The sequence below is a fragment of the Odontesthes bonariensis genome, chromosome 23 (genome assembly GCF_027942865.1).
Source record: "Odontesthes bonariensis isolate fOdoBon6 chromosome 23, fOdoBon6.hap1, whole genome shotgun sequence".
NCBI lineage: Eukaryota > Metazoa > Chordata > Actinopteri > Atheriniformes > Atherinopsidae > Odontesthes > Odontesthes bonariensis.
The window spans coordinates 17100547-17209316 of NC_134528.1; the positions used below are offsets into that span (position 1 = coordinate 17100547).

At 40.8% G+C, this 108770-nt stretch overlaps 10 protein-coding genes across 15 annotated transcripts; 6 read left to right on the top strand and 4 right to left on the bottom strand.

Moving 5' to 3' along the window:
• Positions 1-18549: 18549 nt before the first annotated feature.
• On the top strand, positions 18550-28294 carry cmn (calymmin). The gene is made up of 24 exons (XM_075458243.1): positions 18550-18614; positions 18748-18828; positions 18918-18968; positions 19070-19111; positions 19189-19236; positions 19343-19399; positions 19898-20347; positions 23541-23597; positions 23943-23999; positions 24089-24127; positions 24254-24310; positions 24472-24531; positions 24649-24696; positions 24809-24859; positions 24941-24997; positions 25912-25977; positions 26057-26128; positions 26951-26998; positions 27095-27157; positions 27246-27284; positions 27386-27424; positions 27536-27778; positions 28138-28194; positions 28290-28294. The coding sequence occupies exons 1-24, from the start codon at positions 18560-18562 to the stop codon at positions 28292-28294; spliced, it is 1842 nt and encodes a 613-aa protein (XP_075314358.1). The 5' UTR covers positions 18550-18559.
• A 1021-nt stretch (positions 28295-29315) lies between these two features.
• Positions 29316-31821, top strand: LOC142374356 (progestin and adipoQ receptor family member 4-like). Its single transcript, XM_075457999.1, has 3 exons — positions 29316-29481; positions 30436-30654; positions 31388-31821. Exons 1-3 carry the CDS (start codon positions 29316-29318, stop codon positions 31819-31821), a joined length of 819 nt encoding a protein of 272 aa, XP_075314114.1.
• Positions 31822-32215: 394 nt separating this feature from the next.
• On the bottom strand, positions 32216-40317 carry pelo (pelota mRNA surveillance and ribosome rescue factor). The gene is made up of 13 exons (XM_075457794.1): positions 40106-40317; positions 39582-39674; positions 39047-39197; positions 38426-38516; positions 37909-38072; positions 35735-35795; positions 34720-34881; positions 34589-34635; positions 34194-34267; positions 34034-34105; positions 33719-33793; positions 33560-33591; positions 32216-32716 (listed from the first exon to the last, which is right to left on the bottom strand). Exons 1-13 carry the CDS (start codon positions 40183-40185, stop codon positions 32622-32624), a joined length of 1197 nt encoding a protein of 398 aa, XP_075313909.1. The 5' UTR covers positions 40186-40317; the 3' UTR covers positions 32216-32621.
• A 351-nt stretch (positions 40318-40668) lies between these two features.
• On the top strand, positions 40669-46695 carry ppp1cab (protein phosphatase 1, catalytic subunit, alpha isozyme b). Its single transcript, XM_075456985.1, has 7 exons — positions 40669-41088; positions 42191-42322; positions 42926-43156; positions 43639-43743; positions 44629-44852; positions 45627-45761; positions 45840-46695. The coding sequence occupies exons 1-7, from the start codon at positions 41034-41036 to the stop codon at positions 45933-45935; spliced, it is 978 nt and encodes a 325-aa protein (XP_075313100.1). The 5' UTR covers positions 40669-41033; the 3' UTR covers positions 45936-46695.
• An 8446-nt stretch (positions 46696-55141) lies between these two features.
• On the top strand, positions 55142-67028 carry atp2a1l (ATPase sarcoplasmic/endoplasmic reticulum Ca2+ transporting 1, like). Of its 2 annotated transcripts, XM_075457720.1 has the most exons (24): positions 55142-55425; positions 56262-56279; positions 56613-56695; positions 57783-57887; positions 58674-58812; positions 59516-59596; positions 59703-59788; positions 59884-60181; positions 60269-60435; positions 60534-60622; positions 60713-60815; positions 60908-61039; positions 61175-61291; positions 61374-61592; positions 61687-61798; positions 62056-62279; positions 62420-62640; positions 62749-62951; positions 63041-63126; positions 63209-63342; positions 63433-63550; positions 63655-63772; positions 64053-64098; positions 66366-67028. In XM_075457720.1, the coding sequence occupies exons 1-23, from the start codon at positions 55308-55310 to the stop codon at positions 64055-64057; spliced, it is 2976 nt and encodes a 991-aa protein (XP_075313835.1). In that variant the 5' UTR covers positions 55142-55307; the 3' UTR covers positions 64058-64098; positions 66366-67028. The 2 variants fall into 2 exon arrangements, with proteins under 2 accessions (XP_075313835.1, XP_075313834.1); XM_075457719.1 differs by lacking the exon at positions 64053-64098.
• sult1st6 (sulfotransferase family 1, cytosolic sulfotransferase 6) lies at positions 66419-73559 on the bottom strand. The gene is made up of 7 exons (XM_075457721.1): positions 72807-73559; positions 71869-71997; positions 70362-70459; positions 70018-70144; positions 69239-69333; positions 68024-68204; positions 66419-67401 (listed from the first exon to the last, which is right to left on the bottom strand). Exons 1-7 carry the CDS (start codon positions 72991-72993, stop codon positions 67289-67291), a joined length of 930 nt encoding a protein of 309 aa, XP_075313836.1. The 5' UTR covers positions 72994-73559; the 3' UTR covers positions 66419-67288.
• Positions 73560-77911: 4352 nt separating this feature from the next.
• Positions 77912-83656, top strand: LOC142374166 (tectonic-3-like). Of its 2 annotated transcripts, none has more exons than XM_075457706.1 (14): positions 77912-78453; positions 79219-79333; positions 79426-79523; positions 79632-79747; positions 79873-79981; positions 81012-81124; positions 81221-81259; positions 81810-81884; positions 81987-82106; positions 82195-82290; positions 82381-82484; positions 82615-82762; positions 83005-83139; positions 83250-83656. In XM_075457706.1, exons 1-14 carry the CDS (start codon positions 78135-78137, stop codon positions 83493-83495), a joined length of 1833 nt encoding a protein of 610 aa, XP_075313821.1. In that variant the 5' UTR covers positions 77912-78134; the 3' UTR covers positions 83496-83656. The 2 variants fall into 2 exon arrangements, with proteins under 2 accessions (XP_075313821.1, XP_075313822.1); XM_075457707.1 differs by having other exon boundaries at positions 79635-79747.
• mto1 (mitochondrial tRNA translation optimization 1) lies at positions 83642-89328 on the bottom strand. 2 transcript variants are annotated; one of them, XM_075457705.1, is made up of 13 exons: positions 89152-89328; positions 88277-88478; positions 87961-88160; positions 87754-87871; positions 86582-86877; positions 86363-86475; positions 86091-86281; positions 85840-85970; positions 85001-85205; positions 84586-84754; positions 84360-84469; positions 83972-84129; positions 83642-83871 (listed from the first exon to the last, which is right to left on the bottom strand). In XM_075457705.1, the coding sequence occupies exons 2-13, from the start codon at positions 88464-88466 to the stop codon at positions 83701-83703; spliced, it is 2052 nt and encodes a 683-aa protein (XP_075313820.1). In that variant the 5' UTR covers positions 88467-88478; positions 89152-89328; the 3' UTR covers positions 83642-83700. The 2 variants fall into 2 exon arrangements, with proteins under 2 accessions (XP_075313820.1, XP_075313819.1); XM_075457704.1 differs by having other exon boundaries at positions 86582-86880; positions 89152-89327.
• A 359-nt stretch (positions 89329-89687) lies between these two features.
• On the top strand, positions 89688-101341 carry LOC142374601 (ataxin-2-like protein). Of its 3 annotated transcripts, none has more exons than XM_075458362.1 (24): positions 89688-89770; positions 90307-90416; positions 91251-91290; positions 91756-91812; positions 92550-92621; positions 92783-92942; positions 93419-93540; positions 93716-93807; positions 94300-94548; positions 95026-95468; positions 95580-95666; positions 95774-95887; positions 96217-96297; positions 96482-96534; positions 97099-97451; positions 97547-97616; positions 98345-98479; positions 98718-98781; positions 98932-99113; positions 99235-99376; positions 99505-99614; positions 100070-100249; positions 100402-100567; positions 100667-101341. In XM_075458362.1, the coding sequence occupies exons 2-24, from the start codon at positions 90364-90366 to the stop codon at positions 100714-100716; spliced, it is 3075 nt and encodes a 1024-aa protein (XP_075314477.1). In that variant the 5' UTR covers positions 89688-89770; positions 90307-90363; the 3' UTR covers positions 100717-101341. The 3 variants fall into 3 exon arrangements, with proteins under 3 accessions (XP_075314477.1, XP_075314476.1, XP_075314475.1); XM_075458361.1 differs by having other exon boundaries at positions 89704-89913; XM_075458360.1 differs by having other exon boundaries at positions 89704-90416.
• Positions 101342-101361: 20 nt separating this feature from the next.
• On the bottom strand, positions 101362-108025 carry adprh (ADP-ribosylarginine hydrolase). The gene is made up of 8 exons (XM_075458363.1): positions 107708-108025; positions 107200-107314; positions 106023-106131; positions 105591-105689; positions 105400-105505; positions 104521-104787; positions 103914-104128; positions 101362-102038 (listed from the first exon to the last, which is right to left on the bottom strand). The coding sequence occupies exons 1-8, from the start codon at positions 107713-107715 to the stop codon at positions 101890-101892; spliced, it is 1068 nt and encodes a 355-aa protein (XP_075314478.1). The 5' UTR covers positions 107716-108025; the 3' UTR covers positions 101362-101889.
• Positions 108026-108770: the final 745 nt, after the last annotated feature.

Genomic DNA, 108770 nt, shown 5'->3' on the forward strand with positions numbered 1-108770 from the left:
TGTTATACTTAATTTAATAGAATAAGTCTAATTGTAATGTAGGGTTTGCAGTTGAGCTAAAATGAGATTCCTTTAGAAATAGATAAATAGATTAAAAGCTCCTCCACAGTTTTTTTCATTTTCTTTTAGATTGTTATAACATCGTTAAAAAGAGACAGAGCAGAAAAAGTAAGACAGCATGCCACGTAAATTACATTCAATTACTTAACTGTGACAACTAAAGCACATACAATATACAGTAGGTGGATCTGCAGTCTGCCAAATTTATAACAAAGAATAATGCGTTTATTATGACTCAATTCATTGTTCAAAAGGCATCCAAATAAGCGTTTTAATGTAAAAAGGTAGACACAGGTTGCAGCTCTGTTGCAGCAGATGAACATTTTAACAGAGCACCCAGGTAACAAACAAAAGATTTAAATGATTGCATTACAACACAAGAATCTATATCCAATTCTTATCTCCAGCAGTAACAAACTGTACATATGTGGCGCTTTCCCAAACTCAGCGTGGAGGCCCTCAAAATGGGATCAGATTGTATAAATGGCTTGCAGTGGCCTGCTCAGATGACGCATTTATGTGGCTAAGAGAAAGGTTTTTAAGCATTATTTATACCTTACTTCAAACTCACCGTTGTCTGGGTTTTATGGCTGTGTAGCTCTATGGAGTTGAACTTGCATCAATTTTTGGATAAAAGGGGTATTTAACAAACACAATTAACTGACTTCATTTCAGCTCAGAACAGACAGAATAACCAAAGAGACGACCTATTGTTCTTTTTCTCACAGCATGCTAATCATGTGTAGGTACTTTTATAAAAGGTTATGAAAAATGATTGACTCTTTATTGATTGCAAAAGCTCCTTTGTTGTCCCATTTGTATCAGTTATTTATAATGCTCATCGGTGTGAATTTGTGGAGAGATGATGCTGTTAAGCCACATTTTTCTTTTTGATTTTTCTACTTTGTTGTGTTTAAGGTTATAATGCTGCACCTGCAATACCCAATGGACAAGGACCACAACCTAATGGTGAATGCATCACATTCTGTGCCTCGTCTTTTGATGAGTAAAATAATTGACGCTTTTGTTGATTTATTCAAAACACGCTAAAAGGTTTTGGTCTGTTGTCATGACTTCTAATTTCCAGGAAATAAACCTCGGAGTGGTGGAGGTGTGGGAACATTGCTGATGCCTTCAAAAGGTAAAGTAAAAACTACATTTTAAAACCAATAGCTTTTACCAAAATTTGAAATGAGCGTTCTGTTTTTTAAAATCTATTTATCTTTCTAAGGTTTGGGTCGGATTATGGGGCCACAAAATGGATATGCTGGGTATCCCACTAAAGGAATAGGTCGGTGTGAAAGTAATCTGCTCAGTCAGTTGAAATGAATTCTGAAAGTAATTTTAGTGTTAGACTCAGGTTATGGGTACATAAGTACAAATCAAGTGAAGCCTTATAATATATCGGCTCCTTTACCAACATTATGTGAATTTAACATCACAATGTGTCACTACATTTAAAATCTTTTTAAAGGTTATGGAGCAGCTGGTGGGATGAACAAAGGAGTAGGAACCAACGGTAAGTTCACCATTTACCATACAGTAAAATTACTTTGAGAACACAAAGTATTCTTAATGCCTGATGTTTGAATATTATCTACGTATCTTCTATATTGAAGGCTATGGAGCAGCAGCTGGAGCAACAAACGGACAAGGTGGCAAACAACAGGGTGAGTATTCCAAAACGGACGAGCATTTACTGTAGCAAGTTTGATTGTGCTGGAGGTCAATAAATCAAGCTCATCAAATTAAGCTGCCATGTAGGTTTAAAGCATGAACTCAACAAATGTAATGTAATACTGGTAACCAAACCCAGAAGTGATATTGTTAAGAACTATAACTGTGTGGTTTTTGCAGAATTTATGCCTCTGTTGATCGCTGTCATATCAGTGCAGTGCAAAAACTGTCTTCATCCTTTTTTTGTGTGTGTGTGTCACTTTGAACCAAACTGACTTGAACAATTAGGCAGCAGTAAATTGGAGGATGTTACAAGCTGGCTTTAAGAGTTTGTTTTATTTTAATAGTTGTTAAATGATGGGTTATAAACCAGCACACAGAGAGTGCTGTCCTTCAAACTGCAAACCAGCACTGAGCTGCGCTGATGAACAACTACAGTTCTCACACCAGATTTTCTCTGATTATTCTTAGAAAAAAAATTGCTCTTTAATTAAAATCTATTAAAAATTATCTAATTTTTTCACATACTTGGCCTCATTTTTTTTTACTCATTTTAAAATGTCTTTGCCTTGTCTAATATAGGTGGAAATCCAGCAGTTTTACCCGACAGAAAAGGAGGTAAATCTATTCTTAGATACAGTAAACTGAATACTTCTCTCCAGGTTTAAAGTCTGTTTGCTCTGAAGAAATAAATAAACTTCATGAACAAGTCCTAAAATATGATCTTGAAGTGATTTTTTTATTGCTGGATATAGAGTTAAAATCAGCCCAACAAATGGGCCTGATATCTGTCTGCATTGTGTCTCTGATATAGGAGGAAATCCAGCAGTTTTACCTAACAGAAATGGAGGTAAATCTATTGTTAGATACAGTACACTGTATTCTTCTCTCCAGCTTTACTCTCTGCCTCCACTGTAGAAACAATCCTACTCAGTTACTGATTCCTGGAATATTAACTATCAGAACTTTTTATTGCAGGATACGGAGTTAAAGCCGGCCCAACAAATGGACACCAACTGAAAGGTGGTACAATAACATGTCCGATCAAACATGGACACACACTGAGCAAGAATGTGTTTTTTATTCATATTCTGTTCTTGTTGCAGGTTACGGTGCTCAAGCTGGTGGAAATGGAGGACAAGGAACAAAAGGCAATGGTAATATATATGTATTTTTTTTTGATTGGATGCTAATTTAAAAGAAAATTAGTTTTTTACATTTTAAATTAAATCTTACTTCCCATCTTTGTAGAAGCAGTGTTCTATAAATATTTGTTTCATTAAAAAAAAACACTGCTTTCGCCAAACTTTGCTCTCTGTCTGCATTGTGTCTCTGATATAGGAGGAAATCCAGCAGTTTTACCCAACAGAAATGGAGGTAAATCTATTGTTAGATACAGTAAACTGTATTCTTCTCTCCAGCTTTACTCTCTGCATCCACTGTAGAAATAATTCTACTCAGTTGCTGATTCTTGGAATATTAACTATCAGAACTTTTTATTGCAGGATACGGAGTTAAAGCCGGTCCAACAAATGGACACCAACTGAAAGGTGGTACAATAACATATCCGATCAAACATGGATGCACACTGAGCAAGAATGTGTTTTTTATTCATATTCTGTTCTTGTTGCAGGTTACGGTGCTCCAGCTGGTGGAAATGGAGGACAAGGAACTAAAGGCTATGGTACAATATACATATGTGTGTAATAATAAAATGGGAGTGATGTAATAAACAAAATAACAATATAAAAATGACAGAATCACGACATGAACAAGATTGGTAAAAAGAAATGGGGGGAAAAGCAACAAAAGTTGAATACAAGGTTGCTCACACTAATTTTGAATGTCTTAATGTTGGTTTACATGAATCTCAGTTAGTATGACTATAAAAACATGCTTTGATAGTTACAGCCACAAGGAACTGTAGGATGGAAATATCTCCTTTCCTTTCATAAAGGATGTTCCAGTGATTTCTTCTCTGATGGAGATCATGAAGGAAGCTCTGAAACTTCTTTCCAGGCATTTAGAGCATTTGACCTGTTTTTATTATGGCTGCCACTTAAAACCTTACCAAGCAGAAATGGCCGAGCTGCTTCTACTTTGTTGGAAAATAATTAAAAAAAAATTGGATTAATGTATAATTCATCAAAAAGAATTATGAAATTTCAATTTTTATAGTACAGAATATTTCAGGTAAAGGGTTGTATTTCAGTTTGCATGTCAGAATCTCTACCAAACACTAACTTTGCTGTCTGTCTGCCTTGTGTTTCTAATATAGGAGGAAATCCAGAAGTTGTACCCAACGGAAATGGAGGTAAATCTTTTGTTAGACACAACATACTGAATACTTCTCTCCATGTTTAAAGTCTGTTTGCTCTGAAGAAATAAATCAACTTAATGAAAAAGTCCTAGAGTATGACCTTCAAGGGATTTTTATTGCAGGATACGGAGTTAAAGCCGGCCCAACAAATGGACACCAACTGAAAGGTGGTACAATAACATGTCCGATCAAACATGGACACACACTGAGCAAAACTGTGTTTTTTATTCATATTCTGTTCTTTTTGCAGGTTACGGTGCTCAAGCTGGTGGAAATGGAGGACAAGGAACTAAAGGCTATGGTACTATATATATATATATATTTGTTGATTACATGCTTATTAAAAAGAAAATTTTGTTCTTGAATTTTACGGTAAATCTTACTTCCCATCTTTGTGGAAGCAGTGTTGTATGAATGTTTGATTCATGAAAAACTCACTGCTTTCCCCTAACTTTGCTCTCTGTCTGCATTGTGTCTCTGATATAGGAGGAAATCCAGCAGTTTTACCCAACGGAAATGGAGGTAAATCTATTGTTAGATACAGTAAACTGTATTCTTCTCTCCAGCTTTACTCTCTGTATCCACTGTAGAAACAATCCTACTCAGTTACTGATTCCTGGAATACTAACTATAAGAACTTTGTTTTGCAGGATACGGAGTTAAAGCCGGCCCATCAAATGGACACCAACTGAAAGGTGGTACAATAACATGTCCGATCAAACATGGACGCACACTGAGCAAGAATGTGTTTTTTATTCATATTCTGTTCTTGTTGCAGGTTACGGTGCTCAAGCTGGTGGAAATGGAGGACAAGGAACTAAAAGCAACGGTAATATATACATATGTGTGTAATATAAAAATGTGAATGATGTAATAAACAAAATAACAATATAAAAATGACAGAATCACGACATGAACAAGATTGGTCAAAAGAAATGAGGGAAAAGCCACAAAAGTTGAATACAAGGTTGCTCACACTAATTTTGAATGTCTTAATGTTGGTTTACATGAATCTCAGTTAGTATGACTATAAAAACATGTTTTGATAGTTACATCCACAAGGAACTGTAGGATGGAAATATCTCCTTTCCTTTCATAAAGGATGTTCCAGTGATTTCTTCTCTGATTGAGATCATGAAGGAAGCTCTGAAGCTTCTTTCCTGGCATTTAGAGCATTTGACCTGTTTTTATTATGGCTGCCACTTAAAACCTTACCAAGCAGAAATGGCCGAGCTGCTTCTACTTTGTTGGAAAGTAGTAAAATAAATTAGAACGTTTCACAAAGAACTATTGAATTTCAAATTTAATAGTACAGAACATTTCAGGTAAAGGGTTGTATTTCAGTTTGCATGTCAGAATCTCCACCAAACACTAACTTTGCTGTCTGTCTGCCTTGTGTTTCTAATATAGGAGGAAATCCAGAAGTTGTAGCCAACGGAAATGGAGGTAAATCTTTTGTTAGATACAGCAGACTGAATACTTCTCTCCATGTTTAAAGTCTGTTTGCTCTAAAGAAATAAATCAACTTAATGAACATGTCCTAGAATATAATCTTGAAGTGATTTCTATTGCAGGATACGGAGTTAAAGCCAGCCCAACAAATGGACACCAACTGAAAGGTGGTACAATAACATGTCCGATCAAACATGGACGCACACTGAGCAAGAATGTGTTTTTTATTCATATTCTGTTCTTGTTGCAGGTTACGGTGCTCAAGCTGGTGGAAATGGAGGACAAGGAAATAAAGGCAACGGTAATATATACATATGTGTGTAATATAAAAATGTGTGTAATGTAATAAACAACAAAACAATATAAAAATGACAGTCACTACATAAACAAGATTGGTAAAAAGAAATGGGGGAAAAGCTACAAAAGTTGAATAAAAGGTTGCTCACACTAATTTTGAATGTCTTAATGTTGGTTTACATGAATCTCAGTTAGTATGACTATAAAAACATGCTTTGATAGTTACAGCCACAAGGAACTGTAGGATGGAAATATCTCCTTTCCTTTCATAAAGGATGTTCCAGTGATTTCTTCTCTGATGGAGATCATGAAGGAAGCTCTGAAGCTTCTTTCCTGGCATTTAGAGCATTTGACCTGTTTTTATTATGGCTGCCACTTAAAACCTTACCAAGCAGAAATGGCCGAGCTGCTTCTACTTTGTTGGAAAATAATTTAAAAAAAATTGGATTAATGTAAAATTCATCAAAAAGAATTATGAAATTTCAATTTTTATAGTACAGAATATTTCAGGTAAAGGGTTGTATTTCAGTTTGCATGTCAGAATCTCTTCCAAACACTAACTTTGCTGTCTGTCTGCCTTGTGTTTCTAATATAGGAGGAAATCCAGAAGTTGTACCCAACGGAAATGGAGGTAAATCTTTTGTTAGATACAGCAGACTGAATACTTCTCTCCATGTTTAAAGTCTGTTTCCTCTGAAGAAATAAATCAACTTAATGAAAAAGTCCTAGAGTATGACCTTCAAGGGATTTTTATTGCAGGATACGGAGTTAAAGCCGGCCCAACAAATGGACACCAACTGAAAGGTGGTACAATAACATGTCCGATCAAACATGGACACACACTGAGCAAGAATGTGTTTTTTATTCATATTCTTTTCTTTTTGCAGGTTACGGTGCTCAAGCTGGTGGAAATGGAGGACAAGGAACTAAAGGCTATGGTACTATATATATATATATTTGTTGATTACATGCTTATTAAAAAGAAAATTAGTTTTTTACATTTTAAATTAAATCTTACTTCCCATCTTTGTGAAAGCAGTGTTGTATAAATGTTTGATTCATGAAAAAATCACTGCTTTCCCCTAACTTTGCTCTCTGTCTGCATTGTGTCTCTGATATAGGAGGAAATCCAGCAGTTTTATCCAACGGAAATGGAGGTAAATCTATTGTTAGATACAGTAAACTGTATTCTTCTCTCCAACTTTACTCTCTGCATCCACTGTAGAAATAATCCTACTCAGTTGCTGATTCTTGGAATATTAACTATCAGAACTTTTTATTGCAGGATACGGAGTTAAAGCCGGTCCAACAAATGGACACCAACTGAAAGGTGGTACAATAACATGTCCGATCAAACATGGACGCACACTGAGCAAGAATGTGTTTTTTATTCATATTCTATTCTTGTTGCAGGTTACGGTGCTCAAGCTGGTGGAAATGGAGGACAAGGAACTAAAAGCAACGGTAATATATACATATGTGTGTAATATAAAAATGTGAGTGATGTAATAAACAAAATAACAATATAAAAATGACAGAATCACGACATGAACAAGATTGGTCAAAAGAAATGGGGGGAAAAGCAACAAAAGTTGAATACAAGGTTGCTCACACTAATTTTGAATGTCTTAATGTTGGTTTACATGAATCTCAGTTAGTATGACTATAAAAACATGTTTTGATAGTTACAGCCACAAGGAACTGTGGGATGGAAATATCTCCTTTCCTTTCATAAAGGATGTTCCAGTGATTTCTTCTCTGATTGAGATCATGAAGGAAGCTCTGAAGCTTCTTTCCTGGCATTTAGAGCATTTGACCTGTTTTTATTATGGCTGCCACTTAAAACCTTACCAAGCAGAAATGGCCGAGCTGCTTCTACTTTGTTGGAAAGTAGTAAAATAAATTAGAACGTTTCACAAAGAACTATTGAATTTCAAATTTAATAGTACAGAACATTTCAGGTAAAGGGTTGTATTTCAGTTTGCATGTCAGAATCTCCACCAAACACTAACTTTGCTGTCTGTCTGCCTTGTGTTTCTAATATAGGAGGAAATCCAGAAGTTGTAGCCAACGGAAATGGAGGTAAATCTTTTGTTAGATACAGCAGACTGAATACTTCTCTCCATGTTTAAAGTCTGTTTGCTCTAAAGAAATAAATCAACTTAATGAACATGTCCTAGAATATAATCTTGAAGTGATTTCTATTGCAGGATACGGAGTTAAAGCCGGCCCAACAAATGGACACCAACTGAAAGGTGGTACAATAACATGTCCGATCAAACATGGATGCACACTGAGCAAGAATGTGTTTTTTATTCATATTCTGTTCTTGTTGCAGGTTACGGTGCTCAAGCTGGTGGAAATGGAGGACAAGGAACTAAAGGCAACGGTAATATATACATATGTGTGTAATATAAAAATGTGTGTAATGTAATAAACAACAAAACAATATAAAAATGACAGAATCACTACATAAACAAGATTGGTAAAAAGAAATGGGGGGAAAAGCCACAAAAGTTGAATACAAGGTTGCTCACACTAATTTTGAATGTCTTAATGTTGGTTTACATGAATCTCAGTTAGTATGACTATAAAAACATGCTTTGATAGTTACAGCCACAAGGAACTGTAGGATGGAAATATCTCCTTTCATAAAGGATGTTCCAGTGATTTCTTCTCTGATGGAGATCATGAAGGAAGCTCTGAAGCTTCTTTCCTGGCATTTAGAGCATTTGACCTGTTTTTATTATGGCTGCCACTTAAAACCTTACCAAGCAGAAATGGCCGAGCTGCTTCTACTTTGTTGGAAAGTAGTAAAATAAATTAGAACGTTTCACAAAGAGCTGTTGAATTTCAATTTTTATAGTACAGAACATTTCAGGTAAAGGGTTGTATTTCAGTTTGCATGTCAGAATCACTAGCTAACACTAACTTTGCTGTCTGTCTGCCTTGTGTTTCTAATATAGGAGGAAATCCAGAAGTTGTACCCAACGGAAATGGAGGTAAATCTTTTGTTAGATACAGCAGACTGAAGACTTCTCTCCATGTTTAAAGTCTGTTTGCTCTAAAGAAATAAATCAACTTAATGAACATGTCCTAGAATATAATCTTGAAGTGATTTCTATTGCAGGATACGGAGTTAAAGCCGGCCCAACAAATGGACACCAACTGAAAGGTGGTACAATAACATGTCCGATCAAACATGGATGCACACTGAGCAAGAATGTGTTTTTTATTCATATTCTGTTCTTGTTGCAGGCTACGGTGCTCAAGCTGGTGGAAATGGAGGACAAGGAAATAAAGGCAACGGTAATATATACATATGTGTATAACATAAAAATATGAGTGATGTAATAAACAAAATAACAATATAAAAATGACAGAATCACGACATGAACAAGATTGGTCAAAAGAAATGGGGGAAGAGCCACAAAAGTTGAATAAAAGGTTGCTCACACTAATTTTGAATGTCTTAATGTTGGTTTACATGAATCTCAGTTAGTATGACTATAAAAACATGCTTTGATAGTTACAGCCACAAGGAACTGTGGGATGGAAATATCTCCTTTCCTTTCATAAAGGATGTTCCAGTGATTTCTTCTCTGATGGAGATCATGAAGGAAGCTCTGAAACCTCTTTCCTGGCATTTAGAGCATTTGACCTGTTTTTATTATGGCTGCCACTTAAAACCTTACCAAGCAGAAATGGCCGAGCTGCTTCTACTTTGTTGGAAAGTAGTAAAATAAATTAGAACGTTTCACAAAGAACTATTGAATTTCAAATTTAATAGTACAGAACATTTCAGGTAAAGGGTTGTATTTCAGTTTGCATGTCAGAATCTCTACCAAACACTAACTTTGCTGTCTGTCTGCCTTGTGTTTCTAATATAGGAGGAAATCCAGAAGTTGTAGCCAACGGAAATGGAGGTAAATCTTTTGTTAGACACAACATACTGAATACTTTTCTCCATGTTTAAAGTCTGTTTGCTCTGAAGAAATAAATCAACTTAATGAACATGTCCTAGAGTATGACCTTCAAGGGATTTCTATTGCAGGATACGGAGTTAAAGCCGGCCCAACAAATGGACACCAACTGAAAGGTGGTACAATAACATGTCCGATCAAACATGGATGCACACTGAGCAAGAATGTGTTTTTTATTCATATTCTGTTCTTGTTGCAGGTTACGGTGCTCAAGCTGGTGGAAATGGAGGACAAGGAACTAAAGGCTATGGTACTATATACATATATATTTGTTGATTACATGCTTATTAAAAAGAAAATTTTGTTCTTGAATTTTAAGGTAAATCTTACTTCCCATCTTTGTGGAAGCAGTGTTGTATGAATGTTTGATTCATGAAAAACTCACTGCTTTCCCCTAACTTTGCTGTCTGTCTGCATTGTGTCTCTGATATAGGAGGAAATCCAGCAGTTTTACCCAACGGAAATGGAGGTAAATCTAATGTTAGATACAGTAAACTGTATTCTTCTCTCCAGCTTTACTCTCTGCATCCACTGTAGAAACAATCCTACTCAGTTACTGATTCCTGGAATACTAACTTTCAGAACTTTGTTTTGCAGGATACGGAGTTAAAGCCGGTCCATCAAATGGACACCAACTGAAAGGTGGTACAATAACATGTCCGATCAAACATGGACACACACTGAGCAAGAATGTGTTTTTTATTCATATTCTGTTCTTGTTGCAGGTTACGGTGCTCAAGCTGGTGGAAATGGAGGACAAGGAACTAAAGGCTATGGTACTGTATACATATGTGTGTAATATAAAAATGTGTGTAATGTAATAAACAACAAAACAATATAAAAATGACAGAATCACTACATAAAATTGATTGGTAAAAAGAAATGGGGGAAAAGCCACAAAGGTTGAATACAAGGTTGCTCACACTAATTTTAAATGTCTTAATGTTGGTTTACATGAATCACAGTTAGTATGACTATAAAAACATGCTTTGGTAGTTACAGCCACTAGGAACTGTAGGATGGAACACTACCTTTGTCATAGACATAGTCATAGTGAACTTTATTTTCAATCTTCTATGCAACAGTACATTACACAGTGACTAAAATTGCGTTTCCCCAGACTCCAAATGTGCAGAAAGCTAAAATTGACACGTAACTAAGACATGAACTAAAATTTACACTAAAGATAAAAATTTACACATAAACTAGTATATGACATAAAGTGGAGATAAATATCAGTAACAACACAACAAAACAACAGTCAACACCGCAAGTAGACAACAGTGAGCATCATTTTCAGACTATCCAGTGTACAGAAAAAGGTCAGTTGAGTATGTTACTAGAGTGCAAATAATATTGAGATCAACAGACAGCAAAACATGTGCAATTGGTATGGCAAAGTGCAGAGTAGCAGCATGAACATGGATAGAATGTAAACTGTTATTGTGCAAGTAATTTCAAGTAGTATGGTCTTGGTTTGCAAGTAGTTTGGTTTTTAGTGCAAGTATGTGTGTGGGAAGGGGGGGAGGGTTATGTCCTTGTCTTCAGGAGTGAGTTTAGCAGTCTGATGGTCTGTGGAAAGAAGCTGTTGCTGAGTCTTGTGGTCCTGCAGCGCATACTGGTGTAGAGCTTACCAGATAGTAGGAGAGTAAACAGTTTGTGTGAGGGGTTTGTGGTGTCTTTGATGATGTTGGTGGCTCTTCTTTGGCAGCGGGATGGATACAGGTCCTGTATGGATGTTTGCGGTTATCCTATGATCTTCTCTGCTGTTCTCACCACTCTCTGTAGTGCCTTCTGGTCAGCAACATGACAGCTGCCATACGAGACTGACAGACTGCTGGTGAGGATGCTCTCAATGGCACCCTTGTAGAAGATGGTTAGTCTAGGAGGGGGGAGACTAGCTCTCCTCATCCTACGTAGGAAGTGGAAGCGTTGCTGTACCTTCTTGACCAGGGAGGTGGTGTTGGTTGTCCATGTCAAGTCATCACTGATGTGTACCCCAAGAAACTTGGTACTCTTCACTGATTCCACAGTTCTGCCATTTATGGTGAGAGGTGCGAGTGGCTCGTGATTTTTCCTAAAGTCCACAGTTATTTCTTTTTTCTTATTGACATTGAAGTGTAAGTTGTTGCTGTCACACCAATTGATGAGATGTTGCACCTTTTCCTTGTAGGCTGAGTCGTCATTGTTGCTGATGAGGCCCACTACTTTTGTATCATCTGCAAACTTTATGATGTGGTTTGACTTGTGCCTGGCACAACAGTCATGGGTCATCAGGGTGAACAGCAGCGGGCTCAACACACATCCCTGGGGGGCCCCAGTGTTCATTATGGTGGTCTGTAAGGAGTTGTTGCCAACTCTTATTGTCTTTGGTCTATTGGTGAGAAAGTCCAGCAGCCAGATGCAGATGTGCGGGCCCAATGCCTATATCTTTGAGTTTGTTCACCAGGTGTTGTGGGATGACTGTGTTGAAGGCAGAGCTGAAGTCAATGAACAGCATCCGCACACAGCTGTTTCTGTTCTCCAGATGAGCCAGGCTGAGGTGGAGTGCTGCTGCTATGGCATCATCAGTGGAGCGCTTGGGACGGTAGGCAAACTGGAATGGGTCAAAGGTGGCTGGTAGGCTGGATGTTATGTGGGCCTTGACCAGCCTTTCGAAGCACTTCATCATGATGGGGGTGAGTGCTATGGGCCTGTAGTCATTCAGGCCCCATCCACACGTAGCCGGGTATCTGCTAAAACGAATATATTTTTCTACGTTTGGACCTGTCATCCACATGAAAACGCATAAAAACGCACCGTAAACGAATGTTTTTAAAAACTCCGGGCAAAGTGAAGATTTTGAAAACTCCGTTTATGCAGCTGCGTGTAGACAGAGATAACCGGAGATTTGCGTTTTCGAACGTCACAATATGCACCAAAACAACAACAAATCTGCTTAAAAGTCTAAAGTGCGACCTTTGTTTACTGAAGAAGCATGGATGTCTTGAGAACTGTGGTGGTTATTATTGTGCAAGCGCTGTTTACAGCCTTGATTTTACACGCCCAAGTCGTACTCCTCACTCCTGTCGCTGTCGGAATTATTACGTCCTCATATCGAGGGGCAGTCCACTGTCATACGATCACCTGTCCGTGTGCTCAAAAAAGTGGCGTGCACACTTTATTATTTAGCTGACGAGGGCAGATTGCGCAAAACAGCAAATGCATTTGGGTTGTCAAGACAGGTGAAAACGCAGATGTTCGGTTATGTGTGGAAGGTGTTTTTTTCGAAAACGAGGTAATGTGGATACAGATTATTTTATAAACGGAGGGGGGGGAAACATTCGGTTTTAAAAATACCCGGCTACGTGTGGTAGCCGAGTTGTTGCTGGAGATTTCTTTGGAAGCGGTATGATGGTGGTGGCTTTGAAGCATTGTGGTATGATGGCTTGGTTCAAAGAGATGTTGAAGATGTCTGTGAGGACTTCCGTAAGGGAGTTAGCACAGTCCCTAAGCAAACGCCCAGGTATATTGTCAGGGCCAGCAGCCTTCCTGGGGTTCACCTTTGCAAGGGTCCTCCGCACAGCGGCCGGGTCCAGTTGGAGTGTTGCATTTTCCAGGCAGTGAGGGGCTTTTGTTGGAGTGGTGGTGTTGTTTTCTTCAAACCGGCTGAAGAAGACATTGAGTGAGTTGAGGAAGTCTGTGCTATCTTCGCAGGGTGGGGGAGTGGGCCTGTAGTTTGTTACTGACTGAATGCCTTGCCATGGCATCTGAGGTCTTTTGTGTGAGTGAAATGAGATTGGATTTTCTGACCATAGGCACGTTTGGCAACTCTCAAGCCCCGGTTCAAGTTGGCTCTCGTGGATCTGAGGGCTTCTTTGTCACCTGACTTGAAAGCAGAGTTCCGTGCTCTCAGGAGCTCACGTACCTCCCTGGTGAGCCAGGGTTTGTCGTTTGCCCTGGTGGTGATATTTATTTATGACAGTCACATCCTCCATGCATTTGGATATGTAGCCAGTCACAGACTCTGTATATTCTGTTATGTTGACATGCTGGTTGGAAGTGGTGGCCTCTCTGAAGACATTCCATTCTGTGCGTTCAAAACAGTCCTGCAGCGATGAGGTGGCCCCCTCTGGCCAAGTTCTGATCTGTTTCACAGTAGGTTTGCACCTCGTTAGCTGTGGCCTGTAGGCAGGAATGAGGCTGACAGAGAGATGATCAGAGTTCCCCAGGTGGGGGTGGGGAACAGCTCTGTATGCCTGTTTCACATTGGTATATACCTGGTCAAGAATATTGTTTCCACTGGTTGCAAAGTCCACATATTTGTGATAGTGAGGGAGTATTGACTTCAAATTGGCATGATTGAAATCGCCCGCGATTACGTTGGCATCCTCCGGATTAGAGTCTTGTATGGAGCACACAGCCTGATACAGTGTAGCGAGTGCGTCCTTTGTGTTCGCGCTAGGCGGCAGATACACAGCTGTTAAGGTCACGGCTGAGAATTCTCTCGGCAGGTATGTTGGACAGCACTTAACTGTTAGGAATTCGATGTCCTCAGAACAGTGGCTTGCGATGACTTTGGCGTTCGTAGTCCAGTTATTGTTGAGAAAGATGCACACACCACCACCTCGTGATTTCCCGCTGAGAAGTAGGCTTCTGTCCGCTCTGTACATTGTTTGACCCTCCAGCTGAATGGCGTTGTCTGGAACGGCGTGGTTTAGCCATGTCTCAGTGAGGATGATGGCGTTGAAGTCTCTCACCTTTCTTTGAGTAGTTAGATCCAATCTGAGGTAGTCCATTTTGTTTTCCATCGATCGGACATTGGATAGAAGAATCGAAGGAAGTGCGGGTTTATGTGGCGCTTTCCTTAGCCGAGCACTGATGCCAGCACGGCAGCCTCGCTTGCTAGCTCTGGCACACCTCTTGCGACGCATGCTAGTTCTCTCCCACCGCTTGCGTCGCTTCCAACGTCGGCCGGTGACAGGAGCAGAGTCCGCTGCTTTGCAGGCCCCTGGATCTTGTCTGCGTACAATACCTAGCTCGTCGAGTTCAACAGGTTCCAAAGTCCATGTAATTCCGGAGAGATCGCATGAGAAGTTGGTGTTTCGTAGTCCAAGTAGAGGGCTTCTGTCGTAGACTCTTTTCGAACATGACTGAGACGGATCAGACGACACATTTAACAAAAAATGCACATTGCTATCGGGAGCCGAAGTGGTCGCTGCCGTACGGGGCGCCGCCATCTTAGACTCTAGTGAAAACCACTATGATCAACAATTGCTCTCTGTCTACCTTGTGTTTCTAATATAGGAGGAAATCCAGAAGTTGTACCCAACGGAAATGGAGGTAAATCTTTTGTTAGATACAGCATACTGAATACTTCTCTCCATGTTTAAAGTCTGTTTGCTCTGAAGAAATAATTCAACTTCATGAAAAAGTCATAGAATATAATCTTGAAGTGATTTCTATTGCAGGATACGGAGTTAAAGCCGGCCCAACAAATGGACACCAACTGAAAGGTGGTACAATAACATGTCTGATCAAACATGGACACACACTGAGCAAGAATGTGTTTTTTATTCATATTCTGTTCTTGTTGCAGGTTACGGTGCTCAAGCTGGTGGAAATGGAGGACAAGGAACTAAAGGCTATGGTACTATATAAATATATATAGATATGTGTTGATTACATGCTTATCAAAAAGAAAATTTCATTCTTCAATTTTACAGTAAATCTTACTTCCCATCTTTGGCGGAGTAGTGTTCTATGAATGTTTGATTAAAAAAAAAATCACTGCTTTCCCCTAACTTTGCTCTCTGTCTGCATTGTGTCTCTGATATAGGAGGAAATCCAGCAGTTGTACCGAACGGAAATGGAGGTAAATCTATTGTTAGATACAGTAAACTGTATTCTTCTCTCCAGCTTTACTCTCTGCATCCACTGTAGAAATAATTCTACTCAGTTGCTGATTCTTGGAATATTAACTATCAGCACTTTTTATTGCAGGATACGGAGTTAAAGCCGGTCCAACAAATGGACACCAACTAAAAGGTGGTACAATAACATGTTTGATCAAACATGGACACACTGAGCAAGAATGTGTTTTTTATTCATATTCTGTTCTTGTTGCAGGTTACGGTGCTCAAGCTGGTGGAAATGGAGGACAAGGAACTAAAGGCAACGGTAATATATACATATGTGTGTAATATAAAAATGTGTGCAATGTAATAAACAACAAAACAATATAAAAATGACAGAATCACTACATAAACAAGATTGGTAAAAAGAAATGGGGTGAAAAGCCACAAAAGTTGAATACAAGGTTGCTCACACTAATTTTGAATGTCTTAATGTTGGTTTACATGAATCTCAGTTAGTATGACTATAAAAACATGCTTTGATAGTTACAGCCACAAGGAACTGTAGGATGGAAATATCTCCTTTCCTTTCATAAAGGATGTTCCAGTGATTTCTTCTCTGATGGAGATCATGAAGGAAGCTCTGAAGCTTCTTTCCAGGCATTTAGAGCATTTGACCTGTTTTTATTATGGCTGCCACTTAAAACCTTACCAAGCAGAAATGGCCGAGCTGCTTCTACTTTGTTGGAAAATAATAAAACAAAATTAGAACGTTTCACAAAGAGCTGTTGAATTTCAATTTTTATAGTACAGAACATTTCAGGTAAAGGGTTGTATTTCAGTTTGCATGTCAGAATCACTACCTAACACTAACTTTGCTGTCTGTCTGCCTTGTGTTTCTAATATAGGAGGAAATCCAGAAGTTGTAGCCAACGGAAATGGAGGTAAATCTTTTGTTAGATACAGCAGACTGAATACTTCTCTCCATGTTTAAAGTCTGTTTGCTCTAAAGAAATAAATCAACTTAATGAACATGTCCTAGAATATAATCTTGAAGTGATTTCTATTGCAGGATACGGAGTTAAAGCCAGCCCAACAAATGGACACCAACTGAAAGGTGGTACAATAACATGTCCGATCAAACATGGATGCACACTGAGCAAGAATGTGTTTTTTATTCATATTCTGTTCTTGTTGCAGGTTACGGTGCTCAAGCTGGTGGAAATGGAGGACAAGGAACTAAAGGCTATGGTACTATATACATATATATTTGTTGATTACATGCTTATTAAAAAGAAAATTTTGTTCTTGAATTTTACAGTAAATCTTACTTCCCATCTTTGTAGAAGCAGTGTTGTATGAATGTTTGATTAATAAAAAAATCACTGCTTTCCCCTAACTTTGCCCTCTGTCTGCATTTTGTCTCTGATATAGGAGGAAATCCAGCAGTTTTATCCAACGGAAATGGAGGTAAATCTAATGTTAGATACAGTAAACTGAATAGTTCTCTCCAGCTTTACTCTCTGCATCCACTGTAGAAATAATCTTACTCAGTTACTTATTCCTGGAACACTAACTAACTGAACTTTGTTTTTCAGGGTACGGAGTTAAAACCGGCCCATCAAATGGACACCAACTGAAAGGTGGTACAATAACATGTTTGATCAAACATGGACACACACTGAGCAAGAATGTGTTTTTTATTCATATTCTGTTCTTGTTGCAGGTTACGGTGCTCAAGCTGGTGGAAATGGAGGACAAGGAACTAAAGGCAACGGTAATATATACATATATTTGTTCATTGGATGCTTATTTAAAATTTGGTTCTTACATTTTACAGTAAATCTTACTTCTCATATTTGTAGAAGCAGTGTCGAATAAATTTTTGTTACATCGAAGAATTTAGTATTGATGCTATGAGTGGGTGACACGACACTGGCCAACAATATATTGAGTGCTTCAAAATGTTTCCACCACCCTAATATCTAAACCACTTAATCTAAAAATAGATGTAAATTGTTTCGCATTGTTAAATGTAATAATTGTTTTGGTCAAGGAGTGGTAGCTGATCCGTCAAGTGGCAGTGGGGCAACTTCAAATGGTAAGAAACACGAAAGGGGCAGAGGGGTACTTTGATTTCTTAAAACTTTCTTCCTCTTTTTTTACTTTTTTTTTTACTTTATGTGTGTTTTTAATGTATACATTAAGGATGGATGTATATTTAACAGGACAGGGAGGAGCTGGAGGTAAACCCATGAAGGGATATGGCCGACCACTCTATGGACCAGGTAACTCGAGCTACCTTGTTGTCCAGTTGCTTTACAGAGCAAAAGCTAAACTTAAACGTAGATGAGACAAAAAGGGGAAAATAAAAAATGTAAAAACTACTCATGAAAACAATGTCAAAACTAAAACAAAAGAATACAAAAGACAAACAAAAAAAGGTTTAACAAAACGAATTGCTAACAGGTAGGAGTTGAATATGAGTTTTTTCAGAGCGCTCATTTTTAAATTTTGCCATCGGAGAGGAACCTGAAAACTAGACTCTGGCCCTGATTCGAGAGTTTCTGGGAACAACAAGTAGGCCTGCATTCAAGAGCAAGGTGTTTTTGTGGGGTGATAAGAAACTTCTCTAGAGAGCTTGACCATAAAGGGCTTTTTAAGTAATGGGAGGGAATTTAAACTATCCTAAACATAACAGGGAGCCAGTGTAGAGATGGTAAAACTGGAGAAATGTGATCTTCCTTGGGAGGAACCGGTCAGTACTCTGGCTGGAGCCTTTTGGATCAACTGAGAGCTCTTCAGGGAGTTATTTTGACACCCAGTAAACATTTCACTGCAGTAGTCAAGCCTACATGTGACAAATGCATGGAACTTTGACTCACTTTATTTACATATATGTCTGTATCTCCGTGACTTAAGGCCCAGGTGTAGGGATGGGACCTTTCAGAGGTCTGGGAGTACCTCAGCTTGCCAGGAACCAAGGGAAGGGTGAGTGAACACAATGTTATGGTGCTAAGACCACCACCTAATATTCCAGTTCGAAGCAGACTTGATTATTTAGATCTCATAAAAGGTCAAACAGAAATATTTTAGGTTAATCTAGATGAAAATGTGATTGTAGGCCACAATGGCGTTTATGGCAGCGCTGGTTTGGCTCTGGGACCACGTTATGGAAATGGAGGAACGAAGGGACTAATGCAAGGTATAATGGTCCTTACTGCTGAGTGAAAATTACATTTCTATCAACCTTTATTATTTTCACGTCATCACTTGATAATATTACGATTTTAGGGTATGGTAATGCAGCAGGTGTATCCAATGGATATGGTGCCAAACCCAATGGTAAGCATGCCACTTCTTTCCTGAGATGGATTTATGGTATAAAAGAGTTTTTCTACTTTCACCTCAGTGAAACGTAACTCACTTTTATCAATGTTTTACAGGATATGGAGGTCCCAGAGGAGGTGCAATGAGACCCCAACCAGGTAATAACTGTGAAAAACATGCCAAAAACACCTTAAAACACTACTGAACTCTCTGTAATCATATATTTGATCTTAAGGTTATGGCAATGGAGCTGTTCCTAATGGACATGGATCCAAACCCAATGGTATACATTATTTACTATATATAGTTTTATAAATGTTCCTAGTTTAGTGTAATGATATAAACAAACACAAATATGCAAATATGATATTTCTTGTATTTAACCCTAGGTTACGGCGCAGCAGCCGGCACTGGAGTTTTCAAAGGATATGGTGCACAATCCAACGGTGACATTCTGTTTTTTTTATATAAACTGCAATAACAAAAACTTAGAGGGGCTTTAAAGGAAGATCTAATACTTATATGTATGAAATATACATAATACATTGATAATTCTTACACAACAGCTAAATAAATAAATATAAAAGGAAATAGTTAATAGACAGGAGCAGTCTGAGACTGCACACCTCTATCAAAGCTGACAGCTGGAAATGGAGGTAAACCCAATGAAGCTTTTACTTTCAAAGAAACAAATTTATCTCTGAAATTCAAGGACATAAAGATGACGTGTGAAAATCAATCTTCAGGGCTACTCTGGTGCTGAATTTATCTCTAACCCGTAATGACATCTTGACAATCATTGTTTGCAGTATATGGACCGAGCAGTGGCTCAAAACCTCAAAGTACAAAAGGAGTACTTTACACAACAAATCCATGTTGTGATGTTAAACTGAATTACTCTGTGTTGTAGTAAGTCATCATACTGGCTAATGTTTGTTTCCCAGGTTACGGCACAATGCAAAATGGAAAGGGTCAAACCTTTCAAGGTGCGGATGTATCCAATGGAAAGAGCTATAAAGGCAGAGTTCCCTCTCCTCAGCAGCAGGCTGAAGCAGCGGTGGAGAATGTTTCATCTCAACACGTGATAACTGAAGGTGAAGTGCCTGATGTCCCTGAGCCCACGAGTGGCCTCCTTGTTATGGTGACACAAGAGAAATACCAAAAGCTGCCACCATATGTGCCCCAAGGAATTAACTACAAACAGACACCACTAATCCATGAGGCCACACCAGAACCAGTGTCAGTACATCCTGAAGCCAGAGACTCAGACCATGCACCTGAACCTGAACCTGCACCTATGGGACCAAGGGACAAAGGTCAGAAAGGAGCCACTTCTGGACCTGCACCAGTGGTTCCTCAAAGCAACCCTGTCCCAGAAGCAGAAGCAGAAACAGGCAAGTACCCTTAACTTGAAGCACCTTGTGTCATCGTGGTTCCACTGTGTTGTTGGAGTATTCCTCAACGGCATGCTGCAGAGTGGATGGGTACAGTGCCTCAGAGACAGCATGACGTTTTGATGATAGCTTGGCATAAATCGAAAAAGAAAGAGAAGGCTCGATAAATGAATTATGACAACTTCAATTATTATTTAGTTGTTATTTCTCAGTCATAATAACTGATTTATTTGATTCCAGTGGAAGAATTAAAGTAGCTTCTTAATGTATTTGTTTACATTTCAGTTTAATAATTTCTGAGATGTCACTTTTGAATTTTGACTTGTTTGACTGTATGCGCACTTGCTTGACATTGCGTTTGTTGACTCTTGGAGGCTTTTAAAGTAACTTGTTATTTAATTTAACATGCGCATGAGGGTGCAATTTGGAAAAGGGGTTTAAATGTTAATGAAGTGTATGTCCTGCAAGTTATGTGGCTGGAGGTGCTGTTTGTGGGCAAAAAAAGCTGCAGTGGCAGATGTTGCTTTTTAGGAGTAGACAGCTCTGCCAAGGAGCATGTTGTCCCTGAAACCATGAAATCACTGAAAGTCAAAGCTGCTCCTGAAACAGAGGCAGCAAGAAGTACAGAGAAAATCACTTAAAAGGAAATGTTGCCTGTGGGTGAGCCTGAGGCTACATAACAGGAAGCAAACATCAAGAGTCAACCAGAGATGGAACCTGACAGATTCAGGGTCAAAAGTCTCCCTGCTGAGGAAATGCAGAATTACCAAGTTCTGATTAAAGTGTGGTCATGATTATAATTGTTGTGAAGACGGAGTGTTTTTGTAATCCCAGCTGTATATTAGCTACACGCTCTCTTGAGCTCTCTTTTTTAACATTGTTAATGTAAATCGTTAAAAATTTCCATTTACTGTTAGCCTGGGAATTCCCATGCTACTTTGCGCTCGATTTCATTCTCACTGCAAAGTCAGCCTGGAAACCACCGCCCTTATTTTTGCCTGAGTTTGGGAACCAATCACAGAACGGGGGCGGCAGCAAGACGATGACGACGTCTATGCGCTACACCGAAGCTTGTAGTGTGTTAATCCAACACAACGTTACCGTTCGATGCAGCCTTAGAAAGTGTTTCGGAGTAGATTCACCCTAGGGTCATTTTGAACCGTGACATCCAGCCAAGTAGCCCACCCGAAGTTTTTCCGATATTGGCTGAACATTAGCCGAGTTACTGAGTTATCCCGAATAGCTTAGTACAAGCGCTAATGGACCCTGGCAGTATCTCCAAAATTACCACACTAAAATCACATGCCATGACACCAAACTTCTACTGTAGTACAAATATGGTCTGTACTCACAAAACGATGCATTTGGAAGTTTGTACATAGTCCAGGAGTTTATTATTATCAACACAAGCCTAATAGCTTCTCTGCTGCTAAAGCTGCGTCGACGTCACTTCCTTGATCTCGGAGCTTCAATGTAAGATGAAGGTTGATCTACTACTGTAGACAACAAAGCAAGGCTGCTCAATTTCTCCATTGATAAAATAAATTCACAACTCTACAACATAAAAATTCATGTAGAATATAGCTTATACTTTGTTGTCTACAGTAGTAGATGACCCTAGGGTGAATCTACTCTGAACCATCACTTTAAGTAGCTTAGAGCGCAAGTTCACTTTCATTTTACTTTTTTTTCTTCTTCTTCCTCGTCGAATTTCTGTCATCATCTGGTATAAGTGATACAATTGGCTATGAATCACGTGCAAAGCAGCATGGGAAGAACCAGACGCCATTTGATAGATATTCGTAGCGCCCAATAAACGGCTCTAGGCATTCGTAAACCAGGCCTCAAATACGAGAAAATGCACACCTAGTTCCCAGACCACCATCTCATCGAGATTGTGGACGCGTCAGCCAGGCTAATTTACTGTGTGAATTGAATTTCTTTGGATCACTTAAGATAATCCTGATTAATAGATGCAAGTGTAGGAACACCCATAGGAGAAACGGTCAATGGATCCTTTCCCTCCTTTTGACTAATGAATTTTTATACTTCTTATGGACGAAAAACATTTCATTCATACTTTGGTTGATTCACACCAAACCAGCGTCAGTCCCAAACTGTGTTTAGTGCTATAAGCGTATGTTAGTAGGAACAAACGTGTTGGTAGGTAGACATCAAGAGACTCCAAATCAACCCCAAAGAGCTGCTTTTCATGGAGCTCCGAACACAGAGATTGTTAAATACAATATGACAATGTTTGGGCTTTTTTTGGCTGATTTCTGAAGTATGTGCATGTCTTTGCGTCTGCTGCACTTTGTATTCTTAATTTGTGGTTTTGATGGCCATTTATACACTGGTGTTGCAGACTGTGGACCAGATGGACAATGGATGAAGATACCAAGACCTGGTAAATTTAAGATGTTATACTGTAGTGGTGATATTTGATAAAATGATAACAACACTGCATTCTCAGTGGTCTAAATGTGATGCACACTAAGACTGACCCTTTTCTGAGCATTGTAGCAGTAAATAATTCAGTCACCCCTAAGGAGAAAATGTTAAAGCAGCTGCTTGATGAGTATACATCTAAAAGAGAAGTGGAGCTTTATTATAATGTATATATTTATATATTTTTTCAGGTTATGATGCAGGTACTGGTGCCTCAGATGGAACAAAAACAAAAGGTATTTGTATACCTGTCAATCTGTGTAAACTGCAGGCAGTTTAGTCATCATACAAATGCAGGAACTGCAGGAAGATCTGTTACTGATGATACTGGGCCATTGTTTAGGATATGGTGGCAGTGCAGGCGGGTACTCAAATGGAGGAGGAGCTAAAGCAAATAAACCAGGTAGAATGCTGAATAAATAACACATTTTATTTTATTAAAAGCATACACATTTGTTGTTTATTTACCAAGTAATCACATTACTATTTCCTACAGTTTATACTTCTTTACATGTATAGTTTCTCAGTTATTTTTACTTCACTTAGGCTTGTTTGCTTTTCCACTGATTTTATGTCTATATATCGTTGGTTTTATGTATGCAGAGCTTGGGTATCCTCATGCTGGGGAAACTATGCCAGCTAGTAAGTTTTCTTTACTCTTTCAACTCAATAGCATTCACCCTGATAAGGCATAGGAAAAAATTCTGATTAAAAAATGTGGAAAATGCGCTCTGTTTGTGTTCAGGTTACGGACACGGAGCCTACCCTGCAGCTGGATATGAAATTGGAAAATCATATGGAGGTTCAGTTTCCAATAAAAAGCTTCAAAATGTTTTTTATTCAGCTTGTAAGCTGGTTATTGGTTAAACCTAAAGTAGCTTCAGAAAATAAGGCTTAATTTATAACCCCAAAAAAATCTATTTTCAGGGTTTTAATAAAATTCTACCATTTCTCCCAGGAAACATGGGTCTGGGAGAATCAAACTAAGTCAAAATCAGATAATGCTGACTGGTCACTGTATTCATAAATATTTCTATACAAATAAAACACATTCCTTAAATTAAGATATTATATTCCAACTGTTGTTGCAACCCATTAGCCTGCTCATCTAAGATCCAAGAGCTTACGTACTTTGCTTTTTTTTAAGGGTATGGACAGGGCTATGGACAGGGCTATGGTGCAGGTCCACAGCCTGACTTTGCAAGTAAATACAACATTATAAAAATTTAGCACAGATAATAGGTTTCATTTTGTGACAATAATGGCAAAAGTCAATATTTGTCTTTTTTCCAGGTCTTAGCCAAGGTGTGCCTACTGCTGATGGCAAATCAGGTATGACACGGGTGATGAGTGAACATACAGTTAGGGCTAAATACAACATAAGAATGAAGTTTTGATTGTAACCAAGACACCAAAGGTGAAGCAATGAAAATGAACCCATTCATGCTGATTCCACAGGTGGCAACCAAGAGCTTCTGTTCAATGGAGCACCAGTGGTTCCTGCTGGACTAGATGGTAAAGCCACACCATTGGTTGAAAATATGAGCATGTGTGACATAAAGGATTTTATTACATTTCAGAGAAATAAACAAAAAAGCTAATTACTTACGTAGAGTAAACCTTTTGAGTGTTACTGGTGCAGCAGATGTACTCATATTGTCCTTCCCCTCATGTAGGAATAAATCAGTTTAAGCCTCAGTCTGCTGGCTTTGGAAAATTAGGCGGCATGTATGGTGGTATGTATGAATTGACATAATCAAATCATTTGCAGAAAAACAAAACTTTTGGAAAGTCCTGTCAAGAAACATAAAAAAATGAAGCACACTAGCATCTTGTTTTTTGTGACATTTCAGGACTAGGTGGCTCCCCTTTTGGTGGTCAGCCATCAAACACCAAGTATGGTGAGTCACATGGAGCGGCATAAAATTGTAGCTTGCATAACTCTCATATGGAGTTTAAAATCCAAGTTAATCTCTCTGCTTTTCTTCTGTCCAACCTTGTGCTCTTCTTCAGGTATTGGTGGGTTGCAGTTTGGTGGAGAACCCATCAGTGCAGGAAATTATGGTCTGTCTGTTACCACGGCATGGTTTAATTTTCTTTGTTAAACCACATAGACCCCTAACTGCTTATTTCATTTCTCTCCAGACTATGGAGTTAACCCATATGTGCCTGCAGGCGATGGTAAATCACCTGGAAAATATGGTGAGAACATATTTGTCTTAAAGGATAACTGCAATATTTTCAACATTAAGCTTCTTTTCTGAGTCGTCTGCAATGTTTTAGAACCCCCCTCACCGCTTTTTTGATGTTTACTGCTGTCTCCGGTATTTGCCTAATTTTGATTCATCTCAACCTGCTTCAGAATGGCAAGTCATGTGCATGTCCAAAAAGGTCCGTAAAAGCACCATAAATATTTGACATTTTGTAAATCCCATTGAGTTCTATTGAAGACTGGATATTCGTTGATACTACTCCGTCACCGAAACCATCAAGTGGTGTGGAGTATAGCAAGTCAGATTCAACTGCTGAGCGGAGGTTTATCCACGGCTGTGAGGTGGCTAAGAAAATAGTTCGAGCATGAACGAGCTGCCAAATAAAACATGACAGAAGCAACTTTTCGCAACGAAATTTGACATGGATTACCAGTGCACACCAGTAACCACTCCGGTGAGTTGATGATTTTGAAAACGGACGTTTATGGTGCTTTTACGGACCTTTTTGGACATGCACATGACTTGCCATTCTGAAGCAGGTTGAGATGAATCAAAATTAGGCAAATACCGGAGACAGCAGTAAACATCAAAAAAGCGGTGAGGGGGGTTCTAAAACATTGCAGACGACTCAGAAAAGAGGCTTATTTTTTAAAATACCGCAGTTATCCTTTAAGCAATCAAAAACATAAAATCATCAGCCTTGCTAGAACTGCAACAATGCAATTCAGACCTTGTCTTAGGCTACATTAATTCAACATGCTTTCAGGTGGTCTTCGTGCCGGCATGATAGAGGATCCTGTCCCTGGAAAATACGTTTAATGAGACTTTAATGCAAAAAGGAGCACAGGATTTCTTAGGTGAAATCTTGGTCATTTAAAATGCTTTCTCTCAATCTCTTCTCAGGATATGGCGGGTTCCCCAATGGTGGGCAGCTTCTTAGCGGCAATGGAAATATGCCTGGCAAATACGGTGAGCTTTTTGCTCCGTTAAGACTCGCTTACATTATACTCCTGTTCCCCCTCCCACTACTCCTTTTCTTCTCGTTTAGGTTATGGAAGAATTCCCTATGAAGTCCAACAAGCCGGACTGAGCCCAGAGGCTAAATCTGCAGGCCAATATGGTAAAAAACATCAGAGAAAAAAAGTTAATGTCGTGGGAAATATACTGCTTAGCCTTCCTCTATGAAAAATATGTATTAAAAAAAAAAAAGTCATAAATAGCCAACTATAAAAATGAACTTTTGTGTGGAAAATTTCTTCGTCCTTTAAAGCCTGCAAAGTTTTATTTTTCCAAAAAGGCATCCTAAAACCTGAGTGCTTTCTTTAAAACTTGACAGTTGCCATCGTCCACTAGAACCTGTATTTGTTAGCATTTCAAATAAGTAGATGCTGAACATTTGAGTGCTTAAACACTTAGATTTTATTGCAAGTGAATGCCTTAATCATGATGTTAATGATCAAAAAAGTAGGAAATAATAAGTCTTGTGTCTTGAAACTGGGACATAACAGAGAACACGGCTTGAAAGGCAGAAGCAAGTCTGTACATCAAGTATGTGTGGATTATATTATATTACATCCATTTGCTTTACGTGTCTACTGTCATCCAGGTCTTACTGGGTCACCATATCAGCCTGAACCTGCTGGCCTCGGACCTAATGGGAAATCAACAGGATTTTATGGCAAGACTAAACAAAACATACCAACTACCTTTTCATTGTTATTTGTTCATTTATTTTATTCAACGTGTCATCTTTATTGTTGCCCACATTAGGTGGTGGAGAGGTTCCCTATGCGCCACAGACCCATGGTTTTGGAGGTGGAGCAAGATCTGGGAAATATGGTCGCGAATATACTTTCATGTTTATTTTTGTTTTGCCCCATCATACTATCCTCTTGCGCTTTTGTAAAGTTTAGTCACTGATTTCTTGTCGATCCTTCAACAGACAAACAGGGACCGTACCAGTCACAGCCTCTTGAGTCTGCAACTGAAGGTAAACCTGGTGGAGAGTATATTTTGTCATGGCCTAACTATTCTAGATAGAAACGTACAAATGAATTGAACATTATTATGTGCCTACCTTTAACAGGTACAACAGGTTTAACGCATGAGGCCCTGCCTCATGAACCAGACTCAGCTGGAAAACCTTACGGTGGGTCAGGTTTCTTTATGAGAAAATCCCAATATAAACATGACTCAACTTCTGCTGCTTATGTTAAGTTTTTCCTCTTATCTCGTAGTGAAGGGAGAAGTGCCGACTCCAGCGCTTGCAGTTGAAGGTGAGGGGCTGCCCATTGATAGATACGGTTAGTATAATGTGTATTTCTGCTTGCCTAAATATTGTTAAATTGGATATTGATCTGTTACTTGTCAATTTCAGAAAACGCTGGCTATATAAATGGACAAGTGCAGCCAGAAGGTAGAACCCAGCCTTAATAGATAGAACATAGATGTGAAGAAATACATTGAAATCTAAGTTTATATTTTCAATGTTTGCCCCTATCCTTCTTGGTTGCTGTATTTCCTGCAGCACCCACTCTCAGCACCACCTTGGCCCACCAATTTGTACCCGTAGAGTCCTTCACTCCCGACATGGTCCCTGTAGATGTTCAGGACTTACACGACCCAGAGGGCACAGCCAGCCTCCTTGGATCTGCGCCTGTTACAGACACACAGGGCGAGGCTCAAGAACAGAAGCAACCCGACGACCTGCACGAGCTGCCACGTCAGATACACATTCAGCAGCATCTCAAACTGCATTTCCACCCACAAGGCAAGTCCTCGAGGCGTTGATATGAAAACCTTTTTTTACAGTAGTTAATTTAATCATATTTCAAGTATAGCTAACTATAGCACGTTTTTTTTATTATTATAAAAAAATTATTGAATTAATCATATTATTAGTTTATATCACTGGCAAGTTAAGCTTTTCCAGAGCTGAGCTAGCTTTTTCTTTTTCCATCTTAAGCTTACCACCTCTTAGTTCCAAGTTCCTATCACACAGACGAACATGAGAGTAAAAATCCTCTGATACTCATGTAAAAAAGAGCTATTGAATCTATAGAATGTTGGATTGTTTCTGAATGCGCTTTGTTATAATGTGTAATCGTGATAACGTTTGTGTGTCTTCAGGAGCAAAGAATGGCAAATACGATTTGAATGGCTTCTTTGGAAATAGTGGCTATCAAGGTGAGAACAGGCTAACTCCATATAAAAGGTTTAAAGTGTTTTGTTTCTCTCATTCTCCATGGTCACCTTTCTATTGTGTTTATTTCTCCCTACAGGTTAACTCTGCTGGTAGAACAATATGATCCCATTTTTTTTACTGTTACTATTACTGTTATTTGAAGTTTGTCTCCTAGTTGTACATTTCCATTTCCCTCCCTCAAATTGTGCAGGTAGTTTCATGATTGTAAGTATGTAGATGAAGTGTTTCAACATTTTTAGTTCAGGCTTTCTGTTGTACTGTGCACGTTAATGCATCCTCTTTTTGTCCTGCACTTACTGTGAACTGTATACAGACAAATTGTTGTTGGAGAAATATAGGCTGTCTGCTGCATATGGTCATTATTTTTACTGAAGATTTCACTTTTGCTGGGATATCTTTTTTTTTTCTTTACAAAATACTGTAATAATAATTCAGTCTAATTTATTTTCCATGTGGAAATGCTTTTTTGTTTTTTTTACCACTTGATGCAACAATCTGTTCATTATTGTAGAGTATTTGATTGAATAAAACATCAAACAATCACAAACAACATGTGTGTTTTATAAATTTAGTAAGCGCAGAATAGACAAACACCACGTTACATTATTTAGATGTAGATGATAACATATTATTAGAGCCAGTTAAGTCAGTGAAACCCACACTTTAGCAGTTTTAATTCCCAGATCTTCCTGACTGTGACAAAGGATTAGATGAGCATGGATGACGGGCTTCTAGTCAACAAAAAGGGAAATACTTGCGTTGTATTATTCCGTATTGAATGTACACTGAAGTTGAGGTGGGAGTTGGTTATTGACAATGACAAGGAGAAGCTGCAGCAGTGCGCATGGCATTTTGTGAGGATTACCCCAGATTAGGAATAAAAGCCTTCTCCTGATTGGTCCCACTGAAACCATGCCACTTAGGTCAGCTCAACAGGTTGCTTGCTTGGGAATTACACCTATCAGACGATGGGTCTCACGGACCGGCCGGTCATGGTCACAGCCATGTCTGAGAGTCCTGAGTGTGGAGTCTACTAGGATGTAAATGTAGAGAAACTTATAGTGTCATATAAATGTAAGGGCATTGACTGCAGCAACTCGTGATGGTGCTTTACCATGGACCACGACTATTGGACTTTGCAAAGACACCTTCACACCTGCGTTTCAACAAATATGTCCTGACAGGTTACCGGCCTGTGTCCACAGCTCAAGAGTGCCTCAGGAGCCTCTTCTACATGCACAATGAGCTGGGAAACATTTACACTCATGGTAAGTTCATGCATTGCTTTTGCTTTCAATTGGTACACTTTCTTTTGGAATCCACTTCAATAGATGCCATTCTGGGAAAGAATTACAATATAAAATATATCTATTCAACACACCTAACTACACATAGATGTTGGTTCTATTAAGCAATAAGAGGACTGTCCAAAGAGAACATGTTACCACCTGCCAACTACTCTCACTTATGCTCAGCTCCAGGCATCCCTGATGAGACTGTAATGAGGATATGGGGTATTAGCTGTAATCAGCCTGGGGAATCCCTGAGTTGGAAATATCTGACAGTTAACTAGGTCTTTAAAGGTGAACTGTTGCTTTACAGTCATAGATTCCTGTATTTATCTGAGTCCTGAGTAGACTCGTGCATGCACACGGATTAGGAGCAATTTAGGATTATTTTGAATTTGTTGGAATACATAAATTTTTTTTAAATGCTCTTAACGTGACAATTGAAAAACGCAAGCCAATTCAAAGAGCTCAAAAATAATTCAACTTAAAATCTAAATGCACGACCTAAGAACTGTAAAGCCTTGAACTTCCGAAGGCATTTTCATCCTGTCCCGTTTCGTCCTTTGGCTATCCCATAAGTTCATTAAGCCTAACACTCTTACTAAGAAGAACTGAAGGGTATTACAGCTTCCTCTCTGCATCTCACTGAGCTACCATTCATATTGCTCTGGGTTGTAAAAATATATGAATTTGTATCAAGAGGAACCACTTGCTATTTCCCGTTCTCTATCGGGGAATATTTCAGTGCAGTCAAATATTAGTAGGAAAAAAAGATGTGAATCAGTGACCTTCCATTGACCTGAAATTGATTTTCAAATAAATATGTTTATGAAGCCAAGAAACTCACTTTGCACAGTTGTGTCCTAAAATGTAAATGTTTAAGTATTCTAATTTCCTCCGTCATCTAATTTATCTTCTCTTCTATCACCTCAGGCATTCCTTTCTTCCTTTTTTTGGTGATGCTGCCTTTTAGCATCCCCTGGATGGAGGTGGACTGCACCTGGATTTGTGTCGTCCACTACCTGGCCTGCCTCTGCCCCACCGTTGGCTCGGTTGTCTATCATTTGTTCATGAACCACATAGGAGGAGAACATGTGTACGACACCCTGCTCTCCCTGGACATGTTTGGGGTCTGCCTGGTTAACACACTGGGTAATGTTACTAAAACAAAGTCAATGCGACATTAGATGGTGTATTCGGCGTTACTGATCATAGCTACAGCTGATTTAAGTTATGCTCGGCAACTGCTCCATGAACAGTTATTTTTACCCACAAAGTCATATAAAGGTCTTCTCATTGAGTACTGCAACGTGAGTGGGATTACAGTTTTAATGTACACCAGCAAACTGCTGACAGACATGTTTAACAACTGCATTTCACCCTGTTATTCTTGGTATTTCCCAACGCCAAATGTGTTCCACTTTAATTTGCCTTTTAACATCTTGATATTCAAAAAATTGCTCGCAATTGAAGACTTAATCTGCTGTAATGTCAGACATTACGCAGACTGAGGAAGTATTTTCCTTCCTTTGGAGCTTCCACATCAGGCAGAGGATTGGGCAGTGGCTACAAGCGCTGGGTACTGACCCTCGGCAGGGTTCTGGAAAGCGGGCCAATCAGAACAAAGCAGGCGTTAGGCTGGAAGAAACAGGAGATAAGATGGCTTTGTGGGGCCAGTATATTTCATACATTCTTTTTAAATGTGAATCACGCAAAGCTATTGAGACCCCTATGTGTATATTTGGACCTTTTACTGTTTCAGATCTTGTGCAAATCAAGTTTAAAGTACATCCTAGGCGAGACAAATGTGTCTGATGAATTTTTACTGTAAAAATAACCATCACAACAACAGTTCCATTAACAAGTACACCTTCCCTTCTTCCAGGGGCAATTCCCATCATTTACATCACCCTCCTTTGCTACCCCAGTGTGCAACAGACTGCCTTGCTGGTCTACGTCCTCCTTTCAGCCTACGGGATCTACAGCGCCACTACGGCCCGCACAAATGTTCTGCGTCTGCGGGCTTTTGTCTGGCAGGGTTTGTTCCGCTTCTCCCTCTTCCTGTTCCGTGTGTATGGCAACGGGGTGGGCAGCCCAGATTCCCTGCGCCTGTTTGTCATTATGGACACCCTTGCACTATTGGGAGGACTAGTCAACATCATCCAGATCCCCGAGCGCTTCAGCCCAGGCCTGTTTGACAACTGGGGCAACAGCCACCAGATAATGCATGTCATGGTTATCTGTTCGATTATCTACCTCCACTGGGGCACAATGGAGGACTTGGCATGGATTAAGACCTACCAGTGCCCTACTGAGTGATGCCAAGTCCATCTAGTCCACACTCAAGGCTGCACAAAAGGAGGGAAGGGGGATTGAAAATGCACTTTAGTCCTAGCTGCTGAAAGTCTTAAAAAAGGAAGTTTATAATTTGACATTTTGCCAGAGAAGAGTAAGAGGAATCCACAGTGTTGTGACTGTGGAACCTCAGATATTGCTATATCTAATCAAGTCTTGCGCATACTTGATATATAGTTTGACATGCAGTAGTTTTTTTGGGGGGGGCAGGGGGGTGTTAGAAATATTTTATGAAAAGGGTCTTTGAATATGAAATAACTATGTAATAAATTATATATTTTTATATCCTTGTCCTACTTTAATTCATTTCGTGCATGATGACAACTGTTCACGTGACAAAGTGAAACAACAGCAATAGTTGTATGCCTCTGTTGTTTAATTGCAAGAAAAACAAGTTGAATATATACACTTTAATGATTTTTTGCAGCCTACAACGTTTATCCGTGAGGAAAGAACATTGCATTCTGTTCACGGGCAGTCTTGTGAATTGCTTATTTTTCTGACTTTAGCCTAACCCGCACCTTTGAAAGAAACTGTCAACCTTCAAACCGAAAGCATCAAATCAATTCAAACCGCAACGAATTGTGTGAAAGTACAGCCATAATCAGAAAAGCTTGTTATTTAGATTTGAAAGCGGTGTGGATGGTGCAGAGGTAGAAATGCCTCCACCAGCGCAGAGCAGCTTTATTGTTTAACAGCTACAGTGGAGGACCCTCCTCTTCTTTTCTCCCAGTAAATTAAGAGTCTGGTCTGCTGGTGGGGGATCAGTCGTCATCTGAGCTGTCGTCATCTTCGCCATCAGACACATCAGCAATGGGAAACCGCAGGATGGCGGCCACTCCACTCAGCTGAGTAAGTTCTGAGGATTCAGAATGACAGTCATAACAATAAATCCTTGACTTCTTAAACTTAATGAACAACGTCAGATCATCACTTGCTGTGTGGAGGTAAGTGTCCAAAATTAACTGTGCTGACATGACATCAGTAAATTATTACCACACGGTTATTCTACTGTTATGCTGGTACCACTTTGCACAAACTTGTCATTAAGTAGATAGAAGACTGACCTACAGAGAAATAAACTCTCTCAAGTCAAGTTCTTAACTTCTAATGGTAACATTTCAATCTTTTACAGGACAAATATTTGTTGCTTCTCTTCACAACATTATCTGGAGAAGCGTTAAAGCATCAAGGGGAGAACGACAAACTAGTTAACATCAATGTATAAAATGAGGTCAAATTAAATTAAAAAAACTGACGAAACAAATGTGTTTACATTCAGTGAGATACAGAAATCTACTGTGTGTAAACATGTTTGCAAGAAAGTTGGAGTTACTGCAACGTTTTGGCCACCCAGGAGGAATAATGAACAAAAAGGAGGGGAATGACGCCAACATACTCGAGCTGATATGGTGTATCAAACATAATTCCGACCATTACAAGTCCAATGTACACTTTCTAGCTCCGTTTTGGTCTATACCGACTGTGCCTGCCTGCTGAGTAATGCAGTGCAGGTAGTATGCAGTGAATCACAGAGCTGTGTCGCTGTTAACTGAGGCTGAAAATATTGCACAACAAAAAAAAAAAAAAAAAAAAAAAAGTTATCAGAGTCTAACAAAACAAGAAAAAATTATTACACGATTACTTTCACCTAATTAAGTAACGACGTTGCACATTTAAGTCAAAGTGGTTTGTAACTTACGTTCTCCGGACACATGAAGGCTTGAGAACATTCTGCGTGAAAAATAAAGAGAAAAAATTGACAGGGTGTTGCACATATTCGTGGATTCACTGGCTCCTATAGTGTTTGCATGTCTAACTATTGCTGGTGCATTCAAACACTGCGTTTCCTGTATGTTACCTAACGTTGCCGCCGTTGTCTCTCACGCTGTCTACCAACCGAACATAACGACTCCTCGTGGGGACATCCTGATGCCTTGGCACACAAAAACAAAAGATAAAGTAAAGTGCTGAATATTTTCAGTTGTTGGTCATTTCTAGCACGACGAATTGCTTGTGTGTTAACCCATAAAAAGGGAATATGTGAGCACTAAAACCGATGTATGATATTCACATAAACTGTATGTTTCTGATCGTGTAAGCTGTGAGTTGCACTGGGCATTTGAAATAGATCAGCTGGAAGATGCACAACGGAGACAAATCTCTCCGAATGTACCTGAACAACTTATCGCTTATGAGCAGGGTGTCGATGGCAAGGGCTTCAGCAGCTTTCTCCACATGAGCAACTCTGTGAGGATATAAAGACACAAAGATTGTTGAATAACAGTGTGAAAGAGTGAAACCTCTTTTGGTACCAAGTGGTTGTCATCTCTTACCCATAGAATGCTCTGTCAGGCTCATGCTGAAGCATCTTATAGAAGTCTTCCAGGGCTTTTACCTCTCCAGCTGCCTGTGAAGTGAAGGTGTCCATAAGTGCAGTGCATGGTTTCTAGTTCCTAAACACTGCCCACTGACACCAAGTGCCAACTGGGAGTTGTGTACAATCGGTCAGCAGCTAATATAGTACATGTAGATATATCAACATTTCATATTACGAACGTTTCATTTGTTACGTGCCATAGATTAGTGATATTTTGTGAAGGGCTTCATATGAAAAATGCCTTTTTGTTAAACCAAGCTCTTAGTTTATAACGGATACTAGTCCATCTAATTTAGGAGCATTTGTTGTTGCAATGAACAAATCTGGAAAAACGATTGGATATGTTGTCACCTTGGTATCAGAAAGCCTACTTGTCACAGTGGGGTCACAAAGGATTTCTGCAAAACAACAAGCATTTCAGTAAGTCCTCGGCTTGTGATGAGATTTGAACGTTTCATTCTTAAGAGCGCAGCAGCACCTACCTTTGAGTGAATACTTATGACCCGATGAGGAGTGGACCGTCATGAATTTGGGTCGATTCTCGAGTAAGACTTTGATGTCCTGTCGCACCGCCTCTTTAAAGAGGTAAGTGATAAACTGGTCCTTCACAAACCCTGGGCTGGCGACTAGGATGCACTTCACCACTTACAGAAGGCGAGTAAGAGAAAACAAATTCTAAACTTTCACACCAAGGATAAAAATGCAGGAGCAGAAATGTATTAAAGGGATAGTTCGCCTCTTTTGACATGAAGCTGCATGACATCCCATATTAGCAATATCACTTATGAACACTGACTTACCCCCCGCTGTGGCCTGTGAGCTGAGTTCCAGCCTTGTTTTGGTGTTGATGAAGGTAGTCCGGCTAGTTTGCAAGGGTCTCGAAAATAAAGCATCTTGCTTCTCAAAACAATATGCGTTCAAAAGAGTAATAGATTTGCATCACAAAATCGTCCATCCAGAAAAAGTCAGACCTCACAATCGCTTGGCGCTATTTTTGCCTCCCTTCATATCAATGCGTTCAGCCACCTGCCGACAGCCGCACCTGTTACGGTGTTTACTGCTCGGAAGCAGGGACTGCTCGGTCTGCACTTCGGTCTGCACGGTTTACATAGCCCGTAGTGATATGAAGGTAGAGAGAAATAGCGGCAAGCGATTGTGAGGTCTGACTTTTTCTGGATGGACGATTTTGTGACGCAAATGTATTACTCTTTTGAACGCATATTGTTTTCAGAAGCAAGACGCTTTATTTTCAGGACCCTAGCAAACTAGCCGGACTACCTTCGTCAACGCCAAAACTCGGCTGGAACTCAGCTCACAGGACGCAGCGGGGGGGTAAGTCAATGTTCATAAATGATATTGCTAATATGGGATGTCATACAGCTTCATGTCAAAAGAGGCGCACTATCCCTTTAAAAAAAGGAAGTAGGTGACAAAACCGGGAACATATTCTACGCGTACACGTGGGTAACTTTAACTGTGTCCACACAGCTACCTTACCATCAAAATTAATATGGCGAATAATTGCCTGCATCACAGCCTCATAGAACCTCTCCAAGGCCTGCAAACAGAGACGGTTTGACATCAAACATAATACTCAGCAAATACACCATCCCCTGAACCAAGAGGAAGAGGTTTGAGTTCAGCTAAATCTACACTTAGTTGCAGTTTATTCATCATTCCCCTGCTTCGTGTCATGTTGACAAAAAAAAAATGAAAGCATGGTCACAGTCTCTTGTGGCTTTATGAATGCATAAAAGTGTTATCAAGTAAGATATGTGTTCTTTTAATAAATATATATATTTAAATGATGGATATTAACAAATAATGACAGAGAGTGTAGCGCCACCTCTGTTACGAAACATTGTTTCGTTCAAAGTGGGACGGCCTTCACACAAAAATGTGTCGCAAAACAAGAAGTGTCCCCGAGTCGGCACACTAACTCTACTAAATGTTGTTCCTTCATTAGTGTACCCACTTCCTCTCAGTTGACCATCATCGTATTTCACTCTTTCAAAGCAATATGCACTTTTGTTCCGTTTCATTTTCTGTGCTTTAAAGGGGAACTCCGGGGCATTTGAAGCGCATTTCCATTGCTAGAGGTTGTCAAATACTGACGGTAGGACACAGACCGGTGTAAATCGGCGCTCCCTGTGCAGCGATTGCGCTGTTTGCGCAGCCTGTCATGCTAGCCAAATACGTGGTGGCTAGGGGCAAGCGCTAACCCTTCCACGTAAAACAACAACTTGCACACTGCAGAAACGTCACACCACTTTATAAACCATCCGACAATAAAGTCACAAGCCTTACCATCAAAACCATATGCATGGTTCTCACATTACTGGCATGGGGACGTTACAAAACAACTTTATAAACAGCATGTCACTTACCGGCTGGTTGTAGGCTCGCGCATGTGAAAGCCCAAAAGAGTCGATGGAGAATAATCCCATATACAAAACAATTATATTCTCTAGAAAAACTGCGTTCAAGTATTTAAAACATTACAACAATATTACTGGGCATGTATTGTTGTAATGTTTTAAATACTTGAACGCAGTTTTTCTAAAGAAGATAATTGTTTTGTATATGGGAGTATAGTCCATTGACTCTTTTGGGCTTTCACATGCGCGCGCCTACCGACAAGAGGTAAGTGACATGCTGTTTATAAAGTTGTTTTGTAACGTCCCCATGCCAGTAATGTAAGAACCATGCATATGGTTTTGATGGTAAGGCTTGTGACTTTATTGTCGGATGGTTTATAAAGTGGTGTGACGTTTCTGCAGTGTGCAAGTTGTTGTTTTACGTGGAAGGTTTAGCTCTTGCCCCTTAGCCACCACGTATTTGGTTAGCATGACAGGCTAAGCAAAAAGCACAATCGCCGCACAGGGAGCGCCGATTTGCACCGGTCTGTGTCCTACCGTCAGTATTTGACAACCTCTAGCAATGGAAATGCGCTTCAAATGCCCCGGAGTTCCCCTTTAAAAGCTACGAGTTCATTACCTGCTGTGCAGTTACAGGCATTTACGACAGCATATCAGAGAGTAAGTGGAAATAAAAAAATTAAAAAAAGATCTTCAGGGGATGTAATATTCTGAGGAAATTAGAAAACCTGAACTAAACCTAAACTCTGCCAGTATACAGGGAATGGCGTATGTTACTGGAGTGTTGCAATGGTATAATTGATCAAATTGTATCTTACTGTAGCATAAAACCTGTGTGACTTACTGGTAAATGAAGCTAACAATATCCTTGCATCTGTCCACTGTGTTGTACGTTCTGATGCACATAAACTTTAACATTATCAGTATGGTTCTTTTCCTCTCAGTAGGCACAATTCATGCATATAAATGCATCTTCGAAGTCGAGAAGCTTTTTCTAATGATGACTCTGTGCAGTATTTACTTGTGAATAAATCCATTTCCAAGTATAATTTCATGAGGTCATCCACTATGGAACTATTCCCTGACTAGCAGCGACATATGTAGCATCATGAGGTTGTGAGGCAATGTGATTCCCTGACAGTGAATAAACAAAAACATAAATAAATGTCTTAAATCTCATAAATATGGAGATTTTTCCCCCACACATTACTCTGCCTAGACTCTGTACTTTCTTTGTTTTCTTTTTCAAACATACAATGACTCTAATATACAGCAGCATTGCAGATAACTTACCTTCTCGTGCTGAGTGCAGCTTCCTCTTCTTTTGCGAGGAATGGTTAGTTCCACTTTGGCACGAAGCAGAGTCATGGCGGGGGTCACCAGCACCAGGTTGGCCAGACCCTCCTGCATTACCACAGCTGCCACATCTGCCCTATGGGTTGGATCACATGCCTGCTCTAAAGGCCAAAAAGTGACACAATAAGGGGATCATCTGTGTTAGTGGACCATTTTTGGAATGATACACAATTTTTCATTGCACGCAATTCAATTCTTTATGTCCGTGATTGAACTGTATTAATAATAAGTTAAAAGAACATCAGTGAACCATGAGAAATTAAGTGAAGCGGACAAATATGCAGAAATAATGCTACACAACCAGGATATAGATACTGAGCTTCTGACAGCTGAGGTTGCTAAAACTCATGAAATTCGGTCTGAAAAACAAGACTACTGCAGTAGTGAGTATCAGTTAACATACAGAAGAAAATGTTGGGGTGTCATTCAGAGTTTAATAGTAGCTCCTACTTACCGATTCTATCCAGTACGACACTGTCCCAGTTCTTTTTAGCAAGAGTGAACTTCCTGTTGAGTTCAAGCTCAATAGTGTGGTAAGCCCCCATCTGTAGAGAGAAACACAACATAACATAAAAAAACTTTTAATTCTGAACAGGCCTTTGATATTAATATAACACAAACAAACTAGACATCACTTAGGCTTGGACGATACATGAAATTGATTCTATTACTTTGAGGTTTTTGTCTTTGGCTGTCTCCTAAACAACACCAAGAGACTTCTTTGCCTGCACAAAGTGAGCTGTGCCAGTCAAACCCAGCGTGATAGTAGAAGCAGCAGTTCACTAAGACAAAGCAAGAATTAAGAAAGACTGCCAAACAGTGTTTCAATGAACAAATGGTATTAGGTCATGTTTATAATAACACTGTTGGAGTTAAAGCCAGCTAAACTGCAACTGACATTTGCCATATTATTCATCAGTGTGTCTCCAAAAGCAAGACTTTGCTCTGCTGGAAAGAAATTACAGAGGCCTCTGCATTTCAGAAACCAGTAACTAAAGAAAAGTGAATTGTCAGAAAATTTTTGTCAGAAATTATGCAGGATCACAAACTTGCTGGTGGCTGTGAAATGTCAGACCTTAACATACTGGTTCTCCTCAAGGTTAGTGCCTTTTACTCTCAGTTGGCATGCCTGGGTGTCAAAGTCGATAGACTCCACACATAATGTCAGTGTAGTCCGAACTCTCGAGCTTCCCACACTTCCTGTAGCAGACTCTGTCTGTACCTTTCTGTGAAAACAAGGAACAAAGGGTTTAGTTGACCAATATCCCTTTATACATCAATCAGCACAAAACAGTTAAAGAAATTCACAACCAGAAAGAGAGAGAGAGAAAAAAAAAAACTTACTGACTAAATAACTTTCAAAGATTTCATTCTCTGATAACTTTACTATAACCTCAGAACGTCACTGCTTTCTGGATACATTACATGCTACACATCCAAAATGTGTCATGCCACTGACTATGAATGCTTACAAGGGGCAAATACTACTCTTTACCATGTGTCAAGAACCATTGATATGAAAGGGATCATTGAGGTGCTCACAAGCCCTACATCTTTTGTCAGATAGGAGGTTGGCTTCAGCTCTTATATCTATATGATAGAGTAATTACCTGATTGTTGAGGCTCTCAAGCTGTCCCCCACTTGGAGCAGGTTATAGGTATGCCACATATCCTCTGCCTCGTCTGGCATCAGAGTCACCTGACTGAGAAAATGTTTGAAGACATTTAGCTAGCTCGAGCATTGGTGTCATACTTGCTAAACAAAATCAAAATAAAGTACTTAAAAGGTCATTCTATGGGGTGATGACACAGATTTTGGAACGATGCATAAGAATTCGTGCTGCTACAAAAACTATAGTGTATATACATTAAAACACGCACTGGGTTTTAATGTTTACCCAGTTTGGTGTTGTGGGTATTCTCAGTCATGAAAGCTAAATCAGTGACACAGTCCTGACCAGTTTAGGTAAGTAATGTCTCATGTTCTACAAATTAACTACCAAACGGTCTTAACAACTTTGCTGTAGCCAGTAAATGCAGCTTATATGTGCACATTTACAACAATACGTGACGTATGTACAGTGAGCTACAAACTAGCATGCTGGTTAGCTTGCTAGCATTAGCTATCACTCACCCGGCATTATCTTTCTCAATATCTTTCTGGAGCAACTTCATGGTCGGACGTTTATTCAATATAAACAGGAATATTAGCATGAAATAAGAAGGCTGACGTTGCACCAGGTTAGAGACATATTTAATGTAGGTAAGAACACCATTTAAGCTAAGCTAAGCCATGTCTCAACTTTAGAATGAATCACTCGGTTCATGTTGCCAGGCGCTAGGACATTGCGTCATGCCAAAATACGTCGTCAATTCTCCACATATTGTTGTGCTCACTTCCGTGGGTGTCGTTTTACTGCGCAACAAATACAAAACGACCCAAACTCGAATATTTGAGTGGATATGAACACATGTAGTTTTTACTGAACTGTTTAGGAAAGAAAATCAAATTTCATAAGAGAGAATTGAGACATATCCGAGAATAATTGCCCTTTTTTACGTTGTGGTTTTGAGAAGAGTAAATGCTGATGGACGTTAAAGACAGCCAATCCAAGAGTAGATTGAATACATCAGGCACCGCCTATCAAACAAACTTACCAATGACAGTGCGGAAACAGTCGCACCATTTCCGTTCAACCTCACTTTGAGCTAACGCTCCTCTAGCCTTTTTTGTCGATGGCATGGTGCTAGCAGATACGATAGAAACGTCGTTGTTCCGAGAAAATACTAATATTCAAAAGTGAATTCGATCATCTCATGTAAAATTGTTAACTAAATCGTGTTTCTGCAGCACATGTCAGCCACCACATCTTTAATAATTCAGCTCTCAGCCTCAAATTTTGAGGTTGCCAATTATTCCCCAAGGTTAGCTAGCTAGCGGGCTAACGATAGCCGATTAACGCTAAACTAGTTGAGCTAGCGGTAACTCGGTAGCCACTTAACGGTCACTGCGTTTTGAATTAATCGAAGTGATATAAAGCCGACCAGAATAGGGGAATAGCATGGCGGAGGCCGACAAGTTGAACATCGACTCCATTATACAGCGTCTCCTCGAAGGTAAGACTCCGTATTTTACTAGATTTTATTCACCGAGGTCCCATTTTAGCTAGCAGGAAGAAGACAACGACGGCCGCCAATGCTCGGCTAGCAAGTTATTCATCTTTTGCTTCTTGCAAATGCCGCTTAAGAATCAAGTTGTCCAGGATTACAAGCATCGTTCTTGTTTGTTCAGTCGTCTCCTTGGCGTAGCACATTTGAAATTGATATTCGCACATACCGTTTTAAAGTATAGTAGAAACATTGATAACAATGGTTATATAATTTCACTCTGCCAGAGGAAGTATAGGTATGTTTGACATTGTAAGGGTTTGTGTCCTTAGTTTACACGGACCCATTAATGAAACATAGCAATCTATATGTTTCAGTGTTGCTATCCCCAACAAACTTGTTTGAAAAGGAGAGAGAGAGGGGAGGGGAGGGGGGGGGGCACTCGTCTACCCCCACACATAAATAAAGGGCTTACATTTTTCTGAACTGTTTTTTAAGCTGGAAAGAAAAACAGAAGTTGAACATGACTATAGTAGGCTGTGTATTCAGGTGGCGTCTCATTGTGTTTTTTGTTCCTGATGCTACCAAAGAATGTAAACCACCCGTTTTATCAGACTGTTGTACGTTTTCCAGATCGTCGCTATTTATTTGTCAGCATTCGTTGCAAAATTATTAATTTTCTCATGGCTTTCGAAAGAACTGAGGGTCACACGAGTATGTCTTAAAGATGTGACAGAAAATTATCTTTATTTACTTTTGGCATATATGACTTGCAGACTGGTTCTTCAGCCTACCATAATAATGTAATAACATTTTTATCTGTTTAACCTGTAAGGCACACCTATTTTTTTTTTTTTTTTTTTTAATCTAATCATGATAGTTAAGCTCATTCGATTGCAAACTAAGAGCCTATGCATATAACCTATTTTGTACAGAACTTATTTTTTCTTTTAATCAACAAAATGCTAAGTTATTCCAGTCCTGTTGCCACTACCACTCAATCGGTTGGTTCCATTTTTCTACAAAAATTAAATTGAGTTTAAAGTCTGCTGTCAATGGGCTGTTGTTTTCCTTCACTGTTTGACGCTTTTCTTTTTTTCTTTCCTCCAAGTGAAAGGTTCCAGACCTGGCAAAAATGTTCAGCTGACAGAGAACGAAATCCGTGGTCTCTGCCTCAAATCCCGGGAGATTTTCCTCAGCCAGCCAATCCTGCTCGAACTTGAGGCGCCCCTCAAGATTTGTGGTGAGGCTTAGTTGTGTTCCTTGGAGTCAAGGACATTGCTGTTGGTTCACATTTTGAGATTGTTATTTATTTATTTTTTGGACCTTTTTAAAAGAAATTGACAGTGTTTTGCTGCGTTCTTATCCCATGAAGAAACAGTGTGTAGAATTCAGGACCTCTCAAAGTTTATGGTGTAGCAAAGATCACAATTGTACTCGCACTAAATGCAAGCTCGCAGAAGTAATCGTCTTAAGGCTACACTGAAGCATCAGATTTCTTTATAAATGAAACAGGGTCATTAATGGTGCAAAGTAGTGTTTATTTGCTGCATCTAACGTGTGTTTTATGTTGTGCTTAAATACAAAGTACGATAACCACATCTTTAAGCAACTTTGCTGTTTTCACTCACAGGTTTAATTGATGATTGAGTATCCTCACATATTCACAGAACCAGAGTTGCGTCCCATAATTATTGTTTTCAGTCACCATTGTTTGTAGCACAAACACTATGGGGCAGGTGTAAATGCTCACAAAGGTGTAGGTTACTGTGTGGTCTCTGCCATTGACTCTTAATCAATCTAACAACGAACTTTAAATCGAGCTAAATACTGCTTGTCTCTCCAGGTGATGTTCATGGGCAGTACTATGATCTTCTGAGGCTGTTCGAATATGGGGGCTTTCCACCAGAGAGCAACTACTTGTTCCTGGGCGACTATGTAGACAGAGGCAAACAGTCCCTGGAGACCATCTGCTTGTTGCTGGCGTACAAGATCAAATACCCAGAAAATTTTTTCCTGCTGAGAGGAAATCATGAGTGCGCCTCAATTAACAGAATATATGGCTTCTATGATGAGTGTAAGTAATGTGGCATGCTCACTGACATAAACAGTAATGTTACACTCTCGCCACTGCCATCTGTGGTTACTTACAGTTTGAATAAAATGTAAGCCAGACACGGTTCTTTTTTGTTGTTGTTGTTGTTTTTTTATGTGTTGTGGTGGTACTGCACTACAACCGTAACAATTGTTCCGTCAACGTAGAAATAGTCTACCAGTCAATAATTATACATTCTGAGCTTGAGTTGTTGTAAAGCAGACAGAGAAACTGACATTATCAGTCATAACAAAAGCTCAATTAGTTTCCGAAGCCTCCCAGTACATCGGGCCTCTGGCTAAGGAGCATGATCAGGCATTTTGGGCAGTGATTAATCACATGCTCTCCTGTGCACAGAGCCAGGATTATGTAAAAGGTGTTTCTAATCTGGTACAATAGATCCAGCTGGTTTTATGGGTCTCAAGATTAGATTGTGACCAAGTATTTGTGCTTTCCTTCCGCAGGTAAGAGGCGATACAACATAAAGCTGTGGAAGACTTTCACCGACTGCTTCAACTGTTTGCCTGTTGCAGCCATTGTGGATGAGAAGATTTTCTGTTGCCATGGAGGTATTCTCATTTAACAGTTAATTTGGCTTCTGTCCAGAGCGCACACAAAAATCCGCCTCTGCTTTGTTGTTTCTGTCAATATCACAGTCAAAGGACTGTATGATTGACTCTATTTATATATCCTTTCCCCTGTATCAGCAGATATGGCTTTAAATATGGGTACAACTTTAACAGACTGTGGCTATGACTTTGACGCTACTTGACGACTTGGGTGGATTTTTATTCGATGCACTTTGTGACTTCAGTTTATATGGGTCATAAAACGGTTTTAAACCCTTGAAAATGTAAGAATGTTGTAGGTCAATTGCTTACAAAATGCTCACAGAAGAAGCCACAGAATAACAATCACATTTGATGGAGGAAAAACAGTTTTTATTTCTGTTTTCTGGTGTATGGGCTTATTTTGCTGCAATACAGAAAATGGAAAGAGTTTGAAAAAAAAGTGTAAGGGCTCAGACGGAATGAGACATGCAGTGAGTCACAGCTATCTCATGTCTTTGAGAGCAGCTAGCCAAAATATGTAAACAAGCACTGATAATCATGAGGGTAAATTCCACCTCCTGTTTCAGACATTAAAAGTTGCATAAGACAGAGTACACAAAGGTGATAGGTTTAAGTTATTATTATTATTTTTAAAAAGCTAAATGTAGTTATAGTTTTAAAGATATTTGTTTTATACTTGTAAAATTGGCTTTTATTTCTTGCCTCTGTGGATCTGATTTAGTCTGGTTTCAAATTCCAAATATCGCTTATTGACTGCTTTTTCTATTTCTGGTCAGTCATTTGGTTCAACTACTGAAATGGTTGAATATCATGTTGTTGTTTTTTTTTGTTTTTTTTAATATTCAGCCGTCAGATGTTTAATTCTGCATTTGTCTTCTTCAGGCCTGTCCCCTGACCTCCAGTCCATGGAGCAGGTGCGAAGGGTCATGCGTCCCACGGATGTGCCTGATCAGGGCCTCCTCTGCGACCTGCTATGGGCGGACCCCGATAAGGACGTGCTGGGCTGGGGCGAGAACGACCGTGGCGTCTCCTTCACTTTTGGTGCAGACGTGGTCACAAAGTTCCTCCACAAACATGACATGGACCTCATTTGTCGAGCCCACCAGGTCAGTTTGGGAACTTTATTTGCACCGTAAAGCTCAGTAAAACAAGTGGAGAAATTAAAATGAAAGCACACTAGCAAGAGTTACACGAGCAGTTTCACCGTACGTTGCTTTTATACAAATCCATTGAAAAAAATACATTCTGATTTGTATAGTCTCGCATTAAGATGAGAGATACATTAAGTAATGGATGGTTAGCCATTTATAGCAGCAGCTGGCACGAGTCCTCCTCTGCAGCCTCACGGCAGTAGCCCAGAACAAACAAGCCAAACAATCTTTAGTGTGGGCCTTCAGCATATTTTAGTGACCGCTGTGGTTTCTCGTACTAGTTTGGATGAGAAGAGTGAGGTGAAGGTTATTTGTTTGATTGCAATTTGCTTTTTTTTCCTTCCTTTTTGAATTAACAGCAAAGGAGACAATTGTTTCCACCTTTGTATTATTCCAAGTGTTGCAGGAGGAAGTATTTGGATAGCATCCATAGAAAAGTGGAACCAGCTGAAAACGTGTTGAATTTGACATTGTTAAAAGTCATTGTGTGATTTTTTTTTTTTTTTTTTTTTTTTTTTTTGACTTTATTTTGTTTCAGTGCTTTGATAAAGAGTGACTGTTGTAATCAATTTTGTTATCTTTAATTACACTTTCTGTTTGTCTGCTCAAGAAAATTCAGAGGAGAAAAGTGAACTGCAGAAACACGGCGTCCGGTCGACTACATGAGCAACAGCTGTCATTCGTGTTCCTCCGAGACGAGATGCTAACCTTTGACGTGTGTCCTTTCAGGTGGTTGAGGATGGTTACGAGTTCTTTGCAAAGAGGCAGCTGGTAACACTGTTTTCCGCCCCAAACTACTGTGGGGAGTTTGACAACGCCGGGGCAATGATGAGCGTAGATGAGACCCTCATGTGCTCGTTCCAGGTCAGCAGCTGACAAACCAGTGTTGCTGGATAACATCCTTCCAGGTGTTGTTCTTTGATCACTTTTTTTTTTTTTCAGATTCTGAAACCTGCGGACAAGAAGCTGTTCTATGGTGGTGGAGGGGGCATGGGCTCTGGTCGCCCGGTCACTCCTCCCAGGAAAGCTAAGAAATGACACCAGTAGTTTTCCCTCGACCTTCGGCCCATCCTTCCTGCCCTCTCTACCTCTCTTCTCCTTTATTTCACCAAACAGCCAGAAATCAAACCTATACCCAGGGCTTTTTTCCTTTTTTATCTGTACTTCTTAAAACATTTAATGTTATGAATTGTCTGAGTGGATGCGTGCGTGAGCAGACTACAAACATGTCTTGTCTGCAGGTGAGCATTAAATCATGTGTGCACGTGTACATTTTGTGCGAGAGTATTAGAGATTTATACTTTCCCCTTTCTCTGACCACTCTTCCCGTGGGCAGGTTGAAACCACAGTGTCGGTCTGTACAGTAATTTGACTGAAAAATTAGTGTTTGGGAGACAGTGGGGACTGCTCACGTAATCGATTTGGCAACAAACTCCTGCCTGCAGGCGTGTGTACTTATGGAAGGGGGGAGTATTTTGTTTTCCCTGTCCTCTGTACTGTAAAATCTCAAAAGAAAGGTGGGTGTGTGTGCCTGCGTTGTGTCTTGCCTGTTTGAGCGTAATGTCTCAACATCTTCGAACAGGGAGGAGTTACATCTTTTTAGAGCAAGCACACACTTATACACACACATACAAATGACTCTTTAGATTCATGAGCCAGAGCTGTAAAAAACCCCCTCTAACAGTTTAGGTTTGTACAGATTTGATTACTTGAAGCAATTTATTCTTTCTTTTTTTTTTGTGAATTCGTTTTGTAGTCTTTCATCAAGTTGACCAATAAAGCGATAATCTGAACTGAATTGTCTACCAGTGAATTTCTTTTGTCACAGTTCTCTGTATAAGAACACGCTCTGTTTCATCCCCATCAAAAAGCAGTTTGCATGTCATTCCTCAAGTTGATCACAAGGAGGCCTTCGTGCATCTGCTGAGATCGAGTGTATGGAGACCTAACGGTGGGTAACAGTTACAACAAGCACAATATTCAAAGCTCATTTTCATACGCTGGCACTAACTGGGATACACGTAAATTAAGTGCGAGCAGCCAGCGAAATCTTTACTTATGTTTTTTTTAATCTGCCTTAATAACTATATAAAACGTACAAACAATTTGTATATTAGTAGAATGCATTAGGTAAAGTATTTTTTGTGTTTTCTATAAATATACATGTTGTCTCTGGCAGAGTGTTGGCGGCCTGTTGCCAACAAAACATTTTAAACCATTGTATAACCTTCCAGTCTTCTATCACTGTTTATAACTTTTTTTGTAGGTTTTGATGACCTCAAATCTATATTAAAAAAAAAAAGTAAGTAAGTATTTATCGAAATAAGAGAAACTGCTCTATGGTTACCTTTGCTCTGCTGTGACTTTAATTGTCCACACCTTAACAAATGTTTTGGAAACAGATTTTTCTGCAGGTAACTCTTCACGTTTGGTGTGTGTTAGCTGTGTTCCACAAGGGGGCAGTGTTAAGCTCCCTTTAACCCTTGACTAAGAAAATAAGGGCTAAGAAAATACTCTGCATTTTTTACTGACTTCGGCTTGACTTTATAGTCTACCTTTATTTATTGCTCTACGCAGAACTCTGATGATTTACTGCGACAGACCATCGCAATATTTAGTTTACAAATCTAATTTCTTTCACAAAGTCATAATATCCAATGTCTGTTTCTGTGTACGGACAGATAAACAGATGTAAACTATCCGTTTTCAGTCATTCTATATTTACCAAAATATAATCTTGTTTCCTCCTTCGGCATTTCTTGAGCTCTTTTTGCATCCATTCGTCTTCCTGTCAGCAACAGCCCTTGTCAGGACGCTCTGTCCATCACTTTTCCTTCCTTTTACAGGAACAGTGAGGTGAGGAGTGAAGTGTTTACAGCTGATGAGGAGTTGAACTCCAAACTTCTGTCTAATCAAGGGAATTTAGTTACTTTTTTCTCCCCATCTAGCATTGTGATTTGAGTAATTGTTTCCTCTGTACTTTAATAGCGGGATGATGGAGACTTGAGGTCGCCCTGTCAGTGACTGCATTCTCGGATTCTAACCCACTGCTTCTGCAGGATTAAGTTTCTGAATTCTGAGGACTGTAATGTGATCTTGAGCCTAATGTGGTGTGTTTACTTGATTCAGTTGTATCAAAAAAAATAAATCGGACTTGGTGAATCATAGCGTGGAGTCTGTTTTTGTAGCCACCACATTCACATCAGTTACAGCTGAACAACCCCAGAAATAGTGTCTTGGTTGAACAAGAGAAGCCTTCTCAAAATAGATAAGACACTGAAGATGCTGTATATTTTCAAGAGTTCATCTTTCAAATGATACCAAATACTGTACATACTCGTACATACAGCTATGCTGGCCTGACATACGAAGCCTTTTAATTTATGACCGCTATTATGAAACTCCAGAAGGATTTGGTTTGTGACACATCAGTGACGGTGTGTGATTTATGAAATATCAGTCTCCTAATACATGGAGGTGTGCCAGTAAATTTATTGTGTGGATGACACTGGGGTCCAGAGTGCTTTTCAATTGAGGGCTTGATGATTTGAGTGTGTGCGGCACATATTCATACTTATATACATACAATAAAAAGATCCTCTAAGATTCAGGAGAAAAAGGGGAGGCAATTTGAGGTCACATTTAACTTTCTACCTTCATGACCAGAGTATCAAATGTACATCAGAACAAATGTACAGGCAGGAAAATTATACAAAGACGTGGTGGGAAAATTGAAGTCTTTTATGCAAATGTGTATTTAACAGTTGGAAAAACTGTTGCAAGAAAACTTCAGTCAAAATGTACTCAGTCATGTTAGTGTAAGCATGACTCATCTCCCTCTGTTGTTCAGCTGTAGCAGATCAGACATCTACACAGACTACAGACAGTAAAGGAAATATTTCTCAATTAGTGGGGCTTCCTACAGTTATTCTCCAGGCAACACATTAATGAACGTGGACTCCCGCTTAAACTTGGTGTACTTCATCTTCTTTGACGCATCCAAACGAAATCAGAATTAATCTGAACCCTGTGCTGCATTCGGCACACCTCAAGTATCCCAGTCAAACACCTTTGACTGCAAGTTAACAACGTTAGCTTCTAAAACTGCAGAGCCAGCCAAGTAAGATACACTCCTGTAAAACGAAAGCCTCTTTTGATCAACGGGCTCACTTTCCTCTCTACTCCCCTGTGGCTTATAGTGTGCAGCCCTAAGTGTGTGGAATGGTGTTAACAACCAAGACCTCTTCAGTCCAGCGTGGATACTGATGACCCTGGAGTCAAACTTGTCCTCCAACATCTCTTTTCTCCAAATAATTGAAAGTTAGACTCAGGATCCCGGACCGTATGTTTAACATTTTGACATAAAAAAGCAGCAAAGCTGCTGCGGTGCTATGGCCAGCAGCACACTGTCACCTGCTCTATTTTTATCTTGTGAGGAATTCTGGATTCAGAGACTCAGCTGTCACTTCTATTATTACTATTAGCTAATGCTGTAGCAAGTACCCTGCTAACACCAACTCTGTCGAGCCTTTATCCATAGCCCTAATATGTCCTCACTGTCAGGACCAAACCTATTAAATCTATTGTTGCTCAAAGGGCCTTTTAGTGTAACACACACTTTGCATTTGGATAAAATATGAGGATGGCAGGAAATCTCCTGTTCATGGATGCAGGCAGTTTTCCAGTTGGGAAACTGCAATCGGACCCTGTTAAGCTGCGGTGGTCTTACAAACGAATAACATGAATAATCTGTTTTATTCCATTGCTTTTAAAAAAAGAACACACTGCATTTCAGGTTGTTTTTCAATCAAATTAATTTTTTAGGACTGCTGTAAATGAGTTTTCTGTCTTCATGAAGTTCCTCTGAAGGAATGATATGCATCAGCTGGGCCGCTGTGCACAGAACAGTAAAGAATTGAAGCTCTACGTCTTTTAGTGACAAACATCGCCGTGTCTCTCTCAGTTTGCTTGTGGCGTGCGAGTCAGCAGAGATGGACTTAGTTGCGTAAGATGTGTACAGCTGCAGCTTCGCAGTACTTAACACTTGTACAGAGCGGGGAACACGCATAAAGTTCACAAGTGGAGGAAGGGGGGGCTCCATGGGCGAGGGGAGCACATGGTGATCCCTCAGCCTGGGACAAGGGCGTGGCGTGTTAGCACCCCAGCGGGAGCTGGAGGTGATGGGTGTCCCAGTTTGCAAGGGCTTACGCCGTTGGAGTCCCTGCACCCACAGGCTGCTGATCCTTCATGGTAGACAGAGGCGGAAGATGGAGGGGAGTGAGGGAGAAACCTTATCCTTCTGGGATATTGAGTTAAATGTCACTGCTGTGGCCTGAGGGAGACACTGACAGGCCGACCCCTATCACAGCCCCCAAATCTCAGAGGTCAGAACGGCTGTACGACAGCTGAGGCCCGGAGAACGACTGGGTGAAACAGAGATGGGACACTGGCAGGGCAGAACAAATATAAAACATTTTAGCATGTCTGGGAGCACAAAAGTTCATTTAACATAGATTCAAATGTTCAAATGTTAGTCCCTTTGGCTTGTATAATCTGATAAGATTCACCTTCAGTTCACTGTCTGAATACTTTTGGTTCGAGGCAAGATGTCTTTATGCATTTAAATAATTTCATAATCTAAACAAATCAATATTTACCTGTATGAGTAATACAGTATGCTTGCAATAAGTTTTTTTTTAGCCTATAAAAAGAAAAGTACTCCAAAACCCCTGATATTGCTTTTAAAACGCACACCGAAGTGTTTCTCTCTTTATTTTTCATTCCACTATAATGCAAGATGCTTTGCTGTACTGTACCTTTTCAAAATGGACTTCATCAGCAGGCCACATGGCAGCTGGCCAACAGCAGCTGAGCCGAAGCTTGAAGGCTGCCACAAAAACAACTTCCTATTTTAGAAATCCTCTGTGGAGGAGCAGCAGAAGCTCATGTTTGTCTTATGAATAGGTTAATACTGTATATAGTGTAAATATGACCTCATGGTTATGTTATACGTTAACAGTCAGATATTGGGTGCAGTCAGTGTCAATATTTCAGGCTTAAAAGGTGATACGTGCTTACAATTTTTATTCAGTTTCCTATTAACATAGAAATCATGTAGAAATCAACTTTTCACACTTCAATTCTACTGTTATTTTTGTCACGTCTTCTTGCACCCACTGTACAATATCAGTACCGTAGATTAGGGTATACAGTGAAAAACACACCACCAGCAGCCACATTCCTTCACATGTTTAAAGACAGAAGCTTTTTTTTTTACCATCTTTGTCATCATAGTACAAAAACAGACAGATCTAAAGAATTTTAGATCCGACAAAAAAAAAAAAAAATCGCATATCATGTGGAAAAATGACCTATTCATTTGATTTGAGTTTGAATTAACGGATATTTTTTCACATCCTCTAGGTCCTCCCTCTAATAGCACCATTGTGTGAAATTATACAGAACATTAGGGTCATATTACAGGCAGTAAAAAATTAACTTGAACTACAGAACAAATCACTACAATTGTAAAGGTCGTAGCGATTATAAGGTTGAACGAAAAGCAGGTATTTGAGAGATAGAAGAGAGCAGGGCTGTTTCTAGCTTTGTGGGGGCCCTAAGCAAGATGCTGTTTGGGGGCCCCTAGTTTGTCAAACTACAATGAAGAGATTCCTAACCATTTAGATGGTACACTAAGATCTATTACACTTCATGAGCAAAACAGGATAAAGTTCAAATTAAACATCTTAAGTTGAACCACTCAAGCAAGTTAAACTAATAAAAAGAAAACTATAATACAAAGAAAACAAAAATCAATAAATAAAACAGATTTTGAGTGTTTTCAAAAATATTAAACATTGTAATGTACAACATCCCTTTAAAGCTTGTATCCAATTACAAAGTTGTCACTTTTAATAAGTTTATGCATTCATTTACACATTGTACTAGTTAAAGTAATAAAACTAAGAACAATGATCCACTGCCACAATATTCTAAAATAATCAACTAATATTTATAAATCACTTTTAAATTGTTAACAGTAGCACACTTCTAATTAGAGGCCTATAATATACACACCAAACTTAGTAAATTAATCCTAAGTAATGCTGAAATAATGTTCAGTGTCAAATATCTGAGAGACAACTTCCACTGAACAGTGACAGAGCAGAACAACAACATGCCCTCCCTGCAAGAATCTCAATAAACGGGTCTGGAGTCAGTCAGTCATTCCCATGGCAGGACAGACTGTTCATTCACATGTGACATATTCATTTTATAAAAGCAAACTTTCATAAAGCAAACACTAAAGCTGAGTTTATAATGAACAAATCTTAGAGATCCCACATCATCCAACACATGCCTTACCTTTATCCGTAGACCGTTTTTCTTCCTCCGTTTCCTTTTTCTTCCGTTTTTCCGCGCCACTAATATAACTTCTTTTTGATGCCATTACAGCGTTTGTCTTCCCGTCATATCTGTCGGCGGCCCGCTACGCCACTCAATGTGTGACAGTGCTATCCAACAAATATGACCTAATAATGCCACAAAAACACCAGCCACAGTTGATCTTTGCAGTTTATTTTATTTATATCCCACGTTTATTTTCGTAAGAATATAAGGGATGAATACATGAGATAGCTACAGATAAATACAGGACATTTTAATTCTCCTCAGATGAGCCTGAACATGCAGCTTTGGGGGGCCCTGGTGGCTAGGGGGCCCTAAGCATTCGCCTAGTTCGCCTGTAGCAAGAAACGGCTCTGGAAGAGAGATAGAAGTCCGGTAGGGAACAATGATACAAATATAGCGACAAACAGCAATGAGGAGGCCAAGCAGGTTAATACACAGTTGTCATGGCAACTTGGTCTGGTGATGGTGAAGCGCCCCCTGCGGTCAAATGGTGTTATTTTTCAGGTAACCTCAGGAAGGATTATTTAGTTTTTAGATTAGTTGTTTGATGAAAAGTTGAAAATGATGGCCACAGAGGGAAATATAGTTGTGAAACCTTGCTTTACTATCCTGAGTACGCAAGAACAAGGCTTCTGAGTGGAGTTTTCTCCATGCACGCGTTGGTTCTCTCTGGGCACACCGTCTTCTTCCCATCGTCCAAAAACATGTATGTTAGGTTAAATGGTGATTCAAAGTAGGAGTGAGTGTGAGCATGTATGTTCATCCCCCCCCCCCTTCATTTGTCTCTGTGTTGGCCATGAGATGGACTCGCAAGCCACAACATTGTGACATAATGTGGAGCCTATTCCAGCCCCCCGCCACCCAGATTAAGCAAGTACAGAAAATGTATGGTTGGATGTGCAAAATTAGCTGTAAATGATCATGAATAGCATTTCTAATCACCTCTCTCCATGCAGTTAGATTTGACATAGGGACCACTGACAGGTAAAGTATTACAGCACGTCTTGTTGCAAAACCTGGCATTCTTGTGGGTGTTGTTCACAGAGCGTACACTTGCCACTTGCCAGGCCTGGAACACAGACTTGTGGCTGTTTAGTGAGAATACTGTCAAACTTTAAGAGAACCTCCAGAAATTCCCATATCATGTTTTCAGTGGGGGCATAACCATGCATTATTGATGAGAGCCAAGCCTCCAAAGATGCAGCCATCCATCTCAGTGCTGATGGCATTGAGGTGAAAGGTCTGCTGAGGTCTGCTCTTCGCTTCTGAGTGTTTACTGTTATCTTATAAAATCCTTGAAAAACAATTTATTTTTCTCTCTGTGGCCACCGAAGGGCTGTGCAGAAAATACCAGAACTCTTATTTTATGTGAAGACACATTTTCAGTTTTTCCTCAAGTCTAGTTTGTTTTACCTTGTTTGTTGATTGTCCTGTCTGTGATAGATGGTTAGAATGGTATTACCAGCGCCATTCACAGGAAAGAGTGGGAGAGGTTTGACTGAAAAAATACTCTGAAGAGTACTAGTGTCAGAATTCAACATGGCAAAGTTAATTTCTCAAGTATTTTCAGTATTTAACAGTGAAAACAAGTTAATATAGTTTTGACAGTGCAGCAGAAATGCATCCAGCTGTCAGATGACGTGAGCTGTGACCACTGCTGCTTATACAATAACAGCTGTCAGTTAATTGATTATAAACAGCAACTTGAATTCCTGTGTATGGAGCTCTCTGTACTGCCCAGCGGGCTTTTTACTGCTCTTAAAACAACTAGTAAATCAACAGATCAGCATGCAGCAATATACTTCTCACTTTCAACCGAGTTTTCTTCAGTACGAAGACTGACTGGTGTGTTTGTTTTCAGAAAAAAATAAAAAAGTCAGTGCTCTGTATCCACCACCAGAGGCCATTGTGCCACACTGGTTAACAGGCTATTGGTGGATCGTCTGATGTACGTCTGCTTTAGCTGCATCATATCTGTCTGATACCTTTCCTTCCTCATAAAAATAAAAAATAAAACCTGATCCTCTTGTATATGTGGCTGGGGCTTCTCATTTGTGGTGTGATATAGTGACCCTCTGGCTGTCTCCTTGGCATTCTCGTCCCCTGGCAATCATTCCTAGTAAACTCACTTTCTTCTTCCCTCTATCATCCCTATGTTTCACTTGACTGGATTTTTTTTTGTTAGGTCTGGTGTCTCTGATATATCAAGTATCTCTGTTAAACCTTTAAACGCTTGCACACATGTTGGTGACTCTACAAGATACAGCTCTGGTGCACGAAGTTGAGTCATGTTTCCAATGATGAAGAACTTCACTTGTTTCACCCATAGTCTTCATTTGAAAAAATGCCCTTTGCTTATTATCATGCTAAACTGTCTTCATCTCCCTTCTTCTACGTTACACGCAGCGTTCTCTTCTTTATCTGTCTATCTGTCTTGGCCACCTTCCTCAGCAGAAACCAGTTGAGCCGTCACTCAATGCTCTCCCCTTCGATGATCTCCTGTCTTACTCTCTCACCTTCTCCCTTCGTCTTATTCCACTGACCATGCATGTTCCAAAAACAGATCTCATTTTCATCTACGGTACAACCCCCCCGCCCCCCAACCCCAACCCCCCTCTGTCTCCAATGGCTCTGCATTACCTCCTTTCCATATCCAAGTCTTGTGCCCCCCAGTTCCTGTCCAAGTCCACCATCTCACCTCCTCATTGCTCCACCTCGAACCCCACCCTCACACCCCCCCAGCATGTCCGCCTATGCTGGAATTTGGAGGCATGTGTCAGTGGGGTGTCCCTCCCATCCTCAGCCCTTTGGAAGTATAAAACCCTGAGCTTGTATGAGATTATTTGCTCTTTCTGTCAATCCAGCACTCCTGAATTGGAGAGTGCCACACTTCAAGGTGAAGGTGGTGGACCAAGGGTAAAAACTGCACAGAACAACAAAGAAGAAAAAGAGCACGGATAGGCACGGTTCGTCTGCCAATCCCTTGTCTATCTAGGAAGGATGGAGAACGCACACGCACAGAAATCCGAAGAATGCCTGGCTTTCTTCGGAGTGAATGAGACCACCGGCCTCACTCCTGACCAGTTCAAGAAGAACCTGGCGAAGTTTGGCCACAATGGTGAGAGTCCGGGCATCTGGGATGGGGAAAGACTCACACAGAAATTGTTTGGCGAGTAAGCCACACTAAGAAACCTTTCGCTTGACTGTCAAAGAAACTTACAATCAGAATATTCCACAAGATCATCTCTGGAAGAGTTTTCCTGAGTTAACACCAGTGGAGCTTCCAGAGATGCTTGTGGAGCTGGGCTGATGCTGTTTTAGAGAGGAGTTGCAACAGCTGCTAGAAAGCAGAGACATTGAGAAGCAGAGACTTTGAGGGCTTTGAGGAGCTATTTAAAGATAGTCAAAGAAGATGGCTGGAGAGCGAGTGAGACAGGTGATGGCTCAAGAAGCTTCCTGCAGTGATATATGGGGCGGGCATTGATAGGAGTGGTGGATAATTTTAGGCTGAGTAAAATGGGAGGTCCTTCGATGGGTTAACGATTTGTAGTATAATTGATGATCAATAACCTCTGGAATGGCGAATTAGACTTTGATATATTGTTAATTTAAGCAGCAAGGGTCTGGCTTACTCAGTGATGTTGCAGTGGCACAATTCAGTGAGCGGCAGTTACATTGCGGTTTTCAGGCCTATGTTTGAAATCAATCGGAGCTGAGACGATTTTGAATTATAGCAATACGGCAAAGTGGCCTTTTGATTTAAGCTATTCAGCTACAGAGTTTGAAAGTATCAGGGAGTTTGATAAAACAATGAAGTCGTGGTCACATTTACCATCTCATGCAAAGAATTCCTTCAAAAGTTTTAAAAATGTCTGAGGAACATCAACTAACCATGTCTTTTCCCATCTCTCTGTGTCTCTAAACTCCTCCACATGCTTTACCTTTGAACACCAGAGCTGCCCGCTGAGGAAGGTAAGTGTTCAACAGAGCTCATTTACAAAATGATTAAATGTGAACAAGAACTTCCAGACATCTGATTAGATGCTGCCAAACTGGCCCTTCTCTACAAATTAGCTTTAATAATAATCATGCAGACTGCATTTTCATTGTGTAATCCCCTCAAGCAAATACCTCATCCTCACCACTGGACCCTGTCAGTCAATCACTGGGACCATGTTTTTATATACACTATAAACTTTGGAAAACAAATTCCTTTCTACACAAACACCCTTGGATGCTTATTTGAGTCAATTATCATTCACTTTTATGAACGTTCAACATTTTCAATATCTTTGTGTCTGTCAGGCAAGAGCATCTGGGAGCTGATCAGTGAGCAGTTTGAGGACTTGCTCGTCAGGATCTTGCTGCTGGCTGCCTGCATTTCTTTTGTAAGTAAACAAGTGCTAGTATTACCTTTTAATCTTGTCAGATTATTCCTGTAATGTTCATGTGGTAAGACTAGTAGGGGATATAGTAAAGGCAACCAGTTCCACTGCAGCTTTAAAGGCACTGTCTCGAGCAGAAATTGGTTCAGCATATTTTCTCCATCTTTCTCACTGATAGTCTCTGTTACTTTACATTTTACACATTCTGACACAACTTCCTTGATCTTGAACCAGGGGAATGATTGTACTTGATTTGAAACACATCACACAAACCATTCCAGTAAACAGGCTTGGTGAAGTTGATCGTGTCTTTATGGCCACTTTGTCAAGACGACATCTCATACCCCTCAGGGCCCTCCACCCCCTTATTTATTTTTGAAGACGACAACTTGAGAAGAGGGAAGACGGATTGCGAAGGCTTGTAGGAGGTGTATTAATTGCTATGCCCAGTTTTCACTCCTTCGGCCAGCTGTCACGATAGCCTTAGAAGGCGAATATTGAGGAGCCAGTGAGAGATGGGGGTCAGGAAAGTGTAGGGGGGCTGAAGGGGTGAGGGTTTATTTTAAGAAAGCCTCATGCTGAGGAGAGAAACCAAATCCTTCAGGAAAGGTCAGGTCTGAAGGATGGAACGGAGGGCCTCCCAGAGAGAGTTAAAGTCAGAAGGAGAGAAGAGCTATGGGACCTTATTAATAACAATTTGTGTAATGACATTATGATGACATGCAAAAGATATGATGAAAAAAAACATCTGTGAACAGAGTAAAAGAAAGAGCCTGATTAGATTAGAGATGATAAAGGCAGTATCAAAAATTGCTTTTAAAGCTGTTTTTATCATATATATCACCATATATAATACTTTGCCGAATGCATTTAAAACAAAAATTCCCTCATTAATTATTTATTTGAAATATGATATAATACATATATATACACAGCTTGTTGTCATTTGACACATTTATACAAGCTTCTTTCCTTGTTAAGAGTTCTTTCATTCCAGTTTAGCTAAGCTATTGAAACAATCTGAATAATCCAGGAGCAGCATGGTCTGCCATCACTGTTACTGGCTAACTGTTTGCAATTCTGACCTCAGGTGCTGGCCTGGTTTGAGGAAGGCGAGGAGACCGTCACCGCCTTTGTGGAGCCTTTGGTCATCCTTCTTATCCTCATTGCTAACGCTGTTGTTGGAGTGTGGCAGGTCAGTGATACGGCCCAGTGCATTGAGCAATAGCACATATTCATTGCAGTGATGACAGCATGTATGCAGGTTCCAGGTACTACCATGTTTTCTACCCAGACTTGGCAACTCAGCGAGATCCTTTTGAAGCTCAAAATAGTTTGTGTTGAGCAAATCTTATCTCATCTTTAAAAATTTAAATATTTACATAGATCAAATTAGCTGCTTCCTTCTTGTTTTTCTCACTTAAACAACAGGCTTAACCAAGCTGCTGTCAGAAAATCTATGTCGTGCACAGCAGATAGACCCTTTTAATAACACCAAATGCCACCTTTGAACACTCTGCCCTAAATAAAATGATTTACATGTTTCACTCTCCACTCAAAGAATCGTGTTTATGTACAACAGAAATAAGATCTACAATAAGGATTTATGCTGGCCGAAGATGGAATAGTGCACATCAGATAACAGATGTGACCTACTCATGTATCACTAACTTGTGTATCACTGTGTAATTGCGGTTTGTAATGACTCAAAGCCTCTTAGAGGACATTGCCAGCACCAAACCAAGGGCAAAATGAGGATAGTTTACATCCATGCAAGGATAAACAAGCGTATTGACACGTCACCAGTGTTCACGTGCACCCTTAATCCCAATTAAATACGGCACAAAGATTTCATTTAGTTTCTTAGGGCTGCTTCTATTCAATTTGAGATGACCCCCATTGTTTGTTTGGACTACTTACTTTCTTCTTTTTTTTTTGTTTTTTAATATATCTTTTTTTGTGTTGTGTGTGTGTATCGCAGGAGCGTAACGCTGAAGATGCCATTGAGGCTCTCAAGGAGTACGAGCCTGAGATGGGCAAGGTTTACCGTTCTGACAGAAAGAGTGTGCAGATGATCAAGGCCAGAGAAATTGTCCCTGGAGACATTGTGGAGGTGTCCGGTAAGAACTGTTAAGAACTTCCCTGGGAGTGTGTGGATTATTTTTAAAAGGGAGACCCAATCTGTCAAGCCGCTCTGTAAGGATTCCTATTACAACCTGTGTACAATACATCTATTGCAAGATAAAGCCGTGAGATACAGCTCTGTTTAGGGATTTAAAGACAAATCAGGAGGTACAACATGTGCCTGGTAAAGGCTGATGTCAAAGCTTGGTGTCTTTTAAAGGGAACGTGAGCAAGGCAGGATGGAGCAGCGCTGCTGTGAAAATCATGCTGACCATAAGAAATCCCGAGTATAAATACCCTCACCTGCGCCTGCTACACCTCTTCCCCCCAGCCTGCCATGGCCCACTTCTGTTCATTTGTCACTGCACACCTGTTTCCTCTTTAGCACGCTGCCTACACCCCCCCGCCACATGTGCCCCACTCTCATTGGTAAAGGCATGTGCCAGTTAAAGTCTCGCATCCTTAACAAATCCATAAGTTGTCCGAGCATTTGGTGCTTTTTTGTTGGAGTTATTTATAGAGTTACTGGTAGAAGTGTTATTTTACAGAGAAGTTCCCCCTCACCCTCAATGCATGAGTGGTGTTCTCTGAGTGTAAAAATAATTTGGGATAAGTTTAGGTTGGCACAGTGAAGCAAAATACAGCAAGATCTCGTGTCTTCTGTGACAGCGTAGTGAATTTTCCCTGTGATTCCCACAGTTGGTGACAAAGTCCCCGCTGACATCAGGATTGTTTCCATCAAGTCCACCACCCTGCGTGTGGACCAGTCCATCCTGACTGGTAAGCTCTACAAAAAAATAAATAACTAAATAGATAACCGGCCAATAGTTTTCTGTCCCATCTGTACAGGAAGTTTTAATTATATTTTTTGTTTCCTCTGTCTCAGGTGAGTCTGTCAGTGTGATCAAGCACACAGATGCGGTTCCCGACCTCAGGGCCGTCAACCAGGACAAGAAGAACATGCTTTTCTCTGTTAGCATCCTACACCTATCTAATTTATCATCAGTGTTGTTGTTGTTGTTGTTGTTGGTCCTGACTTAATTTCCTTCCCTTTATCACTCCTGCAGGGCACCAACATCGCTGCTGGCAAGGCCATCGGTGTGGCTATAGCTACCGGCGTCTCCACTGAGATCGGCAAGATCCGTGACCAGATGGCTGCCACAGAGCAGGAGAAGACCCCTCTGCAGGCCAAGTTGGACGAGTTCGGCGAGCAGCTTTCCAAGGTTATCTCTCTGATCTGTGTTGCTGTCTGGGCAATCAACATCGGCCACTTCAACGACCCCGTCCACGGAGGCTCATGGATCCGTGGTGCTGTCTACTACTTCAAGATCGCTGTTGCTCTGGCTGTGGCTGCCATCCCTGAGGGTGAGGAAGTAAAAAATAATTAAAAAAAAAATTCTCCTTTGCTGCTTGCTTATGACTTAACTTAAAATGTTTCCCAACATCTTTCAGGTCTGCCCGCTGTCATCACTACCTGCTTGGCTCTGGGTACCCGCCGTATGGCCAAGAAGAACGCCATCGTCAGAAGCCTGCCCTCTGTGGAGACCCTGGGCTGCACCTCTGTCATCTGCTCTGATAAGACTGGCACCCTCACCACCAACCAGATGTGTGTGACCAAGGTGGGTGTTTCACCAAAAAAGAAACATTTGTTGCAGGCAGTTTTTGACAATGACTGCATAAAACACAGAGAAGCTGATATTAATTTCTTCATTCATAGATGTTCATTGTCAAGAACGTTGATGACGAACATGTTGACCTTGATGCCTTTGATATATCTGGCTCCAAATACACCCCAGAGGGCGAGGTGTAAGTTGGTTTCCATGTAATATCATTCATGAGCCTTTTGTGTACATGAACCACCTCTAATGTCTTTGCGATTTGCTCCTTGTCCATCAGTTCGCAGGGAGGTGCCAAAGTCAGCTGCAGCCAATACGACGGCCTTGTTGAGCTGTCAACCATCTGCGCCCTGTGCAACGACTCCTCTCTGGACTACAATGAGGTAAAAATGATAGCTCTCTGTGTGCCACAATGAAACCTCATGTCCATCCACAGTGTAACCAACTTCCTCCACCACCTTCCATTCTTTTCCAGTCCAAGAATATCTATGAGAAGGTCGGTGAGGCTACTGAGACCGCTTTGTGCTGCCTGGTTGAGAAGATGAATGTGTTTAACTCCAACGTGAAGAACCTGTCCAAGATTGAGAGAGCCAACGCTTGCTGCACAGTAAGTTTACTCTCAACATCTGCAACATCCCAAGGATCAAGTTTAGTTTTTATTTCAGCTAACTGTGAACTAAAACAAAAAGCAGCATCGAGACTTAGTGTCAAATAAATGTACCCTCTTTGTATCTTCCAACAGGTGGTCAAGCAGCTCATGAAGAAGAACTTCACTCTTGAGTTCTCCCGTGACAGGAAGTCGATGTCCGTGTTCTGCACTCCAGCTAAGGGTGATGGTGGCGCCAAGATGTTTGTTAAGGTCAGTTCTCCCTTTCTTCCTCGTTGCTGAGAGCAAACTGGATTAATTGAAACACAAAATAATCATGCTGCTGTTCCCACAGGGTGCCCCCGAGGGTGTGATTGAGAGGTGCGCATATGTGCGCGTTGGCACCACCCGTGTACCCCTGACCAATGCCATCAAGGAGAAGATCATGGCTGTCATCAGGGACTGGGGTACCGGCCGTGACACCCTGCGCTGTCTGGCTCTTGCCACCCGTGACAACCCTCTGAAGAGAGAGGAGATGGTCCTTGAGGACTCAACCAAGTTTGCCGATTATGAGGTGAGAACATGACAGCCTGATGGGCTCGATATTGAAACATTTGTCTGTGAGTATATGTCGGACTTAACGGCTCTATTCACACATCTCTCTTCAGACTGACCTGACCTTTGTTGGCTGCGTGGGTATGCTGGATCCCCCTCGTAAGGAGGTCACTGGCTCCATTGAGCTGTGCAGAGAAGCTGGAATCCGTGTCATTATGATCACTGGTTAGTACTGTTAGTATAGAAAAATGTTTTTGCCAATGTACTGCGCATAATATTTTGTTGCATTTTAGGCAGTAATTGCTGATGTCAGTTCGTTGTTAAAGGAAAAATCCCAGAACTGCCCTTCTTATGACACTATTCCCATAATTTGTTATTTGATATTACTTTATATTTTCTCTCTCACCTGGTGTTGAATATTTGTTTTACAACTAAGAGACTGTACCAGCTTTCCACCAAACATATCCTTCTCTGCATGCCAGGTGACAACAAGGGAACTGCTATCGCTATCTGCCGTCGCATTGGCATCTTCAAAGAGGATGAGGATGTTACTGGCAGGGCCTACACTGGACGTGAGTTTGACGATCTGCCCTCTCATGAGCAGCCCGCCGCTGTGTGCAGGGCAAGCTGCTTTGCCCGTGTGGAGCCATCCCACAAGTCCAAGATTGTTGAATTCCTGCAGGGTCATGATGAAATTACTGCTATGGTAAGAACTGCAGAGCCTATGAAATTTGATACAGACTCAGCACTAGCGTTTTTGTAGTGCTTTTCCCGAGTAATTTGTCAAAAAAAGATTGCAGTCTGACAGCACTTTAACAAGGGATGAATAATTTCCTCCTACCCCAGACTGGTGATGGCGTGAACGATGCCCCTGCCCTGAAGAAGGCCGAGATCGGCATCGCCATGGGCTCTGGCACTGCCGTTGCCAAGTCTGCCTCTGAGATGGTCCTGGCTGACGACAACTTCTCTTCCATTGTGGCTGCTGTTGAGGAGGGCAGAGCTATCTACAACAACATGAAGCAGTTCATCCGCTACCTCATCTCCTCCAACGTTGGTGAGGTCGTCTGGTGAGTGGCCTGTTTGTCTGTCCACATCTTGTCTGGCTATCTTTCTCTCTATCTGCAGCTAACCTCAGCTGTCCTTTTGTCCTGTTATTTCCTTCTGCACCCCATCAGTATCTTCCTGACTGCTGCTCTGGGTCTGCCCGAGGCTCTGATCCCCGTCCAGCTGCTCTGGGTCAACCTGGTGACTGACGGTCTGCCCGCCACAGCTCTGGGCTTCAACCCCCCTGATCTGGACATTATGGGCAAGCCCCCACGTTCTCCCAAGGAGCCCCTGATCTCTGGCTGGCTGTTCTTCAGATACATGGCCATTGGTGGTAAGTACGACTGTGGAGATTTGCTGGCATTTTGTTTAAATATAGGAAAAACACTTGCCTAAACTATAAATGTTGTCCTTCACTGACAGGATACGTCGGTGCTGCCACTGTTGGTGGTGCTACCTGGTGGTTCCTCTATGATGACACTGGCCCCGGAGTCACTTACTACCAGCTGGTAAGTAGTATTGTTGGTTTCATTCTGCCTTCCACAAACAGTGTGTTCGCTCTCTGATTAACCTCCGCTCTGCTCGGTGCAGTCCCACTTCATGCAGTGCCACGATGAGAACGAGGACTTCGCCAACGTCGAATGTGAGATCTTTGAGGCGTCCCCTCCCATGACCATGGCTCTGTCTGTGCTGGTCACCATTGAGATGTGCAACGCTCTTAACAGGTACCAGCTTGGAAGCTCAAGGCGAGAAAAAAAAAGAAGACAAGTTCTGCTTTTTTTTTTCACAAAACACTTGTCCTTTTCTTTTCCCAGCTTGTCTGAGAACCAGTCTCTGTTGCGCATGCCCCCATGGAGCAACTTCTGGCTGATCTCTGCCATGACCCTGTCCATGTCTCTGCACTTCATGATCATCTATGTTGACCCTCTGCCCGTAAGTCAGACATTCATTCCCTCCACAGCTCGGTTTAGGCTTGTAAAATCGCAGTGCTCTGCGGAGTTTCCAACAGCTCTGACATCCACTCTCTCCCGCCCCAGATGATCTTCAAGTTGACCCATCTGGACACAGAACAGTGGCTGATGGTCCTGAAGCTTTCCTTCCCTGTCATTCTCATTGATGAGGTGCTGAAGTTCGTGGCCCGCAACTACGTTGAGAGTAAGTAGCCTTACATTTTTGCACATCCACACTAACATTTTAAAATGAAGATGATCTTGTAACAGTAAATAACAGATCATAATTATACCTCTATTTAATGATTAATTCATTAATGCTGTCATCTTTTGAAAGGTATTAATATTTTAACAAGGTGTTTCTTTATCTTTATCCATCACTTCATTTTCATTCCTTAATTTCTATTTTACCAATCCATCATCTCTGTTTTTCCTGTAAATTTTCTCTATCCATCATTAACTCACTTACCCTTTGTGATTTCCAGAGTAAATTCAATCAACTCACCACCATTACCCTGTAACTAAAGCAAGGTATTCCACAGCATGCACTATTAGTGGCTATCACTGTGTACTATTATAGTTTGTCTGTATGTTTTTGTATTTTTTTCTTCTTTTGTCTCATGTACTGCTCTCAGGCAGGTTATCAGACTTGTGTTGCGGTCAACCTCTGGGGTCTCCCTACTACTTAACAAAACCCCTTTAGGATGAATTTATGATTTTGAATTGACAAGGAGACGGGGAGATCCCCGGGTGCTGCTGTCTGTACGTGACGTCCTCTTGTTAGCTCTCTGTTGATTGTTATTTTGTTTTCTCTGACATCACGCAGGTGAGTCGATCACCCCTGCTGTCAGCATTATCGTCACTGTGTCTGCCTTTGGTGTTTTATGTCTGTGGCAGGAGACGCCTGTCCCATAATTTCGGACACTGAATAGACTTGATGCCCTTTACCAACCCTTCTATTTAGCATTCATTACTAGCCTGGGAATTCCCATGCTGCTTTGCGCTCAATTTCATTCTCACTGCAAAGTCAGCCTGGAAACCACCGCCCTTATTTTTGCCAGAGTTTGGGAACCAATCACAGAACGTGGGGGGGGCAGCAAGACGATGACGACGTATTTGCGCTACACCGAAGCTTGTAGAGTGTTAATCCAACATGACAGCGGACACAACGTTACCGTTTGATGCAGCCTTAGAAAGTGTTTCGGAGTAGATTCACCCTAGGGTCATTTGAACCGTGACATCCAGCCAAGTAGCCCACCCGAAGTTTTTCCGATATTGGCTGAACATCAGATGAGTTACTGAGTTATCCCGAATAGCTTCGTACAAGGGTTAACGGACCCTGGCAGTATCTCCAAAATTACCACACTAAAATCACATGCCATGACACCAAACTTCTACAGTAGTACAAATATGGTCTGTACTCACAAAACGATGCATTTTGAAGTTTGTACATAGTCCAGGAGTTTATTATTATCATCAACACAAGCCTGATAGCTTCTCTGCTGCTAAAGCTGCGTCGACGTCACTTCCTTGATCTGGGAGCTTCAAAGTAAGATGAGGGTTGATCTGCTACTGTAGACAACAAAGCAAGGCTGCTCAATTTCTCCATTATTAAAATAAATTCACAACTCTACAACATAAAAATTCATGTAGAATATAGCATATAGTCCTACTTTGTTGTCAATTTAAGTAGTTTAGAGCGCCAGTTTACTTTTATTTTACTTTTTTTTCTTCTTCCTCGTCGAATCTGGTATAAGTGATACAATTGGCTATGAATCGCGCGCAAAGCAGCATGGGAAGAACCTGACGTCATTTGATAGACATTCGTAGCGCCCAATAAACGGCTCTAGGCATTCGTAAAGCACGCCTCAAATACGAGAAAATGCACACCTAGTTCCCAGACCACCATCTCATCGAGATTGTGGACGCGTCAGCCAGGCTAATTCATTACCAGCTTATAAAACATTTAGCAAACAGTATGTAATGTAGAAAATGAATAAAAGATAAAACTTTCACCTGTGAAACATACATAAGCAGACAATGGCAATAGAGAAGTTAGAAAGCTTGACACGTTCTCTACATTTTAAATCTACATCTAGTTATCTATGATGATATACTAGTATGTTAACATAAAGCGTAAAAATGATAGAAGGACATATCTGAAACTAGAAATATATATTTTTCTTCTTGGGGATTTATATTCTCTGTACGTCTAATTCATGCCTGATCAAGCTACAAAAACCTACAAGAATGCAACTTGTTTAGTTGTACAGAAATCATTTCACCATTAACTTTAGGGGTCAGATGAGCAGTTTGCCTTCTTTAGAGGGCTGTAACCACATTTGCATTCTGCAAATGTCGACAAAACAATGAGAACAAATGAAAATTAAATCACCACGATATTAAAGGAAAGGATCTAAAAAGTTTTACATTGATCTTTGCTCGTCTCATGCCCCCCTCATTAAATTATAATTATCATTCCTCAATTTTGGGCTCAACTTAAAAACAAAATGGGAAAAAAATTACTTTCTTCCAATGACAGAATTGATGTGCATACTGTTTTATTTGGATTTAATTGTGAGTTTATCTTGTACAGTCCAATCTGCTTTCTAACTGATGTTATCTTAGATCTGGAAGAAAATTTCTAAAGCTTTAACCTGGCAGTAGTTGTATGTTTGTCCATCAGAGTTTCAAGTGTCATTCCTTTTCATTTGTCTTTGTGTCAGTTTCCATTGTTTATGAAAATACATGGATGAAGATCGTTCCCTTCTCTGTCTAATTTATGATCTCTTTAACAGGTACAGAAGCTCATAAATAGAGATGTAGAAGAAGAGGATCTTAAGGATTGAAGAGAAAGAGGTGAAGAAGAGAAAGAGAGAGAGATATCAAAATCAAAGAGGGGAGTCATAGTGAGCATACCAATAGAAGAGAGAGGAGAAAACACAGGAAAACATATAAAAAAAAAAAACTTGTCAAAAGTCTACAAAAAAAGCCTCTATATAGAGAAGGAGATTGAATCAAATGAGGAGGGGTATCCCTGCTGATAAAGTAATAAAATATTTAAGATTTTATTCCAAGAGATAAAGTATGTATTAAAGGTGATTTTTTTGTTAACCTTGGATATCCTCAGCTGTTGTGTTTTTGTGTCCTCTGTCCATTTTCATATGATTGACTTTCCAGCTCATTACTTTTATTCTAGTCTTTGTTGCTCGCGTCTTGTGCAGCCTCCCTGCTTTAGCTAAGCTCTGTACAGTGTGGTGTAGGGTTGCAAAATGACTTCATATGGGCAGAAAAACACCACAAGCCTCCAGTTGCCAGCACTCTCTATAGGCACCATGCAGTCAGCGGACTCTGTTGGAGGTCTCATGACATAAAATGGGCATGTCCACTCAGTCACAACACTTCTGGTCTTATTTATTGTTTACTTGATAAGCTCTAATAAAGTGATGATCAAAAACTCATCTATTTGCATTGTGGAGAGCATTTTTATCCATCCTTTACACGTGTATTTGGCTGATTTCCTTTATGAAGCCACTTCACGAAGGGCAGTGATTGCAGTGTTTAACATCCAGGCATGAAAAGTGACGGTTGTTTTCTTTTTTTTTCATCATTCATTTTGGTTTTTAGCTTGTGCCAAATATTCTCACAGCTGTTGCACAGTGCTGCAGTCAGTCCATCGGTCTTTGGTTTGCAGAGCGAATGTGGAAAACGCAAAAATCCTTTAAATGAGGCTCCTGAATGGTATGTTGGCATCCTTCATTTGCTTTTCGTAATCTTCATCAAACATCTGTGACTGCTCAGGTGTGAAATGGTTTTTCCAATCGCCTACTTCACCTATATGTGTAGAAAATGTATAAGAGAAAACAACAGAGTTAGGTAGTCATATTAACAAATAACCGAGAAGTGTACTTGCACTTCTTACATATATACCGGTATTGTATACATATATTCTACTTTTTCTTTCCTGGAAGTCTCTCTTGTTGAACATTTCAGTGCAACCTGAACTTATTTTCCTTATCAATTTCATATTAATATTTTCTTGGTCAAAGTACAAATTGTTTGGTTTATGAAATGTTAAAGATTCCACATCTAAAATAGTCCACATCTTAGGAAAGTTCAAATTAAAATCCTGACACACAACCCTAACCCTCACCCGAGAACCAATAGGGGGCAGCATTGAGCCGTAATGAATGCGGGAGGAGACAAAATGTCAGAATACAGTAACAGAGAGGTGAGTTCTCTCAGAGTGAGAAGTTGATTTAACTGAATAAACCATTAAATTGAAATATTTGTGAGCCCCTCTGCTTGTGTTCGTGTGTCCATCACAATGTTTTATCAACACACCGGGACACGAATCCTTATTCCAAAACCTCGACTTTGGGATTAGAGCTGCGTGTCTTCAACCAAATATCCCTGCATCTTAATTATGGCAAAGCCTGGGAGCTGATTGTTGCACCTTTTCTCATGAAGGGAGAGACGGACTGGTCGAAAACAGGTGATGGGATGCAGGAATAGTTGGCCATCGGGTTTTCCTTCATGTTCTTGAAGGACGTGAGCTCCACAATTTGGTTGATGATCTCATCAGAGACCGATAAATCCAGATACTTCATGATGCGTTCCACTTCACGCCGAGGATTCTGGGGGGATAAATATGATGCCAGGATTATGTGTGAGTATTTGTTTTATTTGAGACGATGCACATTCGAGCATGGAAAACATTACAGCTGTGAACACAACTGTAATTACATGGTGATGTATAAATGATCCAGAACGGGTATGATCAGGTAAAAACAAAAGAAGGCCGCAAACATCATAATCTGTCTAATAAAAGTTTGAGCATTTTCAGAATTAAACACAACACAGTGGAGTTCAGTAGTTTTTCAAACATTATTTTACTATTAAAACGTCTTTGAGATGTAAATTCTTATCTTTTATTTACTAACTGCTCTTAAAACTTTTATATGAATAGCACATTTAGCTTGTGAGGTTTTTAAGCTAAAAGTATGTAACAATAACAAAATTTTATTAAAAACTGTGTTTCAATGATCGTTGATTGTGTTTGGTTTTTTTCCACCTTGAAATGAAGCAGTTATATCTGCTGGCACAGTAAATAGAGAACAGGGATATTTCAGTCTTAAGAGCTACGCAGAAGAATGCCATTGAGAGGGGGACTGTGAAGATGAAAGCAATCGCCTCGTGTGGAGACTGTTTTAAGTTAGATGGTGGTATACGTCTGAGAAATAGCTGAGGAAATTGCAGAATGCAAGAACAGGAAAAAAAGTGTCAAAGAAGCGAAGACATGAAAAAGCAAAAAGAGCTCAGGATAGGCTTAAGAAAAGAACAGGAATAAACACTGGTGTGGTTTTTACGCACAGAATGAATCGATGAAGAACAAAAGTCTTCAGGGTGACGCACAAGTTGACAACACAACCTAACCACTAGATGTCAGTGATTGTTCCACACTGTTCCTTTGAGGAATGTCCAGGCAACAAAATGTTTCAAAAGCCTTTAACCTTTAGGGAACCCCAAGAAGATATTCTCTGGTTTCAATACATTTAGAATTACTTTTATCATTCTGCCAATTGTTTAGCTTCAGGGGAAATGGGACTTTATCAGGTTTATCCTTTGCTCTTTATTCAACAGGCAGGATTTGGTAATGTTTTATATTTACCTCTTTCATGTCCTCATAGAAGAGATAAAGAATATTCTTCCTCTCTTTCTCCAACCAGTAACCTTTCACGTGATCATACCAGGAGCCCCATGACACTGTGGAGACACAGAGCACACTTGAATGGAAAAATGTTATTTGGTTTGTGCCATCCGTGACCACTGAGACCACATTTACTGTAATGTAAATGTGTTGGCGTACATGCGTGGGTATGTTGCTTTCTAATCTTAAAAGTATATTTATAGATAAGTTTATGGATAAGTCGTTAACTTTTGGCTTACTAGGCTTTGAAACGAATGCTTTTGGCTGATGTTTATCTTACTTCTTCATGGTGCTTGCTTCATTGATGAGAACTTGAGTCACTTACATTTTAATACAGGGCTGTAGGTAAACTGTCAAATCTGTTTATACGCAACTTGTAGATGTCACCTGCTGACTAAATGGATTACTACAATAGCAATGGGGGGGGGGGTCTTCTAACTGGTATTTATGGTAGTCCACAGGAGTGCAGAGTTCTGTTAATCTTCTCAAAGCCACTGAAACATGGTACATTTTCTCAGTAGGGTAAACACTTCAATATGTGTGGAATAAGGTGTTGAGTACTCTAAGAAGTTACCAAAGCTGTTCCATGTAAGTTCAATATAAGTGCAAAAAAACCCAAAAAACATCCAGACAGACACGCTCACGTTAGAAAAAACAAACAGTATGCTAGTGATTCAGTCAGGAAAAACTGTTTGACTTATTGTAATAGGACACACAGGAATGTAACTTGATCTACTTACACTCTGCTCGCATAAACTTGTGGATGTAGCCGTCAAAGGGCCCTGGTTCAGGCTGGGTCTTATTCATAAGATCGAAGTAGTAGTAGCTCACCAGATTGTCTTTGGCATTACGAGCCACATAGATAGCCTTCACACATAACCAGGAAGGGCATAAAAAGAGATTTACAATAATGTTACTTAGAGCAGGTCATATGATGCGGCAGTGCTTGGCATTGAATTGTTAACCTCTCATCCTAATTGCACGCATTGTAAAATTAACCTTTCACCCTACAGGTGTGCTTTTACTACCAAGTGGGAAGCAACAAACAAGGGTGCAGGAGTTTCAATGTTAAATCATGTCTTACCTTGCATTTGTTTTCCCAAAATCCTGTAGGCACCAACTGAAAAGGAAGATGTGTCTTGATAACTCTTGGAGGATCCATTTTCTTCAAAAGATCAAGACCTAAAACACATGTTTAGGGACACAGGAAAGGCTTAAAACACACTTCCAAGCTGAGTTTTCTCAGATCAAAGAAATTAGATCCTGCATTACGCAATGAAATTAATAAATATCCCATGTTTTCTCTTGTTTAAGAATATTAAACCAAAAGAGTCTCCCGTAGGTTTTAAACTTTGGAACAAATTGAGAAAAGCAAGCGTTGTTGGGAGACATTTAAATTTCCAACTAGGTGCAAAGTCCTTTGTTATCATCATAATCAAGGAGGAAAAACACAACATCAAGTGCTGCAGATCTACAGCAAGAAGCTGCTGTTTTAGCCTGTTTTTTAGTTTATGATCACCCGCTTATGTTCACGTTCAAGTAAAATACTGATATTTAGGGAAATATGCTTCTCATCTCTTAAACATAAATGATGACACAAACATCAGCCATTTAGCTTGGCTTTGCTTAAAAAAATTACATTTTTGTTTCCAAAATCAGCACTGCACCTACAGCTCAGCAGTTGACATCTTATATGCACATGGCAACATAGAGTTGTTTTATGCTTCACTTTGTTTAAATTAACCTCTTTATTGACTGTAATTCAATGAGCATGATCTTAGTTATTCCTGTTCCGAGGAACAGCAACTGCAGAAAAAGAAGGCAAACAACTAGCTAACTAGCAAGAAAGACTCAGAGGTTCTAGTTGAAAAATCATTTTGCCAGAGGTAACTAAGTGGCAGCCACGATGAGAGCTGGTTGAAGTTCACATCATCATAAAAGATTTACTTTCATGAGAAATGAAATCATAAAAGGTTCAGTGTCATCATCAACTTTTATCATTAAATAGCCTTCCAGGTCAATAAATCTTTCCATCAAGTTATCATGGTGTCATTAGCTAGATTCCCTCATTATGATCAATGTGCAGGAGTCTTTTTGAAAATAATGCCTTTATTTAAGAGATATTCATCCAATCATCCTTTAAGTATCTCTCTCCAGCTCCACCTTCTTGTGCAAGTTTAGTCACTTTCAGCTGCAGAAGTGACCAAGATGGCAAAAAAACAAATGCAGAACTTCAGACTGCGAAGAAGTAGATGGAGATGTAGGCCAACCCTAACAAGTCACTTTTCTTATTTAATTTTTTGTTCTATTTCATAAACATTTTCTGGATATACAGAAAATCTGGGAGCACCATTTTTTGAGTCTATCGCTCTGGCAGTTTGACCATTTTGGTGCCACAGGGAAATGCTTATGGGTTAATAGCTCATTGACCCTGATTACTGAGGAACAAACAAGCAGTTATGAAAACATTTCTCCAGGAATTTGCGGGTTTTGCAGAAGTATTTGAAGAATGCAGAACAGAGAACATCTCAGAATGTAAAATAAATCTGTTCAACATTCCAGGAAATATAACCAGAGGCAGAATTACACACCTGAGGGGATTGGGGGTGGGGAGCAGATCTCTAGGAAGGGACTGCGGATGGGTGTGGGGGCTCGTTTGCAGGCCTCAGCGTCTCCATTGTGCAAAAGCAGATCGACTATCTCCTGGGTCCATGTGGTCCCTAAAGACGCAAAGAGAGAAGCCACGATGAAAATATAGGAAACTTTCAGTATAATGAATCTCACCTAATCTTTTCCACTCTGTAGCAGTTAATCAGATCTGTCCTTAGTCATCACTCTGGGGAACTTGTCAGAGGATATTACAACAGCCAGGAAACATTCTTGCAAAACTGGGAAAACACTTGGCTTACTGTCCAAATGTTCTAATGATTTCTTCACACTTCCTCAAACAACTTGAAGAATATTAGTCTACACTGACTAGTGTTTGTTCTGCCTATGTTCTCCTACTTTAAACCACTGAACCACTTAGTGGAAGATAAAAAAAGCAACAATATCACACTGTGAAAATACTTAATTAGAAGTCAAAGTAAATATGAGAAAACGTGGTTAAAATGTTTAAATCCAGCCAAAATGCTCATGGTGAGTGCAATGCTATTGAACTGTAAATGTGTAAGCATCCCGTGACCTAAAGGTACACATAAAAAGCAGTGATCACACCTTAGGGGCAGGTTGAGAGACTAAGTGGATGCAACTGACACATAAGATTTTATAAAATCCTAACTAATTTGCAAGGTAACTGAATCTATTAAGAAAAAAGCAATGGAGTCAAATAGCATGTTTTCCTCGAGTGTATAGATCAATATTATCAGACTTGAATTGAGCAAATACACTTTTCACCGCAAGTGCAAAATTCTGACACTTTCATTAAAAAAACGCATGACACACACAACAGAACCTCTTGTCTACAAATGGTTACCCACGAAGAAATGCACTCTTTATGAGCTGAGCTGAAGGCAGCTGTTTTGAGTACCTGCTTTGGGGTATGTGGCAATGAGGAGGTCTGATGGGTCGGGACGAAAAGCTGAGATGGAGTCCCAGTTGTTGGCGATGTGGCACATGAGAGGAACTCCTTTGATGTGGATGAGAGGGAAGCGAGATATGGAGGAGCTGGCCTTCTCAATGGCCTCCTTGTAGTTCAGCTCTTTCCCTTCTGACATGACTGGCAGCGTTAAAAGTTCACCGGAGAAAATCCAAATCCAGACGTCTAAATTTGACTGTAGAGCAGCTCCAACAAGGCCAGTGTGGTGGTTTTCCCTGACGTTCTGACTTCAGTAGCTCGTCTCACTGTTGGCTTTGTCAACATTCACGGCTGATTTGCTTCTGCACCCCTTAAATTCCAGCTGTCTGAAAATTCCTCCCAGCTCGACTGGCAAGCAGAGAGTCACTGTGTATACTTCCTGTTCACGCCGTCATCATCTCTCCCTTGTGTTGTCACCTGCTGTCTAGGAATCTTTCCTCTGGATTTCTTGTGGTTTTGAGCACAAGTTCTCCCCAAAATCTGAATCCAAAAGCAAGAATCTGTCAGAAGGCGCTCCCAAAAACAGTCCTTTCTGTAATCCCTGCAAAAGTCTAAGTGCCTCAGTCTCTCTAAATGTGCTTGCTTTCACCCTCTTTCTATCTATGTAACCTGGCTGTCTGAGTGCTTGTACCAGGTTCTTATCTCTGCGATCACTGGAACTTGCACAGGCAGACCTACACTAAAGTGCCCTTATGTAACATTCCTAGTTATGTATGAATTCCGCTTTTGCTCATAATTTTCTCAACAGCCTCCTCTGTAATTTGAGGAAGGGACAAAGGAGGGTCTTGAGAGAGCCACTGAGAGGTGCGCTATAGTCACAAAGCATGCACAAAAGATGGATTAACATTTAATCTGACTGCTCAAAAACTTTTCTAACTTAACAGCGTCTTGTTTCACCCTGGAGGCTTGTTTTTCTTGGTCTTTTACCAAAGGAAACAACGTCAGTCTGTATTCTAATCAAAAAAGGAAACAAATCACCCTTTTTTAGGAGAGACAGGAAATTCCCCAGCTAAAAACACACCTTTGAACCCTTTTAAAGTCAACATTAACCCGACCTAATTGTGGTGAAGGAATGCTTGACAGAGGCTTGCTACTGTCAGTTCATTCTCCATACATTTGTAAAAATAAGGCATTTTGCTTGTACACATGTGGCTAGACAATTAGCTGAATGTCTTTAGAGATCTGAATGCTCAGAGGCTACTGTTTAAACTTTACATTCCAGGATTTCCAGTCTTAATATCCTGTTGACACTAAAAACAATATTTCAATTGAAAATGAGCCGAGGTGGACCATTGTAGAAATACTGAACAAAGGACGGAGTCCTTAGATAACAGTTTGTTTGCTGTTTGCCACTTTTTCCTATGAAGTTAGTTCAGTTAAAACCGATATACAATGTAGCTGCGCCGCTCTGTCCTGTCTGTACTTGTGCTGTCAGTCTTTCATTTTCCTGTCACGATGCCATGGGTACGCATTTGTTTTTTTCACAGCGTGATAAGTTGAATGCGTGAGACCATGAGAAAGGTATTGTGAGTCTCAAGATCATTGCATGAGAGATGGCAGCGGTGATAAGCCGTGTAAAACAATATTTGTGATCTTGCATGCTAAACATTTCCTTTAGATCAGATTAAAGACTAAAGGCTCCACTGTGTCTCCTAAAGTGGTACACAACAACCTTTCATTCTGTAGATCTTTTTTAATATACTATGCTGAGATTCGTCTGAAATGTAGCATTTTTCATTTTGCTAAAATGTTTTTTGTGTTTTTTTTATTTTTTAGGTGCGTTTTTTCATTCTGGTTTTTGTGTTTTCGGTTCTGTTGTTCTGCTCTCTTTAAGCGGTGTTGTTTTTTCTCTCCCTTCCTTTTTTGTGTTTTCAGGTTGTTGTATTGTGTCACATTTTGATTAAATGTTGTTTTGTAAATTGTAATTTTAATCTCTCTTTTTTTTTCTCATGTTTTAGTCGTTTTAGTGTGAAAATGTTTCCTGTGTTTCCTGATATGTCGTTATTATATGTCCAACAGAAGTGTACAGTTTTTGTAACCTTTAAAGAACATGCGAGGAAATCTCTCTGTGCGTTACATTTGTCGACCCTCTAGTGAACGCTCGGGGAACTTCCCTAAAGGTTCATTCAGAGGACCTTCAAGTTAAAGGTTTTCTTTTCTTTTGTGTGTCAGGAATGTTGAAAACATTTTCTCTCAAAACCTTTTATAAAGCTCGAGTGAACTTTCAGGAAATTTTCCTATAAATGAGGCAACATTTGTTGAGCCTTAAGAAAGGTAGAGGACATTAAATTCATCAAAAGAGGCAGCCAAAACCATATTTATAATCAAGATAATTATGTCAGGTTAGTTTAGATGATTTCCTCCCATTTCCAGTCATTAGCTCCAAAAACAGTCTTGTCAATAAGGAATTTCACATGGCTTATGAATAATAAAACCTCATAATGTCTCAAAAGCACTGTCAGGTGAACTAGTTCATACATTATACATAAAGTTCCACTGGTTTCATAGATAGAACAGTCTATGAGCAAAAATTCAAAAATGTACACATAGAATGTGGAGTCTTTTTCTGTTTATTCAGTATATATTTTGATATATTCATTATTCCATTTATTGATTTTGTTCAAAAATCTCATTTTTGAAGTGACAATCTGAATGAAAGGAATTCAAATTTTGAACAAGAGACGCATATCTTTGTGAAGTGATTTCTAAAGATATCGATGATGACTGTCTCAATTCTGCTTTTTTTAAATCTAATTAATTCTGATGGTTTAAATGGATTTTTTTTTTAAAGCATGACCACTTAACTGACCTACTTCATAGCATCAGTTTTATTTATTCATTATCAAACTGTGTCATATCCATCAGAAAAAAAAGGAGCTCGAGCACATGCAAGTTTTATGCAAAAGCATTAGTAAACAGTAAAAGCTGACCTGGCGCTGGATGTGCTGCTGTGACTAAAGAACATGCTTTCAGCACCTTTTGTGAAACCTAAACCATGTCACAATGCACTCCTCTTTTCAAGCAATGGTCACAGACCTAAGAGACACAAAAGATACAGTATACACACATAAATTCTGTGCTGGGACTGAAATGATCAAATGAAAAAATATGAACATGAACTCCTTTCATGTTTTAATAAAAAAAATTGTATTCTATTGTGGTGTGTTTATAAAAAATATGAGACGTGCTGATTGTGTTAACATTCTCAAATAGGTTTTCCCAAATTTTTTCTATATATAGTGATAAGATTAATGGAACACACAATCATTCACTATCAGTCAATTAAAGATTATTACAAACAGTCCTATAGCTGAAGGGGAAAAAAAAAGTTTACCTTTTTTATCAAGATGTAGGTTGATTAATTGAGGTGTACCACTTCCTGGGTGGACTGATTTAAAGCTGTGCAGTTGCCCCTCCAGATCGTGGATATCTCCAATATGAGGTCACGGTCGTTTCTCTGTGTTTCTAGCTGTGCATCTCCACCAGTGCAGGACTGTATTTCTGAAAGGAAACAGCAGTCAAATGAGACCTATTAATAAATCATCTGAAGGGAACCATTAAAGATTAACAAGAGAGAGTAATAGTGAATAAACTTGAGATCAGGGCCATGCTTTTCATTTCTCCAGTCATAGGTTTAAAGCTTAAAGCACAGAAGCAGAAAGCTCGAGTACTGGTGCAGGCGAGTGGCTCACTGTCCTTCACCTTTAACACAATGTTCACGCTGCATGCAGTGAGCCTTACTCAAGAGCCAGGTCTGCTTTTGTTTTACAGATTTCAGACAATCAGAATGCAAACCCAAACAGATTATTCATTTTTTTTTACTGGCTTTCAGTTGTCTATCTGCTTATTCGGAAGAGTGGTGATTTTAACTAAAAGTATGATAAATACACATGGATCAATCCCATCTTTGCAGATGTGGTACTCCTACTGGACGCTTACAGGTCTTACTCAGCATGTGGAAATAATTGTGCAACGATTTCTGTAGCTCTGAGGGAGCTCTGAGGTAATTTAATCAGTGGTTCCCAAACTGGGGTGCGGGACACTCCGGAGAGACAAGGGGAAAAACAATCCTGTTAACTCACCAAGACCAGTTAATGTTTTAAAGCTGACATCAGGAATAAGGTTTAACTAAAATTAGCTTTAGCAACACATTATTGGCTGCTTGCTAACAGTCAAGTGTTAGGACAATATGTGGGCACATTTTTTCATTAAAGCTCAGTGTGAGAGTCTCTATAACTGTTTTGCTCCTCTGGCCTGTTTCTTGTTTATTTTTGTGAGTGTTTTTGTGCTCATAAACTGTCTGCTAAGCTCGCTCTGTGTCTCATCTGGACAACCTTGCCTCGGAGTGTTACTCTCTGCACAATATTGACAATATAAGTTACACAGCTGAGGGTGTTGCAGGGGAAAGAGAAACAGAATGTTACACCACTGAGGGTATGGCTTTCGAGATGTAGGAGCAGCAGTGGGGACATTCAGGACAAATATAAAGTTTACAGTGCCCAGAACATTAAATTTAGCTGATGCATAGAGTTGATTTGAAGGCATGTGTTGACTATCTTGAGTGAGAAAAATCAAGCCCCTAATGAACAGAGATTAGATTTTAGGGAAGTAAATGATGAGGTTCATGTTAACTTTTACAGTTCAAATCTTACAAGAAATTCCAAGAGGTCAGTGGTGTTGGTAAAATCATCACGTGGTAGTTGTTGGAGCTGAAGACAGACATTTACACAAACAATACAGAGCAGGTATTGTTTTTATTTTGTTTTCATATTTATGACTCTTTCTATTTCTTTCATGGCTCTAAATCGAAAGCTCTTTGGATCAACTTCCGTTTTAAATATGCTATGCAGAAAAAAAGGTGACATGACTTGACTATTGTGATGCTAGGCAACTTATTCTGAGAGGTATTTTTGTCATTTAGTCCACACTCTTTGATGTAGGCTGGAAACGCTGCTCTATCCACAGTAAGCAGTTGGACTGCATTAGTTTCTTCTCTTTTACGTGCTTTACGGTAGCGGTCAGAGCCCTATAGCGGTGTCTTAGAAACGGAAGTATCGATGACAGCTTCCTTGGTAACAAGAAGCTTAAACGCGGATGCTAAGTTTTAGTAGAGTTAAATGCTTTAATTGAAAACGTTCTCCAAGATGCTTGAGTAATTCAGGCATATTTTTATATTAATGTACGCAAAAATGTGTTTAGGAGCACAACAAGCAAGGTAGCAGATAAAGTTATGCTGAACTGTACTGTTAGCATTTATCTAGCTATGTTTTGGTTGGCAAAATGATTCTCTGGAGTTGGTGGTCACTTCACGTACTCGTTGTCTTGTGTGGACGTTTGGCTCACGCTACCACTGAATTAGGAGCAACTTCCACGCTAAATTCCATCCCAACACATGGGGGACTTTTCACTTCAGCCACCCCAGCTCCTGGAGGCGTGGGTACCGTGGACTCTACTACCGTGGAACCCTCCGAGGAGGTCACTCTTCTTCCCACTCTGGACTCCATCGTAACCGTTACGCCGTACTTGTCTGAGGGGACCACCGAACCTGTCACTGAGGTTCCGCCTGCAACCACAGCCCAGACTGAAATATCTGCACAAGGTAACTTAAGCCTAAACTGAACATGACAAAAAAAATAAAAATACACTAAACACCTTAGCCTCTGTTGATTCTTTATGGCAAGAATTGTAAGCCGTTTACTATTGTTAGGATGTGTTTATAAAGGTGTCAAAGTCAGCCAGCGAAACATTAAACTGTCTGATCCCACTTTTTAGGAACACCCCCCACCATTTTGTTCGTCTCATACTTTTGTTGGTCTATTTGCGCCTCTCAGTGGTCTTTTTGCATGTCTTTACATTTGTTTTGCATCTCATAGTTGTGTACATTTATTTTGTTGCATGATCTCGTGTCCCTCCTTGGTTAGTTTGTCTCTTTATGCTTGTGAGGTGTCACATTTTAACTATTTTTGAGAGCAATCTCCCTGTTAAAAGCTTGAATATTCATTTGAGGAGTTCAAATATAACCTAAGAAATGATAACCATCACTATTAAACGAATGTATCAGATGGTGTGAAAACTGTTTTAATATGTGGTTTTGCTATTCTTTGTTGTTGTTCTGTGACTCTTTGTGGCCCATTTAGTACATACAAATGGTTTTTATTTCAATATACAGTTAGTACATTTACTTAAGACACGTTATAATAAGATCAGTGGTTGCACATTTTATTTATTTCTTTTCTATGAATATATTATATCAAAAAACGAAGTGTAGGACATAAAAACGATGTATCTGCTCTCTTCCTTTTGATACTTATTAAAACCTTAAATTTTATCTTGACTAACAGAAGTCATTTCTGTTGTTTTTCAGATTGTCTCTGCAATCTAACCCCAGATTTTTGTGACATCAGCTGCTGTTGTGACACAGCTGATTGCGATGTTGCCAACTTGAGCACAGTCTTCACCGGATGCCCACAAGAAGTCGTGTATGTCTTTTTTTCTTTTTCTTTTTTCACACGTAGCATGTAAACTGTGCATCTTCAGAATTCAAAAGAGCTTGAGCCTTTTTACTTTACAGATCGGGAGTTTGCATTGAGAAGTGGCTCATGTTCCGAGCCAATGTGGACTCAGCTCTTGTCACTGTGACTGACTCTTTGTTTTGTATCCGGTCTGAAGGTAGGTAGACACAGTCACTTAGTTCTGATTTATTTCTGAGGGCATCAATAGAAAATACAGTTCACCCTCCACAAAAACTCTTAAAATTGTGCATTTCCAACCTTGCAGCAGATGATGAACGTGAGTCTCTCCCAGCACTTCTTTGGTTTCCAGCTTTAGGAGACTCCTATCACTTCTCACCACCAGGACAGACGTATATCAGACACAGCAGAGACTTTTACAGGGTAATCAAATGTATTGTGCTTAAAGACACCTGCTTAGAAAGTATCCCTCCATTTTGGAAATTAATCGATTTTTGAGATTTGAAGTCAGGGAATGTTTTTTTGACAAATGAAACACACTTTCGTAGGTTGATGATGTCATCCAGACGTATTTCTCCAACTCCTCTGTACGGGGTCTGCTCCGTCAGCCTTCCCCAGGGGCTGCTTCTGCATTCTGTGTGAACCGCAACCCTGCGAGTAAGTTCAGTCCACATGAAAAGTTGAATGTTAAGCTGCTGGGTAACACAGTGCACCGAAGTTTCATGTATAAATTTGGATACACTCCCCAGTTAAAATATCTACTAATATGAGATCATTTAAAAAAAGCATCAAGTCAAAGCTGATGTATTTCTTTAATGTTTTAAGCATGATTACTTTATAAATCTGTCTTTTGCAATTTCAAAATAACCCAAAAGTAAAAGGGCTTATAGAAAAAACTGAGGATCACGGTAAAAAACCTTTAGCAGTGCGTCTCGAGGTAGTTCGTTGTAGATTTTTAGCTGTTTAGGAGTATAACCTGTTGTAGAAGCTGCCATTAGCTTCCAGTATTGACTATTATTTTACCAAATCATTTTTTCCTTTTGTCAATAAAATGCTCCCTGTGCCATCGGCTTTAACACAAGCTGAAAATATAATCAATCTACCCCTTTGTGTTTGAGTCACAAAGTTCTGCTCCGTTTCTCTCCAAATATGCCTTTGCTCATTGTGTGTAAAAAGTAGTTTTTTTTTCACTTATTTGGCCCATGGAGTTCTTTCCAAAGGTTATCGTGGTCTTCCAGACCTCGGCTTCCCTTCTACTGCTGCTGTCACCTGCCATTTCTTAATTACCTCACACACTGCGGGAACAGCCACCTGAAACGCTTTGCTTTCTTTTGATGTCTTTCTCCTACTTAGTGGGCATCGATTACTTTAACTTCTTCTCATCAGCTCCTAGGCAGCTCGTTAGAAGAGCCTGTGGCTGTTGATTGTTGAGGTCGCGTTTGAGTTTTTGTAAACCTTTGAAATTTGCATCACTTGGCCTCAACTGACTGTGAACAAGCCCAAGAAGCTGAGTGAGTACTCAGGCCTTGGTAAAAGTTTTCAGAGGGCACAAATATCTTCGAGTTAAGTCAAACACAGCAATATGTTTCCATGCGTAAGCACATTATTACACTGTGCCTAAATGCCACAACCATATTAACAGCAACAACTCATCTTCTTACTGCTTTGTGTTTTCCTCTGTTTGCAGAATTTTTGAGGTCTACGTCTCTGTCTTGTACCCGCACGGTGACTCCTCAGTCATGCACCACAGATCCAAATCTAAACGCTCGTTCCTACTTTTCTGACTTGAGTCTACTCACGGTCAGCACTATTACTGCAGCTACTAAATGCTTCTCAGTCCATAAAATCTGGTAGAAATCACAGCAGTCAGGCCAACATGAAATATTTTTGTTACAGATTCCAGCAGCTGAGATGGCGACACCATCAGATTTACTGGTGAGTCTGAAACGGACTGTAAACACGTCACTTTTATGCTAATTTTCAGAGTGTATGGTTTCAAAAGACTTGAAGATAGAACATGTATGTTTAAAAATGTTGATTATTCGAGGATGATATCAACATGTCATTGGAATTTGCCAGTAAAGGCTGTAAAATTCAATAATGGCATGGGCCAAAAATGAACACTGACATGGGGAAATTGTCAGATTTGGCTTTGTTTTGGATCGTTGCCAGGTGACTACAATCTTAACTAACAGTTTCACTTTGAAATGTTATGAAGATGAATATTGCATGCATTAAAAGTAAAATTTTTGTTGTTATTTTCAATTCGACTATAAATGTTGTCCATCACAAAAAGAGTAGAAATCATTTTATGTCAATTCCTCTGTAGAAGAAGCTCAATGATCATAGATTTGTATCGGCATGGGCAATCAGTCAGAAGTTAGTTGGAAAAGTTGGGCATGTTGAGGGGAGATAAAAAGGTAAAGATTTAACATCCTGCATTCTGTCCTCTTAAAGTGTGATGATCTACTAATTCTGCTTTTAGATCCCGGTAACTCTAATGGCTGACTGGCCTGCGCCAACAAAACGTAACAACTCCTGTATGAACGTAGTGAGAAAGGTCAGTAACCACACAAATATGTGTGCGTTTTCACACATATTTAAGTGCATCCTGACACTTCAAACTCAACTCTTCTTTTTTTTTTTTTTTACTTTTGTGCAGGTGGAGCTTGTCATAGGTTACACGGGCAGGGGATACCTCGCGTACGCAACGGCCAACGTACACTTGGCCGATGTGGATTTTGATCAGCTGATGCTGCAGACGCACTCTGTAGATTTCCAGGTAGGCTGTTAAAACCAAAGAATTGATCTACAGCACTAAATAAACTTTGAATCCAAATGGTGACAGTGATGTCATGGATTTCTAACAGCTGGACACGCCCAGGCCCACTCCAGGACTAACACCTGCTGTCGGACTTAGAGTTGGATCTCCTGTTATTGGTCGCTTTGATGAAGAAGTGAAGCCTGTATCCTTGCTTAAAGTAATTTGTGTATTTTGATTTATATGGCAAGCTTTGTTGTCAACGATGCAACGTGATTCCTTGACAGTGAGTCAGCTGACATCACTTGGGCTGTCACAAGGTGGGGAGTGTTCCTCTGATCCCAGCCGAAGAGCACCTATCCTCTTCGTACACAACACTATTATTGGTTGCACATTTAGGTGAGCTCACACTGGTTTTGCCTCTGTCATCCTGCTGAAGTTGTTGAAGTTCAACCCCACTCTTTCTGATTAAGATAAGTTATATCACATAATTTTTTTTTCTTTTCATTTTTCCCCATGTGCTGTCTAGTTCCTCAGCTCGCAACTGTTCCGAGCTGCGTTCGCAGATCTACAGGATCTTGCATGGACGCGCTGCTCCTGATGAAATCGCCATGAACTCCGGTGCCCAACCAGACTGGACCAGAGTCATCTTGCAGGAGTGTCCACTCAGCCAGCAGGTACAGCTGAAATGGGAGTATGAAGTATTTAAGTTTAGCTTTTAAGTGAAGCATTATAGCGTAGCGTGTGTGTGAGTGCAGGAAGAAATAAGGGCCATTAAACCTGAGTAAAATGCCCCTTTGAGTTGTTCTCTGCAGAACAATTCCGACTTCTTCAGATGTTATGAGTCTAATTGTATTAAATTGATCAGATTATGTGTACATACGATAGCCTCTGTTCACATTTTTTGTTCATCTCTCAGGAAACCTGTGAATCAGGCTGCATCCTCCCACACTCTCTGTCTATCCAAGTGCTGTGGGCTCGCCAGGGTTTCATTGACCTTCCGCAGAGCTACATCCTGGGAGCTAAATACCTGTTCCAGTGTAAAAATGTCAAGGTGCATAAACACAAACACTCATTCTGAAGACTCTTTTAAACATTCCCGCTTGACTTTCTTTTACCCATGGTAAATGATCTCCCTCTGTGTTTATTTATTTATTTTTTTAGTGTCCTCTGTCGTCCCCTCTCGTGCTGACAACAGAGGTTGCGTTCGCTGACACCACAGTTTACCCAGAACCCCCCAGGGGCCTGCCTCAGCCTCACTGGAAGTTTCCATTCGACTTCTTCACTCGAGGCTCCAACGAGCTAGACAACCACTTCGTCACTAGCGGAGGTAGCACTGAGAGGGTCACATGGAGTTTAATGCTGTTCACAGTCATGCTGCTAACAGGATTAGAATTCTTCACTTGTTAGGTAACAGCACCGCAGCTTTGGGGTTTATTTTAACATCTGAGGGTTTGGTTATGATGAGGGAAAGTTAAATTAATGTGTTTTTTTTTGTTGAACTTTTTTATGAAATAAACTTCACTTTTACAGCGAGTAAAGGAATAAAAATGGTATGTTTCAATTTAAAATGGCATAATTTATTTTTTTTGCTCAATTTACAAGAATACACGAGTCACTGGGGTAAAGATGCTTTTCTTTCACACAGCTCCTCTCCTCTTTCCTCTTGCTGGTCTTGTTGGTTTCTGTGTGTTACTCTCTTCTTTCTACCTGTGACCTGAACATAATTGAAGAGAGTGACGACTGCAGCAGGAGTTATGCCTTCCAGACGAGTCGCAGAACCCAGCTAGATAGAGCAGAAGGAACATTTTACTTCGAGAAGACCAAATGATTACCATTTTAATTCCATGTTTTCATACCGGAAACGTTTGTGTGTGCTGACTCACAGTGCTTGGTCGGACTCTGTCCAGGATCTCTCTGACTTCCCGAGACAGAGACACTGGCAGAGACAAATAGTCGATGTCCTGAGGCAGAGACATGTTCTCCTCCTTTTGAATTCTCTCAATCTCCTTCTTGTTTAGGTCGCAGTGAGGCTTGTACACAGCTACATGACGGACAGGAGAAATAGTATACTGAAAAAAACTGAACTTCCACGGGGGCTTAAAAGGCCCAAATAACAAAGAAACATGAAAGAGAGTAACTGAGCAGTTTATTACAATTATAAGAGAAAAGTGTGACTGTGAGTTTATCATGTGTCAATATCCTAAGCTCCTGAGCACAAGGCTCCATTTTTTTTTTCTTGAGAGCTGTAAAACACCAAAGGTAAGTTTTTACCCTCTATCTTGAGTCGTTGTGAGAATTCCATGTAAGATGAGAGATATTCTGGGAAAAGAGATGCCAACATTTCAAAGGACATGTCCTTATACTGCAGCAGTTCCATCCCACTGAAAAAGGAAGAATCAGAGATGGTCTTAACTCTGCTCTGACATGCAAGTGAAGGCATTTTCCTCAGGGCCGATGGGCTTCTCTACAGCTGTGAATACAAATGCATCACACTCACGTCAGAATGCTGTTCTTGTTTTCGCTGACACAGATGTCAGGCAGCTTCTTCCTGCAGGTGGCTGTGGACAGAGTGAGAGCCTTTATGGCTGCCATCGCATCTTGGAGACTGTTCTTCACTCTCATAGCCTCCTGGTAGCGCACGGAGGACACACATCCAACCTCAAACCCTAATGGAGGAAAAACGTTACGAGTGGAGAAAACGTGAAAGAAACCACACGCACCCTGTGCCCCTGACTCCAGAGGTTGTCTTAGGATATCCTGTTATGTGCTGGAGAAAGCCACAGAAATAATTCTACCCTCACTGAGTACCTCAATACTTGAGATCATAATGTATTTCATTCAGCTGGAACAATAACCTTAAGAGCTAGTGCCATTTCATTACAAATGAAACAATGAGTCACACATGTAACTACCTTTTATGGTAAGGCGAAGGTCTGCGTTGTCCGGCCTTAGAGAGGTTCGAAACTCAGCCCGGCTGGTGAACATGCGATACGGCTCTGTAACGCCTCGACTCACCAGATCATCAATGAGAACTCCAATATAGCTCTCTGTTCGAGACAGCGCCACCGGAGGCATGGAGAGTGCCCAGCGGGCCGCGTTTATCCCCGCCCACAAGCCCTGCGCAAACACAAAAAAGGGTTTTCTCCTCAGGTTTTTTTTTTTTTTTTAACATATAGATCCGCTTCTGTGTGATTGATCGATAAAGGATATGACACAACTATTGCCCTGCCCTGTTTTGTAACATGGCTGGACGAGTCAATAGATGCGCCTATAAGACTGCAAACCGTTTTATCCGTTACTCCCAACATTTAGAGAATAATGTGACAACGCTGCTACACAACTGTTTGCTCAGGAAATTAATATAAATGCCCAAATCACAATATGTTGTCCAGTTACAGAGCCGGTGTGGAATGGCATATCAGGCTCTAAATGTTATAATGATAGACTTTTTCTCCAGCCCAGAGCATTTCCTATTATACTGGAGGAAAGAATAGTGATACATTGGCATTGATGAAAACTGCACCTTGTCCTTTCTGCTCTGATTGGTCACTTGCTTCTCCAACATTTGGAAATAATAACCATAAATGGCCACAGTACCAGATGTAGCTGGATTGCTCAGCTGCTGGGAGCACACTGGAGCTCAGAAACTGGGCTGAATTTGGACTATAAATTAAACTGGTTCCAACTATGTGTGCGAGTGTTTTACAATTGATAATAGTTTTATGATCCATAGATTAAAAACAGCAGCTACCTGTGCAGCAGCTTCCTCGTACCCTGTTGTTCCATTGATCTGACCGGCCAGAAAGAGACCTTGGGTGCTTTTCACCTGCAGTGTGGGACTCAGCTGAGTGGGACACACAAAGTCGTACTGTACGCCATAACCTGGGAGCCAAGAAAACAAAACAAACAAAAAAAAACAACATCCACTTTGACTGTCAGATCAATGAACCAAAACAAGCAGAGCATTTCAGCAGGGACTAAATCAAACAGGATTCTGTGCACCAGGTGTGTGGATCTCTGCTCTGTGCATGGCCGGGATTTCTCTGATGAGGCGGAGTTGCACGTCAGGGGGCATGGTCATGGAGAGACCCTGAGGGTACAAAAGGTCAGAGGTCACCCCCTCAGGTTCAAGCCACACCTGATGACTCCGGCCTGGAAAACGCACCACCCTTGACTCAATAGAGGGGCAGTATCTATGAGAGAGAAGCGCTGAGTTACTCCTCAAAACCCTGTGTACAAGGTCTAACATCTGTCTACTTAATATGTGTAAGTACCTTGGACCTTTGCTGTCTTGCTGTATGTGACAGTTGAGATGAAGACTCTCCCTCACCACTTTCTCTACACCAGGAGTCGTGTAGGTCAGGTAGCAGGGCAACTGCTCCTCTGGCTATAGTGTGTGTGGGTTTTCAAAATAAACCATTGACTCAGTAAATGAGACTTAATTGTGCTGATGAAGAATATTCAAAGACCCGACACTGAAAGAAGCACTTTACCTTGCAGCGTGTGTGGGTATTCATGAAGCTAAACGGTGTCGGATGGCTGTCAGGGGGGTGAAGGTGGGCCAAGGGAAAGTCCACCGACTCCTTCACAATCCTTGGAGGGGTACCGGTCCTCAGCCTGCCTATCCTCAGCCCCAGCCTCTCCCTCAGCGTTTGCGACAGCCCAGCACTTGATGGAGCGTCTCCAATACGACCCCCAGGAGATGTTGTTTGGCCCATGAAGAGGGAACCAGACAAGAAGGTACCAGTGGTAAGAACCACTGAGCTGGCTGAGATCGGGCCGCCGCCATCTGCTGATAATGAGAGAAGTCCAGAAACAGCATAAAGACACTACAGTTTCTTTACTGATCAGTCTGAAAACCTGCGCAGTGCATTCCTGAAGCTAGCGGCAGACACCAAAGCACAGATTTCTTTAAACGAACTGGAATTCATGTGAAGAATTTAACGAGACTCTTTGTCATATGAACTGATTTGATGGAGGAAAATAATAAAGCAGAGACAACAATATGAAAAAAAGGCAACGGAGCATTTTCTAATTATACGTACCACTATTTTTTTCAAATAGTTTCCTGCAAGACAGACTGAGTTATTAGAGCAACACTTAAGACGTTTGTGAACCTTAAAACTATGCGCTTCTGTCTTGTTTTGAAGTACACCGATCGTTGTAATGCACATTCCTGGGCCTAAAACTGCCCTGGAGAGCCTGGGTTGGGAGATATCACAGTTCACAACTTTGCTTTCCAGCATGACACCGTTTTGTTGTATGATACCATGCTTGGATTTCTTGTTGTTTAAATTCACGAAAAGAATAAGATAATGATCATTTCTCCATCTGCTCACTGTACACTGTGAATCAGAAGAGATTAATAAATAAAAGTAGCATGTTTATATTTTCCAAACACGTGTTTTCGTGCTCTGTATCGTGACTAACAGGAACTGCCCAACACTGAAAAAGCAACCTGTTCATTTACGTTGATATGTGTCAGAAATTGAAACGTAAGTTATAGCCTTATTGTTATCGTCTCTGCCTCACAGATGAAGCCTCACTTACGCAACATTTTCAAGTGATGCCTTAAGACACATTAGCCATGGTTTATAAGAAATGCTATTCATTCATTTCACTGAAGCCTGTAAACTTTCGCAGATGGATGTCATCTGGTGCCTACCCAAACATATCCCAGTAACTCTGTGGTGTCCCGGCTCCTCTGGATTTGGTTCTGTTACGTGCAGCTCCTCCACTGAGCCTTCCAACACCGTCAGCCTGGGAGTGGACAGCAGCTCAGACTGTACAAACAAGAGCAGGAAAGACCAACAATCAATCAAAGCCCTTCATTTCATTCATAGGACAAAAATTCATCTGGAGTGTGCGACACCTGAATAAATTCCCGGTAACGCTGGCGGTCCAGCTGGGCTCTTGGTCCCCACACAGCGGGCCCTTTTCTACGATTCAAGATGGAGAAATGAATCCCAGCCCAATCTCCAGCACGACCACACAGTCCATCCAGAGCATCTATCTCCCTCACAAGATGGCCCTTCCCTACTCCTCCCAGAGATGGGTTACAGGAAAGGGCCCCTGGAAGAAATGTATGAAGAGAATGAGCAAGAAAGACTCAAATTAAAAATAAATTTAAAAAAAGGTTTTTAGTTAGTTTGAGTGAAGTGTTTCTTTAGCGAAGCATTTCGGCTCACCAATTGTGTGGATTTTCTGTGTAACCAGGAGTGTCTTAGCTCCGACTCTGGCTGCTGCGGCTGCTGCCTCGGTCCCAGCATGACCCCCGCCCACCACAATCACATCATACTGCTGTCTGGCGAGGTGGCCGACACGTCTGGAAACCAGTAACAGGAAACTCTGCACAGGCGGGAGCTTCTTTGTCAACATGTGAGACTTCACCTGTCAAAGTGATAGTCAGGCTGTTAGAAGTTTTAACACAGTTCGTTTTGGTACATTTCCCATTCCAAAGGTTTACTATGTAGTCACTTAAATGGCCAATAGATTTCAGGAGAACAATTGTTTATATTCGCAATGATGATAGTCTGAGGCATAATGGCCACATCTTAGGGAGGAGACAGTTCACCTTGGCGATGTCTGAGAAGTTACTATGTCGGATTAAAATCCCAACGGCAAGCGTGTTTTATAACCTGATTGTATGGGGTTTATCAGGCAGTAAAGTTAGGAGACAAGGGAGATGTGATGTCCTGTCTTACAGCAAATGTGGGCTTACGCTAAAGCTGGGGACGTTGACGGACTCCTTAGAAGTCAGACTGCCCATTTATTTCACAAAACAGCTGCTTTTAGTCCAGCAAATCAAGAACTATTTGCCTGATATTGGGCCATTGTTAATGCGAACTTGTACAAATTGAAATCAACCACAACTAAGAGTAATTTGAACTGATAACAGTCACAATTCTTCAGGAATAACATAGATTTTTAGAAGAGCAAAACTTGAAATATGTAATATAAAGATTGCTGGTTACATTGATTTACTCAATAGTATGTCACTTAGCATAGATATGTTGCACATTATACGGTGAAAAGAAAAACCTCAACTATAAAAGACACTTACAGGTTTGTTTGTGTTTTTGGCACAAGACGACAGAGATGTTTTGCTTTCTATCCCGGGTGCTGGGAACAGAAACGGAGGCTCAGGCAGATGAAGATCCTTAGGAAAATTACAAAACTCCTGCTATGTAACACAAACGCTCTTTGTGGAGGCCGCCATGCTGTTTGTAGTTTATAGCCGTAAATACTGGTGTAACCACGCACCAACATTTTTTGCTTGTTTTTCCTGACTGTAAAAGTTATCGATAAACATGAATGAAATGCTGACTATAGAGAAAGAACGTGAGGGTGGAAGGAGAAGGTTAAATGCACAAGTATCAGTGATAACTTGTGATCAAAAATGTTGTTTTTCTTTTGTGTGTGTGTGTGTGTGTGTGTGTACAGCGTGTAGTTATTGCCACGTGTACAGCAGATATCATCTACTCTTGTTTTTGTGAAAGCATCGATCAAATGTCGATTTCATGCACAACTTATTCCATGTACGCGAGCTCACTGCTCAGTGAGAAACGTACGCGCACGCAAACGCCCCCTCCCCCTTTCAGCCGGTTTCCAGTCAGCCGCGCGCGGATTGAGTCAAGTGAGCCTACCGAAAGGTGGTGTTGACCGACCGCAGCAGGTTTTCAGTAAGAAACCTGAAAATTTCAACCTCCTTAGGCAACTGACAATAACGCCAGGTCTTTAGTTTTTAACGAAAGAGTCAGCGGTGCCGGAGTTAAGGCGACAAGCAAGAGGGAAGAGAGTAAATCCCGGAGGGAAAGCGCCCGAAGTGAGCTTGAGGATCAAAGCTAATGCTAACTTAGCCAGCTATTGCTAAATATTTACACGGAAACTTATGTCGTTTAATTAGTTGCTTGTTTTGACTTAATTTCTTTGGTTGCAAAGTAGATAGTCTGGTAAAATTTGATAAGTTATACAAAACATTTAATTTAATTAACGAGAAGCGTTATATTAAGATTTTAGGCCACAGGCGACTGGTGATCATTTGCTAAAGTAGCCGGTCTTTTTGAGGTTACACCGGCTCTGCGCTCCTTAGCACAGGTGATATTGCTAAAGATAGTTGGCTTTCAAAGCAGCTTGACTTCTGGAGGTATCAGTTTTAATAAGTTCGCTTACACTTGGTACTGTCTAAGCCTTGTGTTTCGCAATGCTGAAACAACAGCAGCAACCCGGCTCGGGCGGGAGAAAGGCGTCAAACGGAACATCGGGCCCCGGCGGGATGTCTTCTCCAGTCAGCGGCATCAACAGCGGCAGCAGGACACCGGCGGGGAGGTAAGCAAAAGGGGGTACTCATGTTAGGACAATCCGGGGATTGCGATATGAGTGCAAGGCCTACCGGTTAAAGGACCATGTTACCAGTGGGCGTGACTGGGGAAATAGTAGCTCTTGTGTAAACCAATGAGATTAAGTTGTTTTTGATGGACAGTAACTATGGACCAACAAGAACGGTCTATTTGTTCTCAGCCGAATCAGTGAGGTGGGTCTAAGTTGGTGAAAGCTAAAGACAGCAAATCAGCTTTAAGGCGAAATTAAGTTTATCTGGCCTCTCTGTTGAAGAAGAGACTTACGTTGTTCTAAATAGTCTTTAATTTGTAAATAGACGCTTTTTTTTGGAAAAACTTGATAACGAACATAACACTGCAGGGTTTTATGGAGCTCATCTGTTGCCCGAACTTAGAGATAAGTTTGTGTTTACTCACGTCTATATAGCGTTCCCCTTTGTTTTGTACACCTATATGTAACTAGCAGCGGTACAATTCCACGTGGGCATTCTTTGTTGAAAATTAAATTTTCTCGTCCACATTGGTCTGAGTCACCATATTGAAAACGTGAAGTTAAAAACTAAATGGCACAAGGATTTTCCTCTTTAGAAAAGTGTCCACATTTAGTGCTTTTACTTTCAATATAAATGTAGAACCTGGCACCTCCACAATCTACAAAGTGGAAAAATCTTTGTGAAGGAAAAAGTTGAGCTTTTTTAGGTCTTTTAAGGAAGTTTTATTTTTATTTTTTTTAACTTTTTAAATGTCTGTATGCTGTATGCGTGCATGTGGAATGACACTGACTTAACAGCCTTTCAACAGAAATTGCCACTGTTTCTTGCAGGAATAGACAATCTGCAAAGCCATCATTCCAGTCATCTCCTGTGAGTATCCTACACCAGAAAAGTGGGCCGTCAAACAAACTCTGAACATTTTGTTCTTATTTAGTAAACATTTTTATCTAGAAGTCAGCATTTTGTTCTTTGGTCTTAGTAAAAATTAAGGAATAAGGAAGTATTAAGCCTTTATGTACAAAACCTAATTTATGTAAAAATTATTATACTGAAGCATGAAATATTGTGTGCGTTTAAGAGTCAGCCTGAAGTCTTTATGGTAACAACAAGAAATTAATCTGACAAAAGACCATTTTAACTGGTTAAACTTGTATTCAGTCAAGTGCTTCAGGATAAGCAGATCTGCTGACTAAAGGGAGTATTCAAATGTTTCTCCAGTACAGCTTGTATGTTCTCACCTCTGGGGTAAACATTTCTTCACAACTAAGTTTCTTTTGCATCATGTCTCTATGAAACTCTGTCTTGATATATACTTATGTGTTTCCCCCTGTATAGGTATTTGAGGGTGTGTACAACAATGCGAGAATGCTTCATTTCCTCACAGCCGTAGTGGTGAGTCATTTGGCTGATTGTCACTATTCTTACCAGACAATCATGATTATTCTATAGAAAATGCTGGCATCAGCCTCTTTCGTTATTACAGTAGTGTTGGGAGGTTTGACACAACCAACCTGTTTTGCAAAATCTATTTTTAAAGGTCTGCTGTTTGTTTAAAAGTGGCTAAAAATTGTGGAATAAGGCAGGTGATAGCTAGTTAAAATCCTTTTTTCTGACTGGAAGAAGAAGCAGATTGTATATTACATTAATTAAGTATTTCCTTATTGCCGCTATACACAGTGGAACATTGCGGTCTAGACTAACAATGTAATCAGATCCTGATGAGTATCATTGAGGATATCATTGACTGTTTTCCCACAAGAAAATCTGGGGCTCAACAGTCTTCTTCTGCTCAAGGCAAAGAACTTTGAACAATTTCCATCCACCTTTTTAGGCATCCGTTAAAGTTTACTGTGTAGTCATTTCTGTTTAGGAGTCTGGCTCTGCTAAACAAACTGGGCTGAGCACTGCTTTCTGCACCCTCATTGTACACACACACACACACACACACACACACACACACACACACACACACACACACCCCTGAGATGACGTTGCACAGAAACCAGTCTATTCATTACGCTGTGTAATTCCACCAATGTACTTACAGTTTGGATGTTTCATTGATTTATAAAGCAGTTGGTAATATTTCTGGTCAAATGACGTTAAGAGATAAATTGATTCTGTTTCAGGGGTCAACGTGTGACATAAGAGTGAAAAATGGCAGCGTATTTGAAGGCATTTTCAAGACTCTGAGTTCTCGGGTAAGACATGCATCCAATCGTTGACATACTGTAAACAATCATGCATCAATAAATTTGTGTCAACACACAATATGACTTTTAATTTAGTTGTTTAAAATCTATAGTGCAGGTTCACACGGTCCTCAAATTTCTCCTTTGTTCCTGATGTGTCTGCCTGCTAGTGCGAGGTTGCCGTGGATGCTGTACATAAACACAGTGAGGAAGGAGGCTCAACCTCGGCTCCACCAAAGAGAGAGGACATTACTGACACCATGATCTTCAGTCCCTCAGATCTGGTTACGATGATCTGCAGAGATGTAGACCTAAACTATGCCACCAGAGGTACAAACACATGCATGACTGCACCCATAGTGTTGTCTGCACACTGGGTCAATAAAGTTAGAAACAAGTTCCTCACAGGCTTACAGCGTACGATGACAGTTTCTTCTGAGTGATGACTTATTTGTAAATGATTTATTTATTTTGCATTAGTGAGCATTAGATTGTGTAAATGCTTAGAGCGTCCTTGATTCATAGTAAAAAGTTTTCCAAGTGCTGCAACTGATGATTAACATCCATTTAGTTTGAGCAATGAGGGGAATATAATTTACTAAGTGTAATTCAGGCTTGACTGGTATGAAGTTTCTCTTTGTTTTTCTTGGGAATGGAAGTGTAATATGACGTACTGCCCCCCCGTCCGCAGTCCGGTTAAAAGAAAGCAGCAGTTGGACCCAAATGTGGACTGTGGGCAAATCCTTTCAGAGGACATAATCTTGGGTCTTTTTATGACGTCTTGACTTTTTCTGTGTGATTTTTAGACACCTTCACAGACACAGCCATCAGCTCCAGCCGCATCAATGGAGAGCATAAAGAGAAGATTTTACAGAAGTGGGATGGTGGAGACAGCAATGGAGAGAGTTATGATCTGGAAAATGATGCAGTGAGTTGTTCTCTCACATTAAAAAGTAGAAACGCTACAATCAAACAGTCCAAAATACAGTTTTTAATGATCAGATATAGTAATGTCCACTCTGTAAAGACAATTTATCATCTGTCTTCATATTATTGCACTGATGGCATTACTACCTCGTTAATCTCCCCATTTATCTCCTCAGTCTAATGGTTGGGATGCCAATGAGATGTTCCGTTACAATGAAGTGAAATATGGCGTCACGTCGACATATGATTCCAGCCTCTCCATGTATACGTAAGTGATTTTTGAATATTTGGTCCTGTTTTACACCCTGTTTTTGGATTTGATGGAATAAGAATTATATGGGCTTCTCTATTTTCTGTTAATCCAACTGGTCATTTTGGGATTTCTCCGATGGCTGATAGACTTGAAAGAATTGTCGATTACAAGTCAAAATGGTGATTTATTTATCTATTTATGTTTTTTTTACAACATTATGGTTTTTGATTATAGCAATGTCCATGTATGTCATTGTTCCATCTGATTTTTAAATCTAAACACTATACCAAAAGAAAATGGTTCCCTAAACACAAATGTTTGGGATTGATAAAATCATCATTGTCTCCTTTTGAGTGTGAACAGTTGTAACAGTATGACACAGATGACATGAGCATGCATATACAGTTATTGGCATTGATTATGTCCTCAACAATTTAAAAAATGAAATATATTATATTTTTTGCTTTTTCTTCTTCTGTTCTCTAATTTTCTTTCTGGCTACCATAGAGTTCCATTAGAGAGAGGCAACTCCGAGAACTTTCGGCAAAGGGAGGCACGCGCTGCTCGTCTGGCCAGTGAGATTGAATCAAGCCCCCAGTATCGCCATCGCGTGGGCCTGGAAAATGATGAGGGCAAAAGTGAGGAGGACAAGTACAGCGCTGTAGCAAGGGATGGCAACGATCGGGAGAGGGGTCGTGAGAGCCCCCGTGACAGAGAGCGGGAAAGAGGCCGAGACAGTCCTGGAGCCAGCAACAGGTGAGACTGGGTGATGGAGATGAGATGGATAGTTGTAGTGATTCTCCTGCATTTGATATGTACCAACTTTTTGTTGTGCGGTCTGAAACGATACTTAAAGGCACCTTGCACTTGAAAAGTTAGTAGACAGTCTCTATTAAATCAAGAATTTATGATACACAGCTGAACACACACTGGTTTGAAATGCAGCTGCCTTGTACAGGTGGATGGTTTAAACTAAGATTAAGTTTGCAACCATTAGAACTTTTTCTTCAGTCTGTCTCAACATTCCAGCCTTTTCAACTTGTTGTGAACTTTGCACTCATGCTAGCCTCAAACTTTAGTTTCAAAGTTCTTTCTGGATTTTATCACAACAGCAAGTGACAGAACACTTTCACTTCACTCAGATCAAGTTGAGTTTTCAATGTGGCTGGCTTTAACAGTGTTTTATAAGTTATGTCAGCCGTGTGTGTTTGATGGACTTTGTTACTCTGTCAGGGAAGGCAAGTACATTCCATTACCTCAACGACAGAGAGAGATGAATCGGGAACGAGAGCGAGCCGAAAGAGGTCCTGGTGGCCCTTCACCGCACAACCGTCTCGGTGGAGGTTACCGCTCCACCCCTCCATCCTCCTCATCCTCATCCCCCAGACCGCCACTGCCCTCTGCTACTGGACCCCAGCCAGGGATCTCGCCTTCAGAGAGAAGCAGCCCTCTGTCAGGTCGAGGTGCTCCCCACCACCCACAGGGAAGCCCCAGCCCAGGCTCTGGTCCTGCAAGTCCATACACACCTGCCTCTCCTGGCGGACAAGCATCCACCCCAGCTTCTGCTTCCACTGCCACGTCCCCAGCCAGCTCCCCAGCCCCACATGGACATGCAGTTTCTCATTCCCACTCACTCCCACACTCGATGTCTGATGGTGGCAGACCTGTTAATGGAGGTAAGTGTTGTCTTAAATGCTGTCCCATGTGTGTATCTCACCTAGACCAATTTTTATATTGATTTATTATTTATTTATTTATTTTTATTTTTTATTTTTTCCCCTCCTCAGTCTCAGCTAGAACATCTCCTAAAGCCCAAAGACCGCCGCAGTCCAGCAGGACAAGCCGCACTCCAAACTCACACTCTCAGCCTGCAGGTACAGTCTTCGTTCACACTCGGTCAACTTCAGTTTCCAGGTTGTCTCCGATATTATTGATGAAATTTGCCAAAAAAGCTAATTTTCCTTTACTTATGTGCCTGCAGCTGCTCGTTCCCCTAAATCAGGATCTATCCAGGACACGCCTTATTTGGACACTTCTTCCGTCTCCATGCCTACTCAGAATACATCTGGCCCCGCCCCTCTCTTTCCCGTTGATGGTACTTTCTTACCAAGATTTGTTTGTTTGGATTACTCCCAAATAAAAAGTTATGAAGGGATTTACAAGAAAGTTTGAACTAGAGCTGGGACATGGGCAGTCTTTAAAATTGTCAATTTATTGTCGTACTCGATCCAGGATTTATTTTATTTTATTGTATAGCAAAAGTATGCAAACAGTTGAAATAAAAGTTGAAAACCACCCGTCTCCTTTAAAGACCCAAACTTTGATGAGACGATGGCCTGGAAGAAGTAGGCAAGATGCATTCAAGGCTAGGATTCAAATTATGTGCCACAAATATTTGACTTTCAGTTTGTGTTTTCTTTACAGTGAATGTGATCCTTGGCGCAGCTGCAAAAGAACGCTCTGTGGAGAGTGCGAGCAACACCGAGGATGGCAAAAGCAATAAAGGTCTGTGTGCTCAAGCTAGTAAAAGTTGAATACTTGGAATGTAAAGTCTTAACTTGGCAAATGAATACAAAGAGAGCACAATCAGCTCGTGTAGAATTACACAGTTTTTGTGTTCCTGGCACTGCTTAGTTTGGAGTGTTATTAAAGTAACTTTTCCCCCTCTCTCTTCTACCGGCTCACCCAGTCCAGCAAAGGACGCAGATTGAAGAGCTGCGGAAATTTGGCAAAGAATTTAGGGTAAGAGTGCAAATGTCTTTCAGTGAGGTGTGAAATGAGGAAATTATCACCAAACAGAAGGCTGTGTCAGACACAAACATTACCGATTACTTAGATTTCCATTTGAAACCTCAATCCTGTCTCATTCATGTAGTTATGACTAATTATATTCATTATTTGGTTCTGAGTGGGAGATGGCCTACGCGGTAGCAATAGATCTTTTAGATCTTAACTGAGTTAACTGATTACAGTCTTGCTCCTTTCATGTGGTATTAGTTTTTATTCACACAGAGGAAAATATAAGCATAAATGTAAGGGAAAGTTAGTTTTTGCATTCATTCAAAGTCGCATAAAATAGTCTTAAATCAATTTCTCATTTAAGTTTTAAGAAGTTCTGAAACTGATCCCGATGGAGCAGCTAATTTAATTGCCCCTTTTCCCAGTTTCTAATGGAGTCTGAGAACAGATAATAAATCTTATAGTATAATAAATAAATCATAAAGTAATTAGCTGGGCTTCTCACAGTTTTCCAAATTTCTCATCTCTGATTGTCACTGTTGTCATTTACTTGTTTCTGTCTTCCAGCTTCAGCCAAGCGGAGGCGGCTCTAGCTCTCCCAGTTCTCCAGCAGCTGCAGCTCCTGCTTCAGTCAGTGAGGTCGCCCAATCCAACGCTGCCAAGCCCTCGCCATCAGACGCTCACCCTTCTTCAGAGCCCAAACCTCAGCCTCCAGCTTCCAGTCCTTCCCAGCCTCAACTCTCATCAGCTTCCATTGAGGATGCAACCAAGGATGCTGCAACCACACCGAGTACTGCAGCCACCAACACAACAACACCTCTTTCAGAAAGGCAATCGCCAGCCACCCCTCAGGCGGCAAGGACCCCAGGAAGTGAGGATGCCAAGTCTGAGACAACGGAACGAACAGAGGGTGTACCAGAGTGAGTTTAAAAGAACATAATTTCTCATCGGTAACAGTTTTTTTTTTTTTGCTTGCACACCATTCATGAATGTAACAATTATTTTTATCTTCTAGGCAAGTAAAGAAATCAACCCTGAACCCGAACGCTAAAGAGTTCAACCCCATCAAACCTCAAATGCCCATGGTAAGTCAGTGTAATGGGAAAGAATAAATAGATATTTGATAATGCTAAGCAGGTTTCACACATGGATGCTGTTTCATATGATAGTGAGGACCATTTGGCCCAGACTGTTTCTGCAGTTGTTTTTCACACAAGCGCATCTCAGCGGAAGGTTTTCTGCTGGAGATGTGGTCTCCTGGCTGGACATAAAAGAGGGAGGGGTTGCTGTGAAACGTTTTCTTTACATGTTGAGAAAAGTAGATCTGGCCCTTTATTGTGTTGATATGAGAGCTGAATGTATCTGCGCATATTCACTGTGCTCATTACTCATTCACTGCGAGCAGAAATCTGCATTCAAAAGACAAACTCACCAGAACACAAACACGCCCACTGGCAGTGGACCCATCCATCAACTGTTTTACGTGACAGGGTGGAAAAATAGACAATATAGCTCTCGCTCGAATGGATATGACTCTTTTTAGGTTCGAGTAGTTTTATATGTCAAAAGAATGGGCTCCTGTGGTGACTGGGAAGCTTTTAGCTTTCAGAAAACCTTCTGGATTTCCAAACTTAAAGCGCTCTGACAGCTGTCTACGGCAGGTAAGACACTGACAGCTCAGGAGTACTCCACTCAGTCCAAAAAAAAAATATCCCTTTGATGCACCATATATTGTAGTAGTATATTATCTTACAAGGCAAAACACAAGGTTTATGGTATGATTCTAATGTACAATGTGTTCTGTATCACACAGACAAAGCCCAACACTGCACCCACCCCCCCTCGGCCAACTCCTCAAAGCCCAGTGGTCCTGCAGCACCCAGGCGGGCAGGGGCCAATCTACAACACTCCTTACCTCTCGTATGTCTCACAGATCCACTCTGTGCAGGTATGTTAGCAACAACTAAACGTACGTCAATTTTTCTTTCATAAAACACAACTGTTACAGGGATGTTGGTATATAATTACTGTCTCTGATGAGAAACTTAAATTCTTCAGTTGCTATGTTGTTTCAGTTTTTGATCAGTATAATAATGCTCGTTATGAGTTTTTACTTGGAAGATTTTTTTGACGGCAATTTAGCATGAGTTCTGCCTGGGTTAACCTTTTGACCCTTTCTTTTTCAGCCTCCACCCATGTACCAGTACACCATGTCCACTATTAACCAAGGAAAATACCCCAGGACCAAAGGTAAATGCAGACTTCCTCCCGTGCTGTGTGTCATGATCTCCTCTAATTTCCTATTTTCAATTGAATGATCTTCATACATTATACATTTGTGGCACATAATGTTTTGTCCTCCAGGTTTCTGTTGTCTTCATAATTCCTTCCTCTCACCAGGCTCAGTAGTGGGTCCGCGCTCTGATCATGGTAACTCCGCACAGCCAATACTGCAAGCTGCTGCATCAGCAGCTGGGGCTCCTCTGGTGGCGTCCCCTTACCCACAGTCCTACCTTCAGTACAACCCTCAGCAGTACAGCCAGCAGCAGGTCATCCAGGCCATGACACCCTACCCCGGACAGGTAAAAAAATCGAAGCTGTAAGCTTTAAATAGTTAAAGGGTATATTTTATGATGAGGGGCAACTCTTTAGTATATTGAGATGGAAAGATTTTTTTTAAAGTTTCTCTTTTCTGCCCTGCAGCCAATGTACTCCATGCTACAAGGTGGAGCCAGGATGATAGGTCAAGGTGGTGGTCCCCACCCACAAGCTCTTGGACCACCTGGAGGCCCACAGTTCCCTGCACAGGGGGATGGACCTCAAGGACCACAGCAAGGCATCTATGGTGAGTGATGATGGATTAAATATATAATGCATGGAGTGAGCAGTCACACATCACAAAAATATTGCTTCCATACTTCAAGTTTTTCAAAGAAAGTCGAATCTGTTGCCCAATTGATCTTTTCTGTGTAGCTCCGCAGTCTTTCTCCCATCACTCGGGCGCAGTTCATCAGCCTCAACCCTCCAGTACCCCAACAGGCAACCAGCCCCCACCCCAGCATGCTGCACCCAGCCCAGGACAGGTACAATACCCCCAATAGGAATGTGCCTAGGTTTCAGCCCTGCCTGTGCAGCATGGTTATGTTGTCACATTTTCATTCAGATGACCCGCATTTCAGTTTCACATTTCCATCCTGCTTGATGCCATTTTTCTCTGTGTAAATATAATTTTATAAGTTATATAAGTATCCCAAGCTTCAGTTTCATGTTGTACACCTCACAATGCAGAATTTATTCATTAGTAAAACTATCAGTTAAAGCCAATTGTTGATTTTGGCATTACCCAACGGGCAGCAATTAACTTCTAATACTGAAAAATACACCATGTTGTTCAGGATATTTTGACTTCCTTCCATCAAAATAAGTGGAGTTGCAAAACTAGTTTGGGTTTTATTTTTGAGAGGAAGCATAAGCTCAGCCTACCCCTCAGGATTAAACACAGCTATTGTTTATTTAACTGTCTGATATCTTCTTTCAGAACGCCCAGTCGGGCCCACAGCCTCAGTCCTTATACCACTCAGGTCCTTTGTCGGCACCAACACCACCTAACATGCCTCCAGGCCACACATCTCCACAGGGCTCTTACCCCATTCAGGGGTACAGCATTCACAGCCACCAGGGCATCCCACCCTCTTACCCCCTGGGGCAACTAGCACAGGTATGGCTCTATTCATCTATTCTATAAGCATAAGTATTGTACTTCTAGTTAGATTGTGCTTTATAGGGAGGCATTAAATGTAACCATGCAGCATTGTTTAAACTGCACTTTTTGTTCTGATCTAAATTTTGTTCATCTATTTTCTCCACCAGGCCCATGTACAAGGAGCTATGTCAGGTCCTCACCACTCAGGTAGCCATGGTCAACCCCAGTTAGTGATGTTACAGCCTCAGCAGGGTCCGGGGGGAGTCCCCCAGCACCCCCAGCACGGACCTCAGCAAGGAGCACACCAGCACTTTTACATAGGACACCCACAAGGTATGAGAAGTAATGCAAAAAACTGTTTGCGTTGAGTCAAATTAAACTGTCTGCTTGAAGTATGGGCTTTAAATGTCTTATTATTCTCCTCTCTTACAGCAATGCAGGTACAAACACACCCTGCTTCATTCCATCAGCCTGGAAACTAAATTCTTCTGCCTCCCAAACTGCCCCCCCACCCCTCCCTTACCTGCTGGACGTTAGGCCCAGGAAAATATGACTCATAATAAACCGACAGAATCATACAGAGGAGAGAAGATATTCTCATGGCACCTTATCGTTCTGCTGTAATGTTGTTCATCAGTACAAATCTCTGTGTCAGTCCCAGACAAGGAGGACCTTTTTTTAATGATGACGAAGACGAGAGGACAGCAGCGACGTCCATCCCCTCCGGCTGCCGAGCTTTTCCCCCCAACTTCTTCCCATTTCTTGAGACGTAAGGAACCTTGCTGGGTGAACCAGCGGGAGAGTGAAAAACAGATGGAAAAACAGCAGCAGACCCTTTATCTTCCAGAAATGTGTTTTTAGCCTTGCAAGGTTTTCTAAGTACCACAACATAAATGGGAAACTCAAGACTGTCGTGGGATTCTCATGAATACAGCATGAAAGGAAGAATGTGAAGACGAGAGGGGACTTTTAGCAAATAATTTTTAAACTATTAGTTAAAACCACCCCTTTACCCCTCTTCTCTCCTGTAGGAACATTTAATTAATAAAAAATGAACAAGACAAAAAAAAAAAAAAAAAAGTAAAATACAATGACCAAAAAATAAAGTTTTCAACTCAACTACAAAGGTTTGTTGGTTTAAGTTTATTCCGTCATTAATTGTGCTTGTCTGGATAATTGCAGCGAGCGTTCCTGCTTGAACACACTCAGCAGCCATAATGAGATACAGATATTTATTTTTCATTAGTCTTCTGCAAGAACACATTTAATTTGAAGCTCGCTGAGCATTCATTATCTCAGGTTGAAAAAATTAAGTAATTACCTCCCGGGGGGGAACTTTGGCTTTTAGTCTCATCTGCTCGGTGAAACAGCTCTGTGTTGTTAGAAAACATTCGCTAGGGGGACCCCTGCACACAGCCCGACTGCCATCTTCAGGAGTCACACTGTCCTTGTTGTGGCAGAAATGACTCTTTGGGTTAGTGGGACAGCGTTGCCCCTTCAGGCAAGTATAACAACACACTCTGTTGCTCAATGACAGCACTACAGATCAATGCACTACTGAGTGTGCCTGTTAGTTTTACGTCAGTGTCCTAGTTTCCCTTCGCAGCAACATGTTCGGGCACACGTGGTCTGGGCTGCAGGTTGTCGCTGCCTTATCAATGTGACAGGGCGTAGAGCTGTTCGGCACAACGCTCCAGTCGGTCCCGGTACTCCAGATTGCAGTAGTTGCCTTCTGGAACCCCTGCGGTGCCATAAAGGAGACCCCAAATGCAGCAGGCGATCACTGCAGTGCTGTCGCTGTCCCCTGGTCAGGAATGGAGAGACGACGGAATGAGTACTGCCGGTGTAATTAACATACCTGAGAGTCACACTGACCAAAGCTCACAAGAGGAAAAGGTTTGGATTTGTTGATGAACAGAGGACCACAGGCCTTTGTTAGATGGGGGGGAAAAAAATCAAACCCCAAGTTTATTCAAATAGTTTCAACATTTATCATGTTATCTTTTTGGGATAGGAAAAGGTACTCCAAATATTGATGTATAATGAAAATATAAAGATGTAAAATTACGGTGTTAAAGCTGGAGGCCTTAAACTAATTACACCAAAAATCTCAACACTTTTCGGCATCAGTTTTGGCATATTAAAACTCGACTCTGGACATCTCTGTTCATCGAATGCAAGTTGCTCTCTCCTTCGTTACCCAGTAGTTATTTATTAACTCTGAGGATGAATGAGTGGTCTTAGCAGAAGCATATTTAAACTCATAACAAAGACAAATTTTCTGGCCTCGATCCGTGCTGATGTTGGGTTGTCAATCATGTCCGGCAGTTATTTCTACGGCCATTAGTGAGCCTGCATACCTCTTAGCTTCATGTTTCATTTATGCCAAATCTGCAAATCAGTTCTCATGACAGTGAGAGGAGATCCAGTTAATGGAGGTGTTACACTTTGTGTCTAGATGAGTCAGCGTGATAACAACATCTGTATCGCCACCAATTTGTTGTGTGCTTGCAGCTGTCTCCACAACTGGACTCAGACCATTGCTTTGTGTGGTTTGATTGTAGCTGAGCTCAATAAACATTTTATTTAGCCCAATTTGAACATTTAAATCATGAGGCACATTCACAACATTGTTAGCGCTTAACACTAAAGCATGAACTAGGCTGAAGATGGAGAACCCTTAGTGACCTTTTAAAATGAAGACAATACTTCCCTTAAAGGGGAACTCCGGGGCATTTGAAGCGCAATCCCATTGCTAGAGGTTGTCAAATACTGATAGTAGGACACAGACCGGTGCAAATCTGCGCTCCCTGTGTGGAGATCGCGCTGTTCGCGCAGCCTGTCATGCGAGGCTAATACGTGGTGGCTAAGGGGCAACTGCTAACCCTTCCACGTAAAACAACAACTTGCACACTGCAGAAACGTCACACCACTTTATAAACCATCCGACAATAAAGTCACAAGCCTTACCATCAAACCCATATGCATGGTTCTCACATTACTGGCATGGGGACGTTACAAAACAACTTTATAAACAGCATGTCACTTACCGGCTGGTTGTAGGCTCGCGCATGTGAAAGCCCAAAACAGTCAATGGACGATAATCACATATACAAAACAATTATCTTCTCTAGAAAAACTGCGTTCAAGTATTTAAAACATTACAACAATACATGCCCAGTAATATTGTTGTAATGTTTTAAATACTTGAACGCAGTTTTTCTAGAGAAGATAATTGTTTTGTATATGGGATTATTCTCCATCGACTCTTTTGGGCTTTCACATGCGCGAGCGTACAACTAACCGGTGAGTTACATGCTGTTTATAAAGTTGTTTTGTAACGTCCCCATGCCAGTAATGTGAGAACCATGCATATGGTTTTGATGGTAAGGCTTGTGACTTTATTGTCGGATGGTTTATAAAGTGGTGTGACGTTTCTGCAGTGTGCAAGTTGTTGTTTTACGTGGAAGGGTTAGCGCTTGCCCCTTAGCCACCACGTATTAGCCTCGCATGACAGGCTGAGCGAACAGCGCGATCTCCACACAGGGAGCGCAGATTTGCACCGGTCTGTGTCCTACTATCAGTATTTGACAACCTCTAGCAATGGGATTGCGCTTCAAATGCCCCGGAGTTCCCCTTTAAAGGTCACATTAGGAAGGGATACCAAAGAACGACTGACCTCCATGGAAACCAGCTCTGCTCATCAGCTCCTCCCAGTCTGAGCCTGACCCCAGCAAGGCATCCAGCGCTATCATTGGAGCGTCGTGTCCGCTGCGTCCTGCCCAGCCAGACAGACTGAAGGTCTTGTAGTCCTCATCCCTCTCAGCTGGGCCATAGGCGGAGGGCCAAATAACAGGTCCCACTCCACAAGAGATGCCCCTCACATCCAGGTACCTGTGAACAGAGGTAAGATGTCTTATTTTATGTAGGCTGCGACATTTGTTTCCTGCCAGTGCAGATTACAAGCTGTTCAACACACAAAAACCTTTAATTTATTTTTCTTCAAATAACCACTATTAACCTAATTGACCTGGAGGCCATCAAAATATTGATTTAAATTGACAGGTAAGTTATCAATTTGTCCATCAGTCTTATCTCTCCATTAGAGGCTGTGGGCTAGAATACAAATGAGGTGCGAACCTGACGATGGACATTTCCCAACAATGTCGTGTCACCATCTGTTTACCTTGATGCTTGAACTGGCCGTGAGAGCTGCTGATGTTGCAAACCGATATATTTAAGTAGTTTAAGACGACCTTGAACAGGCTGATTTCAGCAGCACATACCACTGCCACTTGTCATAGAAGTAGTCCCAATCTTTCTCGGTTTCCTCCACAGCAAACTCACGACCCCGAACAAACATCTTCGCTATTGGGCAGGCTTCGTTGATCAGGCCCAGACCCCAAGTGGTGATTGGTCTGTGCTGGACGGCATATGAGGTGAAAAGGGCTGCTGCTACAGCGCCCAGGAAACCGGTGGGGTGTGGGTGGGTCATCCGGCCTGTCTCCACAGCAACGGCAACCAGTGACAACAACTGGTCAGGCTTCGGATACCTGGTGTGGATGAAATATTTAAGTCTTTATTAGTGTTTAGTATTGAGGATACTAGAGCTGTCTCACATCTTTTGACTGATTTTTTTTCATTAAATCTTTTTTATAACTTTGTTATTGTTTTGATAAATTGGTACAGCTCCTTTAAAGTAACCTAGTGACCTCAACCAGTATGGATGACTGTGATAATCTCTGTTGCCAGCTGACGTCCCATCTGCCACAACTGCTTCTCTCTGAGTCTGTTTGAAAGGGTGTGTTTGACAGATTGGGTTTATCTCTGATGAAACGCACCACATTGACATGTACATTTCATGTTGCTGAAAACATCCGCTGATAGACGCAAACCAAATTCCTGGGGAAGACTGATGACATCACGTCATAAAACAACAGACGGGTGCACTGACTCCTAAGCACCGAGTGTTAAAAAAATACAAACTCAGCGTATCAATATTTTCCAGATGAATCTGCATCCATTTGTAAATTGTAATTGTAATTATTAATTATAAATTTTTTTAATTCACTAAACAAATAAAAAAACATATACACACACACACATATATACTGAGTTGCATACAAATACGACGGAGCTATTAAAAATGCATTCTTGTGTCTAACCTCAGTCCAATACACATGGACCTCATGGCTGCTCCACAGCCTGTCCCCTCGGGGTTATATGGCACTCTGTACCCCCCTTCCTCTCCTGGCTTCAGCTGGGAAATGCCTAAAAAAAAAAAAAACAGACGTGCAAATTGCAGTTACATCACTGGGAGCAGCAGACATGGTACGATTTCCAAATGAACACTTACCCAGAATACTTGAAGGCCCTGGTTTCCTCCCATCCATGTCTTTCATTCCCTCCACGTAACGAGCAGCCACCTCATGCAGGAGCTCCTCCCCCTTCTTCCCTGCGAAGGGAGACGACAACATGTTCAAACTGCAGACTTTCAAGATGAAACTAATCGTGTACAGAGCAGGTTGTTTGCCTTATCACAGTAAAGGTCAAGTTGAATTTCCGTCTCCGTCTTTGCACTTGTGTAGAGCCATAATAGAGCAGCAAATCAAGGCGTGACTGGAAATTAGAATTAACCTTTAGCTGGCGCTGTTGAGGAGGAGGGTGTGATGTGTTGTGTCCTGATAAGGTCTGATCAATCCAATCAAATCCTCATTTGAAACATAACAAGCGAAGCAGGGGTGGAAACTACAGAAAACACGTGGGTTCAGAGGGATTTTGACCTCACCAGTTGCCAGTCCTTCAGCCGTTGCCAGATGCAGAACTGTGTCATCGCTCACCGGCCAATCGGGAAGCTCAACCTTGATGTTCTTCAGGCCACCGAGCTCCTGCAGCTCCTGCACAGCCAGAGAGGATGAGGAAAAACATTCAAGCTGCAACCCCGACTCACAAGAAGTTGGAGCATTGTGTAAAATATGAATGAAAACAAATCAATAATTTGCAAGTCTCCTACGCCAATTTTATTCACAATGGAACACATCAGATGTTGGACGTGAAACATTTCTGGAGTAAAAGAAGCTCGTCTTGAATTTGATGGCAGCAACAGGCCTCAACTATGTGGTTTAGAATTGTTCTCCTGAAATATGCAAGGCCTTCCCTGAGAAAGATGTCGACTGGGTGGGAGCATATGTTGCTCTAAAACCTGTATATACCTTTGAGCATCTGATGGTGCCTTTCCAGATGTGCAAGTTTCCAGTTCAATAGACACGAATGCACCTTCGAACCATCAGATGCAGGCTTCTGAACAAGCGGGATCTCCTTCTTCTCCTCCTCTTTCATCCAGAGGACAGGATGTCCATGATTTCCAAACAGAATTAAAAATTTAGATTCATCTGACCACAGAACAGTTTCCCACTTTGCCTCAGTCCATTTAAAATGAGCTTTGACCCAGAGAAGATGGCAGCGCTTCTTGATCATGTTTACATATGGCTTCTTCTCTGCATGATAGAGCTTTAATTTGCATTTGTGGACGGCAGGGCGAACCGTGTCCACAGACAGTGACTTCTGGAAATGCTCTGGAGTCCATGCAGTGATTTCCCTGACAGAATCATGCCTGTTTTTTATGCCCCAAGACTGTGGGCATGCAAAACTGATTCTCAGCCCCATCCCGTGTACACAGAGATGTCTCCAGATTCTCTGATGACTTTATTCATGGACTGTAGATGATGGAATATTTTAAGTCCTCACAACTTCCCATTGATGAACATTATAATGAAAAATATTCCACGATTTGCGCAGATGTTTTTTGGCGCCTTGCCCATCAATTTTATAGGCCCTTTGCAACTTTTATTTTCCTAACGTGTTGCCGCTGTCAAATTCAAGATGCGTGACACTGAAATGTCCTCATCTTTGTCATCCATCTAGTAAAAACAAGAAGCCCCACTCTGTGGCATTAGCCCACCGACCTGGTGAATAGCTGGTCCAGATTCATTGTACTCCCACAATTGATTCCTGTAGCCCAGAGCATCACCAGCACCACTGAGCACCATGGCTGCCTTGTAGTGCTCCAGTGTAGCGGATCTGCTTGGACAGGGAGACTGGATTGGTGGCAGGTTATACTTTGTAATGTCCTCTTAGACCTTCAGTAGAACATGAGAGGATGCTGCTTTGCAAACATTTTACAAAATTGATCTAATCATTGATCTAATTATCTAATATTATCCTTCTTGTCTTATTTGGGTGAAAATATATCTTCTCTTTAGGGAAATGCATCAAGCAAATAGCAGTACTACCGACAGAAGGTTACTATAACCAAGTTCTGCATGCATGTTGGCATCGTATTTGTATTCTGGTCTGTTATACTTAACATGTGAGTGAGATGACCTAAAGATAAAATGTTGATCTCTGGCTTCATTTGAAAAAAAACCAATGGAACTCGCAGGTAATTGTTCCCTCATACAGCGGCAGCCTCACCGGTTCATTGCAGCGCGTCCTTCCCTGCCGTCAGTCTTCACTAGGGGGGGAACTCGGTTTAGTAAACACCGGGGCTGCGAACCAAACGGCCGCACAAACGCCGTTGACTATTCCGGACTACTTCGCGTCACTCAGTGGCTCAGTTTCACATTAAAAAGACCTGCAAAACAGGAACGACTTTATGGGATTACACGCCACTTTCCGCACCAGACGCCCCCTAAAAGGAACAGGCTAAAAAAAGACCCAGCGGTAACCCTAGCTCAGGCGGCTGTTCCTCGGTTGGCACGATGGGGACGTGTAACAAATGTCAAATGTTTCCCCAACGGCGCTGTAATCACTCGCGATCTGCCAGACCAGACGCGCAATTCCCACATCATACATGCGCCATACAGATTTCTGTCTGAACGGTGAAAGATAGATACTGTACATTTATTTGACTGAAACCACGAGAAGTCATGGCGGGGGAAAAAATCCCTATTTGGTGGAGCTTTTTTTTTTTTTTTTTTTTTAACTACTCACACAAATAAAATCCCTGACTGTACAACACTATGACCAGTTGCCTGCCACCGAGAAGGTGCAGCTGGGCACGAGCCACCATCTCCTTTGTTTTATTTAATTAAAGAAATGTTATTGACCACTGCGTGAAACTTCCTCTTAAAAGTGAGGTGTGGAAGAAATGGTAGAGTTGAAATTAACATGTCTTAGAGAAATAGTTGAGTGGAGGTATAAAATATAACAGTAGGCACCCTCAAAAGTTCATTAAAGAAGATGAATGTTGTATGGTACTATGAGTCAGTCAGTAGCCAATAAATAATGGCACTTTGAATGAGGTTATTTCCATCCACAAGCCCTGCATTCTTTATATGAGGACGGGGTTTTTTTGGCCTCAAAAACTACTTAAAGTCAGAGCTTGAGTTTTATCTTATTTATTATTATATATTATTTATCTTATTTAAACCAAATGGCAAGGAGAAGTTCAAATTGTGTTCAAAATCAAAGTCTGTGTATTAGGAGGTTACATAACCTAAAAGTTTAGTTTTTTTTCCACCTCTTTGGGATGTTG

What these genes read in the sequence shown, in the direction of transcription:
- cmn (XM_075458243.1), top strand. Translation starts at nt 18,560, where the DNA reads ATGGGACCTTTCAGAGGTCTGGGAGTACCTCAGCTTGCCAGGAACCAA. An exon ending in AATTGGAAAATCATATGGAG is followed by an intron (nt 23,598 to 23,942) that starts GTTCAGTTTCCA and finishes CTTTTTTTTAAG; the next exon opens with GGTATGGACAGGGCTATGGA. An exon ending in TCCAGCGCTTGCAGTTGAAG is followed by an intron (nt 27,285 to 27,385) that starts GTGAGGGGCTGC and finishes TGTCAATTTCAG; the next exon opens with AAAACGCTGGCTATATAAAT.
- LOC142374356 (XM_075457999.1), top strand. Translation starts at nt 29,316, where the DNA reads ATGGTGCTTTACCATGGACCACGACTATTGGACTTTGCAAAGACACCT. An exon ending in GGGAAACATTTACACTCATG is followed by an intron (nt 29,482 to 30,435) that starts GTAAGTTCATGC and finishes CTATCACCTCAG; the next exon opens with GCATTCCTTTCTTCCTTTTT. An exon ending in CTGCCTGGTTAACACACTGG is followed by an intron (nt 30,655 to 31,387) that starts GTAATGTTACTA and finishes CCCTTCTTCCAG; the next exon opens with GGGCAATTCCCATCATTTAC.
- pelo (XM_075457794.1), bottom strand. Translation starts at nt 40,185, where the DNA reads ATGCTAATATTCCTGTTTATATTGAATAAACGTCCGACCATGAAGTTG. An exon ending in TCGCCATATTAATTTTGATG is followed by an intron (nt 34,882 to 35,734) that starts GTAAGGTAGCTG and finishes GCCTTCTGTAAG; the next exon opens with TGGTGAAGTGCATCCTAGTC. An exon ending in CCTGACAGAGCATTCTATGG is followed by an intron (nt 34,106 to 34,193) that starts GTAAGAGATGAC and finishes ATATCCTCACAG; the next exon opens with AGTTGCTCATGTGGAGAAAG.
- ppp1cab (XM_075456985.1), top strand. Translation starts at nt 41,034, where the DNA reads ATGGCGGAGGCCGACAAGTTGAACATCGACTCCATTATACAGCGTCTC. An exon ending in TCATTTGTCGAGCCCACCAG is followed by an intron (nt 44,853 to 45,626) that starts GTCAGTTTGGGA and finishes GTGTCCTTTCAG; the next exon opens with GTGGTTGAGGATGGTTACGA. An exon ending in CCCTCATGTGCTCGTTCCAG is followed by an intron (nt 45,762 to 45,839) that starts GTCAGCAGCTGA and finishes TTTTTTTTTCAG; the next exon opens with ATTCTGAAACCTGCGGACAA.
- atp2a1l (XM_075457719.1), top strand. Translation starts at nt 55,308, where the DNA reads ATGGAGAACGCACACGCACAGAAATCCGAAGAATGCCTGGCTTTCTTC. An exon ending in AGAAGAACATGCTTTTCTCT is followed by an intron (nt 59,789 to 59,883) that starts GTTAGCATCCTA and finishes TCACTCCTGCAG; the next exon opens with GGCACCAACATCGCTGCTGG. An exon ending in GAGCCAACGCTTGCTGCACA is followed by an intron (nt 61,040 to 61,174) that starts GTAAGTTTACTC and finishes ATCTTCCAACAG; the next exon opens with GTGGTCAAGCAGCTCATGAA.
- sult1st6 (XM_075457721.1), bottom strand. Translation starts at nt 72,993, where the DNA reads ATGTCAGAAGGGAAAGAGCTGAACTACAAGGAGGCCATTGAGAAGGCC. An exon ending in CAAGTTTATGCGAGCAGAGT is followed by an intron (nt 69,334 to 70,017) that starts GTAAGTAGATCA and finishes GTGTCTCCACAG; the next exon opens with TGTCATGGGGCTCCTGGTAT. An exon ending in TCTATGAGGACATGAAAGAG is followed by an intron (nt 68,205 to 69,238) that starts GTAAATATAAAA and finishes TTATCCCCCCAG; the next exon opens with AATCCTCGGCGTGAAGTGGA.
- LOC142374166 (XM_075457706.1), top strand. Translation starts at nt 78,135, where the DNA reads ATGATTCTCTGGAGTTGGTGGTCACTTCACGTACTCGTTGTCTTGTGT. An exon ending in CGACACCATCAGATTTACTG is followed by an intron (nt 81,260 to 81,809) that starts GTGAGTCTGAAA and finishes TTCTGCTTTTAG; the next exon opens with ATCCCGGTAACTCTAATGGC. An exon ending in TCCAGTGTAAAAATGTCAAG is followed by an intron (nt 83,140 to 83,249) that starts GTGCATAAACAC and finishes TTATTTTTTTAG; the next exon opens with TGTCCTCTGTCGTCCCCTCT.
- mto1 (XM_075457704.1), bottom strand. Translation starts at nt 88,466, where the DNA reads ATGTTGACAAAGAAGCTCCCGCCTGTGCAGAGTTTCCTGTTACTGGTT. An exon ending in AGTTACTGGGATATGTTTGG is followed by an intron (nt 86,881 to 87,753) that starts GTAGGCACCAGA and finishes TCTCATTATCAG; the next exon opens with CAGATGGCGGCGGCCCGATC. An exon ending in CCTTCGCCTTACCATAAAAG is followed by an intron (nt 84,755 to 85,000) that starts GTAGTTACATGT and finishes TTCCTCCATTAG; the next exon opens with GGTTTGAGGTTGGATGTGTG.
- LOC142374601 (XM_075458360.1), top strand. Translation starts at nt 90,292, where the DNA reads ATGCTGAAACAACAGCAGCAACCCGGCTCGGGCGGGAGAAAGGCGTCA. An exon ending in ATTTCCTCACAGCCGTAGTG is followed by an intron (nt 91,813 to 92,549) that starts GTGAGTCATTTG and finishes ATTCTGTTTCAG; the next exon opens with GGGTCAACGTGTGACATAAG. An exon ending in CTGCACCCAGCCCAGGACAG is followed by an intron (nt 99,615 to 100,069) that starts GTACAATACCCC and finishes ATCTTCTTTCAG; the next exon opens with AACGCCCAGTCGGGCCCACA.
- adprh (XM_075458363.1), bottom strand. An exon ending in AGGGCCTTCAAGTATTCTGG is followed by an intron (nt 105,506 to 105,590) that starts GTAAGTGTTCAT and finishes TTTTTTTTTTAG; the next exon opens with GCATTTCCCAGCTGAAGCCA. An exon ending in CAGAGCTGGTTTCCATGGAG is followed by an intron (nt 102,039 to 103,913) that starts GTCAGTCGTTCT and finishes ATTCCTGACCAG; the next exon opens with GGGACAGCGACAGCACTGCA.